The following is a 121,803-nucleotide window of genomic DNA, read 5'->3' on the forward strand; positions in this document are numbered from 1 at the left end:
TTCCCCCATTTTCCTGAGAAAATGACAAGGGTGCTCATGTCTGAATGCGGGCTGGCGGGGAGGGGGGAGCGGGGGGTGGGGGGGACAGTGACTAACTTGGTGGATATGTGCATTGTTTCTTTCCTCAGAAAATATCTCCAAGGATAGGTTTGTCTGTTAGTCACTTACTACGTGAATACTATGCATTGCAAATGACACAGAAGGAAATTGTTATTCACTGTGATAAACTAAATGCTAGTATTCTCTTATAGTGTTCAGTGAATCTTACCTGTATTTCCAAACTTTCACCACTGTTCACAATATGGTAACACTGCAACTGCCTTCACAGCCGTGGTCACTTTCCCGGTCAGTGTGATCCCATCAGAGGATTGCCCGTGTGTTTTTCCACATCGCAGTGCACACAGAGCCACATGTGAGAATCTGGTCTGTGGTCTTGTATCTCTATCTGCACATGAGGATGGGAAGACAGACCAGAAGCATGTCCCAGGCCCTCCTATCAGGTGACCTCATAAAGCTGTGCCTTCATTATATGAATTTGTTAGCCTTATCATTGTTACTGACAATATAATCTTGAGTTAAGTTGAGAGAATGTCAAGCAGACTGCCACACCTTGAGCTGGATTTAAAAGATAGAACTTTGTCTTTTGACCTTTGTACCCAGATGGTCTATTCTGATCGTGTTGTTTCATGATTGGATGTTGCCTGTCACCTTCTTATCCTCCATATGGATATTTGTATCCTATACCTGTATGTGTGTGCATGATGTATATGTTAGATATAGAATTATATATATGCATACATGCACTTGAATCCTTATTACTGGCAAGTGTGTAAGGTACATGGTATTTTCTATATTATTTTCTACTCTATTTCACCAGTATAAATGCTGGTTGAATATCTTGATAGGTCATAGACCAGGATTTTAAAAAATCCTGATCAATATCCTAGACTAAAGCTAAAGCTCTAACTATATACTCATATTCATAGAACCTTCAACATATCATATAGCTTAACTCTAATAGAAAGATATTATTTATCATGAATCTTTACTTTTTTATGGCTTATCAATTTTTTAAAAAGTACTTCTACCTCAGACTGGGTATTCTGAAATTTGACTTGCAACTATGAAACCATTGCTTCTGTTTTCTGTCTGATTCTATATCCTTCTTCAATCCAGAACCCATCTGAATTTCACTAAAACAAAAATCCCAGAAAAATTCATAACTGAGTTCTTATCTATCAGTTCTCCATTCAAATTTTCTGATAAGTTAATATTTGCAAAGTTTTTTTAAAATATATATTTTATTGATTTCCACAGAGAGGAAGGGAGAGGGACAGAGAGTTAGAAACATTGATGAGAGAGAAACATCAACCAGCTGCCTCCTGCACACACCCTACTGGGATGTGCCCGCAACCAAGGTACATGCCCTTGACCAGAATCGAACCTGGGACCCTAGAGTCCGCAGGCTGATGCTCTATCCACTGAGCCAAACCAGTTAGGGCAATATTTGCAAAGTTTTATAAGCAAAAGTGTGAAGGTTTTATCTTGCTTCAAAAGAAGAATAGGAATTCACAATAGAAATATTGCGAGATGGTTTTATCTTAGACTAAGGAATAACTTCATAACAATTGGAATCCCCTCTTTGAAGAAAACAGTTTCATTAGGACTGACCTTCATGTCAGTGAATGTTTTAAATCAGAGATTGATTGACCATCTATTCAGATGGAATTCCCATTTTATGTGAGAACTTGAACAAGAAGAATGCTTCCAACTATAGGATTCACTGGCCCTAAATGTATAGAAAAGTGTTAGCCGTTTTCTTTTTTACTTTCTTGCAACATTTGGGGAAAATGGAGACAGTGGTGTTATTTCTAAAATGTCATGGATGAAGGCACACAATGAACTAAATTAGAAGGACTAATGGGTGTCATCTCATCTTTCTTCTATCTGCCAGTAGCTAAAACACAAAACATAAAATCCACAGATATTTACTAAACATATTTAATGTCTCACCACAGGACTTGGTTGAGGACACACAAGACAATTCCTATCTGCTGGTGTATATAACCTGCTTAGAATGACCAGACTGTTATAAGGACTCAAGAGATGATAATTCTCTTATTTAAATAACTCACCAAATGGAAGTTCACTTTCAAAAATAAATCAAGACACTCTTGTGTAACAAACTCATTTTGTGGTCAATTAGGTCTATTATTTTATGAAAACATTACTTAATTTCATGAAACAATGGAAAAATTTTCAAGCAAATCTTTCAAACAGCTATCTTATTTTATAATTTAAACATGAAATTCAACACTGAATGCATCAAAGTAAATGATCCATATTAGATGTACCTAAAAAAGACAGTAACTTTGGATATGAAAGGTAAGTCTAGAAATAGCAGACATCTGGCATTGACAGACAATAACAATTCCATTTGTGATTTTTCCTTAGAGCCTATCTGAAACTGTACAGTGAACAAAGTCGGGATAAAGTAAAAAAAACTTACCACAGACTTACAGCTAAAAACGAGAAGACGAGGTGAATGTGAGTTGGGGTAAGCAAAAATACACCAATAAAGCGAATAGCATCTGTGAGTTAGTGTTGAAATCCTGTCTCACAAGGATCTATCTCTTAGGAGAAAAGGTGCCCCAACAGAAGCAACGGGATTCCGCTCAGAAGAGAAGATTTATTCTCTGCTTAACTCCACCACCTCGCAATAGACTGAGTGTTCGGTGCAGGGGAGGGAGAAAGACCCACCAGGCACACTGCCATCTGCTTCCTTCCAGGGAAAAGGGGCTCTCCAAGGACTTGTCTCTTGTTTTCTCTAGAGGGACATTTACAACAAGAAGATGTTGATGATTCCTTCAATCTGGAGCTCCATGATCATCAATTTAGAAGCTCTAGAGTGATTTCTGGGACTCCTTCATACATTACAATTACCACACACTTGGATTTATTATGGTTTCAAGAACATTTCCCCACCTACTAAATCTCCAAATAGAATAAGTGGTAAACAGGGCATATGGAACCCATCTATTCTTTCCATCCTCTCCAGTGTTGCCCACATTTTAAGTTACACCTGACCAGAACATGTATCCTATATAATTTTTTCATCAAGTAACCACAAGAAATACAACTTATAAAGTAAGACCAGATAGCAGGAGCTTTGGAAATTGATGGAGAACATGTGAAGGAGTCAGAAACAGGATAAGCTATCCCAAGGGGACTTGTTAAATCCTGTTTGGTAGAATTTAACTGTAGTGCCAAAAGGGAAGGAAATCTCTCACCACCTTTACACTTGCTATTCTATCATTTCCAGAGATTCTGAGTCAAGGGGGAAAGAAAGATCAAGTTTCCTCTAGGACTGTAACTTCTACTATTTTCTCCTCATCTTGAAATGGAAATTGACCTCCTTTTACAATTCTAGGGAATGCAACTGAGACAATTTGGTGGTGCCTTTGTGATTTAAATTTCTCCTTTATTCTTTTATCTATATCTGTTTTTTGTGCACAACATTAGTGCAGGGAGGGGGAAGGGTATCCCTCAGCCCAGCCTGCGCCCTCTCGCAATCCAGGAGCCAGGCCTAAGCCAGCAGTCAGACATCCTTAGTGCTGCCACAGAGGCGGGAGAGGCTCCCACCACTGTCATTGTGCTCGCCAGCTGTGAGCCCGCTCAGGGCTTCTGGCTAAGCATTGCTCTCCCTGTGGGAGGGTACTGACCACCAGGGGCAGCTCCTGCATTGAAGTCTGCCCCCTGGTGATCAGTGTGCATCATAGCTACCAGTCATTCCACTATTCAGTCAATTTGCATATTACCCTTTTATTATATAGGATGTTTTTATTCATTTCAGAGAGAGGAAAGAAGAGGGAGAGAAGGATAGAAACATCAATGATGAAAGAGAATCGTTGATCAGATGCCTCTTGCATGCCCCCTACTGGGGATCAAGCCCGAAACCCAGGGCTGACAGGGAATCAAACTGTGACCTTCTAGTTCATGAGTCAAAACTCAACCACTGATCCACACTGGCCAGGCCATGACTACTCTTATACTCAAACACAAAGGCAGAAGAAGATAATTTCCTAAATTAAAGTTATTTTAGTGTACATGCCAACTAAGAAAGAAAATAATAGTGTTCCCCTGAAACTATTCAGAGTGGTTATTAGTGATCAATATATATGTTTAACATTAACGGAAAGTATTATTCCAATATGTAAATGAAGATTGGTAGTAAGAGTGACAGTCAACAAAAACCTAGAGGCTACAACTCATCTAGGATGAACTGATGGTAAAATAAAACAAGGCAACCTATTTAGCACCCACATTTGGACTCAAGGACCAAAGAAGAGGAAAGTGTCTAAAGATTGGGCAGGGTCCTGCTTTCTGGAAGTTCTGTGGGAGCTGCAGAACCTTCTCTTTTGTTCTGATTGAAAATGGGGCAGAATCCTCAGAAAAGGGGATTTATTGTCTGATGGGCTCATCCTAGTTGTCAGCTCCTCGGCTCACTGCAGGGTGGGCTGTGAGATGCAGTGCGTGCCCACCTCCACTGGGAAGGAGACAAGCTACTCTCTTCTCCTATTTCTGCTCTCATCTCTGGCAGGACGCACAGTTAGAAACACAGACAGACACAGAGCACACCTCTGAGATGTCACTCATTACAGAACCCGAACACTCCATAGTATCTGAATTTCATGAATCCCAGCACTGCCCTAGTCCCCCGTCTGGTCCAGGTGAGCCCATAAGGAAACAGAATCCGTGTGACAATGGGTAAGCTCCTGGCATTAAACTCTGTGATTCAGCTTATGCCCACTGTGATCTGGGTCCCATGTGTTGCAGCAAAGGTGGGATGAATGGATCCCCCCCCCAAAAAAAAAAACAACAACAGTTGATTCCAGTGACAACTCAAGGTTTGGAGATGCTATAGACACCTGGTTTTGGACACAGGGGTAGACTAGGGACTCCAAAAAGAGGCCAAGAGGTCCCATTGGGGCTTATTAGAACCTTCCTAAGGGAGGATTTTTCAGGGATAAATCCATTGATAAATCCATTGAAGGTGTCCTCTAATCTCTATTCTGAAGTGAGGAGATTCTGAGTCCAGTCCCTCGGCAGAGGGGAGGAAGGGACCCTCTCCACGGCAGCTTCCCCTCAAAGCTTCTTGCCTCTTCTGAGACTGAGAGATTTGCAACCTAAGACATTGTCATATTTGTTTGTACTCTACTGCATTCTTATACTGAACATAACAGAGTCAAAACATTATTTTGGAAATTTCATATCAACCAATCATTCAACTTACAAACTAATTTGTTCACTAGTGTGTGATTCCTGACTTGCTGGGTTTATAACATAAACTTGGGAAAACTGAGCAGAGTTATCAAGTTTGAAGAACACATCCCCCTGTGCTCTGACCCTACTTATCCACAGTGAGGAGAAACACACATTTAGAAACACCAAAAATGGCTTCTGAAATGTCATATGAAAAGCTGGTGTGTACCAGTCAATCCATAAATATTGGCACCTATCTTCTTCCTTTTTCTTTTTATATTACAGGTGACCTGCAGAATATCAGAAAACTGATAGAAAGGTGACAAAATCAGGAGCCAACTGATCCTGTGAAAAAAATAATTTAGGACATCATTTTCTACATCATCATCTGACCATCAATTATAAAAAATAAAAAATTAGAACCAAGACATTAAAAATTTAAATATAAATCCTTAGGGTACCAAACAGACTTTAACCTAGGGCAGTGATGGCGAACCTTTTGAGCTCGGCGTGTCAGCATTTTGAAAAACCCTAACTTAACTCTGGTGCCGTGTCACATATAGAAATTTTTTGATATTTGAAACCATAGTAAAACAAAGACTTATATTTTTGATATTTATTTTATATATTTAAATGCCATTTAACAAAGAAAAATCAACCAAAAAAATGAGTCTGCGTGTCACCTCTGACACGCGTGTCATAGGTTCGCCATCACTGACCTAGGGCAATGCATCCTCTCAAAATGACATGTTTTCTAACTTCCAAAAGTGTCAAAGTGCCCTAGCTGGTTTGGCTCAGTGAATAGAGCGTCGACCTGCAAACTGAAGGGTCCCAGGTCCAATTCCAGTCAAGGGCACATGGCCGGGTTGAGGGCTCAATCCCCAGTAGGGGTCATGTAGGAGGCAGCCAATCAATGATTCTCTCTCATCATTGATGTTTCTATCTTTCTCTCCCTCTTTCTTCCTCTTTGAAACCAATAAAAATATATTTTAAAAAAATTTTCAAGTGTCAAAGTATACACATAGATAAATAAATGTATACAAAGGAAAATGACATACACAACGCAGTCAGCTCTTGATTGCAATAAATATGTTCTCAGATATTTACATTACCTGTCAGCACTGGGCATTTTCTGAAATCACAGATCTTATTTAAACCTGCACTTATGCCACTAAAATTTGAATATGCTTTTTATTTGAAAGTAGAATAAGTAAAAATTGATAATTTAAACAACTCCCAAACGAAACTACCTGAAAATTGCTTTGCAAAATGTTGACTTTTAATTGATGTTTTATAAATATCCAACTCAAGGGTGAACAGATATTCAGAAAGTCATGGCAGTCATATAATTAATAGAAAATAATTGTAAATTGTTATTAATTGCATTTCTGGAGTAACTGTGTGTTAAAAGGTCAAAAATTCAATGTTTTAATTGGAATCTTGAAAAATGAGGAAATAAGTTGAATTTGTTAGAAATTTTTGGGCGCAGCCCAAGACACAGACACTTCAGTTGGCAGACACCTGGGTTCTCATTATGAGAACTGTGATCTATTGGAGTTTTTTTCTACAGTTTTTAAAAATACCCTTCCGTATTGTTTAATTCTATTTTCTCTGATTCTGCATTCCTTGAGCCACATTCTTACTTTTTACACATTTCTCACATTTTTTTAAAAGAGAACTGCGGTGTCTTGGATAATAGGTATGAGGACTCCTTTTCCTGGGGAGAAATATCCACCCTTACAAAGGTTGAAATTGGCATCTGCAGGACCAAGTTTCTGAGAAGCGAAGAAAGGACCTACCCTCCAGGAAGGGGTGCGGGGATGCAGCACCCAGTCAGGTCAGGCTCTGTGTCCACTCCTCCGACACCTTCGCCCCTGGCGGTGAGGCTGGCGGCCACGGAGAAAGAGCACCCGGCTCCAGGCCTCACAGGGACGCTGGGGAGGTGCCCGCAGGTGGCCACGTCTCATGGGATCTGGCGGCTCCAGCTGGGCTCTGAGCGGGCTCTGGCCTCCGGGACCCCGGGAAGGTGCCAAGGGAACACAGAACCGGTGCTGAGGCGGCATGAGCTCTGGGGATGGGGCCTTGGCGCCGTGGGCCATCAAGTGCTAAACACCTGCACCCACCGGAGGTGCAGGGACCCCCAGAGCTGTTGGCCAGCCATTGAGGCCCCGCCCCTTGCTCTTTGACCTCTCATTTCCTGCGCTTGGCATGGTGTGCACCTTTCTCTTTCTTGGTGACTAACTCTTTGTTTTATTGATTTACCTAATATTTTTTCTCTTTTAAATTTTTTTTAAATATATTTTTATTGATTTTTTACAGAGAGGAAGTGAGAGGGATAGAGAGTTAGAAACATCTATGAGAGAGAAACATCAATCAGATCAGATCAGCCACCTCCTGCATACCCCCCACTGGGGATGTGCCCACAGCCAAGGTACATGCCCTTGACCAGAATCGAACCTGGGACCCTTCAGTCCGCAGGCTGACGCTCTATCCACTGAGCCAAACCGGTTAGGGCTCTCTTTTAAATTTTAATGTTTACTGCTATTCTTTACTTCCCCCTTTCTGCTTGCTTTGAATTTATTTTGTTATTTTTCTAGGTTCTTGAGTTAGGAACATCTATTATTCATTTGAGACTTCTTTTCTAACCTGTGCTTTTATTGATGTTTCTCTCTCAGAACTTTGATATGTTGTATTTTCATTTTCAGTCAGTTCAATGTACTTTTTATTTCCCTTGAGACTTCTTTGACTTATAAATTATTTAAAAATGTATTTTTTTAAATTTCCAAGCATTGGCAATTTGATTCCATTGTGGTTAGAGAACACATTCTGTATAACTCTTATTCCTTTTAAATTTTTTGAGAATTTTTTATGGCTTAGAATAGGTCTATCTTGATCGATGTTTTGTTGGCACTTGAAAAAATGTGTATTTTTCTGTTATTGGATGGAATGTTTTATAAGTGACTATTAGATTCTTTTGGTTGCTGGGGCTGTTGAATATATATATATTATTATTATTATTATTATTATTATTATTATTATTATTATTAATTTCAGAAAGGAAGGGAGAGTGAGGTAGAAACATCAATGAGAGAGAACCATTGATCGGTTCCTCCTGCATGCCCCTTACTGGGAATCAAGCCCACAACCTGGGCAATGTGCCGGACTGGAATCAAACCATGACTTCCTGGTTCCTTAGTCAATGCTCAACCACTGAGCCACGCCTGCTGGGCTCATCCATATTCTTGACGATTTTCTGCCTAGTTGTTCTATCACCTGTTGAAATGGGGGTGCTGAAGACTCTAACCACATGTGCATTTGTCTATATCTTCTTACATTTTTACTTCACATATTTTGAAGCTGTTGTTTGGTGAAAACACATTTAGGATTGCTATGTCTTTTTGATAGATTAAGCCTTTTGTCATTATATAATATTACTCTCTGTTTCTGATCATTTTCTTTTTTTATGTGATACTAGAGGCCTGGTGCATGAATTTGTGCACCAGTGAGGTCTCTTGGCCTGCCTGTGGAATTGGGCTGAAACTGGCTCTCTGACATCCCCTGAGGGGTCTCAGATTGCAAGAGGGTGCAGGCCAGGCTGAGGGACCCCACCGGTGCATGATTGGGGCCGGGGAGGGACACAGGAGGTTTGCCAGCCAGGGAGGGCTCCAGGGCAATCTGGCCCATCTCGCTCAGTCCTGATCAGCTGGACCCCAGCAGCAAGCTAACCTACCAGTCAAAGCATATGCCCCCTGGTAGTCAGTGCATGTCATAGCGAGTGTTTGAGTGACCTTAGCATATCATTAGCATATTACACTTTGATTGGTTGAACAGACAACCAGAACCAGACACTTAGCATTTTAGGCTTTTATTATATAGGATTGATATAGCCATTTGCCAAGAGACTGAAGATAAAGAATGGGAAGAAGATACAGAAGAAGAGGACTTCCATGTCCTCACTGAGCTGGGATCCCATCAGGATGAATCTGCAGCCCAATGACAGGTTGCCTCCCATTCTTTAAAGACAATCTGTAAGGACTAAAGTATAATAGAAAGTCAGAGCTAAAGATCAGTGAAAACTGGAGTTATCAAAAAATGAAGTCAGAGGAAGTTTCCATGCTTGTCCTTATTTCAGTTGGAGTTTTCTCCTTCTATGTATCTTTGCCTTTTGGTTTTTAACTTTTTATTATAAAGTAATTCAAGTTTTCAGGTAATTATAAAGAATTATCAATAATACTAATACAGGTGACTCTTCAACAACTCAGGAGATATAGGGATGCTGACCCTCACACAGTCAAAAATCTGCCTATAACTTTTGACTCCCCCAAAATTAACCACTACTAGTCTACTGTTGACTGGAGGCCTTACTGATAACAGTTGATTAACACATATTTTTATGTTATATACATTATATATTTATTCTTAAAGTCAGCTAGAGAAAAGGAAATGTTATTAAGAAGATCATAAGGAAGAGATAATACATGTACAGTATCTACTGAAAAATAAATGTGTGTATAAGTGGATCTACACAGCTCAAATCCATGTTGTTCAAGAGTCAACTATATATACATTTTACCTATTTTTCTTTCACATTTCTTTATCATTTCCTTTTCTCTATATATACTTATTATTAATTTTTTTGTGAACCACATAAAAGTAAAGTACAGCCATAAGGTCAATTTATCTCTAAACACTTTATTTTTTCCCCAAGAACAAAGATAGTCACTAATCTCTCTTCAGTATAACTACAAAAATCAGGAGATATAACATTAACATATTTCACTATTCTGAGTAAAGCATTTTTCTGCCCCTCTGGTCCAAGAAGCAAATCCAATATCACATATAACATTTTATCTCCTCTTATCTGAAATAGCTGCTCAGCCTTTCTTGTCATGACTCTAATATTTTTGAGGAGTACAGACCCCCTGTTTTGTACTATAATGTCTCTCAATGAGGTTTTCCATTGGTTGCTCCTGTTTCAGTCAGGATTATAAATTTTGGGTAGAAAAACATGTCCTCTTAATGCATTTCATTAATACATAAATAGTGTTAATTTGCCCCAATATTGGTAATGCTAATGTGGATGGATCACTTGGTTAAGGTAGTATTTCCAAATCTCCATTATAAAAGTATTAATCCATAATTTTTAAGCACTTTGTTACTTCTGGCTTAACAAATTATTCTACGCTCATCTCATAAATTTCCCACTTCAGCTTGGAATCAGTTATTTCACACAAAAATGCCTGGTTCCTTTTACTGGAGAATCATATTTTCAAAGCAATATCTGATTTTATTGGGTGTTAAAAAATTAATTTTTTGTCATAACTGTTGCTAAATTTTTAATTCTCTCGTTGAATAGGAGAAGTGTATAATTTGGAATAAGTAAATTTTTATAAGATAATAGATTATGAAATTTATTTGTTTAATTGTAACACAGAGACAAATCTATTTCACTAAATTAACATTAATATCAAAGAAAATTATCTCAATATTATGCAGTAGTTTGTTTTTAGGCAAAACTATATTTATAATCCCCAGATCTTATTAGTTATCTTGTTTACATTTTTCTTGGTTTTAATTATATTTAGATAATTATAAACTACCAAAGCTTTAGATTTACAGATTAAACTTTCAATAGTCTGGTTCATTGTGTGAATAAATATGGCACCTACCACATATGAGATTTGACATTGTGGGGTTTTTTCCTTTGATTAATTTTTAAAATTATTATAATTGCATTTTACATTTAATATCATTTTATATATTAGTTCCAGGCATACAACAAGGTGGCTAGACAATCATATACTTTACAAAGTGTTCCCCCTGATATTTCTATTTCCCACCTGGCACCATCCATAGTTATTAGAATGTTACTGACTATATTCCCTATGCTGTACTTTACATTCCCATGACTATTTTGTAACTACCAACCTGTGCTTCTCAAAACTAGGGAAACTTTATGTCTTTGCCCATCACCCTTGTGCAGGGGCCAACCTAATCTTCTCTGTATCATTCCAATTTTAGGATATGTGCTGCCAAGTTTTCAAAAGTATCTTAAAACAACATGAAATTCGATTTAAAAAAAGGTATAGAGATAATACACATGTGAAACACACAGCCAAAAGTGATCATTGTTAATAATTTGTATCTATGTTTTCATGTACATAATTATATCATTTCATATATATAATGTTTTTATATACATATATTTTCATATACATAATTAACTAAAATTATAAGATCAGTATGGTTTTGTATTTCCTTCATTTATAATTATATCATGTACATTTTCCATGTCAAATATTTATCTGGTCTTGGCTTGTTGCTCAATGGTTAGAGCAGCCGTGGGCAAAGCGGAGGGTTCTCTTGCTCTCCCCTCCGCTCCTTCACCAGCAGCAGTGTTAACATGGCAACGTTGTAGAATTTCCACTCAGCCAGCCTTCCTGTGGTTCTGGGTGATGTCCGTTCCGTCTTTTAGTTGTATTTTTGAAGTGGTTGTGAGAGGCAGCAATCTCCGGTGTTTACCTATGTCGCCATCTTGGTTTCTCTATTATTTTCTTATAGTAAATTCCTAGACATGGAAGCTCTCAGTCAATCAATCTATCATTTATCTATATAGCTCCATTATAATCACCTTTCTATCTATAAAAAGCAAACTAGCAAAAACATTAAGACACATTATCACTGGAAGAAATCACTCAGTGGGAATGAGTCTCTAATTTAGAACTAGATGAAGCATTTTCTCTGCACTAAAGGGGTATGTGGAGATGGTGACAGGGAGAAATAAAGGTAAGATCTGGCCATAGTGATTGAGGCACAAGAAAGGAAAGGCCTCGTGACCTGGTGATCTCTGGTTGAGGTGTGTCTGAATAGACAGGACAACACTCAGCGAACGTACCTCAAAACAATGTACCTCCCCCGCGCTGTGTCTCCATCGGCCCCCCTGCGCCGCATCTCCCGTCGCCTGACCAACCGACACCCCCCACTTCTTCTAACGCCACTTCTTCAAAATAGACTCGCCCAGGCCGAAAACTGACTTCTGCGCATGGGCCACGAAGTTTAAATCGCACTGTATGTGCGCGCCCACACATGGTATTTTGTGGAAGAGCCACACTCAAGGGGCCAAAGAGCCGCATGTGGCTCACAAGCCGCGGTTTGCTGACCACTGGCCTACACCATCCATTACACACAGATGTCTTCACCACACAATCATTAAAGTTAACGTTTTAATATTCAGCTCTTAAGTACAAAATGTTGCATAATTGTGATAAGACTCATTACTCATGGCCAAAACATGTTTTCTACCTAACTAACAAATAATATGAGATAAATTTTAAATTAATGGATGTAGTTTTACTTCATATTTTTTACTTTCTTTTATGCATATGGAAATAATTAATAATAAAATATTCTAGAAATTATTGTATATATCACAATAATTTTGTGAAATATTGTATATATGGAGAATATCAGGTTTAGGTAAATGTAAATTTAAGCATATACTGAACTGAAAAATGCTTGTGAGTCATTAAAAAATACCAGTGTGGTTACACACTGAGCTTATTCTCTAGTCTCACTGTATAAACCTGAAGGGGTCACTCAGAGAGCAGTGGGGTAAAAGGGCTTCACATCTGAGAGGTCTTCTTGTAGGCCCACGACCAGTTATCATAAAAAGGAAGGGTTTGCTTATTTCTCTTAGACACCTTGAAAAGTCAACCATGACTTAACTCCCGCCTCCACCCGATTCCCTGCCCACCCCCTTGAGCGGGTCCTAGCAGGCAATGTCATCTGGAAGTAGAACTAGATGAAGCATTTTCTCTGCACTAAAGGAGTATGTGGAGATGGTGACAGGGAGAAATAAAGGTAAGATCTGGCCACAGTGATTGAGGCACAAGAAAGGAAAGGCCTCATGACCTGGTGATCTCTGGATGAGGTGTGTCTGAACAGACAGGACAACACTCAGCGAATCAGCGCCCTGACAACCTCAGTGAATAAACCCTGACGTCCAAGCTGCACATGGAGAGAATACACGGCCTCAGGTCTGCTCTCCACGGTGCCCAAGGCAGCTCTCTGACAAAAGAAAGACATTCCCTATACACTGGAAGACGCTAACTCATCTTCCTACTCCCTGAAACGCTCAGCCCAGAACCTTATTCGCAGCACAGCATAGCAAATGCCAAGCAGACTCAATTAATCGATTAATTAAGATCAACAAGATGAGCAAATAGAGTAAAATTACGAATTTGGGAATATATGAAGTTAGCTATGTTGATGCCTTATATTTATATTTTTGACTGATTTGTTCAACTTTGTTTGATTTGTTTTAATATCATAAAAATTAATTATCTGCAAATACTGCAAAGAGATGGTGAACTAATCAAATTGTTGATTAAATTATTATAATACCTTTGTCTTGGCAGTTTACCTTTCCATGAGTTATTTAACTAGTTAATTCCTACATCTGTGTTCTGATATCTAAAGGTACTCATACCATTTTAATTTTTGCTCTGATTATATTAAATTGTACCCGGTAGCAGAAGTTCTGTTCTGTTTTTTGTTTTCAAAGCCCAACTAACTAAAAGCCAGTCCTGATCTGAAGAAGTCATGCTGAAAAGTCACAGTCTGGCCTCAGTCTCCGTCCTCTTTGGTCCCCAAGGGCATGGCTTCCAAATCTGTTTCATTGACTGTTTTTTTCTCCTGCTTCCTTTTCCGTCAAGCACAGAACTCACTCACATTTTGTACACTTTGTCGCCACCGTTAAGGTGACCATCCATCCAGGACTAAAAGTCCCGTATCTCAGAAAACCCCCTGGTTCAGGGCAAAGCCGAACAGTTAGCCACCCTAGCACCATCAAAATGACTAAGACTGTCTCCAGATTTCACGCATTAGCAATACCTTTCAACTACATACATGACATTTACCCCAGTTCCATTCCTCTATAAGCAGACATACATACACTGAATGTCACATACATGCACTCGTACAGACGTGTGCACACACCCATGCCACCTGCTTAAAATCCTCCAGTGGTCCTTCCACACCCGCCTACCTTTTCGGACAGATCTTGAAACTTTATTTTATTCGCTTTACTGTATATGATCATTTGAAGAGCCTGAATGGCTTGGTTCTTTTTTGAAGTCTTAATCATGGAAGATTTCCAACATACAAAAAAGTGGAGAATCAGTACAATGATCCTCTGAGTATCACAGCCTCAGTAATTGTCACCCTCTTGTCAATGCTGTCTATTAAAGTCTTTTGAGGAGAATTCAAATACAGGGGGGCAAAGGTAGGTTTACAGTTGCTCTTATGGAAAATAATACGATAAATAATAATGCAAGAATAAACTCTTGCATACTCACAACTGTAAACCTCCTTTTGCCCACCCTGTATTTCCAGTAGCTTTAGCCTAAACTATATTGAAGATTTTAAATTAAAAAGTCATAGCAACTTTGTGCATTTCTGTTAAATGCCATGGCCATTCTCAGTTTGACTTGATCCCCTTCAAATAGTCACGTGTGTGTTTACTCTCCAAACTTTATTGTTTTTTAATTTATCTTTATTGTTGAAAGTATTACAGATGTCCCTTTTTTCCCCATTGACCCCCTCCTCCACCACTCTATTGTCTGTGTCCATAGGCTATGCATATCTGTAATAATAAAAGGGTAATATGCTAATTAGACCAGGCATCTCCCAGATGTCATTCTGGATGTCCTTCCTGACAAAGCCAGGGCTAGGCTGTAGGGGGTGGGGGGGGGGGGAGCCAGCCCAGTCTCGGGTGCCTGCAGGTGGCCTGAGGGAAGCCAGCCAGGGACCCAGGTGCCTGCAGGCGGCCGGAGGAGGGTAGCAGCCCGGGTCCTGGGTGCCTGGCAGTGGCTAGAGGAGGGAAGCCCAGGTCCCAGGTGCTGGAGGGAAGCTAGTGCCAGCAGCCAGGGGATGGAAGGCCTACTCTTGCACGAATTTTCATGCATTGGGCCTCTGATATACCTATAAATTCTTTGGTTAATCTGTCCCCCTCTCCCCACTTCCCTCTGAAATTCATCATTCTGTTGCATGCTTCAATGTCTCTGAATCTATTTTGTTCATCAGCTTATTTTAGTCATTACATTCCACCTATAAGTGAGATCATATGATGTTTGCCTTTCTCTGACTAGCTTATTTCGCTTAGCATAATACTAAACTTTAGTTCTTACATGTCTACTTTGCCCATTTCCACAATGTTTACGTAGGTCCTGCTGTATTTAGCATAAGTTCCTCTAAAAATGCTTCTGCTTGTTTCTCCTGGCTCATCTGTCTGACTGTTTCTCAGGCGCCTTGCAAAATAGGTGCTGCGACTGTTTTCTTTTCTTTACTCATAAAAAAAGTAATGAGCAATTTCATATTACTCTTCAACAAGTCTTTCTTTGAGAGGTTCTACATTAGTCATAAACTGCCTGTTTCTGTTGTAATCCAAAATATCATGAAGAAAAGTCTTAAGATCTCTTTATCATTTTTGGTGGGAGAGCGGGTTCCCAAAAACTAGGAGGGGGGGTTGTGGGGGTTTTTTACTCTTTATTGTTGAAAGTATTACATATGTGCCCTTTTTCCCCCACTGACTCCTTCTAGCCCGCCACTGCCCCCCACCCCAAGCCTTCACCACCCTATTGTCTGAGTCCATGGGTTATGCATATATGCATACAAGTTCTTTGGTTGATCTCTTTCCACCCCTCCACCCCCAACCCCCTCACCCAAAAATTAGATTTTGATTACTTCCCAATCTCTTTTCCAGCTGTTGTAAAGGAAGCTTAAGGTTATATCTCTGAATTCTTGGTCTTTCTCATCCACAGTGTGTTGGCAAACCAGCTCTCTGGTAGGAGGGGGCGGAGGTTGAGAGAAAGGGAAATAAAAGCCCTGAGGTGTAAAGTTTTTGGTTTACATTGTGTAAATAGTCTCACCACGATGGAATTCAAACTACCAAGGTGATGTCACTGGATGGGAAGGTGGGAAGAGTTGGACACCATCCACACTCTCTCCAGCACACCACCCCCTCTTCCTCCCAGGCAAAATAGCAAAGAGATTCATCACAGTATTAGCTCTGTGGCTCTGTGGCTCTTTTTTGTTGTTGTTTTGGGGATTTATCTTTTTTTATTGTTAATCCTCACCCGAGGGTATTTTTTCCATTGATTTTTAGAAAGAGTGGGAGAGAGAGAGAGAAATATTGATGTGAAAGAGACACATAGCCCTAGCCAGTTTTGTTCAGTGGATAGAGCATCGGCCTGCAGACCGAAGGGTCCTGGTCTGATTCCAGTCAAGGGCATGTACCTTGGTTGCAGGCTTCTCCCCGGCCTAGGCCCTGGTCAGGGCTCATGCAGGAGGCAACCAATTGATGTGTTTCTCTAACATCGATGGCTCTCTCTGTCTTTCTCCCTCTCTTCTACGCTCCCTAAAAATCAATGGGAAAATATCCTTGGGTGAGGATTAACAACAACAACAACAATAGTAATAGTAATAATAATAATAATAAATTAAAATTTTTTAAAAAAGAGAGACACAGATTGGTTGCCTCCTTTAACTGGTAATTGAATCTGAGACCTTCCAGTGTGAAGGCTGATGCTCTAACCACTGAGAAACGCAGGCCAGGACCAGCTCTTAGTGGGGTTATTGTTGTAATGGGCAAAATTCTTAGCATAGTGCCTAACATATTGTAAGCACCGTGTTTCCTATCATTTCTTAGGAGTGAGGATCAAACAGTGTTGTTTTGATATACGGCCACTAGGTGGCAGCCTCCTCATTTCTGTAACACAAACCTTTTTTGGCAGAGATTATTTCCAACTCATTGCTAATTTGATTTTGTTAACTGGTAACATTTGCCCTTTCTTTCACTCTTGGTTTAAGCTCCATATTTTCCTTTGACATTCCAGGAACCCAGCTATTGACCCATGTAATGACCACTGCGTCTGCTTTAGATGAAGCCACTCTTTCTGAAATAAAAACAGCCCTGAACAGTTTCCTAGGTAAAATTATGAAGTTAATAGAAGAGAATATAGAATAATTTTGTGACTAAAGGGGGCAGACAGCCGGCTGGTTGACCAGTCACTGTGACATGCACTGACCACCAGGAGGAGGAGACACTCCAACCAGTAGGTTAGCTTGCTGCTGGGGTCTGGCCAATCGGATTGAGTGAGATAGGCAGGACATGCCCTGGAGCCCTCCCGCAGTCCCTCCATGGCTGGCCAAACTCCAATGTCCCTTCCCAGCCCCAATCATAGATGGGTGGGTGGGTGGGAGGTAATCAACCAAAGACCATCCTTTATAATAAAAGCTTAATATGCAAATCGCCCAAACAGTGGAATGACTGGTCAGTGGGGGGCAGGACTGGCGAGAGGGAGGCGCCAGGCCAGCCAAGGCAGGTGCCAGCAGGCAGAGGGAGGGAATGGCAATTGAGGAGCAGCGACTGGTGGCAGTGGAAGGGCTATAGAGGTCGGGACTGGCTGCTCGCCAGCCAGCGCCATCCCCTGATCAGCCTGCTGGTCGCTCCCGGAGAGGGAGGCCACAGGTGGCAGCACGGCCAGAGCTGCCCTGTGGTGGTCAGTGAACTCCCACAGGGCCAGTGCCACTCAGCCACAGCCAGGCTGATGGCTGGCGAGCACAGCAGCGGTGGCAGGAGCCTCTCCCACCTCTGTGGCAGCTCTAAGGATGTCCAACTGTGGCTTAGACTATGGGGAGTGGGCCTAAGCTGTCAGTCGGACATCCCCCAAGGGCTGCTGGGTTGCAAGAGGGTGAGGGCCGGGCTGAGCCCTCCCCACCCCCCGAGTGCACGAATTTTCATGCACCGGGCCTTTAGTTCATAATAATATGAGTGGGGGAATCAAGAGTGGAAGAGAAAAATAAAATTTAAAAGAGCAAGGGTGGGGACTTGTATGTATAATAGTGAGCTATAAATTGAAGGGAACCATTAACCCAACCCTCTCTGTACCTGAGATTAACACACACACACACACACACACACACACACATACACATACTTCCTCTTTGCACTTTACATTACAGTGGGAGATACTGAAGATGTCAATGTACTATGATAAGGGCCATAAGAGGCTGAATGAATGGCACAAGACTCCTGAAGAGGGACACATCCCCGCTGCAGGCTCACAAAGGGATTCTGGAGGAGTCCTAGGGGACAGGTTTAGGGCTTAATATTTGGGACTTGAGTTAGGATCACAGTTGTGCCTTGTCCTGGTCAATATGGCATTATATTCCCAGAGTAATGGCACCTAGAAACCCCTCATTCCCAAAGAATTTATTACTAGAACTCAAAGACCCTAGCAGAGCGTCTCCATGACCTTAACTATGAGTAGGCCTCTCTCAAGGTAGTTTGTATCTCTTTAGGAACAATCACCAAAATTGCATGTTAATGTAGAAGTTAACCCAAAGGACTAAAAATGCATCTCCTCACTGGTTTAGAGCCTATTGGAGAGCAGGCAGACTTACTCTTTCCTAATCCTCAGGAATGTCAGGGTGCAGAGGCTGGTGGTCACATCAAGTCTTGGAACAGGAGGGAGTGATGACTGTGCTGGCCTTTAAAACTGGAGGAAGGAATTACCAGGCAGAGAAAAGGGTCTTTTAAGCAATTGGCCCCTGAGCACCTGAAAGTCAGCCCACAAGCCATCGCTGGCATGTGCACTGTGGACTGAACCACTGCTGCATGAAAAGAAAACCACGGGCACACACATTGAATCAGCAGCTAGGATGTTATTTTGTCCTAAGAAGGTGGTTCCTGGTCCAAGAAGGGGGATTTGGTCACAGGAGACTTTACAAATCCCAGTTGCAAACACTCACAAGGTTTGTTCATTTTTCTCACGGAAGGAACATGAAAATAAAAATACTTGAGTGGGCTGAAATTTGCTTAGGGAATGACCTTAGGAGTAAAGAAGGAAAGGAACATCACAGAAATTCTTTCAAGCCCAGTTCCCACGGACAGAGCTGAATAACGTGTTCCCCAGCAGTTTGAAACCAAAACTCAAGAAAGAAAGAGTAGACGAGGTTCCTTCTTTGAAATTGAGGACACTTTCCAACCCAGGAAGTGGCTGCCAAAGTTCAGTGTCAAGGTCAGAGGCCAGCTCCAAACTGCACAGGTTCCATTCCCACCTCCACCACTTATAGGCTTTATGACCTTGTACATGCTTCCAAATCTCTCCAGGCCTCATTTTCCCCATCAATAAAATCTGGGCCATGTGATAAGAGTATCTACCTGAACAGCCACTTTGGAAAACAGTTTGTCAGTTCCTTAAAAAGTGAAGCCATTAGACCCAGTATCCACTCACAGGTATCTACCCAAAAGAAAGGAAAATATATGTCCACATCAAGACTTGTATGCAAATATTCATAGCATTGCTCATAATGGCCACGAACTGCAAACAGTCCAAACACCATCAACTATTTAGTGGATAAACAAAATGTGGTACATCCATACAATGGAATACTACTCAGCAATAAAAAGAAACTATTACATGCTACAACATGAATGAATCTCAAAAACATCATGTCAAGTGAAAGAAATCAGATGCCAATCTATAATAATAAAAGTATAATATGCTAACTCGACCAGACATCCTTCCAGACAACCTTCTGGACGAAGCCAGGGCTGCGAGGGAAGACTGGTTCCCGGGTGCCAGAGGGAAGCTGGTACCAGCAGCTGGGGGAAGGCAGGCCTACTCTTGCATGAATTTCATGCATCAGTCCTCTAGTATATATATAGTATCCCAAAAAAAAATGTATACACACTTTGAATGATTATAAAGTCAGTGCTTATTAACACACAGTCATTTTCAAAATTGAGTTATCAGCTAGCTTATTAAAGTGTGTATAAATTTTGGGGACACCCTATATATTTGTCATATTATGAATTTTCCAAAAAAAGGCAAATCTATGGAGACAGAAAGCAAATCAGTGGTTTCCTGTGACTACGGTGGGAGTAGAATTGATTGCAAACTGGCACAAGGGAATTTTTTGAGGTGATGAAATATTCTAAGACTGCATTGTGGTGCTGATTGTACAACTCTACACATTTAATAAATATCATTGAATGGTACATTTACAATAGTTAAATTTTATGGTACATAAATTAAGCCTCAATAAAGCTGCTAAAAAAAAAGTAGTATCTACCTTGCAGGATTGTTATGAGGATTAAATGAGTTAATTTTTTAGAAACACTTCGTGTCTGACAGGTAGTAAACTCTAAATGTTCTCTGCGTATTTACTAAGTAATAAAAATAAATATTTGTGGCTACGTGATTCAACACGAGTAAATTACTAACAGTTCATGTGTGTTTTTCTACACCACAGGAAGCACTTCTGAGTACTTAAGCAATGCGATGACTTCTCTTCTCTAAAATGCATTTTAAAATATCATGCTCAGCTTGAGGTCATTCAAGTAGAGACGTTGAAACCTGTCACGTGACCTGGCTTCTAACTGCCACCTCTGGAGCCTTATCGACTGCCATTGCCCTCTTCCAAATCCTTCAGCAGAAGTGAACTTTCTCAGTTTCTCTGGACTCCAGGCAACAGCACTTTCACAGGTGTCGCTGGGTCTGGGCGGAAATCCACCTGCTCTGCCTCTCCGTCGTCAAACGCCTACCTAACTCATACCGACCCTCAGGTCTTCATGGAGGGTCACTTTCAATAGAAAGCGTTCTCTGATTCTTTCTCATTGCCCCACCATCCCACTCACTCCCAAACACGCACACTACACACTTTACATTGAATTTGCCAACTAACTTCTTGCCTTTTGATTCCCACATCCAAGGATAAACTGAGTGATTGTATCCCCAAGCCCTCGGGACAGAACATGGGACATAAGGGGCACTGAATAAACGGTGGCTCTCGGCCAGGGGTGATTCTGACCTCTCAGGAGACATCTGGCAATTCCATCACCTCAAAAAGATCCCTCGAGGCCCTCTCAGTCCATCCCCGCTCCCACTCCCACCCTCAGGAAACCGCCGATCTGCTGTCTCCTCTGGAAATTTAACATTCATGAATGCAATCATATAGTACAGCATCCCCTGCATCTGTTCTCTTTCGCTTAGTATATTTTATTGCCACATTGAGTTGAAGGCTGTACTGGCAGGTCGAGGTTGGAAGCCAGGGACGCCACTAAACATTCTGCCATCCACAGGACAGCCAGTCCCCTGAGCCAAGCATTATCCAGGCCAACATGTCAGTAGTGCTGAGGTTGAGAAATCCTGCATAGTGGGTGAAAGTATGAATTAATGCATAAATGAATCACTTTTGGACCTGAATTTAAGGATTGTTCTCACTGTCTTTTCAAATTCTTAAAAAAAAACCAAAAACCTCAAAATATTTCTCTTTCCTTTCCACAATTTGAAATTTGTTTCTCTAATGATATTATTTTCAAAGAACTCCCCAGGTTGGGAGAACTATAAGAATTATTAAATCGGCGGCACCGTGATGTCCGCACAGATCCCCCTTCAGACATAACCACCAGCTCCTGAGGTGCTGCCCCCGGACAGCCCGGCCCACTGTTGAAAATTTTATGGTACATAAATTAAACCTCAATAAAAAAAATTCATAAGAAAAGTCACCTCAGCCAAGGCAGCCGCATCCTATGACTGGCATATAAAGGGGTGTGAAGGCCCAGCCAACTCACACCACTTATTATCCGTAATAAAGCTGCTCCTCTCCAACCTCCAGGACTTGGGTCTCCTAACTGCGACACCAGCAAACAATGGCTCTGACTTCTAACATTCATTGTGGGACATGAAGATTTTTATTATATTAAAAATCGAATCTAATAGTGACAAAAGATGGCTGCAAAGTAACCTCTAGTGATAGAAAAGAGATCACTGGTTGTTAATGGATGGAGGGCTGGGACGAAGGGATTGCCACCGAACACCAGGAAAGTTTGGGGGATGGTGGATATGTTCATGGTCTTGATGGCGGTGATGGTTTCACAGGTCTGTATACATATGTCAAAACTTACTTACGTGTACACTTTAAATATGTGCAATTGATTGAATGTCAGTTATACGTCAATGAAGCTATTTTATAAAAGAGCAATGGGCCCAGCCGGTGTGGTTCAGTAGTTGAGCCTCGGCCTATGAACCAGGAGGTCAGAGTTTGATTCTCAGTCAGAGCACATACCTGGGGTTGTGGGCTCGATCCCCAGTGTATAGGAGGCAGCTGATCAGTGATTCTCTCTGATGCTTCTATCTTTCCCTCTCCCTTCCTCTCTGAAATCAATAAAAATATATTTTAAAAAAATTAAAAAGAGAAGTGGAATAAAAGAAATTATCGAAGCCTGAAAGGGAGTCTGGGAAATTAAGAAAAAATGTATAGAGTCCTTAATACAGCTATTTTCCTTTTTTTGCCCACATGTCCAATATGTTTTGTACATACTTACAAAAGTATAGTGACAGAATATATCAGTTTCTCCCAGTTGCGATGATGTCACATTGGCATGTCCTGATGAACTGTGAGATGGTCCAACTAAATTTATTAATCATATTTAGAATGCCCTGGTTTGTCAAGGCTTACCTCCTTTAATAAAGCATAGCTTATCCAATAAAAATGTCAACTGCACGCTCTCACATTTTAGTCTGGTTTCTTAAATACGAAAGCTAGCACACAGAATTTCACATAACCCTTGGTAAATCCCTAGGAAAATGTCGGGCATTTAGAACCAGTGATGTCAATACTCAGTTGCATCTTGGCAAATATTATATCTTAAAACTGCATCACATGTGTTCCTACATGGCCTTCATCAGTGACATTTTCCTTAAATCTAAGTAAAATATACAAATGGAAATAAATCATATAAATAAGTCTCCTTGCAACCCCCTCCCTGTTCTGCCAGAACAAGTTCCTAAAGGCAACTTCCTTCCTGTCTTAGTTTTTCTTCCTATCACCCTCCCTCTATCGTTCCTTCCGGCCTGTCTTTCTTTCTGGGTATATAATATATTCACATGAGTCAAAAAATCAAAGAGCGCCAAAACCGGTTTGGCTCAGCGGATAGAGCGTCGGCCTGCGGACTGAGGGGTCCCAGGTTCGATTCCGGTCAAGGGCATGTACCTGGGTTGCGGGCACATCCCCGGTGGGAGATGTGCAGGAGGCAGCTGATCGATGTTTCTCTCTCATCGATGTTTCTAACTCTCTATCTCTCTCCCTTCCTCTCTGTGAAAAATCAATAAAATATATTTTTAAAAAAAAATCAAAGAGCGTTAAACATTATGTACAATAAAAGTGTTTCTCCTGGCCCACCCCCAGTCACCTAGCTTCTCTCCTCCAATTTCTATCAGCTTTTTGTTACTCCTTTCAGCATATCAACAAGCATATATGTCATGTGTATACCCACACACGTAGAGAGTACTCCAATTCCTAAAAGAGACAGCAAAAAATATGCACTCCTTTACACTTTGTTTTTCGCTTAATATATAGAATATCATCCAATATACAAAAAGCTTCCAAATTCTTTTTAAAGTTGAAAATATTATAAATATTGGTGTATTGAATTAGTACTACATTGATGAACATTTGGGTAGTTTCTAATTTTTGCCATTATAAACAATGCTGTTATAAATAACCTCATTGCACACCATACTGAATGTAGGCAAACGTGGTTAGAGTATAAATTCTTAAAAATGAAATTGCTAGGTCAAAGGGTGTGTGCATTTGTAAACCAGAAAGATATTGTTAAGCTGCCCTCCTTATACTCACACCCATTGTCATACATAAGACAATGACTTTGCAACCCTCTGAGTCATCAAACTTTTTGACCTCTGACAACTTAATAGATGAAAATATATCTAGGGGTAATTTTAACTTGAAATATCCATAAACATGTTCAAGTAGGGTTTTTTTTATGTTTAAGAGCATCTCTATGTCCATTTCTGAGAATGTTCTGTTCATTTCATTTGCTCATTTGCCCACGAGGCTTCTGTTCTTTTACTTTGTTGTGTTTTGTTTTGTTTTTAGTTCTTTCTACCTTAAGATAATTAGCTTTTTGACTGAAATGAACCCAAATATTTTTTCCAGTTATTTTTTGACTTATTGGATTTGGCCAAACAGATTTTTTTGAATTTCATATAATTAAATGTATAAATCTTTTATTTTAAGGTTTCTGCATTTTAGCATTATAGTTAGCAAAGGTGTCTCTATGCCAAGATTATTAATTTCTATTTATTTATTAATTTTAGAAAGAGAGAGAGAATTTATGCATTCATTGACTGATTCTTGTATGTGCCCTGACCAGGTATCGAACCCCCAACTTTGGCTTGTTGGGAGGACACTCTAAACCAACTGAGTTACCTAACCAGGGCACAAGATTATTTTTTTAAGTTTTCCCATAGTTTCCCTGGTACTTTATTGGTTTCTCTCTTTAACATTTAAGTATTTGATCCATCCAAATATGTTCCTGGTGTAAGGTGTGAGGTATGGGTCCAACTACATTTTGTCTAAACCTCCCACTTATTCCAGTACCTTTTGCTGAATAATCGATCTTTTACTGATTTGGAAAGCCAACTATTTAAAGCATTTCTGGTTTCAGATATTTAATTCTCAATTACATGACTAAAGCTCCAGTGATGTTTCAACGGTAGACAATATCATTGACTTGTCCATGAAAGATGACATTTGGTTTACATACCCGCTTCTCCCTCCTCCAAAGTTTGTATAATTACATCACATTTAGTTCCTCTAGCAGTTACTTTTCCTACCTTAAATATTGACTTACATACTAATTCTTGTTCCAACAACTCTAAACAATATTAGACACTCCTCTCAGCAATCCTATATAATAGAAGCCTAATATGCTGTCTGATTGACTGTTGGATCAGTCGCTATGATGCGCACTGACCACCAGGGGGCAGACACTCCAACTAGTAGGTTAGCTTGCTGCTGGGGTCTGGTCGATCGGGGACTGGGTGAGACTGGCCAGACATGCCCTGGAGCCCTCCCAAGGTCCCTCCCTGCCCCGATTGTGCACCGGTGGGGTCCCTTGGCCTGGCCTGTGTCCTCTCACAAACCAGGACCCCTAGGAGGATGTAGGAGAGCCGGTTTTGGCCTGATTCCCACAGGCCAGTCCGAGGGACCCCATTGGTGCACGAATCCATGCACTAGGCCTCTAGTATGAAGATAATTGTGCATAGAAGTGTACTTATTCTCTATTGTTGTCCCACTCCATATTATCCACAACAAGGCCCAACCTAATAACAATAATGATAATAATAATGATGTATGGAAGAAGGATATAGACACTTGCAAATTAAATGCTTTTACCATTCTATGATTCTTAAATGTCATCCATGAGTCCATGCTGATATAAACAATTGAGTGAATAAATAAATAAATGAGACAATTTTTCTTTCAGAAAAATTCCAATTAATAAATGTAGAAAAAATGAGGGAATAGAAAAGTACCATTAGAACACCACAGTAGTAATTGCTGCAGGCAAGACTCTCTGATGAATGATAAAAATGGTTGGTGAAAGTTTAAGGAGGAACAGGACATTTGCACAGCCTCAAAGTATCTCCTCTAAAATCTGTCTTACTACTGTGATGGTTTTAATACATGTCCTCAAATTATTTGCTGTTCTTCTCAAGGAGGTGGGTTTAATCTTCTCAATCCTTCCTCCAACCCCCAGAGCAGGCTGCATTTAGTGACTCTCTTCCAAAGAATAGAGTATGGAAAGGGTAAAGTAGTGATTTTTACAGTAAAGAAACTTGATAGTTGGTCCACCTTAATCTAGTGATTAGGTTAACATCACCAATAATAAGTCATGTTGATATTAGGAACCCTCTGATACAATCTGAGGAGAAGGGCACTTTGTGTGGTATACAGTACTTCCCCCAAATCCATAGCCCCAGTCTAGTGTTAAGAAAACATCAAACTCAATTTGAGGGACATTGTACAAAATATCTGACCAATACTTTTCAAAAGTGTCAAGTGTAGGGAGCGGCTATAGGATCAAGCCTCGGACTGACCTGTGGCAGAGCCACACACAAGACCCAGGTTGGAGGGCAGAGCCCTCCTAGCACAATTAAGCTTGATTTTATAATCCTCCCTTGTTTCTAGGTAGCTAATTGGCTGTGGGAGGTGCAGCAAGTGCTGCCAAAACAAGGCTTGAGCAAAGAAATAGATTTGAAACTCAGCAAGAACATTGTAAACATGCTGACCACTGCCCTCATTTTGCTTTGTGTGATCTGACTATAAAACAAAGCTTCTGCTTACAGGCTGTGTCACTGTTTCCTCATCCAGGCAGTGATCTCTTCTCTGTCTTCTTTAATCCTTCACTGCCCCTCCTCAGGTTCACCCCTGGCCGAGTTTCAGTCAAGGTCATGAAACATATGAAACAGTTGAGAAACTTCCAGATGGGAGGAGACTAAAGAGACATGACAACTAAACTCTATGTGGTGTCCTGGGCTGAATCCTGAAACAGAATAAGGCATTAGTGAAAAAAATGGTGAAATCGAATGAAGTCCGTAATCTAATTAATAGTAATGTTAGCCAATGTTAACTTGTTAAGTTTAACCATTATACCATGGTTACATAAGATGCTCACTTGAGAGAAACCTGGATGCAGGGCATGCAGAAACTCTCTGTACTATCTTTATAACTCTTCTAAGTCTAAAATCATTTCCATATTATAAAGGTTTAAAAAATAAGTCATGATCTATTTTTAAAATAAAATCTTATTATCACCAGGCTCAATTAGCTCTTGGATACTTTTAAATAATATTATAGTGAAGCATCCATCTTATATAAAAACTGCTGGTTGAAATTTTAACCCTGCTATTTCTGGCTTCTGTAAATGCTTGCTGGCTTAAATAATAAGGAAACTAAGACTACTCCCATTTCAGAGAGGCCATTAAACCTTTCCCAGACGAAGTTATCAGTGCTGGCTTCAGGCCAAGCCTTTGGTCGAGGTCTCAAAGCGCCAGCACATAGGGCCCTTTAAGAACTTGCAAAGGGAACCGGCAAAACCCCATATTGGGGAGACAAAGAGGGTAAGATCGTATAAATACAGGAAACTTCCTGTGTGATTTCACCCAGAATTTGAGAGACATTTTCCTCTGGGCCCGCACGCGTAATAAATGTAACTCCATCTCTCTAAGCATTGCTTGGTTCTTCTCCAGTTTTTCTGTAACAATAGAGAAAAACAAAGAATAATTTTTCAGCTTCAGGGATCAACAAGCAATTAATTTGCAAGTGCACAGTGATAGCATCATTTCTCATTCCACCTTATATGTTCTACTCTATGTAAATGTTTATAATGTGTCTTTGCATTCTGATGGCCTATGTTTTTCCTTATAAATACAAATGAGAAGTGGAATATTTATTGTTATGTATTTTCCAGTTAACAAAAGTAATAATGTTAAAAGTGATTTTAAATTAAATGAAACTTTAACGAAGTCTGTGTATTTGCGGTGAGTGTAATCCCATTATAAAACAATATGACATTCACAAATACAAATAACACAGACCATTCCGCATTATCGCTCCAATTATTGTTGCAGGAAGGCCTACTCCTCACCTTCCCTCACTCACAACATATGTATTGATGGTCAAATATATTCCTGGCATTGTGCTAAGCTCTGAGAAATACAGATAATCTATATATCGATATCCATCTACCTATATGTTTAGCCACTTCTTACTCTGCTCCAGTCCGGGGAAGTTACTGCAACTGCCAATCTGAGTCCTTTTAAGTCTATATGAGGTAGGGGTTATCATATAATTATCCTCATTTGTAAGGATGAGGAAACAGGTTCCGAGAGGGTGAGCAGCTTGCCCAGGGAGCACAGCTAAGTGGGAGGTGCTGCATGCATCTCAAACCACCGCCTTTTGCCCCAGACTCCACCCCAAGGCAGGGGGGTGACCTCGAATCGCGCAGCTCACCCGGCTTGCGAGCTCCTCTGGGGACACCGCACCCACCTCCGCTCCCGGCGGCGCAGCCCCCCCGCCCCGCCCCCTGACCCCGCCGGGGCGGTTCTCCTCCGGGAGGCTGCGCGGTGAGGGCGGGAGGCGGTCCTCGGGGCAGGCCGGGAGCGGGGGCGGTGTCGCCGCGCTCCAGCGAAAGGAAACGTGCGCCGCCTCTTCTGGAGCGGCGCTCGCTTCTCTTCGGCCATGGGGCCCCTGCCGCGGACGGTGGAGCTGTTCTACGATGTGCTGTCCCCCTACTCCTGGCTGGGCTTCGAGGTGACGCCGGGCTGGGACGGCGAGGGCCGAGGGAAGGGCGAGCGCAGGACGCAGCGCCCAGCGTCTCCCGCAATTCCTGGCGCTGCCCAAAGAGTTTAGGACATGCAGATAGAGAACCAGGGCTGAAGGTCACTTCGTGTCCGTAAAACGGATACAGTCGCTGGCTCCAGGTCGAGTCCCTCTAGCCTAAGACAGTGGTTTCCCACCGCGGTTTGGAAAAGGGGCAACTCAGAAAAGTCAAGGAGAAAGCCTTGACACCCCCGCCTCTTAGCCCTCTGGTGTTAATTTGGGGGGCGGGGAGGATGGAAACCGTCCATAGGAGCTAAGGTCCTGGGATAGATTTCTAGGAGTTCGAGAGTTTTGCCGTTTCAAACCAAGCAATTTAGGGTGTCCGCCTAATCCCTACTTTTCGCTTAGAGCCTTTGGCTATCCAGTTGCCTTTCCCTCTGCCATGCGCATGCCTTCCATCTTGCACGTGGGCTCTGACCCTTCTCCTCTGCTCCTGCAGATCCTGTGCCGATATAAGAACATCTGGAACGTCCACCTAAAGTTGCGCCCGACCTTCATTGCAGGGGTCATGAAAAACAGTGGTATAAAGGAAGCTGCGCTTGGGGCTGGGATTTGAGGGAGGGCTGATTTCCAAGGCCCAGGGGGACTGCCCAAAACCCTGTAGGGGTCCCCCAAGCCTGGGATTCTTAGGTCTCTCACCAGCAGGTCCAAATTTCCACTTTTAGGGAACAAGCCGCCAGCTCTGCTTCCTCTGAAGGCCAAATACATGACAAATGACATAAAGCTCCTCGGACAGCACTTCCAGGTTCCCATCCAGATGCCCAAGGACTTCTTCTCTGTGATCCTTGAAAAAGGTAAAGAGTGGGGTACAGGTGGAGACAGCAAGTAGAAGGCAGCGAAGTTGGAGAATGTAGGCCCAAGAAGGAAGGGCTGGGAGACTAACTTCAAGGAAACAAACCCTGGAAAAACTCAGGCCCGGAGTTGAACAAGCAGAATGTTAAGGGGACATAAGAGGAAAAAGAGCAGGACAGTCAGTTATGAGAAACCTGGGTGGGAGTCCGAGGGCGATTAAGCTCTGGGGATGCCAGAAGCAGGAAAGAGCAGGCCCACCATCGGGAAACAAGCTGGGGGAGCTCTACCTCTGAGTGCCTCTGCCCCACAGGAAGTTTGTCGGCCATGCGCTTCCTCACCGCTGTGAACTTGGAGCACCCTGAGATGCTGGAGAAAGTGTCCAGGGAACTGTGGATGCGGGTCTGGTCACGGGTGAGGGCAGGGCTCTAGGAACCCACATGGGAGACCCTGGAGGGCTTGGTGGCCCTCCCCGAGGCCCATCTCCAGACACCTGCTCCTGCCCTGCCCTATTGCGCACTGTCCTACTGCCCATCCCACCCCTCCCCCGGCCACCCCTTCCTACTGAGTGCTCTCCTTCCCAGGATGAAGACATCACGGAGCCCCAGAGCATCCTGGCAGTGAGTGTCCTGGCCCTGCCCTCTCCATAGGGAATCTGAGAACAGTTGGGGGTGGAGAGGACATAGTTTTCTTACTACATGGAAGAGGTCATTGTTATTTGGGATGAAAGGACATCTGTGTGTGAGAGGCCAGATTACTGAAAGGTTGGAACTAAGAGGACTCACAAAAGTATATCTCAAGGTTGAAAGGGGAAGTGAAAATTCTACATTTGAATTTTGATGGAAGAAGTCAGTGGGAGAGAGAGAATAACTGTTAGCTTCTCCCCAGCGCGCCTCCCCTCCCCCCATAGGAAGGGATGAAGTATTGGCAAGTCTTGACTCCAGACCACTCCCAACAGAAATCTCACCAACACATCCAGAGTAGAAATCAGGATACTTTAAAAACAGGCTTTAAAAAGACAAAAAGATGAGAGATCAACCAAAGAACCTGTATGCATATAAGCATAACCAATGGACACAGACAATAGAGGGGGTGAAGGCCAGGGCTGGGGGGAAGGGACAGGCTGGGAGAGGGCAATAGGGGGGAAAGGGGACATATGTACTTCAACAATAAAGAATTAATAAAATTTTTAAAAAGACAAAAAGAGATAACTGAGTCAAGCCAGAATTATAAAAAAGCCTGAGGAAGAACAAATGGGAATAGCTCAAAACATTGAAATGTGTGCCACACAGAATGTTTTTCTTTGGGATTAAATTGGGAAATTCAAAACAGAATTTTCCCTTCAGCTTACAAAAGATAATTGAGGCATATTCAAATTTAATATCTAAAATGGCAAATTACAAAAGTTAAACACACACAAAAATGGCCAACATATCCTCCAGTGTTTTTATTCCTGCAAAGTGTATGCATAGGCTTGCCTTTTCACTTAATATTTATAGTGTAATTCTTAGCTCCTACATAGCATTCCATTCAGCGACTTGTTTTTGTTTACTTAACCATTCCCCTAACATTGGGCATTTGGTCTGGGATCTAGTTCTTTCATGCAGTGAGTAAAAGACAATGTTGCATCAGAATGCACTGCGTGATTTCCTGTTCCACTCCGGGGGGCCGATGAGGTCAGGTTTCAGTGGTCCTCGAATTTGGCTGTATATTAAAACTACCTGGAACACCTGGGCAACGCCATCCAGAAATTCCAATGTAATTGCTCAAGGGGATGGTCTGTGAATTGGGATTTTTAAAAGCTCCCCCAGGAGATTCTAATGTGCAGCCAGACCACTGATCCCAAACTATAATAAACCCCAAACAGAAGTCTTTATCATCCTCTTAAAGCCAAGCAGGTGGCTACAGCCAAGTACCCTGCTCAGAAGTCCCCAGGAAATTCCATGGGAATTAGAGCACAGTCTTTGATTTAACAAAACAACAACAAAAACCATGAGATATTCAAGAATTCTGAGAAGTAGGAAGGCAAGAGCCCCAGATTCTAGCATTGGTTCTGCTACTAACAAGCTCCTTTTAAAGTTGCCCTGGCCCGGTACCACCTGGACTTGTCTCATTGGTTACTGAAGAGGTCAGGAGCTGCCTCTAAGACACCCTCTGGTGTTCAGTTGATAGAACTATAACTGCTTTTTCCACCAAACTCAGATTTTATTTTTTTATTTTTTTTTATGGAAGAAAATAGCCCCTCTTGGCAAGGATAGACCTCTGCTCATGGGTGGGTAAAGGCCTTGCCAGGAAAACTTGGGGGCAGAAAGTAGAAAGACCCAAGTTTTCTCCTGAGATCCCCACTCCCACTAATGCAGACACAGTTGTGCTCCCTGCCACGTCCCCTCAGGCTGCAGAGAAGGCAGGCATGTCGACAGAAGGAGCCCGGGCACTTCTGGAAAAGATCTCAACATCACAGGTGAAGAACCAGCTCAAGGAGACCACCGAGGCAGCCTGCAGATACGGGGTGAGCCACTCTTGATGTGTGTGCCCCCTACCCCAGTGCTGAACAGAGCCTGCGAGTCTCTGCTGGGTCCCTACGCTTCTGTTCAAAGCTGCTCCCTACATTGAGTCCTCTGTAGCTCTCACAGATGACCCTCCTCTCTCTTCCTGTCCCTGAGAGATAGTTGGTGATAGAAGACAGAGCATCTGAGAGTTAGGAAACTCCTTTGAGCCATGGAGCCTCTTATCATAGAGCAAGCATGTCAAACTCGCAGTCCGCTGGCCACATGCATCCCACAGCAAATATTTTTGCAGCCCAGCCAATATAACAGTATGAGCAGTTACTTACAATTATGACAGGAAATAAATCTCTTGTCAGATCCAGAATTACTGACATTCACCTTGGGTCAGTTTTGAAAGTAGTCACTGTGAAGAAGATTTCCCCTGAAGTAGGAAAGATAGCAGAGAAGAGATACCAAGTGTCAGGAAGAAAACATTAATTTTATCATTGCTCTTGTTCTTTTTTTTTAGTACTATGCTTTTTGAAATAAACCTACATTTCTATGAAAATTAAAGCTTTTGTTTTTTGTGGCCCACATAAACTTAAACCTTGTTTATTTGGCCCACGTTAGCCTTTGAGTTTGACATGCTTGTCTTAGAGGCTTTTTGCTTTTATGTCCTCACACAAGTTCCGGCTCATGGCCTTACAACCACCCTCCTCCATGCACTGTTACTGCTTTCTCTAGGCCTTTGGGCTGCCTTTCACTGTGGCCCACCTGGACGGCCAAACCCACATGCTGTTTGGCTCTGACCGGATGGAGTTGCTGGCCCACCTGCTGGGTAAGTGACAAGTTCACACTGAACTGCCCTTGACCCTAGCCCCCTGCCATTAATATCAGTTGAGCAGAAGGACATATTCAGACCAAAAAATGTTCCAGGTATGTCCAACAGTGAAGCCTTCTGTAGACACAGTTGCTTGAGGTTGAATGGGGAGGGGCCACCTTCACCTTCAGGAGAGAAGGAAGCCTCTGTGCCTTGAAACCAAGCACAGCTGTTCCTGGGGCTGTGGAGTCAGCCTGACATGCGTGAGTTTCTCCACCCAGGAGAGAAGTGGATGGGCCCTGTGCCTCCAGCCGTGAGTGCCAGACTATAAGGATGCCCAGAGGAAGCAGAACCATTGGTATAAGAAGCAGACCATCTGCTCACCCCTCCTGCACCAAGGGGCACTAGGAACCTGTTTTCCCCATGTGGTGGAGGTTCCCCTGTGGTCCTGGCTGTGATGCCTTATTTGCCTCACTTTTAGGGCTGCTCTGTGCCTCACAGGTGCCTTTTGAGAGCCCCATACTCGACCTTCCCACAGAATAAACCTAATGCTACTGGATATACTATCTCTGAGTGTTTGTGTGTCCTTGATGCTACCATCACATCCTGTCTACTCAGGTGTTTGAGAAGAGCAGCTCTTACTGCATTCCCAGCTCCCTGCCCCCTCGAGCAGGTTGTGTGGAAGGAGCAGGAAACAGTCCCTCTTTTTCTGCTTCAGAAACTCCCTAGGTATCTCTGTCAGGGATAGCACACTAAGCCACATGGATTTTGCAACTATCCAGTTTGGTACTTACCACCTTGTGCCCAGCCACAATGTCTGAGAAGGGGCTAGAACCTGAGGCCCAGTGGGAGAAGACGAGAGGGAACCAGAGGTTGGCTGAGCTTGTGCCCAGATATTTAAACCAGGTCCAGCTACACTGACCAGCAGAAGCAGGGCAGGCAGTGCAGGGAGACAGGCTGGAGCTGCCTTGGCCTGAGGGAGTTGCTCATCCCCTCATACCTCCTCCCTCTCACCCACAGGACGGATCCTGAGAAAACCCCAGGCCTCTCTCCCTGCCTATTGCAAGCCCTGCTGCTCCCACACAAACCTATAGCTTTGCCACTCCTCCAGTTATTTATCCAAAGTCCCTGCTCTCTACCTGTGCCCACTGTGCAATAATCAGAATACCTTGTGTTCCAACAGTATTTGAACTTCTTTGAGAATACCCTTTATTCAGCAGCTGAAACCACACTTGGAGGCCTGGTGGGAACCAAGTGTAGAGCCTATGATGGCTCAGCTCGAGGGGTTTTAAGAGCAAAAGCCATCTTCCATTCTCCTCTCCCTCTGGCTCTTTCTCATCTCACATCTATTTTCTCCATTTGTCCCCTCTCCTGAAGCAGGGGGTCCCGTGGGGGTGAGGCCGACGGAGTCCTAACGAAGCATGCCCGACTCCGGAGACCAGGTTCAATGACGCAGATCTGAGTTTATTGTGTAAGTGCAGCAACATATATAACATTCCAGACCAATCAGAAGTTTACACCATCCTTAGGGCAACCAATGGTAGGAAAGATCAGGGTACTATGTAGGGGCTCTAGGGGGCTTACTCAGGCGGGCGCTGCCACTTCCCGGTGTGCCAAGGAAGCTTGTATAGGAGGAGTGTGCTCACGCCATTGCATCTGCCACTGCACTGACATAAATCTCCTGAGCTCTTCCCACACTCTCCCCCTTTTCCATTATTCCAACATATTCCAGGATTTCAGGATATCCTTCCTAGGCTGATTTGTGAAGTGATGCCTGAAGTACATGACTAAATAAGCACTCTCTCCTTCAAAGCAGATTTCATGAGATGCTTGTCTCAGCATTATTTGTGATACCAAATAACTTTGATATCTAATAGTAGGAGGATGCTTGAATAAAATATGGTACATCCAAGAGGTAATATCTTATAGCCATCAAAAACTGTATGTCTGAAGAATTATTAAGAACATTGGAAATCTTAGGCTATGCTACTGATTGGAAAAAAGATTATATAGTATATCTCAATTTTGTTTTGATATATTAATATATATTACACTAGAGGCCCGGTGCACAAAATTCGTGCACTGGGGGACGGGGGGGTGCCTCAGCCTGCACCCTCTCGCAGTCTGGGACCCCTCACATTCCTGGTCCCCACCCTTCTCAGTACAATGTCTCACCTCTGACCTCAGAAGCACTTTGTACCTTGTTTGCAGCATTTGTCACTTTGTACTTTGTCTTACAGTTAGTATATACCTGTCTTTCCTCTTCTGGACAGTAAGCCCCTTGAGATAAGATTCCTATGGTATCTATTGTATACACCTCACAGTGTCACATCCAGCAGATGAACAATAAAAAATGTATTGGTCATCGGGTAAAGTCAGCCTGAATGATATTTAGCAACTGCTGCCTCTGCAAAGCAGTCACCACACTCAAGGCCGGGATTTTGTGCTCACTAGTTCTGTGGCCCCAGGCAGACTACAAACTATGACAAAGGGTTTTGTTTGTATAAAATGGATTCATCACAAATCTACCAAGTCAAGAATTCCAGATAACATATTTCAGTCTTCCCTGCAGATCATGAAAAATATGGTGGAGATCTGCAGCACCCCCATAAACTGCACATTGTTACTAGAATAAAAAGTTCAAGAGGATGTCCTCATTGGGAGAAAGATGTAATAAAGACGCTTGGATTAGAAAATGAGCATACCCCTCAAGTTCACAAGAAAACCCCTTCGGTGAATAGAAAATTGACAGTGGTTAAACATTTGAGAAGAATAAAGCCCCTGCCCTAGCTGGTTTGGCTCAGTGGATAGAGTGTCAGCCCATGGACTGAAGGGTCCCGGGTTCAATTTCCAGCCAAGGGCACGTACCTCTTACCTTGGTTACAGGCTCGATCCCTGGCCCTGGTTGGCAACCAATCAATGTTTCTCTCTGTCTCTCCCCCTCCCTTCCACTCTCTCTAAAAATCAATGGAAAAATATTCTTGAGTGAGTATTAACAACAACATAAAAGAATGAAGCTCCTGAGGTGGCCACAAGACAAGGACCTCCAGTGGAGGAGGACATGCTCACCCATGTGGTAGCATCTAAGCCCTGTCGACAAATAAGTCCTAATGCCAGAGCCATTTCAGATTTAAAATTTCAAATCATCTTTTTAAAAGACGGTGAAAAGGTGTTCTCATTAACATAATTTAAAACATTTTATATATATATAATCCAAGTTTGCAAGACAGTAGAACTGAGATCTGAAACCTGGTTTAGCCATCTCCAAAAAATAGGTGACTAACCACAATCAATGCCTCCTTGTTTTCTCATATATAGGGACATATTCATGTGGGAACCTGTTACCACTACCTGTAGACATCTCTAATAAACACATGCATTTTTGTCACTTGGTAATAACAATTTCTCAAATTCCATAGTCACTTTTTGTGGCTTAGTCCTAAATATCTGAGTGAGAGGCACAGCCTGAACCCCAATGTTCACTTAGTTTGTTCCCAGAGACCTTTATACAATACTAGAGGCCCGATGCATGAAATTCTGCAAGGGGCTCAGCCCTTGCAGCCCCATGTGCCTCGGCTTCATCCGGAAGGTCGTCTGGATAGTTGATCTGCTATGGTCTAATTAGCATATTAGCTCTTTATTATATAGAATGACAACTAGTTGGTGAGGGTGATGACATACTTGAAGATTTAGGGGTGATGACATACTTGAAGATTTATGATTCTTTGGAAGCGTTTCCAACCCAGAAATATCAATGTTCTGACCTGCTTCATGTTAAATCATTTATCCACTTTCCCTACACATTTGAGGAGCTGTAAGGCAACTAACAGAGAAAAACACTCTCAACCGAGTTAAGAGGTCAAGATTCTACGTTTGATTCTAATGAAACAAATCATGTACTTTCTCTGAGCTGTAACATGAAAATGAGCATCTGATTGCCCCCACGTGGTTGTTATTAAGGATCAAATGAAAATCATGGATGTGGGCCAAATTGTTTCTTCACACATATATATTACCACCAACGCCCTTTTAGAAGAAATCACCCGCACATTGGGCTTCCAGAGCCATTCAGTTACAAGTGTTACCTTTCACAATCAGTCTTAATGAGCTCATAAATGATAAACATCCTGATACAGAGCCTGTGATTTTAATTTCCCAATCTTGCCTTATAGTCAATATCTTACGTCATTTTCTGATATTCTCTTTTGCTGCCTTTGCAACAGGCAATAGCATCTAACCACTTCTCCAGGGAAGATCAGAACAAAGGTCTTAGAATATCACAGGTGTTTCCTTAAATTATCACTATGAGGGCAGCCAAAAAGAATGTTTAGAGTGGGCATACTAAGTGGTTAAGAGCGAGGTTTCTGGACTGGGACTGAGGGTTCAAGTCTTGACCCCACCCTTGATTAGCTATACATTTTCCTCAAGTGTCTGACTTCACCCATAAAATGGACATAATAACAGTACCTCTTATTACATATTTTAAATTACTTAATTTGCATAAAGAATTTAGCACAGTGAGCAGTACACAAAATAATGCATACATGCTGGCCACAGGTATAAAGCAGACCCATATTCAGAAGCACAAAATCACAGAAATACAGTCTTAGAGAAGCATTCAGTGGAAGACTCACTGGAAGTCTGTCAATCATCTCCGCTTCTCCCTTTTCCCTTGTCCCCGCACTTCCCTTTTTAAAAAAATATGTTTATATTGCAGAGAGGAAGGGAGATGTTGAGGAGCACAAGAGACTTGGTTGGAAAGTTGTAAGGAGGATATTCTGAGAAAAGGGAAGTGTGTGGAAGTCATCTTCCCTGTTTATTGGAATTCCGACTTAGGGGAGATTTAGGGGAGTGTTGAAGGTGGCGCCCCTAATTATTCCTTGATCTTTCCAAACAGATCTGTGCATGTGCAGACCCCCGGGTGTTTACTGGAATTCTTATGCTTAATCCCTGGATGCCCTTGCCTAGAGGACAGTGTAAACACATGTGTCCTCCCAATATTACTTACCTGCTGATTGTATCTAAAAGATAAACTTTATCTCACCCTGCTGTACAAAAAAAGGCTAACGAGGCAGGCAATTGTGGCTGCCTGGCTTCTTCAGCTGGACCATCCCTTATCCCTCTCCCCCATGGTGAAACTGTGTCGGGGTAATCTGTTCATCCATCATTCAGGGGCTGCTGGTCAGCCCTGGCAGGGAAAGAGAGAGACAGGTAAACATCAATGATTAGAGAGAATTATTGATTGGCTGGCTGCCTCCTGCATGCCCCCTACTGGGGATCGAGCCCACAACCCTGGCATACACCCTGACTGCGAATCAAACCGTGACCTCCTGGTTCATAGGTCGATGCTCAACCACTGAGCCATGCCGTCTGGGCCCCTCACTTCCCTTTGCCATTATCCCCACAAATGAGTTGGGCACAGTGGCCAGATGAGAGGGGTCAACCAACTTTTACGAAGGTGGTTTGTGGAAGGTAGGCAAGTAGAAAATGGATGGGCAATTGCTAAGGATGCTAAATTGATAAAGAAAAGAATAAGAGCTTTGGGAAGCAATTTGGCCATGAGTATTCTGGGCAATAAACACTTTCAAATTGCTTATCTCAGTAATGACACTTCTTAGAATTCTGTTGGGGTCCAACCCCAGCAGGTCCAGGGGTTCCCGAAGGTGTGAACGGAGTCGGCAAAGAAGAAATGACACGGAGACAGCGTTCAGTTGATCAGCAGCCTAGCCAGGTTCTCTAGTCAGGTCCTCCAGCCAGGTTGTCTTTATTCTCCTTTACATCTGTATTTATACCAGTTGATTTTAATCCTATCCATTCTATTCCAAAGGTTAGGGCACTTGTTATCTCCATTCCTATCCTAAGTAAAGATTATGTAGCTTAAGCGTGATTGTTCATAGTTAAAGTGATTAACTACCCGCCTGGCACTTAGTTAAGGGGTTTTACTGATTTATTCCCTTCCTTAGTCCTGTTAATCCCTAACTCCAGGGAAAAATCCCCACCTGGGGAAACAACCTTCCTCAGAGAGGTGACCTTGGTTAAAACACATAGCGTTAAGTAGGGAAGCAAACATATTAAGAACAGTATGCCATATACGCCAGGTCCCTTGAAACATATGCTGTGCAGATGTTTCTTCCCTGCAGCGACTGTGTCAAGCAGCAAGGATGGACCGGCTCCCGGCAGAATTCAACTGGAGGAAACAATCAAAAAAGGAGGGAAAGTTACATGTTACCAGATGTTGTGGATGAAAAGGGAAAGTAACCTCACGGGATCTAATCATAAATTCCTAACTGGGAAGGTCACAGTGGGTAATTGTGCCCTAGGCCTTTCACTTCTCTAGTGAAAGGTTTTTAAGCCTGCCCTGGGTGCATCTAGGTTAAACACAACTTTGAAATACCAGAAGTAATGCCCCTTGAAGACATAATCCCCCTCAAGAGAGCACATAAACTTATCCTGTAATGCCATCCCTGCCCACCTTGCTCTCTCCACCTTCCTTGTGTTCTCTCCTTAATTCCCAATGCATAAAAGAAACTGCAACCCTGTCATTCTTCAGAGCATTTTAGATCTTGCTTCCCAGCAATTTTCAGTTTTGGCTCAAATAAACTCATAAAAATTCTCTGCAGGTTTAGACATTCTTACCTCTACACTTATTATGCATACCAAGGGCTGTTGGCCAATTTCCTTCTATTAGTATATTAACTGCAGACTGAAATTCTTCTGACCCCAGCCACACTTTTCCCATATGAGAGCTGAACAGTAAGGAAATTGGTGGAAGCAAAATAACAATCAGCTCTCCTCCCACTCTGCATTCCCAATGTCGACAGAGACACACCTGATTTATACAACAGCCTTCCTGTTACATCTCTTCCCTCTCCTCTCGGTCGGTCTGGGACAGAGACTCATCATCATGGGCATTCCACTACTATACACACAGGCATATCACTCCGGGCACCCGCCTCCCCCCCCGTCCCCCCCACACCACACACACACACACACACACACACACACACACACACACACAGGCTCCACATGGTCTACTGCAACAGCCCAGGCTATGCCCCATGACTGTCCTTGGGATTAGACTTCTGCCCCGTTACCTGCTACTTCCTTCCATTTGTCCAGTGGTAACTCTCTGAAGGCATGGCACCCAGCCTTGTCTGTCCTTCTCTGAGTCTCAAGGACAAGGTGTGCTTCCAGCCACTTTGCACCTTCCCTCCCAGCATCTCCTTCACCCAGATTTACTGCCTGACCCACAACTGAAAGAGTGGGTCTTGGGCCTCCATTGTGTTTAGTAAGCACCTGCTATATGCCAGGGCCTGAGTTAGTTGCTGGGATTTAGAGATGACTGAAAACTAATCACTCTCCATGATTTCTTGCAGTAGAAGAAAAGTGTATAAATAAAAAATTACTATAGAAACAGATAAAGGCTGAGACTGGAATAGGATGGAGTGCTGTGGTCACAGCGAGGAGACAGCCTCCACAGCAGGCATGACCTTAGAGGTGGCTTTTGAAGAACTAAGAGTTAACCGTGCCAAGAAGCATACACACAGACTCATCTAACAGGTCTGCAGAAAACAAGCAGTTCATAGAAAAGGTACTGTGGCAGTGAAAGCAGAACACGCCATTCCAGGCCCACAGCAGTACTTACAGTCTGCAGAACAGGGTATGATCTACAGAGATTAAAACAAGCCGTGTTCTCTGCTTCCAGGCACAATATATATTCCTTGAACATAAGGCAAACTGCTCTGAATGCACTGTGAATTGAGAATGGATAAGGACAGGTGATTTTAACTCTGGTCCTAAGTACAAAGTTCACAGGGGTGGGAGGAAAAGCACTCTCATTAAGGCACTGAAGGGGGTGGATGGAGTGAGAAAAAAAATCAAGGCGGGGCCCCAAGAGGTCAGCCTGATGGAGAAAGGGGGAAAAATGAAGCCTGGGCTGGAACTCTGAGACTGGAGCAAAAAAGAGGGTGGGGCCAGTGGGCTCCACCTCCTCTCCTCCTCCCACTTCCCCCACAACCTACTTTCTTTGGTGTCTGGTCCAGACTGGTGAGGTAGGAACTCCTACGGTGAGTGACAGGTGGCGGGAGGGTCATGGGATTGGGGCAGGGGTGTAAGGAGGGGGCCTGGCTCCTTTGTAGAGTCTGTGAGTCCTTGCTGTGCAGAGTTCAGGGAACTCCTGACATGGTTGCCTGTGAGTTGCCGCTGTGCTGCAAAGGAAAGAAGCGTCTTCTTCCCACCAACCTCCCAGCCCCTGTTTACTGCAGGCAGAAAACTAGAAATGTGAGCTGACTGAGTTAGACCCAGGAGAGGGTGGAGGACCCGGGTGGGTGTGAAATGTAGAGGGGTCAGAGGTTATCTGGCTTCTGTCCATGGCCCTAGGCCTTTGTAAGATTCTCTCGTAGCTGTGGCCCTGTGCATTTTCTCCCTCCAACCTAGAATGGACTGACTGGAGGAAATGTGAAGGTGGGGTCAGACACGAGGTAAGTGGCGCCCCCCCCACTCCCTACTCACCCCAACAGGGTCTTACTGAGGGCCTTGGCTGGGCAGCTAGGGATTAGAGGTCCAGTGCAAGCAGTAATAGAAAAAGGGCAGGGCCTGCCCCATCACCTGGATTCCAGAGATGCCAGTGAACCCTAAGGTCCCAGGGCCCACCCAGGACTGGATCCTGATGTGGAATGATAGAACTGGGAAGAAGGAAAAAGGAAGGGGGGCAGGGCCATGACACAGTAAACTGGCTTGATGGCTGGGCATCAGAACTCTTGGGCAGGTGTCCTGGCTTATTCCACACATCCTGATACCCTGGGACCCGGTACAGAGTGAACCTACAGAGAATTACAGAACTGGAGAGGACACTGATGACCATTTATTTTGGCCATTTATTTGATTTGAGGTGGAAGAGCCTGAAACCCCCAGAAGGTGTCTGATATGGTTACTTTGGAATCTGTCCCAGCCATGATGCCAGTTGCTGGTCGAGACACAACAGCTGTGTGTCTTTTTGCAGGAGCCTGGGGAGGGGCCATGTTGCCGAGCCAGCTGTGGGGGAGACTGGAGAAGCCACTTCTCTACCTGTGCTGTGCCTCCTTCTTCCTGGGGCTGGCTTTGCTGGGCATACAGCCGGACACCGTCCCTGTTGCTTATTTCTTTCTGGCCTTGGGTGGCTTCTTCATGTTTGCCTGCCTGCTGGCCCGTTTTCTGGAACGGGTGTTCCAATCAGTGCAGCCGGAGAGCCCAGGGGCCTCAGGCAATGCTCGGTGAGTCGAGGGGTGGGCGGGATTGAAGGAATATACTGTACCAGTGATTTTCAGCCTTTTCCATCTCGTGGCTCACATAAACTAATTACTAAAATTCTGCAGCACACCAAAAAACGTATTTTTTTTTTGCCAATCTGACAAAAATAATAGGTATAATTTTGATTCATTCACACCATACAGCTATTGTTGTGATGGCTACTGTTATTCTTTTAGACAGCCTAAGGGGAAGGTCAGTGCCCTTGACTAAGTAGTCAGGTATTGCATGTTTTAAAATTCTTGGAGCACACCGGATGAAAAATCGCTGCGCTGTGCCCATTCTCCCTGTGTCTCTCTAGTCTCTCAGACATACGGGCTCTGCTTTCCACCTCTATCACTGGTATCAGTGAGAGGAGGGGGCAGAGGCTATGGAGGGGTCTTTTGTTGGTAGAAGATAGAAAAGGGCTCCTTTCAGTAAGCCACCAATGACCTTATTTCTCCTTCGTCAGGGACAATGAAGCCTTTGAGGTGCCACCCTATGAAGAGGCCGTGGTGTTGGAATCACAGTGCCGCCCCCAAGAGTTGGATCAACCACCTCCCTACAGCAGTGTGGTAATCTCCCCAGGTCTTGTGGAGGGACAGCCTGACCATCCAGAGGGGCCCAGGAGAGCCAGAGTGGAAAGGCGAGTGGGCTCAGAGGGGTCTATGGCCCCAGGAAGTGCTGGGAGAGCTCCCATCAGCCTTCGGCTTCGGGGACCACGAGTTGCGTCCACTGCTCTTGATCTGCAGAGCTTGGGCATGCTCCCCAAATTGGAGTCGCTCCCCAGATTGGAGCCTCTCACTCCGCCGCCTGACTATGATGTCAGCTTCAGTCACCCTGATGATGAGAATGTTTTTTATGAAGACAACTGGACACCCCCCTAACAGACTTTCCCAGGACATATCATCTCTCTGCACCAGACCCACTCATTCATTTGACCACTTTTCCCAGTGCCTGCTACGTATCAGGAACTGGACATCACCAACGGGGATTTTAACCCAGAGGGGAGTTAGGCTAAGGTAAGCCCTTCTCAGTTGAGATGCAGGTGGTACAATTTGAATTTTTCAGGTGACATTCAGAAACCTAACCCATAATCGTTATTTTCAGAGTTAGACTGAGGGTGAGATGAGGCAATGATCCAGAGAATCCGGAGAAGAAAGAAAAGAAACAACACCTGAGTGAGGTTGTGTTGCCTCTGCTCTGGGTGCTTTGCCTCCATTAGATCACTTACGACTTCCCAGCCTCGTAGGGTAAAATCACCCTCATTTGGAAAATGCGGGTTCCAAGGGTCAGAGAAGTTTGATTATTTGCACAGGAGCACAGGGCTAGTAAACAGGATAAAAATAACTTGAACTCTGCTCTTCTGATCCGAAAGCCTATGATGTTCTCAAAACAAGGTAGGCAGGCCATCGGCACATCTCTCGGTCTGTCTCAGGCAACTGCTGGTGAGGGATGGTAGACAGAGTGGGGGACCAGTTGTGTCTGCGGACAGGGTGGGCTGAGAGTGATCAGGCGTGTGCCCAGCCTCCCGGAGGCACAAGGCTAGTCAAAGCTGTGCTAACCCCTGCTCCACGCGGGAAGCAGCTCTGGCCCAAGGGCTGGAGAGCAGTGCCCCACGAAGGGCCCCCATCCTACGGGAAGCGGGGGAGTAAAACTGCCCCATGGTTACGGTCTCCCCGTCTCGAGGATGGGTGGAGAGGTGGATCAGCAAGGATAAAGCGTGAGCTTCTCGGCAGAGGTGGGGGAGTATCTAAGGATACTCTTGCGTCATCCAATGTGAAGGCTGGAATCAATCGCACTGACTCTCATCGCTTCAGCCTCACCCCTGCACTCTCAACTGCTGGAGTTTCACATCAGCCCGGCCCTGCTTCCTCACATGTCTGGCACAAGCATGTCAAACTCGCGGCCCGCATGCCTCGTTTATTCGGCCCGTGTGAGACTGGAATCATGTACCGGGCTGCGGTGTAGGTTTGAGCCGCTGGGAGTTGCTCAACCACCGCTGACCTACCCTCCTCTTCGGGGCGCGCCCACACCGGCCTCCAGTCACTGAGCGGGTAGCGGTCTGGCGCCTCCTAGTGTTCGCTTCCTTCCTCTCGCCCGAACATTTCAATAAAGTACAGAGTCCGGCCACGCCCGCCTCCGTGAAGTTCTTGCAATAGGCCAGGCGGGCGGAGTGGGCGGTGCGAGGGAAGGAGCTGATTTCCGCGGGAACCCACCACCAATCGCGAACCCACCACGGCGGGGCGGCTCCTCGCGCTGTGCCCACCCCTTCCTTTTCCGCCGAGGGTGCGCTCTCCATTGGACAGCGCTTCCACCGGGAGGCTCTGCGCCTGCGCGCGCAGCCAGTGCCAGGCGGGGCGGGGCGGCCTCGTCGAGGGGCGAGGCCAAGCGAGGTAGGGCGCAGGCGCGCTGGGGTCCGCCAGTCGGGAGAGGGATGCAGAGGACTCGGAGGCTTTCGGTTTGTTTGGATCGTGGGCGGTGCGTGCATAGCCCGGGAAAAGCGAGAAATGGCGACGCCGATCGCGGGCTCCCGGCCCGCCCTCCCCTTAAACGGGCAAATGGCCGCTGACAGGGGACGCCGGTGAGTGAGGGAAGATCCCAGGGGTCCTTAGTGGGGCCCAGGGAAGGCGATCGCGCGGCTCAGGCGGGTGGCCCTGGCGCCTCTCCCCACCTTGGACCCCTAAGGAGCCTTGTCCGAGCTTCCTGCCAGGAGTGGGAAGCCGGGCTGCGCCCCCAGGAGCGCGCGAGCCTCTTCTCGGCCAAGTCCCTCCCTGCCCGGCCTGGATTCGTCCGACCCAGGGGGGCTTTGAACAAGGGAGCGCTTTCCATCCCTGCCAAATCTCGGCCTCTCTTAAAGATTCTCCATCTTTAAATCTTTCAGAGAGCCTCTCCCCTGCTTCCCTTCTGCATGAGACCTACAGACCTCCTGATGCTGCCGAATGTGCATTTGATTTGGATTGAGCATAGCATGACCCGTATTGCTTTGGGTATTAATGACCAGCTTTTCGAAGCAGTCAGCACAGGCTTTGAAAGGGTGAGATCACTTTGAAAGGACCAGGAGGTTCCCGAGGCCCCCCGTGTGTCTCCATCTTTGCCCCAGTTATAGCATTTAATGGCAGACAGCACACAGGATAACATTTAAGAGCCTCCTGGTCCAGACACAGAAGATTAATTGAAGACTTCGGAACTGAAACTTGATGGAGGACACTGGATCAGGACTGAAGAACTCTGTGTCCTTTTGTCTACCCCGTCCTCCCCTTCCAGATGAGTCCTAAAGTTCTAGGATGGTGGTTACTTTTGGAAAGTCCACCTTTGAGATTCACGGCCCAATATGGAATACAGAAAGGAGCAGGTGTGTGCAAAACAGAGGATGCTTCCCTGGCCGGTTTCTCAGTGGTCAGAGCATCGTCCTCAGACTAAAGGGTGTGTTGTTTCTGGTCAAGGGCACATACCTTGCTTGGTTGCTAGCAAGATCCCGGCCCCTACCCGGGGCATGTGTGGGAGGCTACCAATGATGTGTGTCTCTCACATCCATGTTTCTCTCTTTCTCTCTACCCCTCCTTTCCACTCTCTCTAAAAATCAATGGGAAAATATCCTCGGTGAGGGTTAACAAAAAGAAAAGAAAACAGATGATGCTTCAGATCAAACCCAAGGAAGTTTTTGATTGAAAATTCAGGTATGGGACTTGCAAGGTTTAAGAACTGGGAGTTAATTATTGAATTATGAGTATGGATGAGACAGACTAGGGACAGCTTCTTTCAGGGGTTCTTAATATCAACATTTAAGGGCAGGCCAAAGGTCCTCTGGAGGAATATGGTGGGCATAGAGAGGACCTGGAGAGAATGGTGTCATGGGATCCAAGGGAGGAAAAACTTATTTTGTTTGATTTAGTTTTATTATTATTATTATTATTATTATTATTATTATTATTTTGAGAGAGAGAGAGAGAGAAACATTGGCACGAGAAGGAAACATCAATAGAGAAAACATCGATGTGAGAGGGAAGCTTCAATGGGCTGCCTCCTGCATGTCTCCCACCGAGGATGAGCCCAAAATCCAGGCATGTGCCCTGACAAGGAATCGAACCAGCACCGTTTCAGTGCCTGGGACAACGCCCAGCCAACTGAGCCACACCAGCCAGGGCTGCTTTAGTTTTCTGTTCATCAAAAGTTAACAGCAACGGGCACATATTAAAATGAGTATGGCAAAGCCTTTTACTGATGGCTTTACGGTCAGGTTGGCCTCATTACACTTATGTTTAACCTGAGTTTTATCATTGTTATTGCTTTGGTGTGTTCTAAAGTGTTTATTAAATAGTTTTTTGATTTCTGTAGATGGTGTTGTAGCAGGTTTTTACTGGAAGTTTGGGGTAACAGGAGTCTTTCAAGAAACAGGAAGTTTAAGTGGAATTGAAAACATCACTACTGTTCTAAACCCAAATTGTAACCTAGGCTGGCTGCTTCCAACCCTGGGAATGTGTTCCTGACCACTTCCTCTGCCTTGGGATCCCACATGCTCTCTTCTTGGGTCTCTCTCAGCTCTCCCAAGACCATGCTTTTCGCTTCTGTAGCTGCAAATCTCTCACCTAGAGTTAAGCCAAGTACATTCTACAAGTGCATGGTATTTCCCTGATTCTAAGAAGCACTTTGTAGCATCTTTGAGATCAAGATGGAACTTTAAATAGGGTTTTAAGTTGTAAACTGAAGCTATTACCATATCCTTTCTCACTGCCATCAGGCTCTTACTACTGTCGTATATTTGGAAACTGACTAAGCAGGCTGGCGAGCTCTAGATTTACATAAACTAGGCACATAGATAATAGACATTTAAATGGGATTCTTTTAGTTCATAAACAGAAACTGATCTCTTTCCAAGCCAATAACAAAACTAAGGAATCCTTGAAATAAAGATATCCCTAGTAAACTAAATTACCAAAATAATTGAGCCTTTATGTGCTTTAACTCTTTAAGTGATTTCAAATTATGGTGGTTGTGTCCATCATTGATATTTATCTACTGTGACTTCCTGTCATACTTTCTACTTATCGAGTTCTTACAGTATTCTAATAATTTCTATTTTTCACATTTTGTGAAAAATTTCACATTTTGTCACAGGAACTTAAAGTTTGAAAAGCCATAGTTATAATTTGTATAAGTAGACTAGATAGAGTGTGTTTGTGTGTTGTCTCATTTATTTTCCATTAGAGCTGGCCGTTGGTTTGAGTTTTTGCCATTGTATCAAATTATTTTATTCTTCACACAGAATCATTTAAAACTTAGATCACTTTCGGCAGCCTAGATAAATAATGTGGTGTTTTTTGGAATAATTCTTTTCATTGAAATTGGCCTGTCTGAGGAGTATTCCTTCTCATGAATACATGTGTGCTTGTGTGTATTTTTGATAAGATAGCTATTTCCCTCCCCTGAAGAGACCATTTATCTCAGACAATGCTCTCAGTTGAACATACGCCATAAAGAATTACATCATTTCCTTATGCTCAATACTTCTTTGATTTTAATGAGATTCGATAAAATCAACCTGGTTATTGTAAGTTTCCTTTTGTTCTTCCTGCCCACAGCTCTTCCACTCCACTCTCTGGGCCATATCTTCTGTATTGACAGCCTTTCTCTCTGCCTTTTATCTGTAGGGCATTGGGAGTGTGTGGCATGCACCCTGCCCATCAGGAAGCTCTGAAAAAGAACCGAGTGCTGCTGGCCAAACAGCTGTTGCTGAGTGAACTGTTAGAACATCTCCTGGAACAAGACATCATCACCTTCGAAATGAGGGAGCACATTCAGGTATCTGGAGGCGAAAGAGAAAAGCCAAGGAAATTGGTTGTAGAAGTAGGAACAGAGCATGATAAAGTGTAAAAAGGGTGTGGTGCCTTATTAAGGAATTGAAAATGCCCTTCTACCCTAGAGCATTGAACAGAAAAGGTATATAATCCCGGAATAATGGGAAGGGTTTCACCCATATTGTTTTTCCTGTGAAAGGAATTCTTGAGGTGGATGATGACATTTTTAGGAAGCTCATCTGGAGAAATGGAATTATAGCTAGATATGTAAATATGATTTCATGTTTTATTCTTGTATTGTAGGCCAAAGTGGGCAGTTTCAGCCAGAATGTGGAACTCCTCAGCTTGCTTCCCAAGAGGGGTCCCCATGCTTTTGACGCCTTCTGTGTGGCTCTGAGGGAAACCAAGCAGGGTCACCTGGAGGATCTGTTACTCTCAACCCTCTCTGGTTTTCAGCATGTACTCTCACCGGTATGGAGCCCTAGACACGTGGTGTGTTGAGATGGGTTAGTTTGGTGGGTAAGGAATTTATGAGACAGGGTGGGGAGACTAGATCTTTGTTTTATTGGGACTGGACCATCTCCCTAAGACCTTGCACGGGGCTCCCGATTTCTTACAGTTGAGCCGTGACCACAACTTGAGTCTGTCTTTCCCGGTGTGTGAGTCCTGTCCTCCTCACAAGCAGCTGCGCCTGTCTGCAGGTGAGAATTGATGGGATAAAAGGGGTCCCACAGATTGACTTCCCTTTTCTTAACTGGTATCTGACTTTTCATTCATATTGGGGAACAGTTTCCTCGGTGAATTTGTTCAGGATTAGCAGGGCAGTTTAGATGGGATATTGGTTAGTCCTATTTCCCTTCCATCACAGATGATGTTTTTATGGTATTTGACCCTTGGAGCAACTTGTATAGGTAGGAAATTCCTTCATATTCCTGTCTCCTCTATGAAGCTGAGTTATTACAGAATGAGGAAAGACATCATCAGCCACTAGCCTTCTGATTGAGATGCTTTGTGATTAGAACAAGGCTTTTTATCATATATCCAATTCAGTTATTTGGTGACTTGAGCACCTAATTATATTTAGGCTAAGTAAATAGGTCTCTGACCTCATGGGTCTTACAAATTGAGGGGAATGGGCAAGACCAGTAATTATTAAATCCCCAGTTCGAAGGGCGCCTGAAGTTACGAAGCACTAGGATTGATGCATAGATTGTGTGCTAGCTTTTGGCTTTCTGTGCCACAGATACTATGGAACACTCTCTAGACAGCAGAGATGGCCCACCCTGCCTTCAGGTGAAGCCTTGCACTCCTGAGTTCTATCGAACACACCACCAGCTGGTGAGTCTGGCAAAACGGCACGAGGAAGGAGTTGGGAAAAGAGATGTCCTTTCTGGGCACGTGAACTTAGTTTGTGTACACATTCTCTCCCTGTTTGTTAGTCAGAAAGTCTTTGCTAGTGGATGTCTTCTATGGGCATATTTCTGTCTTGACCTGGTGGGGTTCAGAAGAGTTTGACGTCTGTGTTTTCTTGAAATGACTCACCTAATTGGGGAGGCGTAGTTTCTGTCCTCAAGAAGCTCTGGGTCTAATTGGCGTCCCCTCCCCAGGCCTATAGGTTGCAGTCTCGGCCGCGTGGCCTGGCACTGGTCCTGAGCAACGTGCACTTCACTGGAGGGCAGGACCTGGACTTCCGCTCCGGAGGGGATGTGGACCACAGCAATCTCGTCACCCTCTTCAAGCTCTTGGGCTATGATGTCCATGTTCTCCTTGACCAGACTGCACAGGTACCCGATGCCACATTTGGGGCCAGAAACCCCTGCTCCTTCTCTGCCTGCTGGGCTGTGTCTTACTAGTTACTTTACTCCTTACCTTTTTGCTCACTTTTTTCTGCCTCTCACCTTGCAATCTAGGTGTTGTTGTTTTTTGAAAAAGAACTAGGGCCAGCCAGCTACTTCAGTGTTGATTTCTCAGAAGGCTGTGCTCTCCCTCCTGAGTAATAAAAGTCCACGGTTGGGTTCTCATTTTTTCATGCTCAGCAAATTAATTCCCCATCACTTGGGGAGTGCGGAGACGCTGAGATTCACCCAACCAGCTCAGAAGGATATTTCTAAGCCAAGGCTACACGGGGCATTTTTTTCTTGGTTAATCATAACAGGAGTCTAGTTATTGTTGTAAAGATTACTTTGACAGATAAAATTGTTGCAAATGAGAGTTCGCTGGAATTGCCCTTGTAAATACCGTTTTGTGGCAGTTTAATGAATTAACATATGGGAAAATTCCTTGTTTTTAAGAGTTGTGTGGCCATAAGGCAGATCTTAGGGTAAATTACTTCTGGACTAGATGCCTGCAGATCATAAGCATCATTATAGCTTATTCTTCATTAACCTCAGTTAACCAGCTTCACTTCTAACTTTATTACCTTTGGCTATTTCTATTTTGAAATTGTAATAGCCAGTTGGTGAATTAATATTCTTCATTTTGATTCCAGAATAGTAGTACTTTCCTGAACTTGCCTTTCGGAATGTCAGTGGTAAAGTTAAAGTTTCTGGGAGATTCACTTTGATCTTTTGAGGTAGGGATCTCTGTTTTGTCTTTGACATTGTCTGCAGTCTCTGTTTCTGCCTCTCAGCTGTCTTGCTTCTGTGAGGAAAAAGATGTGCTATACTTTGGTAAGGCCAGTTTCACCAGTAGGGTCTCAGGTATTCTCTTTTGCATGCTGTCCTTGCCAGCTTTCCAGTAACAGCTATTGCAGAGAAGTAAGGCCACCCTTGCTCCCAAGCCATGGCTGAGCAGCTGCTTTAGTCATCGAGCGTTCAAGTAGGTCATCTGCTTTCCTGAGAGGTCTGTTGGGAATCAGCCATGAGTCCTACCAAGGGAATCCTGTTAGAAAGTCTTAACAAAAGGAATGCTTTCTGTGCTTCTTACAGGTTCTGCTCCAATTGTTCCTTTTGCTAGGAATTTATGATGTCCTGGTTTTCCATATTGTGTGTAGTCAGTGGGAATCTTACATGCATTGATAGTGAAAGATACAACCGTGAGTCACCAAGTCAGCTGTGTACTGTTGTTTTCAGAGACAGCCAGAACAATGCGTGGCTCTATGAGCCCATTTCATAAACACCATTCCTGTTTATGTTAAACCTAATGCAGACCCCAGGACCTACTGGATTCTCCTTCTCTGGTTACATTGTTCTGTAACTGCAATTGCGGTAACATCAAATTTTGAGCATCTTAGGATGGGCAGAGTGTTAGGCACCAGAGATTTAAAAATGTGGACCTTGAGTTCTGGGGACCTCAGTTAGATGAGAAAGTCTTGACAGCAGCAAAAAAGGAAGCATGTCTCATATCTTCCCAAGGACCAAGCAAAATTAGAGACAGTTTCTTCTACAATAGTAAGAGGAAGAAACAGTTGCCTGGGTAGATATCGTCTGGAGGATAAGTGGAGACTTGAACTGGCCTTGAAGGATAGAAGTTACTAAGGAGAGAGAAGTGGTGAAGGGATCCTAGTCGGGGTGAACAGCGTGTGGACAGGAAATGTATGTGTGATGTTAGGGACCTAGTGGGTGATCCAAATGCCTAGGGCAGTGGTCGGCAAACCGCGGCTCTTTGGCCCCTTGAGTGTGGCTCTTTCACAAAATACCACGTGCGGGCGCGCATATACAGTGCGATTGAAACTTCATGGCCCATGCGCAGAAGTCGGTTTTTGGCCTGGGTGAGTCTATTTTGAAGAAGTGGCGATAGAAGAAGTGGGGGGTGTCGGTCGGTCGGGCAGCGGGATACGCAGCGTGGGGGAGGTACATTGTTTTGAGGTACATGTTCGCTGAGGTCGACCCCTTCCAACTCTCCCATCCACACTCGGCTATCTGAAACAAGTATCTAAGACGAGTGTGAATGGGAGAGTTGGGAGGGGTCGACCTCAGCGAACGTACCTCAATCAGATTGAGGATGTTTTTAGCAAAGGCCAGCTTAGGAGTACCCTAATTAAGTTAATAACAATGTACCTACCTAGATAGTTTAAGTTTAAAAAATTTGGCTCTCAAAAGAAATTTCAATCGTTGTACTGTTGATATTTGGCTCTGTTGACTAATGAGTTTGCCGACCACTGCCCTAGACCCTGGACCTGCACTAGGATTGGGATCCTTGCTTGACAGTAAAGCTTCTTCCATTCATTTCTCAACCCTTAGTTTCTTAGTCATTTCTTTTTTTACAAGAGTTCTTCCCCGTTCCCTGATCTGATATCCTTTTATCCATTGTTGTGTCCTCTATCCTGTACCAGGGCTCCATCCCTTCTCCTCTCTTCTATAGCTCCTGAGAATCTCCCATTCCCCATCCCAAGTGCCATGATTTCTATTTCTCACTACAGGTCTCTCTAACACTGTATCTCAGGTATTTGGCACATGGTGGCAATTAGTATAAATTAGTTAGTGAATGAATAAATGAATTGTTGAATTTGAGTCATTGATGTTTTTCTAAAATGTATTATTTTAATATATATTAATATATATGTGTATATATATATATATATATATATATATACATATATATGGTATATATTATTGATTTCAGAGAGGAAGGAAGAAGAAGAGAGAGAAAGAAACATCAATGATAAGCTCCTGCATCCCCCCTACTGGGGATTGAACCCGCAACCCAGGCATGTGCCCTGACCGGGAATCAGACCATGACCTCCTGGTTCATAGGTCAACACTCAACCACTGAACCACATCAGCCAGGCGATGTATTTTTCTTTTAGTTTCTTTAAGAGAAAAGGAAAGACAGAGAGAAACGCATCAATTGGTTGCCTCCTGCATGTGCCCTGACCAGGGCCCGGGCCAGGGAGGAACCTGCAACCGAGGTACATGCCCTTGGCTGGTATCGAACCCAGGACCCTTCAGTCTGCAGGCCAATGCTCTATCCACTGAGCCAAACTGGCTAGGGCTATATTATTCTTTAGCATCAGTAACATGGAGCTGCTTTTCTGTTTACAGGATCATTCATTCATTGTCTTATCCCTAGGAATACAAAGATAAATACAAATTGAATAAACATTTTCTCCTATGCTGTTCAAGAACTTAAGGCATTTCCTTTTGGGATAAGTTTTGCCAGCCCAAAGGGGTCTATAAAATTCAACATTTAGGAGTACAAGCTACTGTCAAATGTAATAATTAAGACTCCAGGTCTCCCTCTCCCTCTCGAATCGAACCTGAAACCCTTCAGTCCGCAGGCTGACGCTCTATCCACTGAGCCAAACCAGTCAGGGCTGTTCTCTCTTCTTTTTCCCTAGAAGAAGGAAAGGAGAAAGGCAGAGGGTTTTGAATCTGTACTAAAAGGAGGGATAAAGAACTCTACTTGGACACAGAGCAGTCCAAGTAAGACCCCAGAGGCTTGAAATAGTGTATAAGTTGGGGAATTATGATGTGTTCCAATCATAAAGTGAAAGAAAGAATGGAAGGAGATGAGGTTGGAGAAAGGGGTCCCAGGCTGTCCTCACATGGAAGTCATTACAAAGCCTCTCTTTCCCACACTCCTTCTTCACTCTCTTTCTCCTTTTCACCAGGTTCATCTATTTGCTTTAAAATAACCATTCAATTGAAAATTGAAAACAATTCAGGCCTTAGTCAGGATTTTCACCTTTATCCTGAGAACAATAGGAAACCATTTGGCAGACTTAATTAAATGAGTGGTCAGAGCAAGTTTTCTTTTTAAGTATATTCTTGTTGCTGCATTGAAAATGGTCTGAGAAGGAATGGACAAGAAAGATTTGGACAGAGCAGTCAGGTGGTGATAGGTAAGAGAGATCATGGTGAACTGAAGTGGAGGTAGCAATAAGATAGGAGTATTGGACAGGTGTGGAAAGTATTTCTAAGGTAGAATAGATAGGTCTTGCTGATGGGTTGAATGATCTTTTACCCTCTCTGCATCCACCCCCTTGGGCATTTAACTTTGAAGTGTCCTCTGCCTCTGTCTCTGGACTTGACTGTGTGCCTGGCTTTGGGTAATAGAATGAAGCAGAAGTGCAAGTATGGTGCTTCTAAGTCTACCACTCGAGAGGCCTTGCTCTTTCTTGTGTTTCTGTCATCTCCATGAGGACATTCCTAAGGTAGCCTACTGGCATGGAACAGATACATGGCAGAGACTTGAAGTGCCCAGTCAGCCCAGTTGAGACTCGTCTAGGCAAGAGTGCTGAAAATAAGATTGAAGATAAAGGGACCAGAATGCACAGGGCCTTGGATGTCTTCCCAAAGGAATTAGACGATCTTGTTTTGACATTAGAACCTCATTAGTAATTCTTGAGCAGAAAGTGATGCATTATTCACGTGATGATTCGAAAAGATTAATGTGACACCATTGTAAAGAATGGAGTAGGGACCAATGGCAGGAAACCACTTTGGAGTTAAAATCATAACGCCGGTACGAGGTGGTGAGGGCCTGGACAGTCTAGTGCATCGGTCGCCAACCTTTCGGACCTCACGGACCACCGCTGGCCTAGTGGACCAAAAGGGAAAGAATATATGTGAAAACAGTATAATGGCATGGCTGTACTTTCATTGCTTGGTGATTGAATGACTGCATATAAAGGGAGATGGAAAAATTAAGTGAGGAATTGAGGGCCTCAGAGGAGGTCGAGACCAAAGATGTAAATTTGGGAATTACTTGTGTAGGAAAAATACTTGATGAGAGTATGAGATCTTTGAAAAAGAGTAACAAGAGCAGCCGAACCGGTTTGGCTCAGTGGATAGAGCGTCGGCCTGTGGACTGAAGGGTCCCAGGTTCAATTCCGGTCAAGGGCATGTACCTTGGTTGCGGGCATATCCCCAGTAGGGGGTGTGCAGGAGGCAGCTGATCGATCTCTCTCATCGATGTTTCTAACTCTCTATCCCTCTCCTTTTTTCTCTGTAAAAAAATCAATAAAATATATTTTTTTAAAAATAGTAACAAGCAAAAGGCTTAAGGCTAAACCCTAGGAGATAGTCCTCCATGTAGCCTAATCCTCGGTTGTAGAGATTTAGAGATGCGAGGAGGACATTGCAGAACCGGTTTCTGGCAGTGGCCAAACGCTCAGATGCAGTACGATCAGGTAGGCACAGTTGGGGTGAGAATTTGGTGCACTGCACATCTGCACTGAATACTTTCTTCCTGGAAGGACCTCGCAAGAAACTCAACTCTTATGTAATTATTTGGCGAGCAAAGAAACAGAATCCAAAAAATTAAGATTCCCTCTTTTTGCCTTCTATTACAACATTTTTACTTTCCGTTTAAAAATTGGAAATAGTGTGTAGTCTTAGGGAATCCTCTTTTCTTGACAGTGTGGGAGTGGTCACTGGTCTTTCACTGCTTGTGTTGGTTTTCATTTCTTCTCTTTGGCATCTAAGTCTATTGTCATTGCATATCCCTCATGAGGCTGCTAGTTCTAGAATTACAATTCATCATCTATAAAGAAATAACACGTTTTAAGTGGCAAATTTTCTTTTGATGTATGGTATTGGTCTTTAACTTGCAGTTGGGTCGCAGACTGCTTTGAGAACGTAGGGACAAGCAGTGGGTCATTCCAGGAAAATGAAGCTATCCACAAAATCTTGCATATAATTTCAGATGATTTGCAGGTTATTCTCTTCTCCTGTACCCCCCCACCCCCAGCCAAAAATAAAGGCAAGATTGCTCTTTAGAGAAGTACTGTAATTTTATCTGAACTAAAGCTGCAGATCCTATTTTAAGCTATGCTACCTTGGAAAAATTTCCCCAAATAACTAATCTCCATTTATTGAAAGGTTTAGTCGTATCAATTCAGTTACAAAGTATGTGTTCTTTGTTTGGACTTTCTTGTCATCTGTTTACTGACCTAATAAAATGCTCATCTTTTTATTCCCTTCCACAAAGAAACTTCAACTACTACTTGCTAAATTGTTACGGTCATCTCCAGAGGAGCATTCATACTTATGTATTCTCTTGGAGTTATATATTCTTGAAACAAGTCAATTTTGGATATCTTTTATTACCTTAAGATTTCCAGTATTACAGTTGGCTTCTACTTGCCCAGAAAATATACATACTTTTTCAACAGAGCCAATTTCTCCATTTCCAGTTATGTTGCAGACTTACAAGTCTTGTATAATGAAGTCTCAATTATGTGCAACAGAAGTACAGTTGGCCCTTGAACAACACAGATTTAAACTGCACAGGTCCACTTACATGCAGACTATATATCCCCAGGTTTCTCATTCACAGATTCAACCAACCTCAGATGGAAAACAGTATTTTCGACGCACTGTTAGAAATCTAAAGATGTGGAGGGCTGACTGTATGCCTTGTTCTACGCCACTTTATATAAGGGACTTGAACATCTGAGATTTTGTTATCTGTGGGGAGTCCTGGAAGCAGTCCCCCACAGATACTGAAGGACAACTAATTAACTTTTGGGGGAGTCAGAAGTATATACGGATTTTTGACTTTGTGGGTGTCAAAGCACCCCTACCACTGCATTGTTCAAGGGTCAACTGTATTGCAAACAAACAGATCGGTAGTTCTCAAACTTTGCATTCTCAGAACACCCAAGGGCTTGTTAAAACACAGTTGCTGGGGCCCAGGACTTTGCACGTCTCACAGATTCCCAGGTGGTGCTGATGTGCTTTAGCGATCACATTTGGAGAACCACTGCAACATAATACACAAGTGTGTGCTTTTTGTCCGGGGCTGTATCTGGTGACTTTTCTGCCTGGACAGCATACTCATCTTCATTACAGTTCATTCAAATTCATAATAAAATAACTTATCTCTCTGCTGACCTCAGATAGGAGAGACAGTCCAGGCATCTTGAGTTGTAGAGGGAGACATAGGTTTAAAAATTAGTATCAGATTTTGTATTATGGTATAACTTTCCATTGATGGGCCAAATGCCTAAAGTAGAGAGGTACTCGTGTATGGCAGTATAGTGCTAAATAAACAAAATTCTTTAAAAATAATTTTTTTTTTTAACATTGCGTTCAGAGAGGTAGGGAGAGGGAGGGAGAGATAGAAACATCAACGATGAGAGAGAATCATTGATCAGCTGCCTCCTGCACACCCCCTACTGGGGATCAAGCCCACAGCCTGGGCATGTGCCCTGACCAGGAATAGAACCATGACCTCCTGGTTCATAGGTCAACATTCAACCACTGAGCCACAGCGGCCAGGCAATAAATCAAGATTCTTAAATTGGACTACAAGGTTGACTAGTAATAGGGTTTGTTTTTTTTTTGGGGGGGGGGGGATAATATTGTTATCCTTAATTAGACATACACATAATAATAATGGCAGGTCTTTGCAGGATATGCCAGACATAGCTATACAGAATGGGGATTAGAACCTTGAGGGGCTTAATAACTTGTACCAGTTTTGAACCCAGGGGTCAAACTTCAGTCTGTCTGTCTGATCCCGTGGCCTATGCATTTAGTCATGGCCCTGACAGAATTTTCCAGACAGTGTGCTCCTTCCTGAACACGGTGTTTATACAGACATCATCACTGTCTCTGGGCACTTCAGCTCTCAGACAGAAAACAGCGTAGAAGGTCTGCTGTCCTCTAGATCATGGTCCTGTTGGCCCTTTGTCACGGAGCAGTTTATTTCCTGTGGCCTCATAGGTGATGCTCATTCACCGCTCAGCAGGTGGCCCCCCGTGCCACTAATGTACGACAGCATTTGCTCAAAAGAAATCTGGTCGGTGATAGGGGGATGGATAAAGTTAACTAGCTCTTGATTAGCTTCATTAGTTATGTGCTTTAATCCAGGAGTTCTTAGCATATCTCAGTCTGTGAATTTTGTGCAATTATATTCAGAATTCTGTGTCTGAAGTCATGCATTTTCTGATGAGTCCATGCTTTTTCTAGCCTCTCAACGGGTCTCTGGCTTTACTTATTGACCACAGAAGTCACTTTACCTTCTAATAACTTAAGGTTTCAGACGCCACAGAAAAGCTCGTATTGGTGCTGACTATAGTGAAAAACACTAAAAGGTGTGTTTCTTTTAGGAAATGCAAGAGAAACTGCAGAATTTTGCCCAGTTGCCTGCTCACCGAGTCACGGACTCCTGCATTGTGGCCCTCCTCTCTCACGGCGTGGAGGGCGGCGTCTATGGTGTGGACGGCAAGGTGCTTCAGGTGTGTACAGTCTTGTGGATGGTGCTGGATCACGTCTGTCACCTTCAGCCTGTGCTGGCTGCTGCTGTGTGTATAAGACTCAGAAGGTCCTACTGACCACTTTACCCTCCCTTCTCCCTTATTCCTTTCCACCAGCTACAAGAGGTGTTTCGGCTCTTTGACAATGCCAACTGCCCGAGCTTACAGAACAAGCCGAAAATGTTCTTCATCCAGGCCTGCCGTGGAGGTGAGTGCCCTGCAGGACGAGCACCGGGGTGGCGGCTCCCGGGCAGCCTCCCCCCAGCTCTCACTTTCCTGTTTGCTCCTCTCAGGTGCTAATGGATCCCTTGGGCACCTCCTTCTGTTCACTGCTGCCACCGCCTCTCTTGCTCTGTAAGTGTCCCCGATGCATGGGGTGTGCTGGGACCTGGGCAGCCCATGGCTCTCAGGTCGGTCAGCTCTTTGCACCGCCATGCCTGTTCTCAAGACTCTTTTCTGAGGACTCTGACTTTTTTCTGTGCTTACCAGTAACCTGATGTGCTTTTTTTGTTACTTCTTCCAGTTAAGGATTTCCTGTCTCTTCTTCCTGTCCCTCTCACTTTATCCCTTCCTCTTTTTCTTCCTCCATCTCTTGTCCCCTTTTCCACTTTCTCCTTTTTCTCGACTTTTCACCTGCCATCCTTGCCTCCCTGCTTCATCATCCCTGTGCCATGCAGGACAGCAGGCACCAGGTCAGCCTGGCTTCCTTCTCCCGAGCTGCTTCCTTCCCTCTTCTTTCTCGCATGCAGTTCTACCCCAGGACTCTGACTGGGCTCAGCAGACATGCGGGCTTGCTTACTGGGAGGAAACCAGTAATAACAAAAAACTAACTGCAATCAAATTCTGCCTCTACCACTGACTAGTTATGTCAAGTCAGAGAAGTTACCTGATGTCCCTCTGTCTTCGTTCCCTTGATATAAAATGTGGATAATCATCAGGCCTATTTCATAGAGCTGTTGTGAGGATTAAATGAAATAGTGCATAGGAAGGGCCTGCTTAGCCCAGTGCCTGGCTCCTAGTAAATCCACCACAACTGCCAGCTGTGGCTGTTATGACATGATCAGTGCTTTCGAAGAGCTTATAGGTTGGTTTAAAGGTCATTTTGTCCAAATATTCAAATAATTACTTTTATCTGTTGTATGTTCAACACATGTAAATGATGAATAATGTTTTTATTCTCCTAATATCACCAAAGAATATCATTTATTAAGGTCCTACGTCATGACTAGGACTACACTAGGTAGTGTCACAAAAGCAAAGGAAAATGTGGTCTCTCCAAAGCGCCTACTAATTACTTGGAAAACACAGCAAATACACCTGACGTAGTTCTGAGTAGTTAAAGGCCTGAAGTAAGCAAGGGTGAAATTAGTGAGATACCATACTTATGAAGCGCAAGTTGTAAGGAATCGGTCCTTTTAGGTCAGCTTAGTTTGAAGACATTTGGGGGATATGGTGAGGCTTATTTTGGACCCAGAATGATAAGCTTTCCATAGAGGTGGAGTAGCAGATAGAACCTTTCAGGAGAAAGAGGGGTTGGCGATAATATGACTAGCACAGCAAGATTAAAAGGACGCCCCCCACCCCCGCCAAAAAAAGAAAAGAAAATGATGTGCTGAGTCAGAAGTACACCCGGATGTAATTTAAAAACCGAGTGTCTGTAAGTATATAGTGAGATGTGGCCACATGGGGTAGAGCCAGCTGGTTATAAACCTTTAGTCACGGCTGAGATTTGGGGCTTCAGCAGATAATAATACAGAGCTTTGGGAGCTTAAGAAAGAAATTATGTGATGATTTTTTCCCAGGACGATCACCATGGCAGGAAGCTGCACTAAGAAAAGAGTACGTGAAGCAGGAACTTAGGTTTTTACTCACCTGCTGTTTTCCTAGGCCCAGAGCATTGCCTGATAGATACATGGTAGCACTTAATAAATAGTGAATGAATGGATGGAGACTCTAGCGATAATGTGGAAAACAAATATGGGGATATTGAAAAGAAGGAACTAGTAACATTTATTAACAGATCTGAGGCCTGAAGGTAGGAAAGAAATTTCCTTTCTCTTGAGGGACACATTCAGCTTGGCTTAGTTCCTTCAAGAGGTGTCACCAACAAAATAAAATGAAAGACATTCATGATCATTTTCTCCTATATTCAGAGACACACACACTGTAGATCTGGATAGTGAGAAATGGCTCTGAATCTTTAAAATTAAATACTTAAACTTGAGCTCACCTGTCTTCTGTATTTAGTTAATATGGTCGATGTCTATAAAAAATATCACCCTCACCTAGCCAGTGTGGCTCAGTGGTTGAGCATATCAACCTAGAGGTCAGGGTTCGATTCCTGGGTAGGGCACATGCCTTGATTGCGGGCTCGATCTCCAGAAGGGGGTGTGCAGGAGACAGCTGATTAATGATTCTCTCTCATCATTGATGTTTCTATCTCTCCCCCTCCCTTCCTCTCTGAAATCAATAAAAAAATATATATATTTTTAAATACCACCTTCTCCATAGTCTATGAGGGCAGAGACTTTTTCTTAACTGTCTCTCTAGAGCTTAAAACAAAAACAGTGACTGGCACATGGCAGTTGCTCAATAAATCTTTTTTGGATCAATGAATTTTGGTTGTTCCCCCCCCCCAGTTCTTCAAGCTTCTCTTTCCTTCTAGGCTCTCTTGAATGGTGCGTGGAGCAGGCAGTATTGTGAAAAAGCATACTTTTATCTTTTGTGTGATGAGTTGTGTGTCTTCTCTGTCTCTCTTTCCTACTGATGCACCCCCCTCCCACCCCCAAAATGAAGCAACATCAAATAAGAATATGTCTGGGAATAGGTAAGGCCTCAGTCAAGAGGCAGGGCATGTGCTCAGGGTAGGTTGAGAAACTACTGCTAAAACTTTGGAATATATAGTGTTCTTCTAAGTTTTTCCTCTTTTAAATTGCTCTTAAATATTGGATACCTGATACAACATGGCTTATGGAATTAATAAACAAGTAATAAGTGATTTAAAAATACCAAAAATGCTTTGGAAACAGCTGGTCATGCTTAAGTTTTGTAATCTTTTTATTGTTACATAGACTTCAAGTTGTGACTTTTATTTTTTTTTTTTTTTATTATTTATTTATTTATTTTAAGTTGTGACTTTTATATGGCATACATGTAATCATACTTTTGGTTTATTAACTTGTTTTTTCTTTTACAATAAGTTAAATATATCAATTGTGTTTTGCAATAAAAAGCACCATGACTTTCAGGTGCATTGTTCAGTGAGCAAGTGAATCATGGACAGAGGCAGTTTTTAGTTCTGTTTACCAGGGTATGTGACTCAGCACTTTCCCGTCTTGCACAGAATAGACAGCTCAGACCATGTGTTTGGGCACCCCCCGGGGTAATGAATGCATGTTGGGAGAGGAATGGGAGCAATGGGGTTTTTTTGCATTTTAACTCATCAGCTCTAGGTTGGAGGCAGCAGCTGGAAATGGCTCTTCCCAGTCAAGGTTGTAGGGAACTTGGGCTTGTCTGTGACGGGCCCAAGAGAGATGAGAGGAAATAACATCCTTGTCCACTCTGCCTTCCTACAGATGAAACGGATCGTGGGGTTGACCAGCAGGATGGAAAGGGCCACTCCCTGTCCCCTGAGTGCGAGGACGGTGATGCTGATAGACAGAAATTGCTAAAGATGCGACTGCCCACTCGCTCGGACATGATATGTGGCTATGCCTGCCTCAGAGGTATTGTGAATTCTAGAACAGTCCAAACGATTACACTCTCTTATAGACTTGCACTTTATCATGTACAGCTCTGATGGGGGCGGGTAGATAGTGCCGTGGACAGCTAGTTTGAGATGTCCAGCTATGCAAGGGTATCCCATGACCTTCACACTGTGGTGACTTTTGTCCTGGTTGTAGGGACTGCCGCCATGCGTAACACCAAACGGGGCTCCTGGTATATCGAGGCCCTCACTCAAATCTTCTCTGAGAGAGCTTGTGACATGCACGTGGCCGACATGCTTGTCAAAGTAAGTCGCTCAGTCTGGCTCTGTGGACCTTTTGCCCCTCCAGGGTGTTGTCCCTTCCTCCTCCCTTGCCCAGTCACCGCCGCAGCCTCTCCACCCTTCCTGTGAAAACACCAGATTCTCAGACTTTGGACTCTTGGTTTTTGCCTTTCCAGGTGAATGGACTTATCAAGGAGCGCGAAGGCTATGCCCCTGGCACAGAGTTCCACCGGTGCAAGGAGATGTCGGAGTACTGTAGCACCCTGTGCCGGCACCTCTATCTGTTCCCCGGACACCCTCCCACGTGACGCCTCCGCCCGGCCCCGGGGCCACAGGTGGTGTGCTGGAGCTTCTGCCGGATCGCGGTTTCTGTCCTTCCCTCTCAGGGACTGGGAGTTTCAGGCTGGTTTCACAGCCTGCCATCCTCGACCTTGAATCCCGGCCCACAGGCTGGCTCCCCCTGGGTGAGGCTCTCTCCCTGGGCTGGCCCTGGCTGGACGGGTTGCCAGCAACGTATGGCTGCCATAGAGGAGCCTGGTGAAAGGTGTGTGAGCACGGGGGCCTTATGGGGAGAGGCATGCAGGTCTCTTCGACCTGTGTGCTCACTTCCTGCCTCGGGCTTTTGTAGATAGCATTGTGGTCATTGCTTTTGTTAGGTTAGTTAAGATGTCTCGGAGGTCATCTCCCATCTTTCATATCCCAGCCCCATTTGTCCCAGAGTGAGAGTCCTCATTTAATGTAGGCATTTCCCACGTGGCTTTGGAAGGACAATCGGCCAGAGACACACTCCGCTGCTGTGTGTGGAACAGCCTGTGCATTCCTCCCGTGTGGCAAGGCCACCGCAGGAAGGACAGTGCCACCTGTGGCTCCTCTGGACTCAAGGAATCCAAGCTTTCAGCAGAGGCTAGGGATCAGATGCCGTGTATCTGGAACTCACTGATCTTTATGCAGGGACGTCCGAAAGGTCTTTTCTCTGAACTTTTACTGGAATGAGCCTGGCAGTGCCAGCAGGGGCAGGTGAGGGTGGGATGCGTCCTCATCCTCTAACCCAGTGGTTCTCAACCTTCTGGCCCTTTAAATATAGTTCCTCATGTTGTGACCCAACCATAAAATTATTTTCGTTGCTACTTCGTAACTGTAATGTTGCTACTGTTATGAATCGTCATGTAAATATCTGATGTGCAGGATGGTCTTAGGCGACCCCTGTGAAAGGGTCGTTCGACCGCCAAAGTGGTCGCGACCCACAGGTTGAGAACCACTGCAAACCTGTCACCTTATCTTCTAGTTGTTCTCTCCCTGCTTCCTGCTTCTCCCCTCATTCATGAGATCCTGGTTACTGCTGCCTCCAAATCGGTCTGATTGGCTGCTCAAGGATGTGATGTAGCTCCTTGTTCCTGCTTTCTGTTTCAGTGTTAAATCCCCTTGGATATTATACGGCCTATTTCCTTGTCCCCTATGTCTCTCTGTTTCAGGGAGGCCTTTGCTAGATGGCTGTCCATGTTTGCTTACCCTAGGAGCCGTCCTTATCTGTGCTCACAGACTTCCCAGTTCCTGAAGGCCTCTTTGACTTCCATTCTTTGTACTACAATCTAGTATCTATATAACAGACTTGGTTTTTAAGTATAAATCTTGATCATGTCACTCCCCTGCTTGGAACCCTTTGGTTTCTTATTACACCTCAAATAAAATCCAAACTCCTTACCTTGGCCCACAGGCCCCACCTTCTCCTGGAACCTTATTAAGTGCTATTTTTTCTCTAAGCAGTAACCCCAGTGGCTTCCTCAGTTTCAAACATTCTGAGCTCTTTCCTGTCGTGAACCGTACTCTCTCGGGGTCTACTGAGTGCCATTCCTCATCACTCTTGATTGAGTGGTTTATTCTTCAAGTGTCAGCTTAAATTCCACTTTCTTGTGGAGGCCTTCTCAGGCCATTCTGTCTCTAAATAAGCTATGTTTATTCCTGTGTCCTGTTTAATTCCTTCATTGCACTTTTCATAACCTATGATAATATTTACTTGCTTCCCTTGTTCATTCTCTCTCCTCTACTAGAAGCTCCATGAGGGCAAAAACTTTTTTGTTCATCAGTATGTACCCAGTGCCTGGCATATGTTAGGGCTTCAGTAAATGTTGAAGGAAGCAACCCTAGCCAGAATCCTACTTTTTGCCAATATACACAGTTTGGTGTTTTGTTTTATTCACTGGTATTATCCCCTGAAGACATGTCACATTGAGACAACTTCCTCTACATCTCCCATGGAGCCTGGCCCAGTGCTCGGCCTGTATCCTAGTTCAGGTGCTCAATCAATAAATGCTCGTTCTGTGAGCCAGGTGGTTCGGAGACTTGTGTCCAAGTCCTCCCTACCCCTGGATCAGTATTGTATGGAAATATTTGGGTGATAAACCTTTTCACTTCCCACTGCCAGGATGTTGCATTGCCATCAGGTGCCAAATAAATGCTTATATTTATTACTGATATGTGTCTTATGTCTTGGTGTTTGCAGACAATCTTCCAATGCCTGCATATTTTTCTTAGCCCATTACAGCATCCCTCACCACCTCACAAGGCATACCCCTTCTTATTTTGCTGCCGATTTTTTAAAATTTTTAATTTTTTCAATATATTTTTTAAGTTGATTTCAGAGAGGAAAGGAGAAGAAAGAGAGAGATAGAAACATTAATGAGAATCATTGCTCGGCTGCCCCCTATATCCCTCCTTATGGGGATTCAGCCCGAAACCTAGGTATGTGCCCTGATTGGGGATCTCCTGATTCATGACACAATGCTCAACCACTGAGCCACACCGACCAGGCTCTGCCAATTTTTTAAAAAATACATATTTTTCAGAGGGGAAGGGAGCAGGAGTGAGAAATAGAAACATCAATGATGAGAGAATCATTGTTCAGCTGCCCCTGCATCCCCCCTACTGGGGATCGAGCCAGCAACCCAAGCATGTGCCCTGATCAGGAATCAAACTGACCTCCTGGTTCTTAGGTCAATGCTCAACCACTGAACCACACTGGCCAGGCCCTGCCAATTTTTTTTTTTTTTTAGATGTACAGGTTCACACCTGAGATAAGCCCATCTTAGTTGTCATGACCATCAGCAGCTGCCCAAAATATGGCCAGCACTGGCGTTTCTCACAGGAGAGATGGAAGAGTCATTAGCAAGCAGTGTTGCTTCTGGATTCTTTCAAGTATGGGGTGAAGACAGGAAACAGGCTGGCCTGGAACTGGAGGATGAGGTGTGTAGAATTCCTTAGCTCACGGTTCAATTTGGATTTCGGATTTCCTAGGGTGAGCATAGTTGTAAGAGAATTCTGGGGCAGCCAGGGTAAGATCTAAGCAGTGGGCTGTGTGTAATTGGGGGATTTTCGGGGTGCAATGTGTATGAAGGGCAGATCTGGAGAGGCAAGTACGCCAGTGCAAGCAGGCTATGGAGGCTCAGCAAGAGGGGACATTCTGCAGGAGCATGTGGTGGGAAGCAGCTGGGGGCTGACCGTGGAGGAAGAGCAGAAAGGGACTAAGTGGAGTGGAAGCATATCAGGTGGAGGGAGAGGATATGGCTGGAGAAGACCACTGGGGCAAAGGGCACGGGGAGTGAACTGAAGCTGGTTGGCTGTCCTATAAGACATAACAGTGGGACATCCTCAAGGGAGGGAAGGATACAACGTCTAGGAGAAGTTAAGAAAGTACTGGAGCTCTAACCGATTTGGCTCAGTGGATAGAGCGTCGGCCTGCGGACTGAAGGGTCCCAGGTTCGATTCCGGTCAAGGGCATGTACCTTGGTTGCAGGCACATCCCCAGTAGAGGTTGTGCAGGAGGCAGCTGATCGATGTTTCTAACTATCCCTCTCCCTCTCTGTCAAAAATCAATAAAATATTTTTTTTTTTAAAAAAAAGAAAGTACTGGAATAGTGGGACTAACGTTAGTCCCCGTTTTCTGGATAGGAAGGCTTTCAGGAGGAGTGACACATTGGGATTACCGAGGAGCATCTGTCTCAGCCCCAATCCTCCCCACCCCCACCCTTGAATAAGGGTATCAGGTTGAAGTTCAGTCTATTCCCTTCCCCATGCTAACCTCTGCCAGGGGATTCTCTTCTAAAATTATCTCCCTGAGCTGGGGCTGCCCTCCAGCCTGTTTCCTCCAATGGGAAGAGAACAGGAAGAAATGAAACATGGGGGAAGGCCTCTCATCTGGGGAAGTCATTAATAATCACTACAACTGACAGTATGTCGCAGGCACTGCTTGGAGCCTTCCCATCCTCTCACAGTCCCATGAGGTAGTCACTTTCCCATTTTACAGAAGAAGATATGAGGCTCAGAGACTTCAATTATACAAAACAAGTAATGGGACCTGAAGGGCATGGGCTTGGAATCAAGTAGATTTGAATGCTGGCTCAGTCTTTTTTGGTTAAGGTACCTAATCTCACAGAACATCAGTCTCCCATATCTAAAAATGAGAAAAATTATTTCTACCTTCAAAGGTCTCTGAAGATTAAATGTGATGCTGTAGGGAAAATTGCATGATATTAATGCATTAACTCTCCCAAAATAAAGCTTCATTTAATGAGAGTTCACATTCAGTACTTACTAGGGAGCAAACACTATGGTAACTTTATTTTTTTAATCCTCACCCATGGATATGTTTTAATTGATTTGAGAGAGAGAGAGAGAGAGAGAGAGAGAGAGAGAGAAACATTGATGTGAGAGAGAAACATCAATTGGTTGCCTCCCATAGGCACCCTGACCAGGGACCAAACCTGGAACGTAGGTATGTGCCCTGACCAGGAATTGAACCCCCAACCTTTTGGTGCGTGGTATGATGCTCCAACCAACTGAGCCACCATAGCAGGGCCACAATGGTAACTTTTGCATGCATTCTTTTACCTCCAAGTCACTGCCTTTCTGAGGACACTGAAGCTAGCACGTGAAATATTGTCACCTTGTGTGTGCACCTTAACTAACAATATTGCATCTGTGACTGTTTTCCTAGCATGAGATTTCTTCACTGTGGGGGACTCTAGATTTTTTCCCACCTGAGACTAATGACGACATTATCGTTCCATCTCAGCCCTAGTTAGGTAGAGAACAGGGGAAAGTGTATCATACTTGAAAAACCAGAAGAGGGAGGAAGAGATCTGCCCAGTGCTATCTGGAGGGCCTCGTGGAGCACAAGGGAAGGAACCAAGGATTTTTAAAGGGTCTGGGAGGCAAGGTCCAATGACTACAGGAGAAATTACTGCCATTTGGCCACTTCTGACAACCTTCCCTCAAATAGCAATTCCTTAAACCTATGGGTTTTAATCTTTTAGTATCACGGACCTTAAGAAAATCTATTTAAAACCTCAGAAGAATATATATCTTACATAGTATACATACCTTTTTTAAAATAAAATTTTAAAATGTTTTTATTGATTTTAGAGAGAGAAGAAGGGAGAGGGAGAGAGAGATAGGAACACTGATGAGAGAGAAACATCAACATGCCCCTGCACGCCCCGCTGGGGATGGAGCCTCAAACCAGGCATGTGCCCTGACCAGGAATCAAACCAGGGACTCCTAGTGATGGGTTGATGCTCAACCACTGAGCAATACCGGCTGGGCCAGTATACATACACTAGAGAACACATGCATGCTTATGAATTTGTTTCCAAATTAAGAGCTTTTCACAGAACTCTCTAGAAGTCCATCTCTGGCCGTCCAAATAAGAACCTAAGCACTGTACCCATGAGGAGGTCGGGTGGGGGATGGGCATAGTCTACATTTTATTCTCTTGCAGGTGATAACCCATGAGACCTTAACTATTTATAACCTCAAACTCAAGGAATTCCTCTCACATTCTGCACTGGCAGCTGTAGATTTCCTTGGCCCTCCTCATTTCAGAATCTGGGTTTCAAAATTGCAGCAGGTACTTCTGCTTGGCTTGGTCAAGTGTGAGGGCTTCCCCAGTCCCACCAATCTCTGCCTCCAAATCTCAGAGTCCATAACCAGACCTTGACTTTCTCCGGAATAGTGAAGAAATAGGAATTGTCTTAGATATTTGTTTCTTAGGATTATCAAGATCCTACAGAAACTGGCTACCTTCAGGAGAGCCATACTCCACAGTTTTTTTTTTACTTGGGCACTGTACTTTCTTTAAGACAGTATTCCTTTTACTCACACCAACCCTTAGAACTCCTTCCTTATTTTCTGATGTGGAGATGGTGGGTATCACAGACCCTTCAGTCCCTCAATTGGGCACATGTTTACCTTTTTGGGTGGGTAGATTATTCGCCTTCGAGCTTCGAGGATTTGTTAGAAAAGATACATTTGATGGTATCCATCGTCTCACATGGCTTCGACAGATCCATTTAGCCTAGATCCAAATTTACTTGTAGACCGGATGTTTAGTGTCCCTCACTATCATGCCTGAACTTGGACTGTCCTGGCACAGCCCTCACTTGGTGATGGATCCTAAACTACACATTAACTCATGTTTGCAATTTTTCTTCTATAGTAAGGAGTTCACAGGAGAAAGAATGTCGTAGGAAAATTGGTTAAGAGAGAGAGAGAGAGAGAGAGAGAGAGAGAGAGAAGAGTGATGCCAGATAGAATAGTTTGTCCTTGGCCAAAAATGATTTATTGACCTGAAAAAGGGAAGAATAGCAGAGTACTTCCCCATCATCATTCATATTTGTGGGTTCTCATGAGAAATACTCCCTCCCCTCCTCTGCATCCCCCTGCCCCTGGCCCACTTCCCCCTGTTATCTAACCCACTGGATAGACAGGCGGGCACCGCTCAGTCCACACGGAAGCTGAGTCCCTCCCCATAAATTCATGATGCTTGTGCACTGACACTTCTCAGTCTGGGAAGTGGTAGAAATGCCAGAAGCCAAGGCTATCACTCTGCTTCCCACAGCGCCCCACACCCAGTGGGTGACAGATAAGGTGGGGTCAAGGGATGGCACCAAAGCATTATTAGCAGCCCCTGGCAGACAGAAAGGCAAACCAGGAGGAGAAACTGAACACTGATGGTTTGGGAGAGGTTGTCTGACAGATGAGAACTAAACCTTGGGAAGACACAGAACAGGGAACAACTCAGCAGGGAAAGATGGGAGAGAAGCATCAGTTACTCCCCCAGGTGAGTTACTCTCCAGTGTTTCCAGACCTTGAAATCACTCCGTCCATGCCCAGCACCGCAGCCTGGTCTTCCACATGCTGGGGAACAGAGGGGTGGCACTGGATGGTGTAGGTTTATCACGCTCTGGATGCACACAGGTTGGAGAGCATGCTGAGCAGTTTTTCATCCTGGTCTGGGCGATATTTATAGAGGGACCAGTGGCTTGGGGCTGGCAGCCTCCTGGTGACTAAGGAGGGGGACAGTGCTGCTGCCCTGCTGAGGGAATTCCCTGCGGGGCTGTCCCTCAGGTTCTCACCCCAGCCCCTCCCCCACACTGCTCTCACACCTGCTTCGACCCCAAGCAGATCAGATGTGACAGTGGGGGGGTCATGTGATGGAGAGATGGCTATATATAGCTGGGGGTGGGCATGCTGCCCCAGACGCCTTGGGGACAGGCAAGAGGACAGGCTTAAGGAGCTGTACTGGGGGTTGGACAGGAGCAAGCAGGCCAAGGCCTGGCGGGGGGGAGGGAGCATGAAGCCATCTGAGTCCCCGCGGCGTGGGCGCGAACAAAGCTGGTGGGGTAGTGCCCCCCAGTACCAGTACATGCCCTTCGAACACTGCACCAGCTACGGACTGCCCTCGGAGAATGGGGGCCTTCAGCACAGGCCCCGGAGGGATGCAGGCTCCCGTCCCAACGCCCACCCCACACAGGTAAAGCCCTGAGGGGAGGGGTGGTGGGTTGGAGGAGCTGGCGGTGTGTTGGACTGAGGGGTTGGGTGAAAAGAAAGAGCAGTGTTATTTTTTTTTAACTTAAAAAGTACATGGCAGTGTATTCAAAATATGACAATCCTGCCGAGGGCTGGACCTAGCTCAGTAGACACAAGTCCTTTTATATGACCTTTCCCAGCAATCTCATGAATCCTATGGGACGGCAAATCCACACATGCATGAGGAGAATATGCTTACATAAGCTACACGAGTGACTGGCTGAGGAGTCCATGCCACTGTGTGTGTGAGCTCCCTCATACCCTCACCCACATGCAGTATCCTCCCCCATCCCCCCAAAACACACACACACACACACACACAGGCATTCTTGCTAACCAAGCCTAGATGCCACCCCCTTTCAGATTGGACGCCTCCCTTCCCTCCCCAGCCCTGCTTTGCTATGGCACTTAGTCCTGAACCAGCCAGCACTGACCTGGCTCCTTCAGTGCTCCCCAGTTCTGGTCTAGAGCACCCCTCTTCCTCATCTCCACCAGCCTGGGACCCAAGGGAATGAGACAACCTGTGGAAGGGCCTGTACTGAGCACCATTGGTAGGTAGTATCTTCTTGCTGTGTCCTGGATGGGGTGTGGACAGAAACACTACCTCCCTCATCACTAACCTCATTCCAGAAGACAGAACAGCCATGAGCCTGTACCTGCCCACTACTCCAGCTCCCACTCTACTGCTCATATTGTGAAATCAGATCTCTTCCACTCAGGCTCTCCCAGAACCAGCAACATGGCCTGGCCTGACCCTGGCCCCAGAGGAGGGAGTTAGTGCAGTGGGGCAGGCCAGGCTACCTGGGGATGAGAGTGGAGGGCTACCAAATCCGAGGGGGGCTCCTCTGTCCTCTTCACATTTTGGGGGAGCATCTAATTACCCTGCTCTGACAGGAAGTGAATTGACTTGCCTTCTCAGGACTCGTTTCTGTTGGTGCACACGAGTCCAGGGAGTGAGGGATGGGCTTTCTCTAAGCTTGGCCGGGCATCTCAGAGGCTCCAGTATGGCTAGACACACCAAGGCACAGTGCAGCCAAGAGTCACCTGCTGGTCTGTCCTCATCCCATCATGTCAGGATTCCAGGAGAGAAGTTGGGGTAGGGGGGTCTGGGGATATTAGTGAGACGGCTGAGATACAGTAAGCAGAGTGACACAGAAAACTTTTAATTGACACAGGTGCACAGTTCTAACTCTACTTAGAGTAGAAATTGGCCTCCTTGATGAAGGTTGCCATGGACCAAGATGAGTACAGATGGAGAGAGGGATATGTATGAATGGATAGTGGGGAGCTGAGGGCAGGAGGACCACAAAGTGGCGCTGCCTGAGGCCTTCAACACCCAGGATTTTAAAAGATTGTCTGTTTGTTTGTGTATTTCTGTGGGTCTATGTGCTTCCCTCTGTCTATTCCTTTTGACTTTTCTGCAAGACAGGCATTCCCATTCTCCCTCTGTCCAGATTTATGGCCATCACAAGGAGCAATTCTCAGACAAGGAGCAGGGCACGGGGATGCCCAGGAAGATGGGCTCCAGTGCCACCATGGACAGCACAGATGAGGACCACTATTCCAAATGCCAAGGTGATGGGGACTGCAGAATAAAGTGATCTGGGATAGAGGAGGGGCAGGGCTTAGGAGAATAACTTGGACATCCTATTACATATATCCCACCCTCCCACTCCCCACAGAAACCCCAAAGCCCTCCTCCCAGTATTAAGGAGAGGCAGCTCTCCCCACTTCTTTCTCACTTGCCTTGTTCCCCTCTTTCCCTCCTGCTCAGCCCCGAGAAATGAGTTTTAGAAAGAAATTCAAGAATCCAGTAGGGAACTGAACTTTAGTGCCTTTGGAAGGGGCCAGGCAGCACCTGGCAGAGAAATGAAGAATGAGACGTGAGACATCCCCTCCAGCCCTCAGTCATAGGCCTGAGCAGTGACTGGTTACCACTCTTCTTTAACCCTTTCTCTTATAGATTGTACCTACCGCCTGGGACGTGTGGTGAGAAGGAAGTTAGGGGAAGACTGGATCTTTCTGGTGCTTCTGGGGCTGCTTATGGCTCTGGTCAGCTGGAGCATGGATTATGTCAGTGCCAAAACCCTCCAGGGTAGGTTTCACCTGGCCCTGTCCCCTCGGCCTCTCCCCATAACCTGACTGTGTCTAGAGTTTCTACTGAGAATAAGCTGGGTGTGTTTTGGGAGGGGGACACTGCACAGAGGAGATCAGGCCCAGACCAAACCTAGATCTATGTCTCCTGTCCCTGCCACCTGCCACCAGCCAAGCTATGGATGTCCCTCTAATACTCACCCCAGTTTTCCCAGGACTTTCTCTGGTTTGAGCACCAAACATCCTAGGATCCAGGAGCGTCTCAGTTCCTGGCATACCGGGGTGGCTGGGCTGCAGGCCCAGCTCCAGTGTGGTTTGCAGCAAGGGCTCCACCTCCTACTAGTGGTGGGAACTGGAAGGAACAGGGCATCTCCAGCAACTCAGGTCTCCCACTCACACGTCCAATGAGAATAGTACCATCTCGCGAGATTCTGTGGGATAGTCTCGGTGAGATGATGCTCCTAGCACGCTGACCTGTGTGGCGGGGGGGGGGGGGGGGTGGAGGGGGGGGGCAATGTCCTCCCATCCACGCAGGACTGAGCCCAGCGTGTATCTCCACAGTCTACAAGTGGACCTACTCCCAGGTGCAGCCCAGCCTTCCTCTGCAGTTCCTGGTATGGGTATCCTTCCCACTTATCCTCATCCTCTTCAGCGCCCACTTCTGCCACCTCATCTCTCCCCAGGCTGTTGGTGAGAACTCCCCCTTGCACCCTCCCATGTCAGGTCATCAGTATAATTGCATTGTCCCTCCTGTTGACCCTTCCACCCCTCTCCCTCCCTCACTTGGCCCTATTGACAGCCCTTGACCCTGCTTTGTCCCTCTCCCTTCCCCACCCCCATCTCCATGTCCACTGTCTGGATGTTCATCTCCCTTTGAACCTCCAACTTGAACCTGCACACAATCATTTTGCAACCCTTTTAGGCTCTGGGATCCCTGAGATGAAGACAATACTTCGTGGGGTTATCCTGAAGGAATATCTCACCCTCAAGGCCTTCGTGGCCAAGGTTGTGGCCCTGACTGCAGGGCTGGGCAGTGGCATTCCTGTGGGGAAGGAGGTAGGTGGCAGTCCCTGAGGTGTGAGCTGGGCAGATGGTGGCTCTGGGAACAGACATGAGCATGGGCATGAGGACAAGTGTCAGAGCCAAGGGAGCAAGGGGAACAGGGGGGAAGAGGAGGGGATCATGGGAAGGCCCTCCTCCTGGGCAGAATAACAGAAGCATCAGAGCTGGAAGGGCCTCAGAGCAGTCTCCCAACCTGGGCTCTGTTGACATTTGGGGCTGGATAATATTGGTTCTGGGGGGTCGTCCTAGGCATGATAGGATGTTTAGCAGCATCCATGGCCTCTACTCCCTCGGTGCCAATAGCACCCCAAGTTGTGACAACCAGAATGTCTCCAGACATTGTCAAATGTTCCCTTGCGGGGGGGGGGGGGGGGGCGGTCTTCCCCAGTTGCAGACCTCTGCCTTAGAGACACTCCAGACCAATGCCCTTGTTTTAATATGTGAAAACTGAGACCTAGAGAGAAGCTATGCTTTCTTCAAGGTTATGCTCCTGGGCATTCTTGTCCTGCTACAGTCCATAACCTACACCATGGCCAGAGTCATATTTTCAAAGTGGAATCAGGAATGTCTGACCTCTGCTCAAGAACTTCTAGTGCCTTTCCATTCTTAAAATAAAACCCAAAGTTCTCACTGGGCCTCGAAGGCCCGTGGTGACCCGGCTCCTTGCTGTCCCTCTTCGGTCCTCCCAGGCTGCTCCTCACGTACTGTTTTTGGGTAACAATGCCGTCTTCCTGACCTCCAACCTTGTAAGCTTGTTCCCCTCTCAGGGCTCCTGCGCTTGCTGTGCCCTCGGCCAGGAACACTCTTCCTTCTGGCGCCCACGTGACGCACACCCTCATTTCAATAAGGCACTACTCATTGATGACCATCCCTGAGCACCTTCTCTAGACACCCCCCCATCCCACCTCATCTGTCCCATCTATCTCTGTCCCCTTGCTCTCCCTCGATTTCTTCCTAGACCTTAGAACAGCGGTTCTCAACCTGTGGGTCACGACCCCTTTGGTGGTCAAACGATCCTTTCACAGGGGTCGCCTAAGACCACCCTGCATATCAGATATTTACATTACGATTCATATCAGTAGCAACATTACAGTTATGAGTAGCAATGAAAATAATTTTATGGTTGGGTTACAACATGAGGAACTGTATTTAAAGGGCCAGAAGGTTGAGAACCACTGCCTCAGAAGTTTCTGCTTCAATAAAATGCTGGTGTATCATCTCCCTTCCTCTCTGGGATGAGGCTCCATGAGGGCAGAACTTCTGTGTTACTCACGTCTGTTTTCAGCAGATAGTATGGTGCCTGGAGCAATAAATGTTCGTGCGTGGAATGACACAGAGCCTCCCACCTGGATCCCTGCTCCTGACCCCTCCCCCCGTCTCTCTCCCAGGGCCCTTTTGTTCACATTGCCAGCATCTGTGCCGCTGTCCTCAGCAAGTTTATGTCTGTGTTCTCTGGGGTGTATGAGGTAAGGTGGAGAAAGTCAAATGAAGTGGGGCTGTGTGTGTTCAGGGTGTCAGGAGGGCTGCCTTTGCTCCGGGCTGGCCTGGATGCTAAAACAGGGCATGGCGCTAATCCATGCTCCCCTGTTCTCCACACACACATATGCCGCCTGTCCTCGCCACCCGACGCCTCTGTTCAGCCTGTGTCTGTCCAGTAATGTCCCCTCCTTCTTGCTCTGCACCCCTGCATTGGAGCCTGCACAGGGCTCGCTCCTCTGTTAACCTGCCAGTCCACACCCCTGCCCCATGTTGGTTCCCCTCCCTGATTCCCTCCTGTGCTACCCTGTCCCTTCCTCATTCCTGGTTCCCCACCCCATCCTCTTACACTGCCCCCTTACCTCAGCCCTCTGCCCTCCTGGTCCCGCGTGCTTCTCTGTTGCAGACCGTGCCTGGGCAGCTTGACCTCGTGGTGTCGGCCTGCGCAGTGGGCGTGGGATGCTGCTTTGCAGCCCCTGTCGGAGGCAAGTCCCACTTCCTCCCACCCATTTCCTGAGCATGACTTGGAAGGGGGGTCTGGGTGGCTGCCACAGCTTTGGGGTGGAAGGGGGTGCTCACTGAAGGGACTGGTGGGTGGGCCTTCAGCTCCTGGTCTCCAGACACCCACACTTTTCTACCAAAGAACTGCATGTTCTTTTGAGGCCGACGGCTGTTTCCTGCAGGCTGGATTGGTAGTGCTGTTTGTCTGAAGTCCTTTCCCCCTCTCTCTTGCTACTGACACTCCTCTCCCTGACTGTCCCCACCTCCTGCCTCACTCTGGTGATCATTTATTGGCTTGCCTGCCCACCATACATTGAGCTAACTTTTATTTCATTTTCTATGTTTGGCCTTGCACTGGGAGGTCACTTCCTGTCTTGGCTTGGGAATTGCAGGGGCAATGGGACCACTATGATTCCCTGTGACTTAAGCCTTTCCTTTTGCCTTATTCCTCACCCTTGTTTGTTCTCCTTTCCTCTCTCTGCCCCTCTTCCTCACCCCTCCCTTTTCTCTCTTGGTCTGTCTCTCCCTAGTAGCAGCCATACTATTACACTGACATGCTGACGGTGGGCTGTGCTGTGGGAGTCGGCTGTTGCTTTGGGACCCCACTTGGAGGCAAGTGATTTACCCCTCCTACACCAGTCCACTTGCCTGACCTTGCCCCCCAAGCGGCTGTCAGCATCCCCAAGTGTGAGTATTGCCAGTTAAAACCAGGGTATAACAAAAGCAGCTAACTTTCAGTGAGCATTTACTGCGTGCAGGCAACATTCTAAGCCCTTTACATGTATTCCTGCCAAAAGCTGCACGCGACTGAGATTAGAAAGGAGAGAACAGGTTACTTTCCTTGTCCTGGATGACTAACAAGCAGACATGGTCAGAGAAAGCAGTTGTATGTGTTTATTTACTCATCCATGTTCTTTGTAACCAGACCCACAGAACAGGGATTATTTCGACCAGTCATTGGATTCATCAAATGACAGAAAGAACACCAAGTTGACAATTGAAGAAACAAAATTACAGGAATAGCATATGCTCCCTAAATGCACCAGCTGTTAGAGGTATCTTTTCAATTATGAGAATGTGATCAGTCCTTTTGTGGAGGAGGTAGCTAAAGTGGCTTGGCCTGAGGATGATATATGGATAAGCGCTCAGAGTTAATGAAAACGTATCATGTTTCCTTGTCCTGACACTGTGCCAGTGTGCGCCGCGCCGCGTAAGGAGGTGAGGTCAGCAAATGCTGCAGCTGGCAACCCGCTTGCCCTTCTGTTGTCAGCTCTTGACATTAGAGCCACTGGTCCCCATCCATGAAGGGTAGTGTGCTGGAATTTCTACACACGTTGAATTTCACACTTAATGTTTATACCCACTTTCACTTTTTTTTTCTTTTTTTAAAATTTTTTTTCTTTTTGGGGTGGTGGTGGTGGTGGTGGGTGGTGGTGGGTGGTGGGGGGGGGCACTTTCACTTTTATTTACTCTATCACCTCACAAATCCAAAAGATCTAAGGAACTTTTTTAGACAGGTAAAACCATTTTTTAAATTAGATTCTTTTAAAGTGAAAAGAACCTGAATTTTCTGCATAAAATTGGAATTTCTGGGATGAAGGAGGAAGGTTTGTCTTGGCCTTGTGTAGAGTATGGGGAAGACCATAGGAAAGTTACAGATAAAACGTGGCACTGAAGCCCTCAGAAACAAACAAAATGTGGCTCTTAACACAAGAAAATGTTAAGCATTGAAAAGTGAAGATGCCGTTTTTTTTGTTTGGTTTTTTTTTTTAGTTAAATTGATTGGGGTGACATTGGTCAACATGAACATATAGGTTTCAGGTGTGGGTTTCTATGTTATAAGATCTGTATATATTGCACTGTCTGCCCACCACCCAAAGTCAAATCTTCTTCTGTCACCACATATTGAGACCTCCTTCACCCCCTACCCCTTCCCTCTGGCAACCACCCCACTGCTGTGTGTTAATGAGTCTCAGTTTTATATCCCACATATGAGTGAAATCATATAGTTCTTAGCTTTTTCAGACTGATTTATTTCACTTAGCATAATGTTCTCAAGATCTATACATGTCGTTGCAAATGGCAATATTTCATCCTTTCTTATGGCTGAGTAGAATTCCATTGTGTATATGCACCACATCATCTTTATCCAGTCCTCTATTGTGGGACACTTTGGTTGTTTCCATGTCTTGGCCACTATAAATAATGCTGCCATGAACATAGGGGTGCATATATCTTTATGAATACACTAGTGGCCCTGCGCATGAATCCGTGCGCAAGTAGCTCCCTGCTGCACCGCCCCACCCACCGCTGCTCATAGCTCTCTCTGCTGCACATAGCTTGCTGCCCACCCTCCTGTAGCTCTCCGCTGCTTGTAGCTCACTGCTCTGCCCTCCTGCTGTTCGGTCATTTTGTGACGGCATAACGGACCAATTTGCATATTACCCTATTATAAGTACAGATTATTTTGAGGTTTCGGATATATACCCAGGAGAGGAATTGCTGGGTCGTATGATAGCTCTATTCTCAATTTTTTAAAAAAATATATTTTATTGATTTTTTACAGAGAGGAAAAGAGAGGGATAGAGACTTAGAAACATCGATGAGAGAGAAACATCCATCAGCTGCCTCCTGCACACCCCCTACTGGGATGATGAGAGAGAAACATCCATCAGCTGCCTCCTGCACACCCCCTACCGGGGATGTGCCCACAACCAAGGTACATGCCCTTGACTGTAATCGAACCTGAGACCTTTCAGTCTGCAGGCCGATGCTCTATCCACTGAGCCAAACGGGTCAGGGCTCTATTCTCAATTTTTTGAGGAATCGCCAGACTGCTTTTCATAGTGGTTGTACCAGTCTACATTCCCACCAGCAGCGGATGAGGGTTCCCTTTTTTCCACGATCTCTCCAACACTTGTTATTTCTTGTTTTGTTGAAAATGGCCACTCTAACAGGTATGAGGTGGTATCTCATTGTAGTTTTGATTTGCATTTCCCTAATTGCCAGTGAGGTTGAACATCTTTTCAAATATCCATTGGCTGTTCATGTCTTCTTGGAAGAGGTGTATTTTCAGGTTCTCTGCCCACTTTTTGATTGGGTTGTTTGTTTGTTTGGTATTGAGTTTTATGAGTTCTTTATATATTTTGGAAATTAAACCTTTGTTGGAACTACTGTTTGCAAATGTCTCCCATCTGGTTGGCTGCCTGTTTGTTTTATTATCAGTTTCTTTTGCTGTGCAGAGCTTTTTAGTTTTATATAGTCCGATGCATTTATTTTTGCCTTTACTTTCCTTGCCTTTGGGGTCAAGTTCATAAAATATTCTCTATGACCAAGGTCCATAAGATTGGTACCTATATTTTCTTCTATGTAACTTATTGTTTTGGCTCTTATATTTAGGTCTTTGATCCATTTTGAATTATTTTTTGTACATGGGGACAAACTGTAACTCAGTTTCATTCATTTGCAAGTGGCTTTCCAGTTTTCCCAGCACCATGGAGATGTCATTTTTAGAATGTTTGTACTAAGTGGCAAATATTACATGGACTTGCAGGTAACATTACTTGACTGGTTTCATTTTATGAACATAGACTAACTCTGAAAGAAAAAATTACTATTAAGATCATTTATTCACTATTTAGTCAACTGTTAATTCCTTGCAGGCTTACACTGATGAAAGAAATAGACTTCAGCATTCTACCAAAATGACAAACACATTTTTGCTTCTGTTACATGTGCTCTGTGCTGCCCTCTGGGCTCTGTGCTGGACCCTGTGCTCTCAAGGAGTTCACCTTGAAAGGGTAGACAGGCAGGCAAGGAGACCATCACTCACAGAAGTGTCTCCTTGGCAGCCTGGGCAAGTGCAATGGGAGCCTTCTGCTAAGCTGCCTGGATACGGGGTGGGGGCTTGTCAATTGAACTTTACAAGCGATGATGCTTGATCTGACACTTAGGTAAGACAGCCAGAACAGGGTATTCTGGGCAGAAGAAACAACATTAAAACTCTGGAGGCTATAATGACAGTCAAAGAGTATTGCTAGAAGATACAGGGGAGGAATAACGAAATGAATCTGGGCAGGTAAATGGGGGCTAACTCATGAAGGTCCCCATAAGCCTTGCACAAGAAAGTAGATTTTATTTATTCTCTAGGCTAGAATTTGCCCAAATATGTTTTTACAGAGCACAGTATTCATGGTGTTAATAGAAGGAATGTGTAAAAGGGATTCTGAGGTCAAATAAGTTGGAAAATCCTGTGTTTTTTAAACTGGAAAAGTTACCAGAATGTTTGATATGCTGACGTGCAGTGTAAATATACAAAATGTGGCGCAAGTTCAGCATTTCCCACAAAATCCTTTTTTTTTAAAATTTACTTTTTAAAAACTTTTTAATTTATTTTTTAATATTTTTTATTGATTTCAGAGAGGGAGAGCGAGATAGAAACATCAGTGATGGGAGAGAATCATTGATCAACTGCCTCCTGCACTCCCCCACTGGGGATTAAGCCCGCAACCCAGGCAAGTGCCCTGATCGGGAATCGAACTGTGACCTCCTGGTTCATAGGTTGACACTCAACCACTGAGCCACGCCAGCTGGGCAGTACACTCTTGTTGAATAAAATAACATATGACTTTATTTTTACTTGCCCCCCCCCCCACTCCCACCTGGCAACCCCACAGAATCCATTTTGCAAGGACCTTCTCAAGGGCCTCATAGCATCTCATGGACCTGACTTTGGGAAATGCTGTCACAGCGAAGGGGAGCCCTTGAAGAATTTTGAACAAGGAAGGACCATGGCCAGCTTTATAGGGTGATCCAATCCCATTGACAGGAGTGTGCAGGATAGAGCTGGCTTGTGGATTAACAGGTTTAATCCAAGATGAACAAGAAGACTACTGTCATTGTCATGATGCCAGATGACAAGAGACTGACTAGTCAGAGGCAGAAGAGACAGAAATGAGGATGATATATATGGGCAATAGAAAGTAAAACTGATGCAACCTGGTGATTGATTTTATGTGAGGATATGCAGGATAAGACAGAAGGAGGAATCTAGGCTAACTCTCACATTTATAGTAAGGATATTTGGGTGGTTAGTGGTAGTAACCAAGCTAGGGAATATATGAAGTAAACAGGTGTGGGGAGTTGATAATTTTCACTTTGCATATGTGGGATATAAAGTTCCTGTGGCATATCCAAGTGATATCAAACGGGCAACTGGGTTGGTAAGTCTGAAGTTCACGAACTGGGCTAAAACCATAGTTTTGTTAATCAGTAGCTTATAGGTACTGGTTGAATCTATGAGCATAAATGAACTTGAGAGACAAAGTGCATCTCTGAGTAACAAGAATAGGAGACCAAGGCCAAGGCCTTGGGTGGGACAGAGGCAAGGGAGGCAGAGGAGAAACAAGAAGAGCATCCAGGGTGGGAGAAGAGAGCGATGTTACAGAACTTAAGAGATCAGAGCACTTCCAGAGGCTGTTTGTGTTTTTACTGCCTTGTTTCCTAGCACATTTTCTGTTTGGCTCAGGCTAATATTAAAATTAGTTCTCATTCCTGAGTATAAAGTGACAGACGGTTAGAGGAAGTGTCCCAGAACCTCATTGTGGGAAAGAAAATCTAGCCTAGGATTTCAATAAATGGTTGTAAAATATTCATAAGTTGGATAGTTTATACCCAGGCAAATCAAAGCTGACTGTGGTTCTGTTACTGGTAAAGAAGAGAGACTTTCTCCACCTGATTCTTTACTGTGTCGAATCCTCCTTTTAGGGAAAGAAGGCAGCTGCCTTAACCTGGTGTGATTTGAGGAGCAGGGGCAGAAGGGTGGTTGGCAAAGCTCTGTCTGCCCCAGATTCCCCATTCCCTCACTCAGTTTTCTGAAATTCCACCCATCCTATTCTCTTCTGTTCTCTTTCTCCCTTCCTTCTCTCTCATGACTTTTCTGCAAAAAATTTTTAGTGACCCTTAAATCCTTGTGGATATCTGACTTCCTGACTCTCACCCAACCCTACTTTCTAAGGGATGGAGAGAGCATGACCACCTGATCCTCATCTGTTGTCCTCTCTGTATCTTGTTGAACCACATCCCTGGCCTACACAATGCTGCTACCATGACTAGGTATATGCTTTAGAGCATGGACTCCAAGAGAAAAGGATAAGCACAGACTCCAACAGGTCTACAGGGTGGGAGTGTGGGAAAGAGCTTTTCACACTTGCCTGCACCTGACCCTACATTCATGCCCCTACAGGAGTGTTGTTCAGCATTGAGGTCACTTCTACCTACTTTGCTGTGCACAACTACTGGCGAGGGTTCTTTGCAGCCACGTTCAGTGCCTTTGTTTTCCGTGTGCTGGCCGTGTGGAACAAGGACGCTGGTAATGGGGCCCTGGGGTGGAGGCACCTGAACAGGGAGGCTCCATGAGGCAGTGCAGAAAAGGAATGAATGGCTTTATTTGGGAAGTGGGACCAAGACCCAAGGATATAGGACAAGGAATAATGGAGTACTGCTTGTGCATAGAAAAAAGAAATTAATAGAAGAGTAGATGTTGGGCTTGGAGGAAGAAGGGGTTGATCCTTAAAGCTGATGACTTCTGGTTCCCTCTCAGTGGGTTTTTGTGACACTCCCACCATAATCCTTGGCCTTTCCATCCTTTAGATACCATCACTGCTCTCTTCAGAACAAATTTTCGAATGGATTTCCCCTTTGACCTGCAGGAGCTGCCAGCTTTTGCCGTCATTGGGTCAGTGGGGTCACCTCCTCAGGGAGTGGTGAGATGGGGGTGGGTGTATCTTAGGATTAGAAGGGACCCAAGCTGGGGAGAAGGTGGGGTTTACATAGGAGAAGCATAAATTGTTGGGGAGAGGTGGGTAGAAAGGGAAGGCAGATGCCTGGTATTTGTTCCCCATGGGTAGGTCTTAGGGATGGGGACTTCATTTCTGTATAATTTACACCCTCAGGATTTGCTGTGGGTTCCTGGGAGCTGTATTTGTGTATTTGCATCGCCAAGTCATGCTCGGTGTCCGAAAGCACAAGGCCCTCAGCCAGTTTCTTGCTAAGCAGTGAGTCACTGCCCTTACTCAGTCCTTCCCACTTACTTTCTGGTTTCTCCATGAGTTCCTCCTTTTAAATCTATGTGGAAGGTATTAAATGCCTTTCGGTGCCTTGTGATAAAATGCAGAAGCCCTGATACTATATAAAGGAGGTGAGTGGTGTGGTTTCCCCTTTAAAAATGGTATTTTGGTGGAAAGATACTCTGTTTAAAGAACTGAGACTACAGGAGACCACAGAAAACTTCAGCTTCCCAGAATTCAGTGTGGCATCCACTATGAGTTGACTAAATTCAGGGGACCATTCATTCTATTTCTTTTTCAGCCGCCTGTTGTACCCTGGAATTGTCACCTTTGTCATCGCCTCGTGCACGTTTCCACCAGGAATGGGTCAATTCATGGCTGGAGAGGTCAGCCGCAAGGGAGCCTGAGGGTGGAGTCAGGTCACTGAGCTTATGATAGGGACTAAGCCAGGACTGGGCCACATGGAAAAAGGGAAACAATACAGATGTCCCTCAGGCTTTTGGCCAAGGATAAAATCTATCCATGAGAGAAGAGCAGAAGGGACCCTTGAAAAGCAAGACTGGAAGTCAGTTCTTTAAAAAGAGGAAGGACTAAGCATCCCTGAAGAACTACCCCCCTTTGTTCCCCCTTTTACAGTTGATGCCTCGTGAAGCAATCAGTACCCTGTTTGACAACAACACGTGGGTAAAACACCTGGGTGACCCTGAAAGCCTGGGCCGGTCAGCTGTGTGGATCCACCCACAGGTCAACGTTGTCATCATTGTTTTCCTCTTCTTTATCATGAAGGTACCTCTCCCTACACTCCTGACTCCCTAAGCTTCTGTTTGTTTTCAACCTAGGAATCCAGGGTTTGCATAGGGTAAGAAAGGGTGAAACTGCATCTGGTGTTCATCCAACTTAAAAAGAATTAGCTTGGAAACCATAGCACAAGTTGCTCATTTTTGTAGGTTAATTGTTCCATTCATGTCAACTTAGTGATATTACCATAATTATTATAACCTTTCCAAATGTTCCACTCACTAAATTATTAAGACATCACAGCAGCCAAATAAACAAGGGCAAGATAGAGTTCAGCAAAATAGGTAACTGTGTAAAAAGCTCATGTAAATGAACCAAAGCCCCCCACATATTAGATAATTAGGCACTTCATTCTCCTTGTATCCGATTCTCCATTTCTAGCTGATTTACATATCCATTTCCCCCAGTCTAGTGGGTAATCTGTTTTCTAGACTTGCAAAAGAGATAAAATATTTCAATCAATTTTATTAGTGACTATAAACAATTTTTATAAATGTTATTATTCCCTGTTAGGTAGTGAGGCCATGAGGGTTTTGCCATTCTCAAACCACTTTCTTCTAACTCCAGTTAGGAAACAAAAGCCGATCTCTTTTTACGTCAATTCTTTTTCATATCTGCATGTCAAGTATGATGTCAAGTATAAATATATAGACTTCTCAATTATTACCTATACAAAGATATTTTAATTTCCACCCCTGGTTGTCACATCTGTTACTACTGCCGATTGCATTTGTTTTCTTTTTTGATGATTGCCTTATTACTAATAGTAAGTCTTGCCTGAATAATCCAACATGTTCCTCTGTGTATTAGGGCTCTCATTTAAAAGTCTGTCCACACTGAAGTTTCATGCTTTTGAATATTCTGCTATTAACTTATTCATGATACTTTTTATGAATCTGTATTTCACCAGAATATGAGTCACTAAATAACTTTTATATTGTAATAGCTATAGTGGGTTCACTTACTCATTTATTCAATAAATGTTATATACCTTCTATGTGCCAAGTACTTGATTGCTGATCTTTGGCAAATCTTATGCTTGAAAAAAATTATTTTTAGTTTTTTTCTTTTTGTTGCTGCTCATTTAATGCACTTGTCGATGATTTAGCGATATCAGGCACTTTAACACACTAGGTTCCAACTTTGTAACTTACATTCCCAGGATTTGCTGTGGGTTTCTAGAAGCTGTAATTGTGTATGTTTTTCCCTATTTCACTCCACATGGGTTAACTGGATCTATAGCTTCCACATTTTGCATACCTGCTTTATTAAATTTTTGTTTCTTCCTTCAAAATATTTGATATTTTTATCATAAAGCAGTTTAAAGTATCTTGTTAAGGATTTTTTTTGGGGGGGGGGGGTTGGGAGGGGCTTTCTTTATAAACTTCATCTTCTCTAATTTATAAATCTCAACTTCCTATAATTGTTGTTGAGTATACAAACCCATCAGCTGTAACCAAGTCCAAGTTTTGATGGCATTTCAGAATTTATTATTCAATGATAATAATTGTGATTTCTGGTATTCCTCTAGACTGAACTATATGGTAAAGTTGGGGACATGTGTACTTTTAAAGTGTCAAGCTTTTGAAGTATTTTAGAGAAACAAAATAATGTATATTTTCAGCATTTCCCCCACACCTCACCTCACCTCCCAGGATTCCCATGTATATATCTGGAAACCTACCACTTCACCGATTAAAATTTATTCTGAGAAATTTACTGGATGACATAGAAAAACTCAACTGTATGTCACTATTATTAATTTTTCACTGAATTATATCCTTGAAAATTTGTATATCATTAGTACATCAGGAAAAGGAATTCACACACTTTCTGGGCTATATTTCAAGCCCAACCGTTTGCATTAGGCCTATTATTTTCTATAATATTTATAAACATAAAATCATCATGGCTATAAATCCGTATTACTTAGTTGTCACTATTTTCCACTGTCCTATCATTGGACACATAAACATACCTTTAGTTTTTCCAGAGTGTGGGCCATCAGCTACATAGCTGAATCAAAATATAACAGTGACTAGAACTGCTTTCCCACAGTCTGATTTAAAATTCATGTGGTCTTCTGGCTGCATAAGTGCAGGCTGTTAAAAGTCTTCGTTCAGGTCTTTAATAATATTGAGGAAGGGAACCTCCAACTTCCTCAATCTTAAGACATGAAAAGTGTCATTATGTTGTAAGTCAGGAGGTTTCACAATGCGTTTGAAATATAATTACAACTTCTCAGTTTCCCTTTCAATAAGTCTAACATGATTACCCAGTGTCACGAAGTTCTCAGCACAGCCTGAGGCTCCGGAGAATTCATTTTTGCCTAATCTTCAAATCACTCCTTCTTGTGAAGGGTCTAAATAAAGTAGAATCTGTGATCTTGGCTCTCTAGTTTCCCATCTCCCTAATTTAAAATCTTGGGAGTTAATTGTGTTCCAATCACTTGCATTGCATCCTGACCTTCCCTTTCATGTGCTAATAGCTCAAAATTTTGGCTAGTCTTATGTGCTATTCTTCGTGCTATAGGAGTTGATACTCCTATGTCCTCTATGTTCTTCCTCATATCTTGGAGGCTAATCTAAAGTTCATCCTCTGAAATCAGACCTGCCCGCCACCTGTTATCTGTAATACTGAAGCTTTCAGATTGCCCTGAGCCTACAAATCCCTATGACTTTGCAAAATCCCTTATGTGCTTATTCCAAAGATATGGTACAGAACAGTTCTAGGGGTCTCAAACTAGCATAGGTCAAAGGAACTTAAGAAGCTTAAACTGCAAGTTGCCTAGAACTCTGTCTCCAGAAAGTCGGAAATGGTGGCCTCCAGTTATATCTGATCACCTGCAGTTTAACCTCACATTCCCCTTGAATAATACTGTTGGGTATTTTAGCAAATATTAGCTGTCAGAAGTGTTTTCTGTTTTGCATGAATACTATTTGACCAAGCTCTCTTGTTTCTTTCATTCTTTCCTCCCTTCTACTCACCTACTCACCTACCTATCTACATCCTACCTACATTTCCTGAGCACTATGCCAGTACAGAGAGAAAGCAAAGATAACGATACACTCAAGGACTTCTCAGTCTATATTCTCTTTGTGTATTCAACTTTTCCATTTCAGCTGTTTAAAAACAGATATTCTGACGTGAAGAACAATGTGTTTTGCCTCATTCCAGAGTTTCTGGGATGAAACCTTCTCAGAGCCTTTGTCATGTCCTCTTGAGGTCAGCCCTGAATCAAGGGAATTCTTTCTAAGGTTCAGGAAATCGAGAAATTTACTTCTCATTAGTATTCAATGCAATTGGTGCAGTTTTTTAATAATAAATATTTTGTTCCTGGCAATTCGTTCTGATCTTAGTTTGAGATCCTTTTTCCAAGATTGGCTTGCTTATTTTGAAATGATATGTAAATCTATTAATTAATTTATATACTATGTCTCATTAAAGTTCAAGCACTTCTCCTTTTTCCACTCTATTTCTCAATTCTTTGTATTCTTTGCCACAAAATGCACATATTGCTTTTTCTAAAATTATCCCAGTTTCAATTGGCATACTACCTGACAAGGTGGGCCTTGAAGATCCTTTCTATTACACTGGCTGACTCACCTGGCTTTCTCAAGGTGCCCTTCCTGTATGGCTAGGGTGGGGTCAGATTTTTTGATCCTTTGTTTAAAGTCATTTGATGTCACAGGAAATGGCTCAGACAGGACAGTTGCTCCAGTTTCCCCTGTGAGGTTCACCATATAAATGGCTTTGTATATAACTACATTAAAGCTCAATTAGTCACACAGTAAGTCACTAAGACTTTAAGGTGTCTGCCACTTCCAACTGGGGATCTTTTTCAGAAACAATCTGACTCGGAAAAGATATCTTTCAGCTTCAAGAGTTTCAAGCTCTTCTATTGAGGTGACTGTTCAAATCAAAGAGGCTGCATGGGCTAGGGCCCTTTGGGGGCAGTGACAGAGAACCTCTGAGGTCCCACTCCTTGCAGATTGAATAAAGGCAAACATAGTCACTCCAAGTAGGAGGGTTTGGGGTTAACCATATGGAGGAACTTTCTTATAGTGTTGTGATCTCTTAGCCTGAGAACTCCATGTTTCTTGCTTCTGGAGGAAGTGGGGTAGACATGATAGCTTTCAGAAGGATGAGCCATTCCAGCATTTCTGTGGTTCTTAAAGCAGGCAGGAGGAGGATAGCGGGAAAGGGGTTGAGTGTGTGTGTGTGTGTGTGTGTGTGTGTGTGTGTGTGTGTGTGTTGGGCAGAGTTGAGAGGGTATCCTGATGCCTCTTTTTACCCCAGTTCTGGATGTCCATCGTGGCCACCACTATGCCCATACCCTGCGGAGGCTTCATGCCTGTGTTTGTGCTAGGTGAGTTCTGATGGGGAGCCTGGGATTGTACTGATAGCTACAATCTAGGGTACTGGGAAAATAAGGAAAGGCCTGGAGTTCTGGGGGCCTGTATTTGGTCTTAGTGCCTGAGGAGGGAATACAGAGGATAAGCAGTTTGGATCTCTCAGCACTTTCCTTTTGTCTCTGTCTAGGAGCTGCATTTGGAAGGCTGGTAGGAGAGATCATGGCCATGATATTTCCTGATGGTATCTTATTTGATGGCATCATCTACAAGATCCTACCTGGGGGCTACGCAGTAATTGGTGAGACACATTTCACCCTCTTGAAACTAAATATTTGAGTCCCTCAAATACCCACACTCCAACTCTCCCATGACATCTTCATTCCAGGCTATACAATATGGTTTTAATTTAATGCTATTTAATTCAACTTGTATTCAAATAATCAACCCTTGATTCTGACTGTCATTGAATGTCTGTCTATGAGATTTCGTTTCTTCATGTAAAAGAGGGATTATGGGGATTAAATAAGACAATAGAGATAAAAGTACCTAGGATTGTATCTGAATATTTGGTAAGGGCTTTTTTTTTCTTCCAAAGAATCATGGAAACAACAATGCATGTGACTGGCTCAACTACATTCACCTTGCAGATAGGCCAGTATTGATGGGACTTAAAAGCACATGACTAAGAGCTAAGGAACACGGGCTCTGGAGCTAAGGAACACCTGGCCCGTGTCACCTGGATGGTCATGGACAAGTTAGCTGCCTTTCTGAGCCTTAGTTTCTTCAGAAGTGACTTCTCAGATATTTTACAGCCATAAAACTCTATGAATCTCTGATGTTTTTTTCATTAAATCTATTAGCCCATCCAACCAAAACCTATGTCTAACACAGTGACCAATACAAATCCCCAGAACTGCTACACCTCCTCCCTCCTTTTTCTTTTTACCGAAATCCCATAACAAATAAGGCCATGCTCCCCTAGATAGAGGAGCACTAACCAGTTTTATTGCCATACGGTGATTTTACTCTCCCATAAATTGTTGGCTCAAAACCTGAGGTCCAAAGTAGAATGTCATAACTGGGTTTTAAAATGGTCAGTTAAGACTGATACAAACTTTTGCCTGGCCGGTTTGGCTAGTGGTTAAGCATTGACCCATGAACCAGGAAATCATGGTTTAAGTCCTGGTCAGGGCACATGCCTGGGTTGTGGGCTGGTGGGGAACATGCAGGAGGCAGACAATCAATGATTCTTTCTCATCATTGATGTTTCTGTCTCTCTCCCCCTCTCCCTTCCTCTCTCTGAAATTAATAATTTAAAAATATATTGAAAAGAATGATACAAAAACCAGGAATGGATAAGACATCACTATCTTTGTTTTAGAAATGACAATGTGGGCACACACAATGATTTCATAACTTGTCAAAGGTCATGGAATGAGATCAAAATGATGATTTTCTAATAGTCCAGCATTCTAGCCCCTACTTCCCCCCACCCCCTGCACACTTATTTGTTAAGTAAGTAGCAACGCGCCAAACAGTGTTCTAGGCACTAGCAAACATATCAGAGAAGCGATTAGACAAAATTTCTACCTTTGTGAAGCTCCTACTATTGACAAATGGTTATCTTGGAGTGTTGGCACTGACCCACTCTGTCACTCTCGTCACATCACCATGTGTCCTGCATGCCAAGAACTGCAGCTCTAATCCACCAGTACATTCCTGTGTCTCATTCTAGGAGCAGCAGCACTGACGGGTGCAGTGTCCCACACAGTCTCCACAGCTGTGATTTGCTTCGAATTAACGGGTCAGATTGCCCACATCCTTCCCATGATGGTGGCTGTTATCTTGGCCAATATGGTGGCTCAGAGCCTGCAGCCCTCCCTCTATGACAGCATCATCCAGGTCAAGAAGCTACCCTACTTGCCTGACCTTGGTTGGAACCAGCTCAGGTCAGGGGCACCAGCTGGAATTAGTTCAGCCTTGATGCGGTGGGGGTGGGAGATGCTGAGGTTGAGATTGCAGATAGGGTCAATGTTTGCAAGCACTGCTTTTGACTTATTTTTATTTCCCCATGTACTTAATAAATATTGTGAATGACAAAATGGCACCCCTCACAGAAGGAGCGGAAAGGCCAGCAAAGGGATGGGCATATGGTGGAGGGCTAACCCCCTATGCTTTCTCCTTCTATAGCAAATTTACAATCTTTGTTGAAGACATCATGGTACGTGACGTGAAGTTTGTTTCAGCTTCTTGCACATATGGGGAGTTGCAAACCCTGCTTCAGACCACCACCGTCAAGACTTTACCACTGGTTGATTCAAAAGGTCAGTGGGAAGGAAGGAAGACAACCCTTGAATTAGTGACCTGAACTTGGGCTCCATAGAGGTCAGACAGGAGGCATTGTGGTGTGGGGTTTGTCTGTAGGGGCTATTCGGTCTGCTATAGGAGACCCAGCCTGTGCTCCTTAGGGAAGATCATCCTGAGAAAGGTAAAATACACTCATAGCACAGGCACAACACAGTTAAAAACCAACTAAAGAAATACAGTTCATTCTCTTATTCGTTGTTGTTATGTTCTATAAAGTCACCACAAACACTGAATTAGGGATACTACACTGAGCCATTGCTCCTAGAAGACATACAGGGTTAGGTTCCTGCAAGCCCCTGGTCACACCATTCTCTTCCACTAATTGATTCATAAATTTGTTTTGTGAATGTTCCTCTTTAAAGACACCTTATTGAGTATATATTGTTGATTCATTCAGATTAAATTTACAGCCAGCAGAACGATAGCTCATGCCTCGACAAAGCTTACATAACTCACTTATTTTCTCCTTAAGGCACATCACAGCCTTTATGCTTGGGGGCAATTTGAAACAGCAAAAGAAAAACACAAAACACAAAATATGTTAAAAATGTGGCAGTAAATGGACCACGAAAAGAACACTTGTTTGCAATATAAAAGCTGGGAAGGAAAAAGGTATAGCATCACTTCGTTTAGCCTCAGCTCAAGAATATGTGCATGGGGCAACCCATATTTTTTTGCTGCTCTGTGCACATCTGTGAATGACAGGAAGCATCATGAGTATTGATTTTGGGTTACAAATGGGTGAATTCACAAATAGGGAATCCATGAATAATGAGGCCCAGTTGTAAGTTTTACAGGCCCTTATGTGGTTCTTTTTGCTACTTAGCTAAATAATCACTGTTCTTTAATGTCCAACTGGAAGAGCAGATAAAACTTTCATATGAAGGAGTGAATGGTTTTAGTAAGCTGGGTCTTCAGCCTTCCCTTCCTTCATTCACCATCCTTTCCACCCACCATTGGCACTTAATCTTGCTCTGTGTTATTTCTTACTGTGATTTATATCTCTATATCTGATCTTCCTCACTAGACTGGGTATTCCTTGAGGGTGGAGACTATAACTTCCATCTCCGTCAGACTGCCTCCTTGTAGACTTTTACTAAATATTAAATAAATACTTGCCTGATGTTTGAATTACTGTAACTGAGAAGAACTGTGGCAGGCCATTTTGAGCATTAAAATAGTTCTGATTTCAGATAATCAGAGTATTCAAATTGCTCAACTTAGGTCAGTTTTAATTTTTTCCAAATCCCCAATACCTCTAAGTGGCTTGTACACTAGGGGCTCTTCATTGGAGCAGTGGTACAGCCACCATGATAATGACTAAGACTTAATGGTAAGATGTATCTCCAATAACATTGCTGCAATTGTATGGCCTTAAAACTTAACGAAAATGTTAATTACAGTCGCAGAATGTTGACCTTCCCAGAAAAAGTAGGCGTGTTGTTTATATCCTAGAAGGACTCAGACGCTAAAGAATTAAATAACCTTGTAGACTTATTTCAAAGTATATTCACATCTCAGCCTACATGGATGCCCTTTAATATTTCTTGTTTGGAGACAGGGTTGATTAGCCTATTTTAATACCAAGTTCACCTATTTGCAAACAGGCTATATCAAAATAAGCACAAATTAACACCAATTAGTGTACTATCAATTGGGTCTCTGTATGTACTAGGTGATGAAATAGAAAGGATTGAGTCAGGTCAACCATGCAAGATTTGTGAAATGAGTTTTTAGGAAGAAAAGGTAAAAAAAAAAAAAAAAAATGGAAGCATGGGTGCTGGTTTTCTGTCCCTGCTGAGCGGGGTGGAGGTGGCGAGTAGGGGGCTGGTAATCAGCAGGCCCTCGGGCTAAGCTTGGATCGCCCCCAGAGTCAATGATCCTGCTGGGCTCCGTGGAGCGGTCAGAGCTACAGGCCCTCCTGCAGCGCCACCTGTGTCCTGAGCGGAGGCTGCGGGAAGCCCGGGACCTGGCCAGGAAGCTGTCAGAGCTGCCTTTTGACGGGAAGGCGCGGCAGGCTGGGGAGGGGCAACAGGGCTCCTCGCCCCGAGGCCGACCGGAGTCCTTCGCCTTTGTGGATGAGGATGAAGATGAAGATCTCTCTGGGAAATCCGAGGTGACCAGGCTGGGAAGGGCCGGGGGAGCAGGAGAGATTGAGACAAAGGGAAAGTAGGAAGAGGGAATGGAGATGCTGGTCATTTAGAAAGTCAAAGAGAGCAGTGCCCCTCGGTCGGAAGGACTGAAGGAGGTAAAGTTGTGAATGATGGTACGGATGAGAATTCAGAGGGATACAGGAATTCTGAAATGGGGAGGAAGGATGGAATTAGATGGATTTCCCAGGACACCCGCCGCCGGTAAAGGCAGGAAAGCCCAAGTCACTGAGAATTCTCCGGGACTGAGAATTTTTACTGCTCCTTACAGCTGCCTCCACTTCCTCCTCCTCACCCCATTCCTACTGTTCCACTGCCTCCCGAAGAGCCCAATGGGCCCCTGCCAGGCCTCAAACAGCAGCCAGAAGCACCGGAGCCTGCAGGTGAAGATTCTCCCATCGTGCACATTCATTGAGTCGAAGGGCTGCTACCCTGAGGAGGGGGGAGGCTAGGGTGGTGGGAGAGGGTTCCTGTTCACTGAGCCTCCATATTGCTGCCCCAAGGAGAGGGGCCAGGGCTTATTTAGGAGGACACAAGAGAGGGTGTCTATGGTGGCGGCATAGTGTCAGGGAACCACTTGGGAGCGCCTGGCTATTTCCTCCCAGGAAGGGTAGGAATTGCTTTGTTTCCATTTCCATCTGTTCCCCACTCCTCAGGTCAAAGGCGCTCCATCTTTCAGTCTCTGCTGTGCTGCTTGCTGGGCAAAACTCGCCCCACAAAGAAGGAAACAAGACAGGTGAGAGATGGATGGAGGTGGGCGTGGGTGGGGGCATGACAGGGGAAAGGGAACTTGCCTGGTCCTTAGATCAGGAGGGAAGGGGTCCCACCAAGGAGACATGGAAGGGATGGTGAATTGAAAGCAGACATCTGTGGCCCTGGCCAGAGTGTCATGACTATAATTCCATTAGGAAAGAACTTGGACCTATATCTTTCTTCTCTAGGATTCAACGGATTTAGTGGATAACATGTCACCTGAAGAGGTAAGTAAGGGAAACAGCAACCTGGGGTGGGCTGTTCTGTCAAATGAAGATATTGCTCATCTTTTTCTGTCTTCTTCTTTGTGTTGGTGTAAGAATAAAATGCGAGTCTGGGTGGGAAAGCATTTGAGAGGTGGGAAAGGAGGCATGACTATGGCGATGGGGATGGGCACATTGCGCAGAGGTGGGGAGCCCTGATAGTATCCTCAGAAGGACCACTGTCATTGGAAAAGAGGGATGCTTTGAGTCTCCGTGCATCGATGAGCCCATGCTGCTAAGATGAACCTCAGATCTTGTAGGCATTAGGGACATTCTGGACAGGCAGAGACTATGCAGGAAGGCGGAGCACCGGGCACCAGCACTTACACATCCCAATGTGGAGAAACAGCACTGAGGCTGTAAAGGTGAAATCAGCACCTGGTAGAGGTTCCTGTACTGATCCACCAGGGCCCTGAGATAGTGGACAACTAGGGAATGCCAGGAAGCAGGACTGAGAAGAAACATAACCTGAGGACAAGTATTCACAGTGCTGCCTCTTGGGACAAATGCCTATTTCCCAAGAAAACTAGTTATCAAGTCCATGAGCAAGAAAGTCGAGCACACTGAACGGCCTTCACCTGTCTCCATGGTTATGCCTCCTTTCCAACCTCTGAGCAGTAATAGAATATAGAGCAGTAATTGGGAGCAGCACTAATGGGGACACACCCTAGAGGGTGTGCAGACACAACAGTGTCCATCAGTGGCCATTCCATTTAGTAAATGAGACTGCAGACTCATGCTTTGTAGCTGACAAAACCATAATGCATATTATTTTAGAATTAATATCTTATTGGACATCCGGAATAAATAAGTGCTGAAAAGTAAAAGTACTCCAGGGTTGGAGGAAGGAGTGGGGAGTGACAAGAGAGAAAGGAAACTTCTTTCTCCCCTTGCCACCCCTCAAAACACAGACACTTCTGATAAATGACTTACGGAAAAGTCAAACAGATGATCACAAAGGAAAAAGAAAAATCATTCTTAGGTCCATAAGCAGGAATCAGATGTGTCATATCTGCAATTAAGAAGTAGGGTGCTAAACCCAATAATAATGCTTTTTGTTGCTGTTAACACACCAAAGAGAACGCCAGCTAGTTGATCAATGAGGCTACTTAATAACTGCTGAAAATAAAGTGCTGCCAGGGACAAAAAGATAACAGGTCTACCTTTTTAGTTTATCTTTCCCAAAGGAGACTTTACACAGCTCCCAGCTCCCATGTGACTCGCTGACATTTTGGAGGAATAGGATCCAATTGGAGTCAGACTTCAGATGATTTTGAACATGGTTTTCAGACTAGATCAAGGTGACACCCTTGGCAATATCAAGATGATACCCACGGGAATATTGAAAGAATTCAATTATGGGTCTCCAGAAGCCCCTGCTATGACTTAATTCTGCTACATTGTTAGTAACACAGTTAGAGCTCCTGTTTGTAACTGAGGCTTAGCTTTTTCAAGTTCAGACTCAAGAACAGACATACTCCTCCCCTTGGACAAGAGCTGGGGGTACCTAGAACACTACCAGCAGTCAAGGTCAGAAGCCCAGCTCCACCTCTGTGCAGTTGGAGTAATGTCCAGCACAGAGAAAGTGCTTGATACAGGTCCTGTTATTGTTGTTCCTTAAGGGAAGGCAGAAATGGAACTAGGGGAGGCCAGAAACGATCATGGAAAGGTCCAGGGTTGGCAAGGTGGCTGCTGTCACAAATAAATCAGCTCCATGACATACCTGCTAAGTGGTCACCATCCTGTGCTGTGAGAGCCGGTCAGTCCCCATGTGAACCTTCAGTAAGAGAAGAGGAAAGTTTCAGAAAATTTTAGATTCGTTTTTAAAAGCCAGAGCCATCCTGGATTCTTTAGAAGCTTGATGACTGGAGCATCGTGTCTAAATCAAGAGAGTTGTCCTTCCTGTTTTAATGCTTCTGTCATAAACAAAACAAACAAAAAAGATGGCTTTGCTCAAGTCCACTAAGCACCCTGTGCCCCAGCACAGCTCTTCAAACCCAACAAATATCTGGCACACTATACTGTGTAAAAGGAAAAGGTGCCAGTGTCTTCACAACAGGCACCCATCCATACCAGTAACACTCTCCAGGAGTTCGTGTCCGGTGGGCAGAGGTGAGACAAATGCCAATACAAGAGTGAGCACAGGCCATGCCTTTTCCGAAAAGGAGAGAACAGCGGAGTGCTGCAGGAATTGAAAAAGGGGCAAAACACATTGGCCTGGGAGTGGCAAGAGTACAGAGTGGGTGCAGGGTGGGCAGGTAAGGGAAATGCAGTTGACCAGCGCAGAAGCCAGAAGACTTGTGTGAGGAATGGCAAGCAGTCAGGTTTCACGGGTGGAGGGGAAAGACTGAAAAGATAGCTTGAAAATAACAGGTGTTTGGGGCACTTGGGGGGTGGTGGTGAAGGAGAAAGTGGGGTGCTAGTGCTTGAGGCTGAAGGTTGATTTGGAGCCTGGCATTGTACCCTGGGGAGAAGGGAGGGGTTTAGTGATCTGGAATGTCTGTGCTAGTTTGCTGCATATTTCAGTTGCATGTTTCAGGATTCCCAGCTAGTAGGGTTGCTTGGGCTCCAAGCCTTTTACCTGAGGTATTGGGTGACTACTTTGCTCTACTCCACAGATTGAGGCCTGGGAGCAGGAGCAGTTGAGCCAGCCTGTCTGCTTTGATTGCTGCTGTATTGACCAGTCCCCTTTCCAGCTGGTGGAACAGACGTCCCTGCACAAGGCTAGTCCTTGCCCACCACTCAGGGCTGCTGGGAGGGCAGGGGAGGTGTGGGGCTCACTGTGCGCTGACCTGCTGCTTTTTCTATGCAGATTCACACACTGTTCTCGCTTCTTGGCCTCCACCTTGCCTATGTGACCAGTATGGGGAAGCTCCGGGGTGTGCTGGCATTGGAAGAGGTAACAGCAATGCGTCCTATTTGAGCAGCCGGAGGAATGGGTGGGTGCAGGATGTGGGGGAGGGGGAGGGATGATTTTAACCCCCCCATTTCCCTCTCTATTTCTCATGCAGAGATTGGAGGAGGGAGAGAGGTTTCAGCAATCAAGGGGTACAGGTAGAGAGGACTATAAAGATCTGAAGGGGACATAGTTGTTGACCCCAGATATAGCCTTTGTGATCTTCCATAGCTGGCATGGGTTTGGGATTGGGGTTCAGGGCACAAGACATGATTTCATAGGGGTGCTCTATGGGGAGGGCCATGGAAAGAAGGAGGAGATAGGATGTGGCTGAAGGAGGCCTGAAGGTCACCAGGAAGGAGCCAAAGGACATCTGGGTTAGGGGCTTCAGATTCACTGCTCTGCAGGGGGTCTGCTGGCCATACCCCTTTCTCTTCCTTTTTTCTGTCTTCTTTGATCTTTCCACGTGCTCTCTTTCTTGCCACTCTACCGCTTTCCCATTCCTTCTTCCTTTTATCGTATCTATTCTTCTATTGTGTCTGTTCCACTCACACTTCCCCATCTTCTTTCTCTTCCCAATTCTGTACCCTCTTTCGCTTTCCCTCTGCTCCCAGCTGCAGAAGGCCATTGAGGGGCACACCAAGTCGGGGGTGCGGCTCCGCCCTCCCCTGGCCAGCTTCCGGAGCACAACTTCAACTCGAATGACTCCTGGGGGCCAGCTCCTTCCCTCGGAGGCCTGGAACCTGCCTGAGGATGGAACTGGGGCCACTGAACCAAAGGATGTGATCCCTACCTCCCCAGACACCCCTGAGCTGCCTCCCTCCCCAGAGCCCCCACTTTCCCTGGCTCCAGCCAAGGTGGAAGGTGAGCTGGAGGAGCTGGAGCTGGTGGACAGTCCTGGGCTGGAAGAGGAGCTGGCTGACATCTTGCAGGGCCCCAGCCTGCGATCCACCGATGAGGAGGATGAGGATGAACTGATCCTTTGACCACACCCCAGGACTGCCTCATCAGTCTGTCTGTCAGGAGCCCAGGCCTGAGGGTGGAGACCATATGTCCTTAAGTTGGGGAGATCAGGCCAATATCCTGGCCCTCCTGGGAATTGTAAAATGTGACAATGATAGTCTTAGAGGAGGAGTCAGAATTTGGACAGTGACTAGCATTCAGACAGTCCACAGCGCCTTCTTTCAAGTTCCCCACCCCATGGTCTCCCCACTCCCTGAGATTTGCCTCCAGACTCCATCTGACTGCCACTCTCTGTCCCCACGCAAGGCCAGTACTGGGACAGTGAAAGGCCAATCCCATCCCCCCTTCTTTGTCCTGGATTTACACAGTGAAATATGGATAAAGAAACTATCAGGGGGAGAAGCCTGGAAGGGAAATGTCACAAAAGGCTCTATGTGGAAGGGGCAGGCACCTTCAGCCAAATGGTCATGCTGCCCCATCAAACACCCTCCATCAGAAATCCTCCCTATCTCACACCACAGCTTCCTTACCCCATTTCCAGGTCGCTTCCTAGAAAAATCCATCCCCTTTCTTCCCACTGTGGTCATTGATCTGTCCTTCCCGAGGGTTAGCTCTGCCCTCGAACTGCTCTGGCTGGGACCTCTCCTGCCAAGAACCCTTCAGTTGGTCACTCAGACATCAGCCCTTAGATGAGTTCTCTGTGTTCTTCTTGGGGTGGAGAGCTGGGGTTTCAATGTCAAGATGGCCGACCTCTTCAGTGCTTCCACACTTAGAGGATCAGAACCATATCCTCCCCAAATCGGCAACAGGGAGCTTGCCATGAGCCTGCCTTTTCTGCCAGTGGTCCCCGGGGCTCTGAGCATCCAAAAACCCTTGTGCCCACACTCCAAGCTTTCCCCCTCCCCCCCCCCCCTTGATGCCCTCGAGTTGTGAACCCTTTCCAATGTGACATTCTCCTCCTTCACCTCCCCTGGCCCAGTCTCCTTCATTCCCCAAATAAGACACTCATAGTCAGAGGATGCCACCACATTCTGTTTAGTGCCATTGAACACAGCCTGGAGCCCTCTCCAGAATTACATCCCTTCCCCCTCCCCAGGCCAAGAGAGGCTGTAGTGTAGCCTGGGGAGGGGGCTGGCAGTGGGCACTGGAGCCCAATGCCCATGTGTATATAATCTATAATATTCATATATATTTATATATAATTCTCTCTGTAATATATGTCATAGAATCTCTCTTAGGCCTGGGGGGGAGGGGTGTCACATTAAGAAAACATGCTAAGACTGACCACAAAAATGGATACTCCCCAGACCTGGAAGACGAGCATGGGCTGTATAGGTGGGCAGGGAAAAGATCATAAACACATTCACCAAGATCCCCTCCTTAACACAAGGATAAGAAGGAAGGGGAGGAGGGGGGAGGTAGAAGGGGAGGAATGGAAGATTTGGGTTTCCCAGAAACTGAAAATAAAAGTGCACCCCCACCAAAAGAAAATCATTTAGCAAGAGCAGTTTCATTCACAATAATATAAAAACAGCCCTGTTCCAGGACTGTTGTAAATCGTGCTGCACAGCCTTGAACCCCGGAGGAAAAGCAACCCTCCCTCACCCCCAATAGCCTCTTCCAGCACATGCCCCTCCCCTCCCCCCAAATAGGCTATAAGCAAACCCCATGCACCCTGCCCCCAGCACCAAAGAGGCAGTTCCTCCTTCCAGAAGAGTCCTAAGAGGGTCCAAGGCCAGCTCCCTGGGTCTTCTCCTTCAAAGTGGTAGGGAAGCTTCTTGCAAATGCAGACTCCCAGCTGACCCCTGGTCGCGCATGTGCCAGCTGCCAGCACCGGGGATGTGGAGCCCTGCTGGAGTCAAATAGGCTAGATTCCTCGACCATTCTGTCATCTTTCAGCAGGGACCAAAAGAAGGCTTCCTAAGGTAGGGAGGGAGGAAAGAGTGCCGCTTTCCTCTACCTTCCCTAACTCCCCAGGGCCCTGAGCAAAAAGGAACTGTAATGAATGAACCCACTCACTGGAGTGGATGCCCACTGCAGTCTGGGGGCAGAACAGGGGGCAAGAAGAGGATGAAACTAAGAGAAAAAGATGATTCATCCAGAGAGCAGGTTGCACAAGGTGAGGTAACAAGGGCCCCCTGAAAGGAGGGAACCTCAAGCATGCAAACCCCAAGACCTGTGACAGGAGTGCAGGGTGAGGCCACAATATTACTGCCCAAAGCTCCCGGACAGGAGGTCCTGGTGCCTCCGGAGTTAGGTCACATGATCAGACACAAGCCACAGCTTTAGATGAGGTAAATAACTCTTCGCCCATCTGCGCTCACCAGGCCTACTTACGTTTCTTCCAAGAATTGACCTCCCCTCCCCTGAAGACATGGGACCCCAGCCTTGGTTGCGTTGCAGGACCATTATGCCTATGAAAGTGTGAACTTGATGGGGGGCGGGGTCATAGATGGACACAAACTCTTAACCTCCTCATTCCAAAGAAATAGACATCTGGGGATGGGGGTGGGCTCGTTTGTGCCCAGGGTCTGTGAGAGTGACCGAGCCCCCTTCCTAGTAGAGGACAGAAGTAATAGGACCTCTGACAAAGTAGGCCACAAGGCCTTGGAGCTGGAGTCTTAGAAGAGGAGACAAAAGGTAGGCAATGGCCATCTTAACTTTTCCCTCTGCCAGGGGCTAGGGAATGGGGTCCCATGGTGTGCTCCTCAGCTGCCATGCCTTTACTCCAGCCTGGCCCTGCTAATCAGGATCACATACAGAAGTGTGGGGCTTTGTGTGCTGTGGACAGAAGTCCCCACCAGAATGGGAACTGGGTGTGGAAGGACTAGCCGGTTCAGGGGCTTCTGCCTCACTATAAACCCGTCCTAAAAGGAAGAAGACTCTGATTCCACTCTCCGCAGGAGGCCTGCGAAGGGAGGCTGCCTGGGAGAAACTGAAGAAGGAAAAAAAGGAGCCGAGTGCCCACACTGATTCTCAGCCAACAACACACTGGGCGGGGGCCTGACAGCACCAGACTCCTCCCTCCACCCCACTCAACCTGAGTCCCCAAGAAGTTATAAAAATGTAGAAAAGGCAAAGAGAAAAGTGTAAACAGCTCCAGAGAATTTGGGGGTGGAGGGAGGGAGGCACAGCCCTCATGCTTCCCCACCTGGCAGGACACCTGCATTCTGTCACCCCCTCTGGGCAGGGCTCCTGGAGCAGGGGATGGAAGAAGGCAGACAAAGGAAGCAAGAGCTGGAGCAGCCAGCTCACTGGGTCCTTTCCTAGACCCTTAGGACCCACCTTTCAGTCACGGGATATTCAAGATCCCAGAATAGGTGGCCATGTTTGTTGTTGGTCCCATCAATGACTCTCTGGTCTCTGGGTGGGCCTTATATAAAGAATCCTGTTTGTGCCCTGTGCACCCCAGCTGCCATGTCCACTTCCCCCGTGACTCCTGGTCTCAGAAGCCAAGCTACCCACTGAGGGCAGCTTCTCCATTCTCTAAGGAGATATGGCTTCCCCTACACTCATTGAGTCACGTCCAGCAGGTCTGTTCTTCATAGTAGGGTCAAGCTGGGACCACAGCCAGAGAAAACACAGAGTCGGAAAAAGCAAAAGTGACATGAGAAAGGAGGCATTCAGGCAGCCACTGTCAAGGCTTCTGAATGACGAAGTCAGGGAGTGAAAAACAGAGATCTAGTTGATGGCTCCTGTCTCCAGGATACAAACTAGAGCTTCATCATCACAGACCCAGAAGCCCGCAGCCAAACCAAGTTCACAGCCATCTAGTTGCCTGGGCCTCAGTCCCCAGACCTGTGGTTTCTACAGCACAAGCCTGGATGGAATCCCATCCTGGCCCTCCATTTTTCCTGGCGAGAACTGGCAGCTCCTGGGTTCCTCCTGGTCTTCTGCCCGGGTTTCAGCTGTACTGCTGGGGGAAGGGAGGGTTTTGTTGCAGCCAGGCCCCTCGGGTGGGAGTGGAAGATAGTGTGTAGAGTGGGAAGAAGCTAGTTGTTGGCCTCACCCTCCTCCTCATCAAAGGACTGCACACCTGAGGATGTGACGTCAGATACCTTTCGGCTGAGAGCAGTGGCCATCTCGGGGTCTTCTCGTGGGGAAAGTGATTCCAGGTCCCTACATCCCGCATCTTCTTCCTCCTCGGGGGCCAAGGGCCTCTTCTCCTCCTCTGCAGGGCCCCTTGCCAGGTCCACCCCACCCATACCTGGAGCCCAGTCAGTTTCTCCCCCCAGCAAAGGTGGAGGCTCCTGAGCAGAGTATCCGGAAGCAGGTTGGGAAGGCCCCATTTCATGTAAGCTTGGCTGTGAGTCATCAAATGCAGGGCCAAGATAAGATCCTGTGGCTGGAGAGGCAATGAGGGACTGGTCGCTTGCTTCCCAGGCATCCGATGATCCCAGACAGTACATGCCCTGGGACACATAGGAGTGAGGCCATCCATCCATGGGGGCTTGAGTGAGGGCATCTGTAAAGAGAATCATGGAGGTTGGTGGGGGCATAGACCATCAAAGGCAGTAACAACAGCACAGACAATTGAGGGTGAGACATTGGCGAAGGAGGGGAAAAGAAAGCTGGGATGAACAGAGTCTTAGAAGCACAGAGATGTACAGAAGTAGCATAGATAGTTGGGGAGGCCCCTTAAGCCTCAGGGGTTGGATTCTGAAACCATCCCTCACCTTGACTCTCCATCAGCTCCTGGTAGTTGTCACTGTAGTTGCAGCCCAATGGCTCCTGGGCAGAGTTGACACTCATGTCCTCACCATCCATGGAAGACCAGGCCATGAGTGTGGCCTCAGAAATGGCAAACTGTTCCATGACGCCTGGGAGAAGAAATGTGGTTAGCACAAGATATTTCTGAGAACCCTTAGACACATGCATGGGGAAGGGGACATTAGAGCAGCACTGTTCAATAGAAATACAATGCAAGCCATTTGCATGATTTGAAATTTTCTAGTAGCCCTATTAAAGTGAAAGAAACAGGTGAAATGAATTTTACTACTATATGTTAGGTAACCTAATATGTATGAAAGATGATCATTTCAACATCGAATCCATATAAAAATTAGTGATATATTTTACATTCTTTTATTCATAGAAAGTCTTTGAAATCCAGTTGATATTTTACACTTTCAGCATTTTCCACTTGGACTAGCCACATTTCAAGTTCTCAACAGCCACATGTGCCAGTGGCTACTATATTGGACAGCACAGCCTTTGTACATGCCCTGAAACAAAGCAAAATCATGGGGGACTTCCCAAAAGGTCAGATTTAGGATTCCTAAGGGAAAGAGTTGGGGGTCTTCTGGTGAGATATCCTAAGGGACTGAAATTTGGGATTTCCAGAAGTTTATCTTTTGGACGTTTTTAGGAGTGGTAGTTGGTATTAGGCAGTCAAGGACAGAGGAATCTAGATATCCAGGTTGGGGGTGGGGTGGGGTGGTGCCTCAAGGTTAACAGAGAATCCCCAAGAGAGCACCATGGGATTATAGGGCCACCAAGTTGATAGTTCAAGGAATTGGAAGGAGAAGGGAGGGAGGATAGAATAGTGAAGATGGATAGACTTGGGGGTCCCTATTCTAGTCAAAGCCATGAGTAAGATGAAGCCTACATTGCTAGCTGCTCTACACCATGCCCTGTCCCTTACATGTTTGCCTCCCCCCTCACTGATATTTCTTCCACCACACCCACACCAATACAAAGATACACCCCTCCTCTTCCAGATCTATCATTCTCCCTAGGGATCTTACTGAGACCTGCCACTAGGGCTCGGCATTGTAGATGCACTACAGGCTTGTCTCATACCTACACTACTTTCCTGGAAGGAAACTTCTTCTGTAAACCACTCTCTCCTCACCCAGGTCTCTTGAACTTCTAGTGGTTGTCACAAGTAATGAGCCACATATGTGACTCCATGACTGCAATGTGCTGATGGACTAAGGCTAGTAAAGATCTCCAAGGTTTTCCTTTCTTTTTCAAGAAACAGGAGAACAGAGTTTTTTGAAGCCAACAGCCCCTGCCTTTTCCCCCCTGTACTGAGGAAGTCCAGGGGTTGGAGTCCCACCATGAAGGAGAGATGGCATCAGAACCCACAGTCCCACGTTAATTCTCCTCAACTTCTGAGATGATAATAAAAATAAGTTTAAGGGCACTTATCAGAGTTAACAACTCAAAGTACTTGAAATTAAGTCTGATGGTCATCCTATGGATAAAATCAATCTTGTCACAGGGGTGGGGTTGAAGGGTCAGTCTCTGGCCATCATAAGATGTGCCTCTTGAGGGTTTGGGGGAACAAGTACCTGCAAGGAAACGTGCCTCCTTCTCGCCATCGCTGAGGTCGGAGTAGGCATCGGCATCTCTGCGCACCGCCTCGTGGCTGTGTTGTGGCTGAATGACTGGTGCCTTCCCCCAGCCCTGCCACTCAATCATGTGGGCCACCCGGCCTTGCCCCATGGCTGTGGGCTTCGTCACATGGTCCTTCATGCTTCTTGAAATCCCTAAGGGGCCAGACATTCCCCCCATCCTCCAGAATATCACATAATACCCATAACAGGGCCTCCCCATTATCCTCACCCCAGTCTCAGGGGGTTTCATCCCATGGGGGACAGGCTCCCCTAGGTCCCCATATATGAGGGCAGCCTAGAGGATAGGAGAGGTTTGACAAAAAGGACAAATAGGTCAGAGATAGGAAGATGAGGGTGCCGGTCAGGCCAGAAGGAGCAGGGAGACTGACACCAGGAGCCTGTGAGTATCTCTTGTCTGAATGCATCCCTAGATAGGGAATCTCACCTGAGAATGATGACTTGGCCAGGGCCCCAATGCCATAGGCGTTAGAGTTTCGCTTAAGCTTCGGAAGAATGGAAGTGGTGTCCTCCATGGAGAGCTGGAATGGGGAATGTGGGAGGAGGGGAGGAGGAATGAGAGGGCCTGGGGTGCTCTATATGCAGGGGAAAGTTCCTGGATGAAGGATTTGAGCTAGGGCAGATGACTGGGAAAACCATGAGACCCAGGAGTCCCACGGAGGCATATCTTTCAACCACCCTTGAAAAGTTGGGGTGTAGGCAGAGCATGGGAGGGCTTGCTGGAGTAGGGAGCACTGTGTTATAGGAGAATAGAAGGAAGACCAGTTAGGTGGGGCTGGGAGAGGCTGGGGGAAGCTGCACTCACATTGATGCCATCCCAGGAGAAATCAGTTCGGGTTTGCTGTGAGGAGAGAGAAAAGGGAGTGGGTATCCCAAGCACTTCCATGAATGCAAGGAACCCCACCCCTTTCCTCCGGGGGACTTCCAGAAGTGTGTGAAGAAGGGAGGGCTTTCCTGAGATTAGCATAGGAAATTAGGGTGTTGGTGTGGAACATTTGGCTTGTATTTTGAGGACTTTGCAGAAATGTTCTTCCCAAGTGTCAGTTTGAAGGAGTGTCTGGGATGTTCACTTGGACTTTAGGAGTGGATTTCAGAGGTCAGGCAACTGGGAGGCTTTGTTAGGGACGGTTCCGGGGTCTTTTAGAGGTGCTTTGGTGAGGGGCAGCTGGGCACGGGCCTCACCTCTGTGGATGGCCGGTGGAGGCTGCTTCCGTGCAGTGAGCTGGTGCTGTCCATGTTGATTTGGTCCACATCCTTCAGTCCCTTCCAATCCACTGCAATCACCTCATTCCCTGAAGTGGCCAGAGGGTTAGTTGCTCCACCTCACTCCCCTGCGCCCAACCCAAAAGCCCCTTCTGGTCTCAGATGCCGAAGCCACACATTGAGGCTGCCTCTCCAGACCCATCCAGACCCTTAGCTACCACTCCTTCTTCCCATTGCCCATCCCTTTTAAGTCCCTATGCTGCCCACATTTTTGGTAGAAGAAATCATAATACTGAGCCAAAATATTCAGTTTAACCTCAACGAAGAATAGCAAACTCAGAAAAACCGGTGTATGGCCTCACTTATTGTTGTTGTTTAAATGGAAGGGTCAGTGGTTGGGTTTTAGCAGGAAAACTGGTGTCCATCCTGTCCTGAGGGATCATCGAGGGTTTCTATGCAGGAGTACACTGGGAGCTGCGCTTTCACCTATTATGCTTCTACAAATAAGGGTGGGGCTTTTCTCGGGGTTAGCGTCTCTATGTGCGGGCTTTATTATTTGGGAGGTGTTAGGAATGTAAGGGACCCTCTGAACTTGTCCCACAGGAAGGATTTGGAGGGGGAGAGGAGGGAGTTGGGTGTGTTCACCCAGAAACAGGGAGAGCAAGGAAAGCAAAGCCTGGGATGGAATAATGTTACCTGACTGTTGGGAGACAAGTGATGGATTGAAGAGGAGTGGAGGGGACCACCAGAGGAGCGAAGAGCACTTTTAAAAATAGTAACTAAAAGAACACGAATTCAAGTCAAAGAGAAGACAGAAGATGCTGGGAAGGGTTTGAGGCTTTGTGGGGAGAAGAATGGTAATTGCTAAAATGAGGCCAGAGCTCATAGTGAAGGGAGATTGAGATTGAGGGCAGGGTGGTGCCTCCTGGAAGGCATGGGGAAGAAATACTTGTAGTTCTTGTAGACTAAAGTCGGATGGCTGTAAACCGTCTGACCTTATAGGATCCTTGCTATACATGAAGTTTTGTGATTCTGAATTTCAGGTTAGGGGTCCACTCTTGAGAAGGGGTAAATTGTATAGGGTCTTGGGGCTGAGGAGGCATTCAGCATGCAACAACATAGCCGATACAAAAGACAAGGCTCCTGGTTAAGGGTTCCAAGGGAGGTAGGACCCCTCCAAAGTGTGCCGCTGTTCCTTGGGGCTGCAGGGGAGTGGTGAGATGGGTCAGACCAGAGGCTGTGGCTTGGGGGGAAGAGGAAAGATGGACTTCTGATTGGAGAGAGCTGGAATGGGGCAGACAGAAAACAATCTCCGAGGAGGGAGATAGGGCAGGAAAAGTGGGAGAGAGGGGAGGGGAGAGGTGGCCTTTGTAAAAGAGGGAGAGCTGAGTCAGAGCGTGGGGGGCAGGGAGGGGGAGGGAGAGAACCCAGAGAAGAGGTGAAGGCAGAGGAGGAGGAGGGTATCCATGGAAATAAACCAGGTCTCAGAGAAATCAGGCTTTTGGAGGGTGAGTTTGTTTGTAATAATAATACAAATTATTCTCTCAGCCTGAGGTCACTGGGGCGTGTAGGCGGGAGAAATGGGGAGTTGAAATGTGAAAAATTGGAGGGTTAGGGAGAGGTAAGTGGAGTGTGCAGGGGGTGGGGGAACAGGGGGTGGTCGCAAGGCAAAGGTTGACGGGGGTAAACAAATTAGGAGGCGCCTCCCCCGGTCAAAGGTAAATAAAGCGCCGGCCCCGCCCCCCACCCACCCCCAGCTGACAGGTGCTGTCCAGTCCCGGGGATCCTCCCAGGGCCGGCCCCACCCAGCTGGGAGCTGGCTCCTGACCCCTCGCGATCCCTTTAGACCTCCACCTCCTCCCCGCGTCCACCGGCTCTAACACCCCAACCTTCAAGAGCCGACCCGTCCCCATTCCCTCCAGGCGAGGAACCCATTCCCTCCCCGAGGCGCATCCCGCCCCCGCCCCAGAGGGAAAATGCACGTGAACAAAGCAAACCGTGGGAGGCACGAATGACAGAAAAAGGCAACAGCGAGGGAAAGAGATGGGGGCAAAACACCCAAGCCGGATGGAGGCGGGGGTGGGGGGGTGCGTGCGGAGAAAGACTGGGGACTGAGGCTGCTGAGGATTCTTAGAAGAGGGCTGCTCCACAAATGCAGACAGGGGCGCGGGGGCGCAGAAGAAGGCAGAGTGAGGCGGATGGCCTGGAGGTGGCGGGTGAGGGACTGGAGAGGAGGGGAGAGCGACGGGGGAGAGAGAGAGGCTGATGGAGAGATGATGGAGAGGGACCGCGCCTGGGGAGGTTATGGAAGGAAGCCGTGGGGAGACGGAGGGAAGAACGCCTAGAGCCCAGAGGGATGCTAGCCCTGGGGGCGCGCGAGAGGAGCGGGGAGGAGAGGAGCGGAGGGAAAGTAAGGTAGCCAGGCCGGGCTGGGCAGCATGGAGCGAGGTACCCGGAGGGGCGCGGAGAGGGTGGGGGAGGGGCCGGAGGACCGGACCGGAGAGCCCAACCTACGCCCGCGCCCGCCCCGCCGGGGTACCCACCCACGGTCCGGGAGCCGATGCAGCCCATGGCGCGGGGCCTCCGGGGCCGGACCCTCGCCGACGCGGGGCGGGCGCGGGGGGAGTGCCGGGAGCCGCGCCGCCGCCCCAGCCTCTCTGCAGCGCCGCGGCTGTCTCCGCTCGGCTCCGCTCCCCCCGCCCCTCTCCATCCCTCCCCGCGGCAGCCGCCGTCGCCGCCGCCGCCGCCGCCGCCTGGCTCCCCCGCCCCGGCTCTGCCGGCGGCCGCGGAGGGGGTGGCCCGGGGATTGGCTGCGCCGGGCGCCTCCCTCAGCCCCGGACCCGCCGCTGCGCTCCCCGAGCACCTCGCTGCGCTCCCTGGGGGACCGGGCTGTCGGCGGGCCTCGCGCCGCCCCCTCTTCCTGCCCTCCCTCTGCCCCACCTGGGGCTCCCACGGGTCCCGGCTGAGCTCGCGCCCGGGGACCGGTGGAGTCCCGGAGAATGCCCGCTTGGGGTCCCAGGAACCGGGTAAAGTGCCCCGGTCCCACCAGTTAGGTTCTGGTGGATTAATTGTCAGGGTCGGGGTTGGGGATGCTCAGAGAGAAAGTGGGGTGGGGGTGAGAATAAAGCCTGGATGAAGGGCCTTGGACGCCAAATTCAGCAAACACTTGCTTTCTTCCTGGGGTGGCGTGATTGGATGCAGTTTAGGATGCTCTCTGCGTTTCCTGTGCACGGTTTGCCCATCCAAACAGATCGCGAAATATTTGCAAGTGGATCGTGTATTAGACTTCCCTGGGCTCGGTGGTCGCCAGTAATTCGGGGATGGGTGTGGGGATGGATGTACGGTGCAGATAATCTAACTCCAGGCCTGACTGGGCATGGGGGATCGGAATGAAGCTAATTCAGTCCCACCCGGAGTGAAATGAAAATGTCAGGGCCGGAGGCTGGCTAAAAGACATGGGACATAGTTTGAAATCCAATTTAACTTTTCTGAGCCTTGGTCTTCTCTGACAAATGGATGTCAGGAAGCAGTCAAAATCAAGAGAGGAAGGACTACCCTCTGGCTAGTGGGGAGGGTCGGGTAGGTACAAGGGTCTCTCCTGGGTAAGAGATTGAAATCTAAGTGGCAAGGGTCAAGTGGGCAGACATTTATTTACAGCAGGCAAGAAGTGGAATCCAGAAAAATCACTTGAGAAAGGGCAACGAGACTTGTCTAAGCAGTACCCAGAAAACCCAAAGTTCTAGAAGGCAGGGTTTTAGCACCAATGACCTAACCTGGGGTCTGTTCGCTCCCCACCTTCTTTCATGTCCCTCCTCAGGTTGAAAAGGGAGCAGGGCAGTGGGCTAGGGGTCCCTGGTGTGGGCATGTAACAGGGCAAGAGACCAGGTCTGCCTTATGAATGTAACTTTTAACCTTTAGGTTACTGATGGAGAGCTACACTTTAGGGTGATAGCTATTACATTTGGTGGAACCCCCACATAAGAGAGATGGGAGATGATGCTAATAATCTAATCTCAGATCTGGGAGATGGGATTATGGAGAGAAAACTAATCTTTGGTCTTTGTGCATGAAGCAATGAGCCACATCTGCCTTAGTTGGTTTGGCTCAGTGGATAGAGCATTGGCCTGTGGGTTTGATTCCGGTCAAGGCCACATGCCCAGGTTGTGGGCTCGATCCCTAGTAAGGGTCATGCAGGAGGCAGCCAATCATCGATTCTCTCTCATCACTGATGTTTCTATGTCTCTCTCCCTTTCCCTTCCTCTCTGATTACATATATATCCAAATCTACATTTATAAAACCTTGTCTAGTATAATTTGTGGCAGGATCTGATACCCTCTTTTGACAGTGGAGAGAATTAGAAAGTATTTCCCCATATGTACTATTATTGGTTATACAAAAGAAGGATTCTGCCTTCCTGGAATATATTGTCTAGCTGCAACGGAAAGATGGTAAAAAGGAAAGAAACAGCCTGTTACTACAGCAGCACCACCCAAACCCTTATGGTTGGAGCAGAGAAAGCCCTGCCTGGGAGTTTCCAGGTCTGGGGTAATGGGCCAAATGGCCAGTTCTGCTCAAGCCTTCCCACCTAACATTGCTCTCCCCTGTTTCCACTGTTACTCTGGTCCAAACATCTGATGAAAACCCCTCCCACAGTCCCCTTAGCACAGTGGTTCTCAACCTTCTGGCCCTTTAAATACAGTTCCTCATGTTGTGACCCAACCATAAAATTATTTTCGTTGCTACTTCATAACTGTAAGGTTGCTACTGTTATGAATCGTAATGTAAATATCTGATATGCAGGATGGTCTTAGGCGACCCCTGTGAAAGGGTCGTTCGACCGCCAAAGGGGTCGCGACCCACAGGTTGAGAACTGCTGCCTTAGCACAACTATATGAGGCTGGATTTATCCAAACGATTTAAATCAAGGTCAACACAAGGGACTCCGGTCTGAGGGCTCAGTCCCATCCCACATTCTGTCTTACAGTGTATTTTTGCACCACAGAAAAGTAGAATATCACAGGCACAACCTTGGCCAGCTTCCTTCCTGCTTCTTGTGTAGGGCCCCCTTTCTTCTCACTATTTGGAGGAATTCTCCCAGTCTCTTTGCCATTTTCTGAGTCAAGGTCAAAGATTCCAGTTCTGACATGAACAGGAATAACCTTTCTGGAGGACAATTTGACAGTAGTGATGAAAAAATCTTTAAAATATGCATCATTGTTGTTGTTGTGACTAAGTTGTGACACAGCTGTTCCATTTATAGAAATATTCTAAGGGGATAAAAATAATGTGGGCAAAGATTTCATCTACAGCATCCATCAGAGCACTAATTGCATAATAAGGAAAGATACAAGCCACATTAAACCTGGGGATTAATTAAATAAATTATAGTACATGTCTGTATTAGAATTCTATGGGGCCATTAATAGTATTTTATAACTGTATTTGTTGACGGAAAATTATTCATGGTGTACTGTGACATATTTTAAAAGCATGTTATAATATAAGAATTATAGTATATTGATTTTTTGTTTAAAAATCACACACACACACACACACACGTTCTAGCAGAAAGAAGGATGAAGCAGATGCCAGTAGGTTGCACATTTGGTGTCAGGAAGATGGGATTCCTGTCTGATGGTATCTATTTTCTTTGAGAAGTAGGAGGTGAGATCATCTAAGAGTCTGGGACTAGGGAAGATAGAGAATAAAATAATAGTAAATAATATGCCAATATCACTTTACAGTTGGCAGAGAGTTCTCAGTCTCTTCTTACAACAACCCAATAAGGAAGTCATTATCTTTGCATTACAGTCGAGAAAACCTGGGTTTGAGGCCAGTTAACTTTCCTCCCCCCAAATTACCCAGCTGGAGACAGAAGAAGCTAGAACAGGGGTCCTCAAACTACTACGGCCCTCCGGCCTGCCAGGTGTTTTTGCCGCCGCTGTCTGTTGCTTAGCAGCTGACTAGTTTTTTTTTTAAACTATAGTCCGGCCCTCCAACAGTCTGAGGGGCAGTGAACTGGTAACCTGTTTAAAAAGTTTGAGGACCCCTGAGCTAGAACTTCAACTCAGCCCCTCACATGGAAAGTTCATCCTGCTGTTGGAAGAAGCATTATTTATGTGTTTGTTCATTTGTTTTTAAATATTAGGGTCATTTGGTTTAGGAAATTTTATTTAATACACATTCTTTCACTCTGGCCTTTCTTTTAGGGTGGGACCATAAGCTGAAGAGAGAGATGACTCTATCTACATTCCTAAATTTTGAAACGGAAAAGTGATGATTTTTCCTCAGGGTGACTTCTAGTCCCGCTATAAGTCTTGGGTGCAGTCATAAAGTACTGATGACAGAAATGTCTCAGTTCCTACTTGTCAAAGTCTAGGCATTGCATCAGAATCTCTGTGTCTTGGGGGTGACAGGGAGGTGGCTCAGGCTGCTCCCAAGTTCAGTCAGCTTGGGGCAGCTCTTCAGAGTTCAAAAAGGCACTATTTGCTTAAGCAGCCAGAAATTGGTATGCTGATACTGGAGAACCTTGGGAAAGGGTTGGAGGCATACATGGAATATAGCATGGGGTCTGGGCAGAAATCAGAAGAGTCTGAGAACAAGTAGTGATGGAAGTCTGTATTTCTTCCGTGGGATACTTTCCTTAACTGCCAGTAAACAAGAAGATAAAGAATGGAGCTTTGTTGAAACTGGTTTGGCTCAGTGGATAGAGCGTCGGCCTGCGGACTGAGGGGTCCCAGGTTCGATTCCGGTCAGGGGCATGTGCCTGGGTTGCGGGCACATCCCCAGTAGATGTGCATGAGGCAGCTGATCGATGTTTCTCTCTCATTGATGTTTCTGACTCTCTGTCTCTCTTCCTTCCTCTCTGTAAAAAATCAATAAAATATATTTAAAAATAAAGAAAGAATGGAGCTTGGGGGGCTGGGTTATTAACACGTGGGGGCAGGCTGAGAGCTAAGTCATGGCTGGGTGGGAAGTTGGTAGTGTGTAAATTGTACTTCCACAGAGGAAGTACCACAGAATCTGTGCAGGTCTATGGAGTTCGCTTCCTCATTCTGTCCCTCACCCCCACCTTCCCTGGATTCCCCCAGTAATCAATAGATACGGGTCCTAGCCATCATGCTGAGGCAGGGCCTTTCCTGGGCACAGCAAGTTTGCTGAGGAAGAAAGGACATCTCAGGACAGCTAGTTGTAACGGAAGACACGTTCCATAGCAGAAGTTCTCTGGTTCCAGGGTTGGTGGTGAGGACAAAAGGCCTATTTGACCAATCTCTGATCTGTTGGGCTCTGTGGAAGATAACAGTTTTTAGACCAACATAGGTCAACGCTCATTTGACTTTTAGATGAAATTTGAAACCTTTGCAAAATATTAGGGATCTAAGGTGAGCTTATTGCAATGCGTAGGGAGATAAAGAGGCTTGGCAGCATGGGCAACAGTGGCGACCCCTTCTCCACCCACCCCCTTGGTGCACTCCCCAGAGACACACAGGCAGGTCAGCATCACTGAATGCATACTTCCCAGGATCCTGTGGCTCCATTCAACAGAGGAGAGAGCCCAAATAAATGTTTGCGGGTGACTCTAATAGAGTCTATTGTTTAGATTATCAAGGGAATGCATTTGTCTTTTCTTTGAAAAGCAGGTCTGTAGGCAAGCCTGGAAGAGAGTCACTTCAGATTTGGGGGTTCCACCCAAACATCTGATGCGGAAGTCCAGGCCAGGGGTTCTGGGCTAATGGGATCCCACATCCTTCTCAGAGAAGGGGAGAGTTGGGTCCAGAGGGCCTGGAACAACGTCCTTGTCAGGCCCCAAAGCATAGTCAGGGCCTCGAGGTGCCATCATCAGGTCACAGGCAGCAGCAGACCAGGCAGGATGCCAGGACCAAGGAAGCAGGCCCTGGCAACCATGAGTCGGAGGCCAGGTAAGCAATAAAAACGGAGTTCATCAATCCCAGAGAGCAGGAGCAGATGGGATCATCAGAGGTCAAGCGAGTACTCAGCGCTCACAAATCCCAGAGCCACTGATGGAGAAAGGGAAAAATCAAATAGGTAATATCAGGCAATTGCTTCTTCCAGACTCAGTGACCCTGTCAATTTTATACTCGCCAGGACCAGTGACAACGTGGACTTGGAAGGCTTGTTTTTGAGCATTCAGATAGCTGCCTGGCTAGTGTTTAGGAACTCAGAGTTGAGGGGCAGTTGATGTCACATCATGGTTCTAGAGCAGGGGTGGGCAAACTTTTTGACTCGAGGGCCACAATGGGTTCTTAAACTGGACCGGAGGGCCGGAACAAAAGCATGGATGGAGCGTTTGTGTGAAGTAATATAAATTCAAAGTAAACATCATTACATAAAAGGGTACGGTCTTTTTTTTTTTAGTTTTATTCATTTCAAACGGCCGGATCCAGCCTGCGGGCCGTAGTTTGCCCACGGCTGTTCTAGAGTCTTCTTTATATTGATTTTTTTACAGAGAGGAAGGGAGAGAGATAGAGAGTTAGAAACATCGATGAGAGAGAAACATCGATCAGCTGCCTCCTGCACACCTCACACTGGGGATGTGCCTGCAACCCAGGTACATGCCCTTGACCGGAATTGAACCCGGGACCTCTCAGTCCGCAGGCCGACGCTCTATCCACTGAGCCAAACCGGTCTTGGCTAGAGTCTTCTTTTTTTAAAAAATATATTTTTATTGATTTCAGAGAGGAAGAAAGAGATAGAAACATCAATGGTGAGAAAGAATCATTGATCAGCTGCCCTCTGCATGCCCCCACTGGGGATTGAGCCCACAACCCGGGCACGTGCTCCTGACCGGAATTGAACCCGGGACCCTTCAGTCCGCAGACTGACACTCTATCCATTGAGCCAAACCAGCTAGGGCTCTGGAGTCTTCTTACCTCCTGTGTTGAGATCCCTATACTCCACCTTTATGCCCAGTTCCTCCAAGAGAGAGACCCTGCCTCGTGCGTGCATATAAGGCATCCTCCCCTGGTCCTGCTTCTGAATCACAGCCTGGTGGCTGATGCTCTGTTACTACCTGCCAGACTTTCCTGTCACTGGGTGCTAGCTGACAGCCTATCTCTCAAATTCCTGAATAAACCTCAATGTTGGAGTCCCCATCCCTGTGTCTTTCCTCACTTGGATTCCTCTTACAGATGCCTTCTTGGATGAGGATCTGTTTTTCCTGCAAAGTCTTTTCTGCAACTGGTCCTCATCCGAAATAGTGTTCAATGCATACTGGGTTGGTGGAGCTCCAGGTTTCAGCCCTTGCCATTCTGCCATCATTCAACAAGCCAACCAAGTCCAGAGAGGGCAGCAGAGGCATTTTCCTGACAATGTAAGGGCAAAGGTTATACAGGGCACTAAGTATAGATCACCGAGTATTAGGACTGGAGGAAAACTTAGAAGTTGAGTTCATTGCTGTACTTTCACAGACAAGGAACATTCTTCGTCTCTCATGTTTTTATAGTCACATGGCTAGTAAATGGCTTTACTGCAACCCAAATTCAGGTCTTCTCTTTCTAGCATTCTTTCCCCTACCCTAGCAGGCTTCCCTAAATCTATGTTGGATTATTTTTCTGAGTTTTATTATAATACTAAATACTGTTGAAATGTGCTCATCACAAAGCATGTCAAACTTGCAGGCCACATGCATGCCCTAACTGGTTTGGCTCAGTGGATAGAGCTTCGGCCTGCAGACTCAAGGATCCCCGGTTCGATTCCAGTCAAGGGCATGTACCTTGGTTGCGGGCACATACCCAGTAGGGAGTGGGCAGGAGGCAGCTGATTGATGTTTCTCTCTCACTGATGTTTCTCTCTATCCCTCTCCCTTTCTCTCTGTAAAAAAATCAATAAAATATATTTTAAAATCCTATATAATAAAAAGGGAATATGCAAATTGACCGTGACTCCATCACAAAGCTGGTGGCACCCACATCAGAAGGGGGGGGGGGGGGTCCGTAATACAAGATGGCTGCACCCACAGCAGAGGCTGAGTTCCTGTAATGAGCCTTAATGAGCAATCAGCAGGGACCTGAGGCTGCAACCCCCCTCCTCGTGGGGCTTGACAGGGGACCTCAGGTTGTGCCCCCCACCCTGGTGACAGCCCAGAAACCTCAGGTCATGCCCCCTGCCCTGGTGCCAGGCTGGGGGACCTCAGCCGTACCCCCCCCCCCCACCTGACAGGGCTTGACGGGGGACCTGAGGCCGCACCTTCCCACCCAGCAGGGTTTGATGGGGGACCTCAAGGTGAGCCCCCTGCCCCAGCACCAGGCCGAGGGCCTCAGGCTGCATCCCCCATCCGGCAGGGCTTGACAAGTGTGGGACCGGTCGGGTCTGGATCTAGCCCAATGGAGGTGGAGCCAGCTGGATCTGGGTCTCGTGCAATTTCAAGGCACACGTGGGTGGGTGAGGACTTGATTCTGGGTCCCGTGGTGTTCCCCAGACTCTGACAGGAGGAAGATTTTAATATACATTTTACTAATTTTCTTTCATCTCTGACACTTCCATTATAGAGAAAGGGCAAATAGCAATATTAAAATATTTCCTCTAATTAATCCCCTTTTAATGCGCACGAATTTTGTGCATTGGACCACTAGTGTGTATGTGTATGTGTGTGTGTGTGTGTGTGTGTGTGTGTGTATCAAATAAATGAGGCATGCAGTGTTTGACAAGCTTGAGATGAATCAGTTCCTTTTGGATAAAATGAGGCAAAAAGAACTTTGTTCTACATGGGTACACTGCATGCTAGGTGTTGTTACAGCAATAAAATGAAAAAGAAAGGAACATTATTCAATTTAGGCATTCTAGAGATAACTGTTCATTTGCTCTTTGTGTTTAAGGATGGGTGGGTGTGTAATGCTAATCATCGTGTATATGTTCAGTTCATTCTTTAGTGAAGGTATTTTCACAGTGATAAGCTGACAGGGACGAAGCTTTTATGCTGCTGGGTGCTGGTCAGCCAACCACTTGAGGGCTGTTGGCTCACTGAGTCAATCATGATTGTTCTGCCAGTGGGCAGCAGACCCACCCAGATGGCAAAGTCCAAAAGAAACTGGAAATTTTGACCTTCAGGTGGTGTGTACATGTTGCTCTCAAGTAAAAAAACCCATTTTAGTTCGGCTGGTGTGGTTCAGTGGTTGAGCGTTGATCTGGGAAACAAGAGGTCACAGGTTCGATGCCCTGTCAGGGCACATGCCTGGGTTGCAGGTTGATCCCCAGTAGCGGGTGTGCAGGAGGGAGCTGATCCATGATTCTCTCTCATCATTGATGATTCTATCTCTCATCATTGATGGTTTATCAGTCACCTTAAGAAGCCTGACAAATTTAAAACTGCAGACAATCAAAAATTCAGATATAGATAATGTGATGGCTACAGGTAGCAGAGTTGAATTTTATTACTGATGAGCAAAAGCTGTGTTGAGCAAGGGGACGCAAGCAATTTCTGCGTTCTCTGATGGGGGTTAGAATTTGACATTTGATCTTTCAAAATGTTGATTACATGTTGACATGATAATATTTTGGATATGGTGGGTTAACATATATTATTAAAATTAATGGCACCTGTTTCTTTTTTAGTTTCTTTTGAAATTAGATAAGTGGCTTACATCATATCTCCTTTGTCAGTGTTGGTTTAGGCCCTAAACTGCGGCCCCTTGAGTGTGGCTCTTACACAAAATACCACGTGCGGGTGCGCACCTACAGTGCAATTAAAACTTCGTGGCCACACTCAAGGGGCCAAAGAGCCGCATGTGGCTCGCGAGCCGCAGTTTGCCGACCACTGGTTTAGGGTATCATCATGGGGATAGTGGCTGAAGTCAAGCAAAATCCCTGGGAAGTGAGAAGTTCAATGAACAGAGAGGTAGGTGGGGGAGGAAGGATCATCTTATTGAAATCACTAAGAATTAAGCAAAGTCACTTGGGAGAGAGGGCCAGTGAGCTAGGCCATACAATGTTCTGAAAATGAGGGTGGGTGACTCAGGGCAATAGATGGTGATCCATGGACAGGCAGCAGCTGGTATAGTTTGATGACGGGCTGCTCAAAGCTGGAGATTTTAGGGAGGAGAGGAGCATGGAAGTAGTAACGTGGAAGCAGTAACACAGATTAGAAAGGATATCTGTTCCGCCTCCAGGGCGGTGGGAGGAAAATGTACTGCCACTTGAGAAGACTGTAAGGGAGGCGTATCCTCAGAGGTGATCCATGTGAGAGCAGCAGGAGAGAGATGCTGGAGGAAGAGGAATGTTTGATGACAGTGGTCTGTGAGCTCCGGAGAACACCTGCACTGGTTTCAGGAGTTGGACAAGATGTGGCGGGAGCTGGGAATCTGAGGCTTCATAAGGTGACTGACATTTGGGGTTAGAGGGCTTAATGCAATCAGTGCTGGTGGTCTGCAGGCAGCGCAAATGGAGGCAAGATGGTGAGTGTAGGAGGTTTCGGGGTGAGGGGGGGTGGGGGGGGAGGTGTCCTTGCTTCACTCCTGTTGGGAGGAGACATGGAGGCCTGGGGTCTCCTTATTCCAAGAGTCCCGCCTCCCTCTTCCACCTGTCCATCAAATGCTGTAAACCATTAAAGCCCATCTTGGCTCTTTTAACTTCCCATGCAATAATGGATAGGTGATTTTTTTCAGCCAACTCAAATTCATACTCCAAGGCAGATAACTCACACATGCAGATCTTCAGCACAGTTCTTCTCTGCTCCAAAACCAGATAGCTCACTGTCTACCATACACTCTCTCATTCTTGGCACGTTCAAAACAAAGCACTGCCTTACTCCCAAACCTGCAACCTCTCAGTCTAGCGCACCATACTCCAGGTAGGTACCAGCTGGGGGCTGGGCTGAGTGCATGATGTCTCCCCTACAGCCCCCACTCCCACTCCGAATTCAACTCATCACTAGATTCTGTTGATGATTCCATGTCCTAAACACCCTAAAATCTATCCACTTTTGTCCCTCTCCATCACCTCCCCCTTCGCATCTAAAGCTCTACAATAGCCTCTTAATAGGTCTGTCTGCATCTGAACTGAACCCTACCGTTATTCTCCATATTGCCCCTATGGTGAGACTTTTCAAAACTCCCAAGTATTTTCATGCCACTCTTTTCAACCTAAAACTCTGCCATGGCTCCCTACTGCTCTCAGGACAAAGTCAAGACTTTTACACATGGTCGGCATCTCTGCACAGCCCCCTCCCCAGCTCTCTGGCAGCTGGGCTTGCACCTCCCTCTCAGTCACCCAGGTCATGCTTGCCTTCCTTTTTGCTTACATGTGATTATGGCTGTGCTCACAGCCATCACACGGCTTTGCACATGCTGTTCTCTCTACATGGAATGCTTTCCCCTCCCACTTTGCCCAGTTAATGCCTATGCATCTTTCAGATCCTTTCCTTGAGCTCCACTAGGTCCCATCCCAATATGCACTTCATCACATGCATTGTGTATCTTCACCTGAAGTGCTTGTAACAGAGGCAGATTTACATTTGTTTATGACTGATTCATATTTATGTCCCTTTGTAGGCTCCCTAAGGTCATAGACCCTCCCTGGGGGCTGGGATCATTTCTGTTTTTGCTCAATATTATTATCCCTCGCACCAGAAAAAGTATCCTGTACATAGTAGGTGCTCAATAAATGCTTAGTGAATAAACTAATGCTGCAAGCTGACTCAAAAGCCATTTAACTTTACAGAACACAGGGCCTCCTTTGATCTAGTATGAGAGTTCAATGATTCTGGGACTCAGCTACACTCAGCAAATATGTACAGGCCCTGGCTGTGTGGCAGGCTCTGTGCTCGGCCTCCTGTGCTATGCCACTACTGAGCACACAATAGTAAGTCTGCTGGAACTGGGTAGGTTGCTCTGTGGCATTAATGTCCTCTGGTAGCATCACACTTGGGTATAAGGCCTGTCTCCCAGCTGCTCAAGCATGTTGAGAAGTTAAGTAGAAAGACATGTGGTCTTCTGGGTAGATCCTCATCCCTCTTTCTGAGACCCGGTACCCATTTGCCACATCCATCACACCTCTGGGTGGCAGGAAGGGGTGCCTGAGTTCTGAGGTTTGCTCAGGAGCACCCACTTCCTGTGTTAGGTGATTCTTATTAAAGGGAGTGGAAGTGGCAGGAGCCACTAGAGAAACATACTTCTAATTTCAAGCAGCTAGATTATCTGAAGATCTTTACCACCACCACCCTCCCTCCTTGAAATGTTTACTTCCCCTAGTGACTTGGCTATTTTCAGTGACAAACACAGGAGCTCCTAAGCCAGGCACTCTCTAATTTTGGCTTCCCCTGGGTTCAGGAGAAAGAAGGCAAAAGGTAGCAGATGCTTTGCTAGTGGCTGCCTCAGTGCCAGCAACCTGCCTGTGCTACGGCTGGTGCCCTGGGTCTCTGTTCCTGTCTGCCCTTCCCCACTCCCTCCGCTGCTGACTCTCAGCCATCTGATCATCTGCCTTGCTCTGCTCCCTGCAGTCACCACACATTGCTACCTTGCTGACACTTGCAGTGCTTTTGGGTGCCCATCTGGCTCAGACCTTGGGAGGCTCCTTCTGATGCCCTGTGCAGGCTCTGCCCACTGCTGCCTGGACTTGGTGGGACAATAATAATGATTTCTAAATGGCAAGAAGGCCACCAGCTATTGTAATTGGTGTAGCCACACCGAGCCAGCACTATTGGGTGGGTGGAAGCTTTTTTCTAATCTTAACATTTATTATATTAAAATATCTATGTAAGTGTTTTTTGACTCTAAATGGAGGTTTCTCGAAGGCATATTAATTATACCCAGAGTGCCTAAAATACAAAGTTATTGGTAAGTCCTGGTTGAACTGAGGCTGGGGAGTGGAGTGGAAAAGGGCACAGAAGATGATGTGCTGACGTCAGCCCACCTGGAAGAAAGGAGGAAAAAGGGCCATTTGTGGTTGTCAGTCCATCCCCTCCCTCGGGGCTGGGGCTGGGGTGGCCCAGGGGCAGAGCAGGAAGTTGCTCTTCCTTGGCTTTGCCACAAAGATTCCTGGGTCTCTTGCGGGGTGGCTCCCCCTCCCCCTCCACTGTGTGTGTAGCCCCACCCGTGAGAGAGCCTTTTGTCCTGACAAGCAATGCAAGTGGTGCTAGGTAGGGAGTAAATTTAGGAGAAAGTGGAAAAGAAAACGCTCTGATATTAAGTAAAAAGAGAAGATGGCTCTGTCATTTTTCTTTCTTTTCCTTTTTAAATTATAAAAGTTTACATGTTCATGGGGAAAAGTCAACAGTTATAAATAAAAGCTTCCTGCCTTCTCCAATTCTATACCCCAACACCAACCACTTTCATTTATTTTTATTTAAGTTTGTTAATCCTCACCCGAGGATAATTTTTTTCCATTTCAGAGAGAGTGGGAGGGTGGGGGGCAGGAGGGAGAAACATCTACGTGAGAGAGACATATTGATTGGTTGCCTCCTGCACATGCCCCTACCAGGGTGGTGTATCCAATGTGCAACCCATGTACTGTACATGCCCTTGACCAGGAATTGAACACTTGACCCTTAGGTGTGCGGGCTGATGCTCTAACCATTGAACACACCAGCATGGCACCAACCACTTTTAACAATACTTGGAGAAGCCTTCTGGAAAACTTACACTATACAAAACTCTCTCTCTCTCTCTCTCTCTCTCTCTCTCTCTCTTTCTCTCCCCTCTATCTTTTCTCTATATAAACACACACACACACACACACACACACACACACACACACACACACAGGTAAAGAGACAGACAGAATTTGATGTTGCCATGTAACGGAAAAAGAAAATGGTGGTTGAAGGACTTAGAGTGGGGAATGGACTTGAAGCTGACCTGAAGAGGTTGTTGATGTGCCAGACTGGGGCTCCTGAAGGGAAGAAGTGAAGACTGCAAGGATGTAAGTGGGGAGCAGGGGTGTCTTCAAATAAAATATTTGCATTACAAAAATTTTCTTCTGCAGTTTCAGAGGTGAAAAATGCAATAGCTAATTGGCCTCAAATTCCTTAACTGAAAAATGGGATCATAATGTACATTCCTTACAGGTTTGTTGTGAGGATTAAATGGGGCCTTTTTGCTTACAGTGTTTAGTATTGTGCCTAGCGCCATGTGCTAAGCTTTATTACAGTGAGTGCTATTATTATTGCTGATGTTATGGTGGTTGCTGTTGCTAGAGTGCCTAGCACAGTGCCTGGTACAAAATTGACCCTCTGGCCATCTGCAGCCAGTATACAGAAAGAACCTGATAGCATCTCTCTTCATTTCAGAAAATTCTTCTTTTTTTTTCCATTGCCTTTGTTCCTTTTCTTTTTTTTTCTTGGCTGCTTCTAACTGCTTACTTTATGTTGTATGACCCTTGAAGAAAACTTTCTGGTACCTGGTGGACATAAATTCTCAGAGGCCTGTAGAGATGTTTTAGGTAGCAAAGGTTCCTGCACATTTTTTTACTTCCTCTTCTTGCCTGGCCCAAGCTGTTAGAAATGATTAGGTGGGAACATCTGTGTACTTGCTATCCTTTATACATTCTACCTGAGGTCAATTAGAATTGTTTACTTAAGAAAAATTCCTAAGAATCATTAGGGCCACTCCCTGATTGCCAGGTGCCTTTTAACAGCATTGGCCCTGCAGCTCTGCTAGAGACATCCTGGCCTAGCAAACCTGTGCAGGGATACTCTGTGTGTTTCTACTTGTATTTAGAATGGCTGGCTGGAAACTCAGCTTTAATATTCTGCATCCCAAATGCTTTTTTTTAAAATTCTCAGTACAAATAAGACTGCCTACGCACTCTTCTATTCTTGATTTATAAATAGGTTCAGCTGCCTAGCAATTAAACATACTATATTTTTGCACATGCACATTCCTTAAGGAGACATTTAGACTGTAAATGGCTTTTCCTCTTGTGACACTATCTGGAAACCATCTTCCTAACTTTTCCTCAACAAGTGGGTATATTTTGAAGGATTGGCAAGGAGACTTTTGGTCTGTAAAGCCCAAGTCACCATTTCCAATCTGCACAGAAATCCGGCATCAAATTTCTAGCCTATCTTCATAGGGACAAGCCCAGGACCAGCTGATACCTGCACGACGTGTTTTATATCATACGTGGGCCACACATGCTTATGGCAGTGTGAAACACCTGTGACCAAGACAATGAGACACCAGAGAAAAGACCGATCAGTGGGTTCTGAGAAGGAGACGAAGATGTAGTGTTAGGCGTAATTAAGTATTTGATAAGGTTGAAGGAAGAGGCCGGCATTGCATACTCCAAGGCCCAGGAGATTGGCTTGGCAACTCAGAAGGGAACATACGGAATAATGCTCTTAGGTTAACCTGTCAGAATTTCCATTCTGGGCAGAACTGGGACTTGAATAATAATACCAAGTATTATATAACACTTCAGATATTGAATTTCATTTATTTCTCCACGTAATGCAATAAAGTAAGTAGATTAAATATCACCACTCTTTTACACACGGAGAAAATGAAGCGGAGAGGATGGACACTCAAGCTAGTCTCTGCACCCGACCTCACTCTGCGTTCCTGTCTCCAGTGATGCTTCACCTGACACCAGGGTGTAGGGAAGTGAGCTCTGCTGACATTAGAGCCTTCGAGGCAGCAGTTCTGGCCTAGACTTTCCTTGGGGCTGGCCGGTGTGACCGCGGGCCCCTCTCTAGCGCTCCCAGCCTGATTCCTTCTGGTAAATGTCAGGGGTGGGTCTGGATGATCTCTCCAGCAGAGCCCAGATGCTCCTTGACAATAGGCTGTAGCCGATTTGAAGGGCCAAGGAACTGGAAACAGAGTAGGGCATGCGCAAGGGAACTGCCTTCGAAGGCAGAGAAAAGGCAGCGCCCGAGG

General features: G+C 45.6%; 6 protein-coding genes and 1 non-coding gene across 16 annotated transcripts in view; 4 read left to right on the forward strand and 3 right to left on the reverse strand.

Annotated features, from left to right (window-relative positions):
• The window catches only part of LOC132211467 (olfactory receptor 2A7-like), a 933-nt gene extending 924 nt beyond the window's left edge, over window positions 1–9 (reverse strand). Inside the window, exon 1 of the mRNA XM_059656137.1 lies at window positions 1–9. This exon is cut by the window's left edge and continues 924 nt beyond it. Coding sequence (XP_059512120.1) covers window positions 1–9 — 9 coding nt within the window.
• An 11,191-nt stretch (window positions 10–11,200) lies between these two features.
• LOC132211573 (U6 spliceosomal RNA) lies at window positions 11,201–11,312 on the reverse strand. Its single transcript, XR_009447485.1, has one exon. It is a non-coding gene; the product is annotated as a U6 spliceosomal RNA (small nuclear RNA).
• A 16,970-nt stretch (window positions 11,313–28,282) lies between these two features.
• On the forward strand, window positions 28,283–33,176 carry GSTK1 (glutathione S-transferase kappa 1). Its single transcript, XM_059712040.1, has 8 exons — window positions 28,283–28,446; window positions 28,955–29,036; window positions 29,181–29,309; window positions 29,618–29,718; window positions 29,889–29,924; window positions 31,697–31,813; window positions 32,535–32,628; window positions 32,892–33,176. Exons 1-8 carry the CDS (start codon window positions 28,375–28,377, stop codon window positions 32,939–32,941), a joined length of 681 nt encoding a protein of 226 aa, XP_059568023.1. The 5' UTR covers window positions 28,283–28,374; the 3' UTR covers window positions 32,942–33,176.
• A 7,283-nt stretch (window positions 33,177–40,459) lies between these two features.
• TMEM139 (transmembrane protein 139) lies at window positions 40,460–44,007 on the forward strand. 2 transcript variants are annotated; one of them, XM_059712042.1, is made up of 3 exons: window positions 40,460–40,676; window positions 41,612–41,861; window positions 42,347–44,007. In XM_059712042.1, the coding sequence occupies exons 2-3, from the start codon at window positions 41,629–41,631 to the stop codon at window positions 42,759–42,761; spliced, it is 648 nt and encodes a 215-aa protein (XP_059568025.1). In that variant the 5' UTR covers window positions 40,460–40,676; window positions 41,612–41,628; the 3' UTR covers window positions 42,762–44,007. The 2 variants fall into 2 exon arrangements, with proteins under 2 accessions (XP_059568025.1, XP_059568024.1); XM_059712041.1 differs by lacking the exon at window positions 40,460–40,676 and having other exon boundaries at window positions 40,697–41,861.
• Window positions 44,008–44,283: 276 nt separating this feature from the next.
• CASP2 (caspase 2) lies at window positions 44,284–63,161 on the forward strand. Of its 7 annotated transcripts, none has more exons than XM_059712046.1 (12): window positions 44,322–44,458; window positions 45,142–45,273; window positions 47,526–47,676; window positions 47,976–48,164; window positions 48,292–48,373; window positions 48,916–49,010; window positions 49,280–49,456; window positions 57,670–57,798; window positions 57,934–58,024; window positions 61,392–61,541; window positions 61,719–61,828; window positions 61,981–63,161. In XM_059712046.1, exons 2-12 carry the CDS (start codon window positions 45,209–45,211, stop codon window positions 62,110–62,112), a joined length of 1,371 nt encoding a protein of 456 aa, XP_059568029.1. In that variant the 5' UTR covers window positions 44,322–44,458; window positions 45,142–45,208; the 3' UTR covers window positions 62,113–63,161. The 7 variants fall into 7 exon arrangements, with proteins under 7 accessions (XP_059568031.1, XP_059568026.1, XP_059568033.1 ...); XM_059712044.1 differs by having other exon boundaries at window positions 45,142–45,229; XM_059712043.1 differs by lacking the exon at window positions 45,142–45,273 and having other exon boundaries at window positions 44,285–44,458.
• Window positions 63,162–68,402: 5,241 nt separating this feature from the next.
• Window positions 68,403–97,705, forward strand: CLCN1 (chloride voltage-gated channel 1). Of its 3 annotated transcripts, none has more exons than XM_059712054.1 (23): window positions 68,403–68,918; window positions 71,122–71,242; window positions 71,631–71,762; window positions 72,323–72,451; window positions 72,684–72,817; window positions 74,212–74,289; window positions 74,706–74,784; window positions 81,045–81,170; window positions 81,452–81,536; window positions 81,754–81,855; window positions 82,169–82,253; window positions 82,504–82,653; window positions 86,965–87,034; window positions 87,208–87,318; window positions 88,756–88,969; window positions 89,211–89,344; window positions 91,259–91,503; window positions 91,809–91,920; window positions 92,194–92,273; window positions 92,479–92,517; window positions 95,172–95,276; window positions 95,366–95,452; window positions 96,064–97,705. In XM_059712054.1, the coding sequence occupies exons 1-23, from the start codon at window positions 68,835–68,837 to the stop codon at window positions 96,433–96,435; spliced, it is 2,874 nt and encodes a 957-aa protein (XP_059568037.1). In that variant the 5' UTR covers window positions 68,403–68,834; the 3' UTR covers window positions 96,436–97,705. The 3 variants fall into 3 exon arrangements, with proteins under 3 accessions (XP_059568037.1, XP_059568036.1, XP_059568035.1); XM_059712053.1 differs by lacking the exon at window positions 68,403–68,918 and adding an exon at window positions 68,961–69,611; XM_059712052.1 differs by lacking the exons at window positions 68,403–68,918; window positions 74,706–74,784 and adding exons at window positions 68,961–69,611; window positions 75,334–75,412.
• FAM131B (family with sequence similarity 131 member B) lies at window positions 97,424–106,833 on the reverse strand. The gene is made up of 7 exons (XM_059712060.1): window positions 106,518–106,833; window positions 103,954–104,063; window positions 103,577–103,612; window positions 103,199–103,292; window positions 102,709–102,906; window positions 101,089–101,232; window positions 97,424–100,877 (listed from the first exon to the last, which is right to left on the reverse strand). The coding sequence occupies exons 1-7, from the start codon at window positions 106,543–106,545 to the stop codon at window positions 100,405–100,407; spliced, it is 1,083 nt and encodes a 360-aa protein (XP_059568043.1). The 5' UTR covers window positions 106,546–106,833; the 3' UTR covers window positions 97,424–100,404.
• Between the last annotated feature and the right edge of the window lie 14,970 nt (window positions 106,834–121,803).

Source organism: Myotis daubentonii, chromosome 10 (assembly GCF_963259705.1).
Source record: "Myotis daubentonii chromosome 10, mMyoDau2.1, whole genome shotgun sequence".
NCBI classification, from domain to species: domain Eukaryota; kingdom Metazoa; phylum Chordata; class Mammalia; order Chiroptera; family Vespertilionidae; genus Myotis; species Myotis daubentonii.

Bases quoted from the DNA above. Each gene is read 5' to 3' on its own strand.
- CASP2 (XM_059712043.1), top strand. From the start codon at position 44,385: ATGGCGACGCCGATCGCGGGCTCCCGGCCCGCCCTCCCCTTAAACGGG. The intron at 49,011-49,279 runs GTGAGTCTGGCA...TCCCCTCCCCAG, and splicing joins ATCGAACACACCACCAGCTG to GCCTATAGGTTGCAGTCTCG. The intron at 61,542-61,718 runs GTATTGTGAATT...TCCTGGTTGTAG, and splicing joins TGGCTATGCCTGCCTCAGAG to GGACTGCCGCCATGCGTAAC.
- TMEM139 (XM_059712041.1), top strand. From the start codon at position 41,536: ATGGTTACTTTGGAATCTGTCCCAGCCATGATGCCAGTTGCTGGTCGA. The intron at 41,862-42,346 runs GTGAGTCGAGGG...CTCCTTCGTCAG, and splicing joins GGGGCCTCAGGCAATGCTCG to GGACAATGAAGCCTTTGAGG.
- CLCN1 (XM_059712053.1), top strand. From the start codon at position 69,300: ATGGCTATATATAGCTGGGGGTGGGCATGCTGCCCCAGACGCCTTGGG. The intron at 72,818-74,211 runs GTAGGTGGCAGT...TCTCTCTCCCAG, and splicing joins GCATTCCTGTGGGGAAGGAG to GGCCCTTTTGTTCACATTGC. The intron at 95,453-96,063 runs GTAACAGCAATG...CTCTGCTCCCAG, and splicing joins GTGTGCTGGCATTGGAAGAG to CTGCAGAAGGCCATTGAGGG.
- FAM131B (XM_059712060.1), bottom strand. From the start codon at position 106,545: ATGGGCTGCATCGGCTCCCGGACCGTGG. The intron at 103,613-103,953 runs GTGAGGCCCGTG...CTCTCCTCACAG, and splicing joins TCCACCGGCCATCCACAGAG to CAAACCCGAACTGATTTCTC. The intron at 103,293-103,576 runs GTGAGTGCAGCT...TCCCCATTCCAG, and splicing joins TCTCCTGGGATGGCATCAAT to CTCTCCATGGAGGACACCAC.
- GSTK1 (XM_059712040.1), top strand. From the start codon at position 28,375: ATGGGGCCCCTGCCGCGGACGGTGGAGCTGTTCTACGATGTGCTGTCC. The intron at 29,925-31,696 runs GTGAGTGTCCTG...ACGTCCCCTCAG, and splicing joins AGCCCCAGAGCATCCTGGCA to GCTGCAGAGAAGGCAGGCAT. The intron at 31,814-32,534 runs GTGAGCCACTCT...TGCTTTCTCTAG, and splicing joins AGGCAGCCTGCAGATACGGG to GCCTTTGGGCTGCCTTTCAC.